Source organism: Scaptodrosophila lebanonensis, unplaced genomic scaffold (genome assembly GCF_003285725.1).
Source record: "Scaptodrosophila lebanonensis strain 11010-0011.00,11010-0021.00 unplaced genomic scaffold, SlebRS2 tig00001415-arrow-pilon, whole genome shotgun sequence".
Taxonomy (NCBI): domain Eukaryota; kingdom Metazoa; phylum Arthropoda; class Insecta; order Diptera; family Drosophilidae; genus Scaptodrosophila; species Scaptodrosophila lebanonensis.
Window position 1 is genome coordinate 5874227 of NW_022060742.1, and position 144179 is coordinate 6018405.

Genomic DNA, 144179 nt, shown 5'->3' on the forward strand with positions numbered 1-144179 from the left:
CAAGATAAGCGAGGTCGAAAGGTTTATGGTAGCTTCTCTATTAGCTATTGGGACTTCTCCGTCTGTATCACTGTTACTATTCATTGACCTGTCCACATTAGGACTGTAGGACTGCGCACATCTCTAAGGTGTCTGTAAACGGTCTTCTAACAATAATGTACATATTTGAATGCAGAATCAATTCTCACTGTTGTGATGCTTTGAAGAGTAAACCTTCTTTAATGGGAAAAGAAAAGAAAAACTGCAAATTGCGATTATAGCTGACTTTTAAACATTTTTATTAATTTTCAAGATAATGCGTTTTTCATTGCTACGGTCAATTGTTTTGTTTTTTTTCTTCGCTTAATTGTATGATATTGCATATGCCACTAATTTTGGCGTTTCTGATTTTGTTTTAAGCATAAAAACTTGCACAAATTTAAAAATAAGAAGGCAAATAAAAATAACATTTTGCATTTGCTATCATTTTTCATTTATCGTTATTCCTTAAACGTGTGCAGGCATTTGTTTTTTGTTTTTTTTTTTTTTAACTATTACTGCTGTTGCTACTAATTTTTAACAATTTTTAAATGTTACAAATAGATTTTGCTGTTGTTGTTCCGCTTAAGCACTTCGCGCCACTTTGTGGGCTTATGTTGTATTTTTTACATTTTTTTCTTTAAATAATTTGCATTTCTTGTGCTTTCTTTTCGTTTGTTCTTTTTTTTGTGTATTAATTTGTCTTTAACACGTCCTGCTAAGCTAATTACGATATATGGTTTTAGTTGCTCATCATCATCATTATCATCGTGATTAGTTTGTCTCACAAATGGTCGTTCTTCAGTTTTGTTGCTCTTAAACATTTTCAAAAGTTGTTAACCCTTAGTTGGTCGCACATGATTAATATTGGTATTTGCTTTTCTTATATAGTCAACATGTCTCTTGTTTTCTCCTGTTCATCTTCTTCTTCTGCTTGTTGTTTTTGTGTGTGTTTTGTGTGTTGTTGTTGATTTTGCCTTTTTTGTTTTTGTTTATCACAGCTTTCTTCTTCTACATACATACATTCTGCTCTTATAACATTTAGCATAACTTGCATATTCATATAAATTTGTTGTTGTTCTTCTTGTTGTTGTTATTAATGCATGTCTCTGAGGGCGACTCTTCGGTTGTTATTGTTGTTGTTCTTCTTCGCTATGACAATGTACATACTCGTAAGTCTCTTCTTGTTCTTACATGCTGTTCGCTTACCTACACAATTGTTTTTGTTTTGAATATTTTTGAATACATACATATATTGGTTGTAATATGCTTTGTTTTTGTTCTTTTTACATACATACAAATACAAATACACACTCACATACATATTTATAATATGCTTGCCTTTTTGGTGTTGTTCATTATTCGCAGTGTTGTTTAATGTTTTAATACATTACCGTTAGCGTTTGTTGATTCGTTTCATAATTGTTGCTAACTTTATGGTGTGTTTGTTGTGGTTGTTATTGGTTTTGCTTGTTTTGGAATGATTTACAAAATTTGTTTCAATTTAAATACAATAAATGGCATATAAAATATATATTTCTTTTTCGTTTCTTTCTTTTTTTATGTATACAAAAAGAACGTTACTCATACGCGGTGTTGGAAGAGTTCCAGTATTGACAAACATAGAACTAAACAAGTGTTGAAAAAATTTAATACTTTGCATGGCTCTAATCCAAATTATTCTCAATGCTCAACCGACAGTTTGAAATAAAATGTCAAGTACTTTGACAAATGAATGGCCACAATTATGAAAAGAACTAGACTCTATAATCGAATAAGCCGACTTTGGCATACCCTATACCAATTCTGAGATATTATAATAAAAGTAAAACTTTCCATTTTGATCATAAGTGGGAACATATCAGAGCAATTAATTGAATAGCACCAAAAAGTATTTGAAGTTACAACTTTCGGGTAACAGCAGCACATTTTTGCAGACGCCATTTGTCTTTCCATACCTCTTAACATATTGGGGATGCCTACTCTATTATACTCTGTACCCAAACGAGTACTCTGAATTGGCGCGAAAGTACACACATGCGAGTATGTAACGCCCAGAAGGAGTCATGGCATACCTTACATTCTAGATACGACCTTTTTTTTAACAAATATGTGTTCTAACCTATTATATATGTATAAAGAATACTATAGTCGTTCGATATTAAATAAATTTAGGAACTAACTTGTCTCCACATAACGCAAGAAAAATAATATAATCTAACTCTTTTATCAAACTTCAGAAACATTTGAAAAATAATATGTTTCTTCATAAAAACTACAAAATCATACATTTGGGTGGTAATGACAAATCAAAAAATATACAATTCTGTTTATCAAGAAGGATTCGTACTCTTGGAAAATTTTGATAAACTGCACAATTTACGGAATTGTAACAAATGTGTTAAACATTATAGACGAATAACGAGTTGTTTTCTTGGTAAATAAATTATAGAGGTATGGAATTTAGTCTGCGTTTTTAGGAAAGAAACTGGTTTGGTTTATGCTTAGAGATTGATTGATAAGTTTTTATAGACTGGGGTCGCAGGGTATACAAATTGTCGATATTTGTGGAAAACAAATTTCTCTTTTGATTAATGAAACATGCAACTCTTTATATACATAAATCTTACAATCTTTGCAATTAACTAGTTGTCGGCTGAGCAATGGTTTAAGTATTTTTGATTTCTTTTTTTTTTTTTTCTTTGTGGCTAGACTGGGTTTTCAGAGTTTTCTTTATGTTGTCTTATTTATTTTTTTGTATAATGCTAACGATATTCCGCTCCATTTGTTTGTTTGTTTGTGTGTGTGTGTTGTGTGTTGCCCAATGGCTTTCTCTTTGTTGTTGGTGTTGTTGTTGTTCATTACTTGGAAGCAGCATGACACATTTATCACATTTTGTTGTTGCTGTTGTTGTTGGTATGTACTAGACTTAACTTAATTTACATTGGCCGTTGCTGCTGTTATTATTGCTGCTAGCAGATTGTTTTGCTTCGTTTCCTACACATTATTATTTGCGCCCATTTACAAATTAATATTTGCTATTGAAATTCATAACATAAATACATACATATACAGAAAGAAGGAGCTTAATCCATTCTCATTATCTCGTTATCTAGATCGATAGATTGTGTAGAGTTGTTGTTGTTTTTGAGATCGTATTTCGAACTCGTCGCCACGCATGCAACAAGCTGGCAGGCTGCACGGCCGGTTGGCACTTGACCTTGACATAACATTGCAACAATTATGATTCTTGTTTGTTTGTTTGTTTGGTTTTCACATCTTGTCAGTCTTAAGTTTCAATAGATTTATTTAGATAGCTAGTTTTGAGCAAACTTCTCTGTGTTTTTGTGTGTGGGTTCTTTAACTCATCTTTCTCCAAATGCTCAAAAATGATCTTCAGGTACCGTTATTGGTTGTTGTTGGTTTACGTTTTAAGGCCCATTCACTCAAGGCCAACCGGCAGCGATGGCAACTGCTCTACAAGAAGAACTTGACGTGCGCGAGTTCGGTTTATCACGTTATTGTTGTGTACAACTTCTTAGATATTCTTGTGCTTCAGTTTAAATAATATTCATATATATATATATATAAATAATTTTGTAATAGTATTAATGTCTGTGCTACTCAAAACTGAAAGTGATTCTTGTTGAGGCGCAACACACAAAAGGAAAAAATTGTAATAATGATAAAGAAATGCATTGGAGCTGACACTGGAGCTCAACTGGAGTTTTACAAATTGTTGCTCTAGAGTCTAGAATGACAGACATACATTCAGTATTTTACATATTCATATACATATATGCGTTTGCAATAATTCGTTTTTCGTTTACGATTCGCTTGTTCTTACATAAGCTGCTAATATCACTTTTAACTACATAAACACACGGCGCTGAGTTGGTAAATATAAATACAGCTACCGCTATTGTTCAACAATTTAGTTCAGTAGGTCCATAGAATGGTCTTATACATAGGGAGTTACACACTCATTAGATCTCTCTCGAAATGCAATAGTATCTCCAAATTTCTTGAAAGTTTCTAGGCTGGTCAAATATAAAGAAAATGGATGAATTGTTGCAATTTTTGTTCACAGTCCAAGAAACTGTGAAAATAACTGAATTAAATCATAGTTTGAACAGAGACTTGTAATCCAAAAGATTACATGAAACAAATTATTGGAAAGGCAGTTATTTAAAAGATTAAAATACGATCAAAATTATTTTTGATTCTTCAAAAAGATTGTTTTTAGAGAATAGTAGCTTGGACATTTTTGAAAAATTTGGCCGACAATAAATGCTATTATTGCTTTTATTTTTCTTTTGATTGAAAAAAATAAAGTTTCTTAGGCGATGTTTTTAAAAATTGTTACTTGACTGCCCGACAAAAATTGTATTAAAAAAAAAACTTGATTCTAAAAAGATTCAGATTAGACCCATTCGCATTTTAAGTTCGACCATTTGAACTTGACTGATCTAACTCGATACTTTAAAATATCGTTTCCTCGTTTGCTGAGTGTGTGTGTGTGTGGTATTACATTTGTTGTTGTTGTTTGACATCGACATCGTGTATGTTTGTTACACAATTTACAAATATATATCACAATAAGGCGCTAAGTTCTTGCAGGCGTTTTACATTCGATACATTACATAAAAGTTAACAGTTTGTAGTTTTTAAGTGTTTTGTGCCAATTGTTGAGCATATATTTAGCTAGTTCTTTGTTGTTGTTTTTGTTGTTGTATAGCTCGCTTGGTCGTGGCTTATAATTAAACTATAAACGCTGCTGCGCTCTTTGATTTTCAAACAACACTCCTTTCTCTTCTTAACCCTCGTCAATTGTTATATTTTTATGTTTCGTTTTGTTTTGTTTCAATGATTTTAATCAAACATTTAACTTAGCTAACTAGACAATTTCTTAACAATTTGTTGATGTTATTTGTTATGCATTTGTTGTTGCTCGCACATACTGGCTCGCTTGCTTGCTTGCATTGTGTTGTTGCTTTGAATCACAGTTGTTGTTGCTTATAAAATGATGTTTTCTCAGTTGCTGTTGTTGCTGATTTTTTGTTTTCTGTTTTTTTTTTATAGCAGGTTTCACAATATCAACAAACGTTTCGTTTCATGCCCTACATACAATATTTTGTTCAGCTTAGATAAATTTGTGAAGTGCTTAAGTCTTTTGCTTTGCTCTTAAAATGTTGTTCCTTTCCATCTCCTGTTTTTCTTTTTACTTAACTTAACAAAAATTGTAAATAATTATTCATAAATTTCATTTGATTATTTTCATGTTAAAGAATTATTAACTATAAAAATGTTTTTTGCCAATATCATAAGCGTTTGCTTCCTGTTTCGCTATGGTTTAGGTATATGTATATAGAAAGTTCGATAACTTAACGACAAATGATTCTTAAAGAGGCAAAGTTTACGATTTCGCTTAGTGCGTTAATTTTGTTTAGTCCTACATATCCTGGATACACATACATGGATAATGCATGAGACCGCAAATTTCTATTGCGCTGGATTTGATCACGTGTCATGTTTTGTTGTTGTTTTTGTTGTGGTCGCTAATGCTTTAGCGTTTGTTGCACTTGTTGTACCATGACTTTGCTTGCTAACATATTTTGTTGTTGTTGTTTTTGGTAGTTCTTTTGTTTGTGTGTTTGTTGTTGCTGTTGTTGCATACTTTATAGCTTAGTTTAGTGGAGATTTGCTTATCAATTGCTCAGATCTTGTCGCATTAGCTCGTAAACGAACTTATCGCGCTTCTCTTCGAAAAATAGATCACAGCCCAGTGCAGGATGCAGATCGTCCAAGTCGATGGGCGACCATTGTCTGCCCAACTGTGTGCTGATCTCCTGTAATTAGTTAGATAAAGATTAAAAACATAAATTAAGCTGGTGAGTAGAACGTTAAAGTCGTGCCATACCGACCCTGTACCCACAATTTTTTCCCACTACAACCATTTAAAATTAAACAGCGTTCCATTTGCTGTTTAATGAACCGGTTTAGACGAAACTTCAAAGTATCTTAAGTCATAATGATATACGAAATAATACATATATGTAGATATACGGTTTACCAAGTTTCGAGTCCATAGTTATGTTTCATTTACGATTCGATATCGATTTACAAATTCCGTAAAATTACAAAATTACGCACAATTTACAAATTGTTTAAAGACCTGATTTAAACAGATTTTTACGCTAATATTCTATATTTCAAGTTATTAGCTTTGGAACTGAGGGAATATCATAAACAGACGGCTAGAAACAAACATGAACTTTGTTTTTTTTTTTCATATTAAATAAAAAAATTGGGCCTGCGCTTAAAAGTAATCTGCAGTAAGTAAGTAATCTTTCTCTACAGCTAAAGGCTATTTAATTAACTGTACAAATATCAGAAATTTTGAGCTCATTTACACCACTTACCTCCTTAAATCCCTGCTCGTTCCATCCGGACATATCCACTAAGGACACCTCCAAACGCTCTAGCTGACGACCCCGTAGTCGCGCCATGCCCACCACATTGTGCGGATCCATAATATAGCCATGGACAACTATTTCTCGCAGTTGTGCACAACGCCAAGTCATCATGACGAACGGGTCGCGACCAATGCTGCGAGTCATGTCGCGCATATGTGTGCGGCTGGAATGATTGCTTGTGGAGTCGACGTAGTAGATGCTGCGCAAAGTCTCACTATTGTGCACCGACATCCATTCCAAGGCGTCTAGATTCATGTAATCACAGAAGAGCATGCGCACATGCGTTAGGGGCATGTTGCGACGCAATATCCTGAACTGAAGCTGCTCGATGGCCTCGAGGGCATAGACCAGTGTTAATATCACTTCAATGCCCCGGAAATGCCAGGCGAAGTTGGCCCACGCTTGCTCCGAGACGCCATCGTGTTCGCCATCCAGACCATGGACAGCTATTAGCAATTTGCGCAATGGCAGCACCTGAATCGTATGTAACAGCTCATCACTGAGCGTATCATAGTCCAATGAGAGCACCTGGAGCCCAGCACATTTCTGGAGCAGCGTTGTATCCATGGCAAGTATGGGATAGTGACTAGGATCGTATTTGATGGAGGCCAGTGTGAGTTCCTGCAGCTCCTGCGGCTTACCTAGAGCTTTCAAAAAGTCCAGGCCATAATAGGTTAACGCTTCAATGGCACCCAAATCCAACAGCTGGCAAGGCATTTGTCGGCGACTGAGAAACAGCTTCAGTGGCTCGACAAAGCATCTGCAAAATGTAAAAAGTAAAATTAAATCTGAATTTATGAAACTGAAGAAATGAGTAATTCCTTAATTTCAAATTAAAGAGCCTATAAACTACAGTTGGACGTAAATTTGTGTGAGCTTATGTTATGCATAGAATTGGAAGATGTGGCACGAAACGTCATCAATAATTCAAATTAAATTTTTATTATATTATGTTTGCGGGAGCTGAAAAATGTAACAGGCAGAAGGAGGCGTGGCAGACCCCACAAAGTATATATATTCTTGATCAGCCTGACGATACAGTTTCACTATAATAGACTGATTTAACAAGAAGTTATAGCCATAAATATATTTGCTGCTGCTCAAGCGCTGCCCGCAACTGTTGTTGTTGTTGCTGTTTAGTTGACTGCTAACATGTTTACACAGACACGAATAGATGCGCATAGGCATACATACACCCACACAGACGCAATTGCTATGTAAATGTGCAATTATACGCCATTTACGTGAGTTCGAATACCGAGAAAGGTAAAATCGATCAAAAAATTTTTTTTTCTTAATTTTTTTCATTTTCTATAATTATTGTAAACATATTTACAGAGTATTTCAAAGTCGGGACAATCGACTTTAGCTTTTTTACTTGTTTTTTTATGTTTCCATGTTGTTTGGTTTTTGTGAGCTATTAATAAATCCCTATAGGACGAGAATTGTATTGCTCGTCTTAGTAAAAATAAATAATTCACTCATATTTGAACATAAACACAAACTTTAAATAAATTATATAGCCAGTGTACAGTTCTGACTTTAATGATGGGAAAAACAAAGCGCTAACAGTTTTTGGGGCCTACTTACTGTTCTATATCGATCTGTTGCTCGTTGTGCACATCGCCAACAGCTACAAGGCCAACATTGTGTGTTTTGAAACGCAATCCTCGAATGTTATCACAGCGCGCCACTCTATTAATCGAAGATAAGATGATTAAGTATTTAGCGAATGTCGGTTTGTAACTTACTTGTAAAGCAATCGCCGCATTTTTTGAATGTGCGCAACATTTCGAAAATCAAATTCAATGACAATCTCCTTGGCCACACCCGAGATGCGCAGACGGAAGAACGATAATTGAGCATCGTTGGCGACATTTATGTGAAATGGAAAGTTTTCAAAGTAGCTGCAAGAAAATGAAAAAATTATAATTATACACAACATAACATTAGCTTATACAATTAAAGTATACAATGGTCGGACTGTAGTTAAGCAAACTTAAGTGCCATAAATGAAGCAATTGATTGAGTGTCTTCAAGTACGTTGGTTTGGAAGTAGGTTTGTTTGTACGTGCTTGGGCGATTGAAACAGCTGTGTTTAGAAACATGTTTCGAAACATTTGCCTACAAAACGAGATATGTATGTCTGTTTGTTTGTATTAGTGCCTTTGTTTACGTGTGGCGACGTTGAGAAATTAATGTGTGGTAGCATATTTAAATAAATAAAAAGATTTTGATGTTTGTTAAGCTTTGCCAAAATGGTCGCCCACTGAACAGCTGTGCGTCATGAAGCAGTCAACACATATACATCTACACACACATACATGAATGCATATACTGTGTATATATAGGGCATAAACAATGGACCATTTGTTTTGTTGAGACGCAAAAATGAAAAGCAAACACGCACACAAACACACAAGTACATATGTATGCATGTTTCTACATACACGCTGTAGGGGACGGGGACTTACCGTTTTCGGAAGAGACATGAACGCCACTGGGAGCAGGTAGATGAGGCTGCAAACCGTGCAGTTGGGTCAAGATAATCGAAAATCTTAAGGAGCGCCAGCTGTGGTATTGCCTGCCATTGCGTCATAATGTTTTCAGTGACGTTGCCAGCCAGAATGCGCAATTACAGTGCGATTTTCACACGTTCGTTGCCGTTTGTGGCTGCACAAGTATTGAAGGCGTTGTGATCAATGCCACGACGCGGAATATGTTAATACGTTTTGGCTCACGAACTATTTAACTATTTATTTATTGTAACAAATACGAGCAAAAGCAAACTTGAAAATGTGACCAGCCATTTTAGCTAAGATTGAGATGGACAAAACAACCAGGGCTGCTAAATGCTAAATTAATCACGAAAATACCATTTTTATAATACTAAATATACCAAGAAAGTGTGCAATAATATATCATCAATATACAACCATTATATGAATAATATTTTATTTACAATTAATTTATATAAATAATTATAACGTAAATTAGGACCATTTAATTTGTTTGGAAAACCAAATTCGGTATACATGTTAAAATATATCAAAACTGGTAGCCCACCATATAACCGATGGTTACAATGTATGCTGTATATTTACGTTTCTACAGCTTGAATATAACTTCAAAATTCATATACATACATATGTACATATAATTTATCAGTTTGCCATCATGGTAGTGCGGTAATTTTTATACATTTAAGTTTTGAAAATCAAAAATGTAGGCACGTTCTGAGCAATGTCTTACAGCACTGCTTATGTGGCAGCATTCGCTGTTCACTCTTGCAAGTGCAGTTATCGATATCCCGGCATCATCGATGCCCTATCGATTGCATTTACTTTGACCATTTTTACACCTGAGTTATAGGAGCAATAATAACAGAAGGAATATTCAAACAAATGCCACAAAATGGTTAGCAGAGGTGTAGACAGGTGAATATGTACTGTGTGTGAGGACAAATGGATAGTAAATAAAGCCGTATAGACGCCAGTGGTGACCACTACCCATCGTTTATCAGTTATGCAATGCGTTAATTTCTCAAGTTCTACTTTGGAATGAAGAGCACATAATAAACAAACACAGCTTCCAATTATTTGCGTAATGCGCGTTTGTTATGTTTAAAAGTATATGTTTATGTGTGTGTGTGTCAGTGTGTGTCTGTCATGCAAATGAATCTCAGCCACAAATAAAATACATATTGCGGCTTTCGATGGCATCTATAGTCGAATGAAGGCCTTAACCTTGAACTAGCTGAAGAAGCACGGACTGAACCAGCGATAACTGTTATTTATGCTTTTGTCTCCCGCATACCCTTACAAGCAGTATTGCAAATTTGGCCTGATGTTTGTAACGCTTAGGAGGGAATAGCATTGGGTTTTCTGGATTCCATATGTATTTACATAAATGACAATGAAAGTGATTTTCCATTATCTTCGTATGTTAGTATTCAGATCCATTGGATAATATTTAATACAAAATAATTATGTTATGTATATAACAATTTTTGTGTTGAATCCATTAATAAAACAACTTTGAAGTTCTATTGTGGCTCTTAAGACTGATCTCAGATTCGAAGTCTTCCACTTTAAATTTAATATTGAATTAATGATCTTCCGAAAATGTAAAGAACGATAGAATTCAAGGGTATACAATCTTTGCCAAAATTAGGTTCCGTTTCTCTTGTAGATTTTATAATGGCTTTTCTTGTTTTATGCGCTTGTTTGCAGCTCGAGCAAAGTTCCAACTTTCCACGTGATACGCGAGGTTTATGATAGCAGCAATGCCCACGAGCGCTTCGAAGCAGAGCTGGATAAGGCGCTGGAAGCCAAGGTGGACTATATTATTATAGAGCCGCCACGACTGGGTGATGAGACCGGTCGTTGGATAACAGTAGGAAATTGTCTCCATAAAACAGCCGTGGCCAGTGGTGTTGTTTCACTCATTTCCAGTCTTTTGTGGCACGATCGACCGGTAATTGCAGCGCCGGTTTGTGCCATATCGCTCTTTTGTACGGGTCTGTACACGGTCTCCTGGAATTACGATCCCTGTTGCCAGTACCAGGTATTAGTAATTAAGCATAGTGCCGTCGGACTCTCTTATATTCTTTGAATGTATTTATACTAATGCCGTGCCCCCATGCTAATTTTTACAGGTGGAGAATAACGAGGCCGTGTTAAACAAACTGCCGTTAACAGATGTATCCTCGCCTGTGATTTTGGGCTATTCCCCAAATACAAAAACCAAATACTTGCATAGAGGAGTCACCTTCTTATCGGCAGCTCTGTGCGCGTGGCAGATTTGGCGATCGTACAAGTAAAATACGAAGCGGAAGCAGCAATCAGAAGTAGCAGCTACAGCAGCAGCAGCCACAACAATGGGCGTGGCAGCTTTCAGAGGGCGCCAACTTTCATTTGTTTTAAAAAGAAAAACTAACTGGCTTAAGTTTAGTTAAAGCGCATCGATCGCCATAGTTCATGCATTTCTTTAACAATTTTCAAATTTTTTTGGCATACAAAAATGTGTTTGTTAAATCTTAAAGTGTCTTTCATGCAAGTCAAAAGTGTTATACTCTTCCATCATTTGTATTTTTTTGTGTGGATATGTCTATGCATGTTGTTGTCTTGTCGCAGCAGGCTATTCTTCCACTTCCCCTTTAAATGCTGCTGTGTATAACTTATTATAAATATCCTAGTTATTAATTCAGAAGCAAAGTCTTAAAAAAATACAAATAAATATAAATCAAATTTAGTCAGGAGCAATGAAAGCCACGGCTCAAGCACTGTAATTTAATTAAGCGTAAAAATAACAAATGATTTCTGTATAAAAATTATCATTGTTATTAGATTTAAATATTTAGGCACTGCAAGGGCATTAAATACGTATTTAGTCAAAGGAAAATTAAATAAACTCGAGTGAAATAAATTGTTTTGTGAAGTAGAAGGACGTGTGCAATATATATGTACATACATGTGTACATACATGTCTGCCTGTCTGTGCATATATAAACAAGCTAGATAATAATTATAATCGGATGAGAAACGGCAATATTTGGCAGTCGGCAAATGGAACAAATGCGAAGAGGCGTCTGGGCTCATATGGTCGCTGATAAGGCAAGATGAAAGCAAGTGCGAAACAATTGAATGAGTCGCTTTGTATCAGCATCAGTATACAGGGTGCCTGGTAAGAACATAAATTTTAACAGCAGAGATTGTAATTCCCATAATTATAATTGTAATTCACAATAACGGTTATTGCACTCGTAAAAGTAGAATGTGAAAGTATTTCCAATCTGAATAGGTGAAAAAACGATTAGGTTAGGCTACAAAAGATCGATCACTCGTACTTTTGTTTCGTTTAAATTCGTTAATTATAAACCGGTTACATACTCAGACATATTCCGAGTTCCACTAATTTTCACGAAATTACCGAAAAGTTTTCATTAAATTATATTATATTCTCAAATGTATAGTAAAGAAAGAAAGTGACCATCGGGACACTGCTGTGTCACAAAAATTTTGCTATGATGCTATATAACACATAGTAGGATGCAAAAGTTTGTGATTAAAAAACTACAAAAGTCTTTTTTCATATTTTAATTATTAAAGTATTTCATTTTGTTGAAGAATTCGTATGTGACTGTCCTATTTAAAAATTTACAGGCATTAAATTTTTCTATTTCAATAAGCATTTAAAATTCTACGAAGTTCCGAGCATTAATTTGTGAAAATTTTGAAGGATAGGATGTATATTCATAAAATATATTTGCAAACAGCATTCTTTTTTATGTTTAAAATTTCATTTAATTTATTCATATTTCAAAACTGTTGGTGTTGAAAGCAGAGAACTTTCAAAAACCTTATATAGAAATATATAGACGATAAACGCTGGGTTAGAGATCATTTCTTAGTTCCAGTCTATTTCATTACAATGAATTAAGCCTCGGTTTGGTTTCTATTTTTAAATATATTCAGAGTCACAGTAGCATTAACATTAAATGGAATAAAAAGAAACTTTTTATTATAAATGAAATCTTCCATTATTGGATGTTAAGTTAATCATAAATGTCAACATCCCTTGACTTAAATGAGCTGGAATTATGATGGTACCCTTGTCTGTCTCGGTTCATATCAGTCAGCCTGTATAATAGGAGGAGTGGAAACATTTATTATAGAATATGGTAAACATTTGTAAAGCGACGTCATACGGGCTGTCCAGTCAATGTTTCAGTCGCTACAAGACTAGTTGTCGGTGCACGGTTTATTGATGTAAAGAAATCGGTGAATATGTAGGGCCTTGGCTAGAAAAATTCCAGTGCGAGCCAGTTGAAAGCTGAACTTAACTAGGACGCACTAAACCGATTGCAGAGCTCGGTCTTTGTGGGCAGGAGGCGGGCTTAGTGACAAATATTAGTCTAGAGCATCACCTGATATCAATGGATGGTGAGTGAGTGAGTGCGTGAGATACAAAATGACGATAAGATATGGTTAATTATTGTGATACTGAAAAGTGTATGCCAAGTAGTCGGTTTCAAGCTGCAGTACGTTGGCGGGCGCTGCGCAGAATGCCGCTCTTTGTCAGCCCATATAGCTTGCAGGCGATTGTCAAATATCAGGCCCAACAAGATCACACAAGTCTTGATCACTTATGCGAGTTGGCTTATCGACTGAAGTGTTTTATCACAGACCAGCTGCAACATGTGATACTATTTGCTCTATATTTTGCAATGCTAGCACCACAATGTGGAGGTCGGACTGTCGGCAGAACATCCGCATCCAAGTCGGTATCGTATGGCAGCATTAATACCGCGATTGCCAGCTCCGGAGTCGAAATGGGGAATGGCGATGTTTGCTGCATTACGATCGAAGGTTGTGAACGCACGCCATTGCTCTCTGGAGTTCCAGTGCCGGCAGCGGAGGAACTTAAGAGGCATACTCTATACCACCAGCAACCCAGATGCCTCAATTGCCGCATCTTTGGCTTCCTGCTGCTGGTTTCCATGGGCATTGGTCTGGCCATTTATTTGCTTTGGAAAGAATGTGAGTTTTTCTATTGCATTTTTTGCGTTAAATTTAAATGATGCGGGCCGCTCAAGTAGTGGGCTTTACGATTATTATTTTTATATTATATACGAGTATAAATAAGGCATGCCTATAAATCAAATTGTTTGTTAGAATAAATAGAGATACATACGAGTAGAACCAAATGCGTTTTATTCATCTATATTTGTAAAAGCTTATAGCTTATGATGAAATGGCAATAAAATGGGTTGGAGCTCTACAGGTGGTTGAGGTAGTTAAGAAACTATGTATATGAAGATATAAACTATATAGCTATATAAACTAATCTTAGTCAGTTTATCTATTGTACAGACTGGAATACTATTCTACTTGTATGTTCATTAAAGAGCTGTTGTTTTTTTTTAAATGATAGCATTTGACTCGACAATATAAACAATATATTGTTGATTTTTTCGAATTGTGCGAATTTAAAAATGTATCAGAAAGAAGGAGGCGTGGCAGACACCACAAATTATATATTCCTAATCAGAATGACAAGACGAGTCGATTAAGTCATGTCCATATAGACCTCAGATACTGTAAAAGTAAAAGAAACACCAGCACAGATGCCTATATGTGTACACTGTGCGAATTTGTTTCTTTTTTCAGATTTACGGGAGTTATGGAAATCACTTATAGCGGGGGAGTGTGGGTGCATTTGGAAAAAAGGTAGACTTCGTTTGTCTACCGCTTAGGGTGATCAAGCTTGGGTATTCTTGTATTTCCTGAGATCCTTTGGTTCATACAGACGGACAGAAGGAGGGACATTCCTCCATTCGAATTGTCACCCTGATCAAGAATATATATGTATACTTTGTTGTCTCTGCCACGCCTCTTTCTCCCTGTTACAAAAATTCGCAGGTTACAAAAAGTGCTGGACATTCTTTAGCAGCATAAATTAATAGTGAAATTGTTCTTTACAGACATGTAAGACTCTTATTCGGGCTGGTTCAAATTGTTATACTCTATGTGGAGTTACTGAATTACAAGAAATTTGATTTTGGAAAATGCGATCCGCAAATGATATTTATTACAATGGGAAACACGTATTTCCCAGCCCTGCTAAATTTGCTTTTTTATTAAATATATGGGTTATTTTGGGTAAAGTAGTACACCCGGTTTAATTTGAAATTAGAAAGTTGCTCTGTTTTCTGTTTTTGAAAATGTCTTACAACGAAACGTTATTTAGTTTCGAACAGATATTTCAAAATTAACATTTGGGTTAACTTTCCATGTGCTGGAATTTTGCTGAGAACATAAAATCTTGGAGTAAGTTACGGCAAAAATAAAATGTTTTTGGATGATATTTGAATATTTGGATATTACTGGTAACAATTTTAAAAAATAATCAAGTAAACAATTTTTAAAATTACAAACAAGTTATTAAAGTGCTGTTGGCTGAGAAACGAATTGCAGCTTTACCTGTGTTTTAACCTGAAACAATTGATTTTACAGAAAAGTGGTGTATCCAATTTAAATTTCACAATTTCATGTATAAGCTGATGAAGTATAAGAGTATGTTCAGTAAAGTGAAGGTTCTCTGCTATGAAGGAACTCAAAACTATATTTTTGCTAGCAATAGCAAGTGCAGGGGCGTTTGTTGAAAACCATGAAGAAGTATTTGGATTTGGATCCTCGGAATACTTCGACGATGCTAGAATAAATAATGGTAATATAATAATGGTATCAGAACAATTTTATACATAGTTGTTACTTTTAATCGGAATTGCAGACCTAGCGAGTGTGGATGACTTTGAAAATGTTGAACTTTCGGTAGATTATAACATAGTTGGACGCATATCTAATGGCACTCTGGCAAAACAAGGTGACATTCCTTACATTGTAGCCGTAAAGCCCAACGGAACTGCTATGTGTGGAGGAAATATCATCGATAGTAAATGGGTATTGACGGCAGCTCATTGCCTTTATAATTATAAATATGCGATAATTATCTACGGTACGGTCTACATTAGCAATCCACAATTCTACTATAATATAAGCTCTACATCGTTCTGGTTGCATCCTCAATTTGAACTTCCAACGCATAAATGTGACATTGCCCTGATCCGTATCCCAGAGGTAACATTCACGGAATATATAAACTTGATTCAATTACCCACAACTGAAATTAACGAAGACTTTCTTGGAAGACGGGCCCTAATAGCTGGTTGGGGCGTTACTAACAAAGGCACCACCAAAGTCAAAAATTTGCTCTATGCCCACGTGCGTATCAGTCCTAGTTGGAAATGCGCAGTTATGGACGAAGAATTTCACAAGAATAATATTTGCGTTGCTCGGTATGAAGGCAAGAACACCTGTAGAGGGGACTCTGGCGGTCCGTTGGTTGTGAATGGAACACAGTCCCCGATCCTAGTTGGGGTTATGAGTTTTGGCTTTGATCTAAACTGTGAGACAACTAAGCCAGTAGCTTTCACAAGGGTAACACGACACTTGGATTGGATACATGAGACGATGAAAAACAACGAATTCTGATTACTAGATGCATATTACAAGTTATCACGACTTATAAATTAACACGAATGCGAGCTATATATGGACAAACTCCTAATTATGCTGCAATCACTTCTATAATAATGTATTTATTAAAAATTAAATAACAAAAATGAAAAATATTTCAAAAATTTTAAAACTGCTCCTATTTTTTCTAATATTGTTAGGTTCCAAAATTAATAAAAAAAACAAGATACGACTACTATTAAAATTTATATTCATATTTATAATTGAAACTGAACGCTTATCTCTGATTAATAGTAATTATATCTAACAATTAACATTGGGGGAAAGTTGGGTTATTTGCTTTTCGGCAAGCCATGTCCCGTCTCACAGCTAAGTGTGGTCAGAGGCGTCTATAGATCTACCAATATAAAAAGAAAAATTTAACAGAGAGAATTACATAGAATTAGTTAAAAGCCAGATAAAGATAGAAACAAAAAAAGATATACAAAAAAAAAAATCGAATCTCAGACCCTGTTCGGCAAGCTATGCCCCGTCTTACAGCCATTCCTGGCCAGAGATTTCGTAGATGGCTGAAAAGAGAGGCTTTTATTAAGATTAAGATTAGAAAGAGACAGTTCAGCTAAAAATATTCATTGGCTGCATAAAACCTGATAAGGATTGTGCGATGCATAATCAGTTGTACATCTATTAAGAAGAAGGGAAAGATAATTTCGTATTGTTCTGTAAGGAACTGAGAAATTAAGATGACTTGAAAGGAAAAGAGAGTCAACATTACCAATAATGAGTTTATGGAGAAATATAATTCCAAGGGCAGTCCTCCGATTAGCCAATAAAGGAAGATTTTTAAGCAGAAGTCTGCTTGAGTAAGGCGGCAAACGAAGGTTGTTTACACTTTATAGTAAAATGTATAGCTACAAGGGCGAGGGAGAGGGAGGGATCCTGCCCCCCCCCCCCCCCTCCAAAAAATTTTGCCATATAAAGTCGACTACACGTTCATTATTATGACTTACTATTTCGCCTTAAAATGTAACTAAGTTGGATTTGTTGAAGTTTTTTCATTGATCATATGTATAAATTATTTTTTAAATGCATCGTGCATTATTTAATCAAAATTTTAATTTTTTCTGCCCCCCTTTTGTAAAAGCTGCGTACGCCCTTGTATAGAATTGTTAAGAATATAGAAAGCTACAGATTAAAAATAATCGCTGACTCTAATGATTGCATTCTGCTTTGAAAAAGATGTAATCCTCTCATTAGTAGTATCCCCAATGATGCAGACCAGTTAATTTTTTTTATTTACTACAGCCCGACTGCCCAGCATTGGCTACACACTGTACCTTGTACACCACGATATTTGGAGTCGAGCCCTGCTGCCGACTCAGACATTGCTGGAGGCGAGCAATGTGTTCAATGTCTACATCACACACACGGGCAGCGCCGAGTGTTGGCATGTGGAGGAATGTCTGGACATACTCCATGGCATGCAGGTGAGTAGGGAGTGTGTATGTGCTGGGGAAGTGAAGCAGTAGAGTGACCTTTACGAGTACTCTGTCGCAGCGCGGTCTCACCGAGGAACTGCACTACAATTTCCTAATTGCCGGCGATTGCCAAGCGTATGAGGCACGCGGCTGGCAATATGCCAGCGGCCAGGATCTGCTGCCTCAGGCCACTTCATTGGTGCTGGCCTTCGTCGGCGATTTTACTCACCTAGCGCCCAGCCTCTGCCAATTGCAGACGGCGCAAGCCCTGCTCCTGGAATCTGTTAAACATCACAAGCTGCAGGCCAACTACACGCTCTATGCCCTGGATGTGGATGCGCTGCAACATCAGGTGGCGCAATGGCCGCACTTTTCTGGGACTCGAATCAGTATGTAAACTAAGGGTGCGTATATAAAGGTGAACAATTTGATCAAATCTTTGGATAATTTGGGATAACGCTCACCACTTTATATCAGGACTGTCATCTGGAAAAACCCATCGCCTGCAAAGATTTTAGGCCAGTTGTAAAGGAAGAAGGTACGTTTGTTTGCGCCGAAGCTAAATACCCTGCATCATGTCTTATGGGCCCGGAATATGTAATGTGTACTCTTCTTAACATAAAATATATGAGTAGTCTAGGATATTATTTGCTGCTTGCTCAGATCGCGTGAGACTGGCCACAATATAAACGAAGTTTTCTGTTGCTTTGTCAATGCAAATAAAATAATGAGTCGATCTGTATTATTATTAAACAAGTAAAAAAACTAAAGTCGGGTGTCCCGACTTTGAAATACTCTGTACATATGTTTACAATAATTATAGAGAATAAAAAAATTAAGAAAATTAAAAAAAAAAATGTTGATCGATTTTACCTTTCTCGGTGCTCGAACTCACGTAAAGGGTGTATAATTGCACATTTACATAGCAATTGCGTCTGTGTGAGTGTATGTATGCCTATGCGCATCTATTCGTGGCTGTGTAAACATGTTAGCAGTCAGCCAAAGCAACCGCATCAACAACAGCCGCGGGCAGCGCTTGGGCAGCGCTGCAGCAGCAAATATATTTATGGCTATAACTTCTTCTTTAATCGGTCTATCATAGTGAAACTTGACATACGGACACATAATAACTAACTGGGGGTATTTGCAAAATTTTAGTTCGAAATTCCAAGAATTACGGGAGTTAGAGAATTGACGATTTGCGGGGGAGAGAGGGGAGGGAGGGAAATTCCAAAATATACTTTTCTGCGTATCCACACAAGGCATCTTGGACTAAAAGTTTGTGTTCCTAGGTGTTATAGTCTCCGAGTAAAATTTGGTGTTCCTAGGTCTTATAGTCTCCGAGATATAGGCGATTATACGAATGGAAAATCGGGAAAACCCCCATAGGGGGGAAGTGGGGGGAAATCAAAAAAATAAAACAAACTCGTATAGAATACACACATAAGGCTTCTTTGTGCAAAATTGGGTGTCTCTATCTCTTATAGTCTCTGAGATCCAGGTGTTCATACGGACGGACAGACGGACAGACGGACAGACAGACAGACAGGGCTAGATCGACTCGTCTCGCCATGCTGATCAAGAATATATATACTTTGTGGGGTCTGCCACGCCTCCTTCTGCCTGTTACATTTTTCAGCTCCCGCAAACCTTATATACTTCTGTACATTTCATATACAGAGTATAAAAACTCAATTAATAGAAGCCTGATAAGCTGTTATACCAGATCTTCACAGGGGGTTTTAGATGAGGGTTTTACCCTTTTAAAAAATACAATTTTTTGTCAATGCAATAAAATGTACAATTAGAAGTTCGACTTAATACAAATTTAATCAAAACCCCGAAATATAGGATCAACAGCTCACAGGTAACAAATTTGGACAGTTTCACGTTGTTTACTCAGAAAAAGAAACAAATTGAAATTACACCTAAAAAGCGAGCAAAAATTTCAAAAGCATACAGTTCAAAGCCCCACTAGCTAATATTTACTTTCAAGTACCTGAAATCAAAAGCCTAAACAGTTTCGCATTTATAAAAATAGGCATAATAACATTTGGACAAATCAATCGAATTTTAGCCGTTTTATTAAATCGGTTGCTTGTGTGAAATGAATTAAATAAAAAATAGTGTTGTTTTGTTTCCTTTTTTTTATTGTACAAACAATTAGTTTACAAATGAAAGAAAGCGCAGGAATATTAAAGCGGGTGCCCCCTCTCAAAAAGCAAGCCTGTGCCGGCGTGGCAGGTGGACGCGAACCTTTCCACCTTTAATCACTGAAATGCAAAGAAAGCGTGGCGCATGCAAGCGCCATTAAAAATTACAGTTAATACTAGATATTAAATTGTATTGTTGTATTGTTATTGTGGGCCTAGTCGAACTCCAGTTTTCGAAAACTGCCCTCAATGGACTCGATCTGTGAGACGAAATTGGTGCCCGAGCTGCTCTTCTCCGAATTGTAGCTGCTGCGACGTTGAATGCCACGATCGCTCAACAGAGCGCTCTCATCCAAGCTCAGGACCAAATCACGTTTGGCCAAAAGCTCGGTTTTCCACAGCTCAATCATCTCTCGCATGGGCATGGTGCCGCCCATTTCCTGGGGCAGGCAGGCCGCATCTACGCCCTTCATCAGTTCCTTCTCGGTGCTGTAGATGATCAGGCGGTTTTTCATTTTGGAACTGACGCGATTTTTCACAAAGTCAATCAGCCATTTCAGTGTGGAGGGCACATTGATCAAATGTATTTCCTTGTGACGTAGCGGCAACGATTGTTCGCCCCACTTGAAGATGCGTGCGAACTCTGTGGGATTCCAATTGGTGACATGGGCCGTTGAGACGCCCGCAAAATCACCAACGTGCGTTAGGCCCGTTATTTGGGTCTCCTGCTCCTCCATCAGGCACTCGTAGGTGAGAAAATGTGCTTTGGCCTGATCGCAGCTGGTGTGAAACTTTGGATTCAAACCTTTGGCATTGATAACAACGACGCGTCGTCCGTGTTTGTCCCGCTGTGGGACCGCAAATATGTAACCCTGTTCGATGAGATCGCGCAGGCGCGGCTCCAGGAAGTCCAGCTTGGTGCTCATGTGTGGAAAGGTGCGTCGAATGTTCAAATACTTGAGCAGCGTCTGCTCGGCCATGGGTACACTGAATTTCTTGGCGCGCAGAAATCTCAACAGAAAGGTATCATCACAGCGCACATTTCGCAAATCCTCATTCTTCAACACCCAATTCCGCAACTGCTCCAAACTCTGTTCACGCGTGCATTTGTCCTCTCGCAACTCTCGCTTGGCAATCTTCAGCAGCGATTCCGACAACTCCACGTCTTTAATATGGGATGTCTGTTCGGTCGTGGTTTCCTTCATGGTTCGGTTGTTTCGTGTTCTCGACGTTGGCGGCAGGATCTGTAATTGTAAGAAATTTGTGGTGAGTTTACAAATTAGTGACGGAATTTAAATTCATTTTAAAATAATATAAAATCGAAATCGCGTTAATCAGAAGTAATTCAAAAGCACGTTGTTCAGATTTGTAAAAAAGGCTGTTGCGTCGACCAGTAGATGGGTTCAGATCCTGCAGAGTAACGCGGCCTTTGACTAACTGCGAAATCGTATGTCGATTTCATCTCGAGGATGTTGCTACTAAATAATATATTTATTATGTATTATGAATGCACATTCAAACACACTGCAGAAATATAAACCTCGGAAATTTTGAATTGACATTTTTTGGAATGAAGCAAATACTTTGCAATGTATTTAACATTTTTTGTAATTTTCCTTTTTTTTAAATGCTAAAAATGCTTATTGATTGTTAGTCATTGAAGAATGATTACGGATCGATATAAACACATTAAAAGATGCTACTTAATTCGGTTTATGTAGGATGTCGTTTTCATGGGCCGGCCAGAAACATTTTGGACTGCTCTCGTAGTAGTAATATTTATCTAAGCACGTATTTAATTGTTTTTCTAATGTACTCTGCAAATTCAACGTGTTTCTGTTTTAATTGAACTTAACAATTGGAGAGCACTATTATTTTTTTAATATGCTGATTGATTTCTGATAAAGTTAAACTAAACTCTTCTACATTTGGGGTAGCAGCTGCCATGTGATATCTCATTGTTTTAAATATTTATCATGTTCAATAATTAACTTCCATGGCTGTTGGACAAACCGCTTCCTGTGGCACTGTCCGACCTTCCCTTCAAAGGTTCCCCCAATTTGCTTCGATTTGGTTGCATTTGGTTATTCAAGTGATCGTGCAGAGCGCTCAAGAAAATTAGCCCAAGGCCCAACTCAAGGCAGCAGCGCGTTGTAATTTGCAAATCTTTGCTAATTAAAATGAAAAAAAAAAAAAAAAATGAAGAAGAGCGTGTGCATATTTCTTGAAATATTAACTAAATGCTAATACCAAACCATAACAATAATACCAAAGCAATAATAAAAGGCAAAAAATAAAAACGTGTATAAATTATTTGACTGCTCTTTTTCCCCCCTTTTCTTCTGCTGTCCCATTATGACTTTACAATATGCCGAAAACCCGAAGTCGTGAACAAAAAGCCGCCCCTCATCAACTGCAAAAATTATGTAGTTCAAGTTCAAAACTGTTTACGAAAAGCAGGTCAGAAAAAAATGCGCACGATTTATAAGTGTAGATTAAAAGCTGACTGTCTGACTGTCTGACTGACTAGTCCGAGTCAAAACAGTGTAAATTGTATTTGGTTTGAGTTGAACAGAGCGCATGATTAGTTGGCGAGAAAGAGTTCAAATGTTTGCTCAGCTACTCTTGCGAAATATGTATGCATTCGAAATCACTGGCGGAATTGGCTCCGAAGTCGCCGCCAGTTAACTGAAAGCCCCGCCATTGTCTCCGGCCAGCCGACGAACAGCTGAAAAGGCCGCCAGCTGATGACCAACGGGTCTTGAGTTAATAAACAATGCCCGCTGCTATTTGGCTGGGCTTGGAGACAGGGGCAAAAAGAAGAGACACAATACCGAATCACCGAGGCGCAAGCTTGTTTATGTATAAACAAAAATGAAAAGCCAAAAGCAACAACAACATAATACATTACAGAGATGCACAAATACTATGTATAATTAACAATTTGTTTGACTGTTTGATTCGCCATAATATTTATTTTTTGCTCAGCCGTTGTAAAATTTTAATTATAATTACTTAATGCATTTGAATAAAGAGTTTGGTAGTTGTGATTGGTTTTAGTTTTGGTAAATACGGACTACAAATATTGAGGGCTTGTATAGAGCTAAGACATTTTTTTTTTTAAATTTAAGATTGTCCATACAGCGTTCGGATGCTTATTAACGTTGAATTTGATTTAATTTTTCTGATCTTCTAATATACTTTATTTTAATCAATATGTTTTGCTTCTTGTATTATGAGTTTTCAAAATTACCTTTAAAGATTTCTATCAACAGTTCTAAAAAGTTATCAAATGGAAACGAAAAGTAAACGAAAGCAAAAGTATAAGAAACTGTTCAATGTACTTATGTTAACTTTTTCTTTATTTTATAAGCAATAATATTTATTTTTAAGTACGTTTGAAAAAAGTATCTAAATTTTTGAGATAAGTAAAATGTGCTGCTTTTGTAAATATTAGCAAAGCTTTGCCAGCTATAAGAAAACTTCTCAAATCCAAAAGTAGACTGAAAGAGTAATACGATTATTACATGGGGGCATGTATGTATTTTCTGATGTCAGAAATGCAGAAATGAATATCACTTTTTACTTCCCACTCTGTTATTTGAAATGCTCCATTTCGTATGCGCTTTCACTTTATATAATTCTTAGAGGCTTTTCGTGTTGGTCGCTTGTCTTTGATGTGGATATGTGGAGGCAGATACATAGATATGTTTGTATGGCATGCATTTGCATTTCGCTTTTCCAACTGGAAATGCTACTTTAATATGCAAATCCAGATGTGTTGGCGATTGAGCAATAAACGCGGCGCATGCGCCGTTTCAACATACTGCTTGCAGTTTGTCTGTGGTTTTGGTTGGTGGTTTTGTAAAAATTGAGATTTCAGTAAGATTATTATTATTTTTTTTATATTTATATTGACCAACAAGAAACTAAATAATTACATTTGTTATTATTTTTTTATTTTAAATTTTAGTCAAATGCTGCTATTTTCTTTAAATTCTACAGTTTTCATTTTCTTAAGTGATTTTTTTACATCTGTTTATTTTTAAATTTTCTAATAAATGGAGATTTCAGTAAGATTAGTGTTATTTATTATTTTTTATATTAATATTGGCCAAAAAGAAACTTAATAATTATATTTGTTATTATTTTTAGTAAATTTATGCTATAGTTTTCATTATTTTTAAGGTTGTTTTTACTTCAATTGATTTTATAATTTTAAATGTATTATTTATTTCACATTTTACAATTATGTTAATTTAATTTATTTTATAGATATTATGCAGTGTCTTTTTTTTTTTTTTTGGGATATTTTAAAATATTAAAATAAATCACATCTCCTTTATAGAAGCTTCTAAAATTTCTATTTTAAAATCTTAAATATATTCCTCAATTTTCTTTAGATTTATTCGAATACTCGTATGTTCAGATCTTCGCACTGTTTTCACACTTAAACTGCACTTACACGCTCAAGCCGTAAACAATCTTTTTCAATTGCTACTGATAATTACTATAACCCCAATCCAGACGCCTACTGGCGCGTCACACGATGCGTATGATTAATGCCAAAATGCCAGCACGAGGCGAGACGACGCGAAAAACCAACAGCAACAAGCCACACAATAATACCCCAAGACGCACGGGATGGTGTAAAACTTTTATTTTAAAAATAAGATTGTTTAATTTACGTTTTTAACTGATTACTGTGGTCAGGGATTTGGCTTTTTTTTTCAGAGCGAGCGATTCGAAGGCACAAAAAGCACGACTCGCCAACGCCGACGTCTGAACAACGAATGACTTCAATAGCTTTTGGATAAACGAAAAAATAAGAAAAACAACGAAAAATTTTAAAGAAATTAACTGGATTATATAATGACCACACACACTAGCAAAGCAACAACAACTACAGCAACAAGACACATATTCGTACATATATAGCGCCTATAGCCGAATGCAATCCGAACGCGCTTTTTCAGACAATTGGTAAATGCTGCTGATGTTGTCGTTGTACTCGTCGTTGTTGGTGCTGAAACTGATGTTGTTGTTGTAGTTGCTGTTGGTTGTAGAGTTGCAGCCGCTGCTGCTGCTGCTGTTGCTGCTGCTGTTGATGCTTGCGATTGCTTTTGGAGGGAACGAGTTTTTCGAAAACCGAAAGTGCGCGTATGACACATGGCGAACCTTTTGGCAGACCCCACAGTGGTCACAAAATTAATTGGTGAGTAAAGAAACGCCAACAAAAAATTTAACTTTCATTTAAATAATTTAAATAATAATAAGATATTTTTTAACTAAAATTCAATATACAAATATATTACGAGTATATTAACAATTTAAATAAAAATCCCATATTTTTTCATATTTCCAATGAACAAAAAATGTTTATAAATATGAAAAATAAATGCAATACTTTTCAAGAATTTGAAAGAATTTGAGAATTTGCTCTATTTTCAATTCCATAAATCTATACTTTTAATAGAATGACTGAACTAAATATAAACAGCTTTGAAGACAACCTTAGGTTGGATAAAAGAATTTGAATCTAATTTGAATCACGAAGAACGCTACATTCTCAAAGGAGTCGAACAAATGGAAATAAATAAATAGTGCTAACTATAAACATTTTTAAAATTATATTATAATAAAGTGCAGACACACAGTATTAGACTAGACGCCTACTCGTACTCGTCATAAATTGTTCTTATAACAATAATTTTTACATAGTATAAACATGTTAATAAAAATATAAAATCTATTTAATATATAAATAAATCTGTATCTCATGTTGATGAATTGAACCAATTTTAATTCATTGAATTTAATTCATGTTTGAAATCCTTTTCTTTAGTTTTCTTTGTAGCTCATTAGATTATATGTGTAGCTCTCTACAAATGACTGATAGAACAGATGTTTATTTGTATAATGTTTAAGAAATTTTATTCAACTTTTTCTTCAGTTTTGTTTCTTAGTGGATCTTAGTGGATCATGCCAGTAGCTGATCAAATGACTGATAGAACGGAAATAAATTATGTTATTAAATTGTATTCATATTTCATATATTTATTCAGTTTCTTTTTTAGCTCAGTGGATTATAGGTCTACAAATGTTTGAACTACTACAACTACAATTTGCTTTTCATTTGATTAATTATTTTGATAATATGATTAGATTTTTTAAAATACTTATATAGGCCAGGCTAAATTAGAGCACAGTGTGAAATGGACGATGTTTAAGGAAACCTAAATTTCTAAATAAATATTGAGATTTAGGCTGGGACCACTGTCTCACTGAGACACCAATGCATTGGTAGCCTGTTGCCAGCAGGCAGCCATCAAAGGTACGTTGTTACTTGTTCACAAAAAAAAAGAGCCAAAAACCCATTTAAACGCTGCGCTCCACAGCTACAGCTACAATAACAGCGACAGCAACAACATCATTTCTGTTGGGCAATCTTAGTCAGTCGGTTGCTTGGTCAGTCTGTCAGCCAGTCAGTCAGTCAGTCAGTCAGTTAGTCAGTGTGGTAGTCAGACTGTGTGGTAAATCAGGTTCGCTTGCGGTTTATATTTTTTTGCTTCTGCTGCCTATTTTACTTTGTTTATTCATTTTCTAGTGTAAAAGTTGTAATGATTAGACTGATCGAAAATATAAAAACAAAAAAATATGGACGCTGGTAAAATTTGCATTTTCATGCCACGGCAATCAATAAAGCAGAAATGCTGTCGATTTTCAAGCCCCACATTCCAATTAGACAGTCAGTCAGTCAGTCAGTCATTCAGTCAACTGCATTTGGGAAACCTTGAAAGCATGCATGCAGGCAGGCCCAGCTGGGCTTTGAGTCAACCTTAAAGCGCTATATGGTCTGAGCGCTGAGTGCTTGTTGTTGTTGTTGTTATTATTGTTTGGTGCTGGCGTGCAAATGATGGTTTTGTTGATAACATGGTTGTTGTCACACCTAGTAATGATCTTGTTGATGCACGAGTCGCAGCATACGACGTCATCATTGAAAACATGTTTGCCAACTTGGTTTTAGGGCGCAGATTGATTGAAATTTGATGTGGCTGCTCGCGAGCCGCTTACAATTTACTTGAGAGCCTATATGTATATATTTGAATGTATATCGGTGTGTGTGTGTGTGGACTGACTACCTATGTTAAACAATTATAGTAATAGGGTCTGAGGTCATTTATTTTTAAAGTGAAAATCATTGGCTTTGTTAGTTTTTTTTTATTTTTTTTTATTTTGGATATTGCCTAATTGAATGATTGGCGAAGGGCGGCGAGGTGCTATTAAATGCGTCAAATTGGAGTCAGCGGAGAGTGTGAACAGATGGATACGGTAAAAGCTGTAAAAGCTCTGGAAATGGTAATGGTGTGATTATTGCTGATAAACTATTGCAATAGGCCCAAAAGGGAAAGGTAGTCGGCAGTTAAATTAATCACTTTTTATTGCCATGAAATTAAGAAATTTCCGTTTCTGTTCCACAACGAAAAAAATGCATACGGCTTTCAAACAAGTAAGCAAACAGCTGTTCATATTTGAAAAAAAATTACAAAAAAAGTATTACATATTATTAAAGAATTATTTAGAGAAAACTTTTACCAAATTAAATATAAATGTTATTGCATTAGGACTTAGTCCTAAAGAATTATGTATATATTTAAACTTCATGGCTTTTTCTCTTTATTTGAAAGACATTTGTCGAATATATGTAAGCTTATATGATAAGCGTTATAGGATCCAAAGCCATATATCACAGAATATTCGATGATGGCAACTGCAACTGTACTCTTTGAAAATATTCACTTTTCTAACCAAAAACTATTATTAAAACGTTCTACATATAATGGACACATAATATAACTCGTATGGGATCTGCGCAAAATCGTTAACAAAAAGTACACTACAATTGATTGTTTTTTTTTTTTGCTTTAAAGATTTTAATACTTAATAGGGCAAACTGATCTTTTTATACAATTAATGCCACTACAAAGCATACTAATAGGATAAATTACATAATTCATTCATTCATCATTCATCATCATTCATCACTTTTTGAAACATTTACTTTGTTACTATTGAAACAAGAAGATGAATCGATAATTATTTTACACAAACTGGAATTAGGACATAAGTTTCCTTGTATGATTTAATTGAACACTAAGGATTTGAAAATATACCGAAAATATACTTTTCATGCAATTTAATTGGTTTTTAAAATTGTACTTGTGCGCTCATTTGTTAGGGTTCTTTAAACATTTAGAGAAGCCAGCAATCTGATATATACGATTTAAAATACTATTATTGACAGAAGTTCTATGTACGATTAATACAATAATCTCAATTTTATTGCACAAAAACACTAAAGCTTTGGACTCAAAAATTGTAATTTGGAATTAAGTCAATCCAATCCCAAGCGGTTTGCAAATTAAGGATTAGGGCTTGGTCCAAGCAAATAGATTAAACCTCCAATAGTTTATTTCGTGTTTTTACAGAAATGTTTTGTCTCAATTGAAAATTTTTATATTAATCTCTAACAATTGCAGCAGTTAACTCTGCACTCAGCTCTCCACTTCCGCCTCGTTTTGTGATAACAAATGCATTCGGTAATTCCCCAATTTGGGGTTTGACCTTCAAGAGCGGTCTTGTCAGCTGTTCGGCATATGCGAGTAAAGCGCAGCAGTTTAATGAATGAGCAACGTGTGCGTTGATTTCAATATACACACGTATTTGTATTTTTAATATTAACACACTTTAATTCAATGTGCTTTGTGAAATGTGTGCACTCATCGCTTACGCTTTTTTAATTTTCCTTTTATGCTTTGCACTTTAGCCGCGCATAACAAGTTTATAACAATGGCAACAAAAGTGGGCAACGAAAAACGGCTGACCAATTCAACTAAAGTAACTGTTAACTGTGGCAACAATTGCTCCACATCGGCGCAGCCTTAACGACGACGACCGCGACGACGACTGTGGTGAAGACTTCGACAGCGCACGAAATGTTAAAAATAATAATTTTTAATAAACACATTACATTTAAGGGTGGAGCAGGGGAGAGAGGGGCACGAAAATGAAATAACTGAATGTACATTGCAGACAAAACAATTCGCAACAACCTCCACAAGTGTGCCATAAAATATGCCTGACTGAGCGCCAAACAGTAAAGAGGATTGTGGACTGAGGGAGAGACGCAGATGGAGACGAAGATGGAGACGCAGACGGAGATGAAGTCGAAGACTGCGGAGGGCCTTTTGAAACGCCATTACATGGCGTCACAGATTGAGTTTCTTTAATTTTCTCTGCTGTTTCGTGGCTGTCGTGTTTTTGAATTTAACCATAATTAATGGCTCGACGCAGAATTCAGCTTTCGAGCACAATTATTCGCCAAAGGTATAGATATTTATTAGTGTATGTTGAAGAATAAAAGCGGTTTGTTCTGTTTCTTTTTTGGCTCTCTTGACCATCATTTGCGGCTCTGCGCACACGTGTATATAAAGTTGAAAGATAAAGATGAATAGCAAAAATCCCTCTTCCGATATATTTGGAGATGAATTTTGCATAAAATGTTCGCTAATTTTGACTTTAGCGACTAATTAATTCTGCGACTGTGTAAGGGCAAAGAAGTGGGCGTTCGTAACAGAACAAGCAAAAGACTAAAATGGCAATACCCGTATTGTTGTATAATCTACGTTTTAGACATTGGAATAGGCATTAGATCGAATAGTTCTGATATCACCAATTTGTACACTTAAGCACTGGCCAATTTTTATAGTTCTTCGTTGTGACTGTAATTGCATTTAATTTATTGTCACGAATACCAATCAACTTTTATTAATGTCTTACATGCACAACACACACACACTGCTAACTGGAGCTGTTCTTGCAACCTACCTGTGTGCAGTTTCAATTATTTTCTGCGTTTTAAAACAAATGCCAGCAAAAGTTGAATTTCCGTTAATTAACGACGATATTTCTGCCAAAGCCGCGCAACCGCTTTTAAAACAACGTCCACAATGCGTAAAGGTTCGCAACAGAATCAAACAAAGCGCACAAGTGTTGTCGTCTAAAGTACAATAAGCTAAGTTTGAACAGCTCTCAACAAGTTGAAGTTGTGCTCAGGGCCGGTTTGTTGACCTAGTGAGTGGGGGAGCATAGTTTTTGCGGAGAGAAAGGTGTCTAGACTTATTAAAAAAACATAATTAAAGTGTAATTAAATACCAATTTCGTTTATTGTTGCTCCAACTTACTTTTGTTGCATTATTTTGTCAAATAATTCCAATTGAATTCCAATTAAGAAGTAAACATTACGCGCGCTTTGGTGATGTGCGAGATCGTGTTATCGATTGTTATCGTAGTCACGAGCGTGCATAGATGATCCCAGGCGAGCGTTTTGCAACACTGCAGCTATCGGTTAGCTTTCATTTTCTTTTCCATGGCATTTAATTTGGCTTGCATTTTTAAACAACAATATTAAGGGGAACGCGAGATATTTATTTAAAATGATATTTTGTGTTTTCACGTCATAGTTGATCCCAACATTTTGATAGCTACTAAATTTGGACAGATTGTTACAATTCTGCAAAAATATGGCATATCTATTTATTAAGAGTGGAATTACATCCAATTGCAAATATCTCATTTGAAAGAAAAAACAGCCATACTATTTGCAGAGTGAACTATTGTTTCTCAAAATGGATACAGAAAGTGTAGTCAAGAATTATTTCATTTTAGCTGCTTACTGAGATGTTGATGGACAAATATACCAAAATGTCTTACAATTTATTTACAAGTGTATATTAAACGGAAATGAAAAAAAATCTATTTACTTACATATGTACTTTCACTTTAAATTATATAGCTTTTAATTGTATAAAAATCACTTGCCCTGAATATCCTAATTATTAGAGAAAAGCCTAGCAAAGATAGACAAACCCTGTTAGTGACTTATAAAGTAATTTCAAATGAAACGGTTCGTTATGCGTTTTTTTCTTTTTCGCAATTTATTACACAAATACATGTACAATACAAGATAATAGCAAATACATAATTTGTTATATAAACCTAGCTACTTAATCGTATTAATATTACACCACATTTAATTGATATTTAAATAATGTTTAGTCGCTGTACTTTGTATTTGATACGTCTACAAAACATACTATACTTATGCATAGGTATGTTTATAAATTCGGCTAAAGGTAAGCGCGCTTTTGCTCCCAGCTGCTCGGCTCAAGCTCAAGCACAAGCTGAAGCTCAAAATGTTCAATTAATTAAACTCACATGCTAACTAAATGTTAATAAACACACAAGTGTATGTTATGTATATGTTTGAAAAATAATGAAGGGACGCAGCAGCGCACACATTTTACACAAGCCCTCAAGCATTATCATTTAATCCAGTGCGGTTTTAGTCAGACATTTAAGGTGTGGGTCTCCTCCACTGTTCGGTTGGTCTGTGGCAACAAGCACACCTGCCGCACGGGAAGCAAGCAGGCAAAAAAAATAGGTTTAATTGCAATGTGTGTTTGCATATGGTATGCGTTTGTTCTCTTTGTTTGTTTGTGTATGCATTCCATATTGCATATTTTGCACTTTTTTAATCAGTTTCAAACATTTTATTTGAGTTCACTCTTTTGTGTAAATAAATCCGTTGCATTGATTTGGCGCATGAATTATGAAACGATAGCAGCAGCTGCAGGCGAACCAACAACTCGACAACTGATTTTATTATCAATTTTCATTAAATCGTTTTTTATGATTTTTGTTCTTGTTTGTTTTTTTTTTTGTTTTTTTTTTTGAATATTTTCATTTTTGCCAGGTGCTTGCTCTTTACATGTGAATATGTGGGTGTATGTGTGTGTGTTGGTAGCGACGTCAACCGTCAGCACAGCCAATTACGCAAATTAAACTGATTGTTATCCTGTCGAGACAGACTCGTCGACGCGTCGTCGTATTTGTTCCTATTGGTTGTGTGTGTGTGTGTGTGTTTTGTGTCTGCGTCCAGACACTATACCAATCAGACATTATTCGGCAGACACTTTAATTCAATCAACATGACATAATTACTTAATTAATTAAGTGTTGCCAATGTTTTGGCTTGCTTTGTGCCCCATGTGCCACCTTCATTCACACATTCAAATCGGCCATCATTTTCCGAAAATCATTCAACGATCCATACATTTCAAAGTCTGCATCCGCATGACGCAGTGCGGCGCCATTTCCATAAGCAGCGCCATTGTGTGCCGGCCTTGGAAGTGTCAATGGGACTGGCAGCAGTTCCGGCATCACCGAGTGGTGTGTGATAAGAGCCCGCAGTGAACTGAACTCCTTCGTAAAGCCCTAGAAGTAGATAAGAAAATTAATTAGATTAAAAGCTGAATGGCAACACGAAATTATTGACCGTTGTTTTCACTTGTCTGTCAAATTATAAATTTCTCCACTTTATATTTATCAAGTATTTCTCGGTTTAAAAAAATAAAAAAATGTTGTAGGAGCATTTTGAACTAGAATAGAGAATCCAGTCTGAATACTAAAGTTTTATAAGTATTATCATCAGAATTTTAGAAGAGGTTTAATACTTAAGCATATCCTTATAGAAGTTATGGTAGAAGCTGAAAACTACATATACATATGTATATACATCTAGTCTAGTCTAGATATACTTGTATAAAAATTGTCACAATTTTTGTCCTTGATAGAAACTACTGAACCGATTGTAATCAAATTTCTGTAATTTGGTCCCAATGAAAAGATAGGATAGTTTTTATCTCAATTATTTATGGTTTGTATAATTTAATTGCGAATTTAGTAGTTTTCATAAATTTGTTCCGATTATTTAGCAATACCTTGTGGATATGTACGTCAAAAGTAAGATTAACCAAAAATGCAAACTAAAATAAAGTGTGTTTGCCGGTAGTTAGAAGTATTTAATTATGATTGTAGAAATGCTGATAACATAGTTATTTACTATATCTATTCGTTTGAAAGTATTGAAGGCTGAGAATAAATCGGCTGCGTTCATTCGGTAAAAAGAAAATGCGTTGAATATTAATCATATCTAATAGAATCTAATAGTAAGTTATATTAGGAAATGTGAAGTTTTTTATAAATCTTATTTATAATTAAAATTGTATTTATTTGCCAAAATTCCATCTTTTTTCGAATTGTTTCAAAAGTGGCTACTGGAACATGGGTATAAACGGATTATTTCTCATTAAATGTGGTTACAGAATTTCTGTCCCACAGTTTCGTCAATCGAATTCGTTGCGGACTTTAGTGAATTAGTAAATCAAAGAACTCCATCTTTTATATGAAATGTTATGGTTCTGATTAATCGTACCTTGATTTTGTAGCCTCGCTGCGTGCGCAATATCAGATAATGAGCCACGCGTGGCGCTGGTGGTGGTACACGGAGTGAGAGCGCAAAACAGCCTGGTTTGGTGCTGCTCTGCCGCACCAGAAATGCGCCCGGACTCTGTCGCGACAGCACCTCCAATGAGATCTCGCGTGGTATGCCCGCCTGAAACCAGGCGGCCCCCTTCAACTCCTGCTGCTCGGCCAGACTGAGGTTGTCCAGACGCAGTGGTGCGCTGGGCGCAAACAACTTGGGACTGGAGTTGGCTGCAAATAGATAAAAGTACATGAGTATCGTATTCTTTGTGCGCAGAGCAATATCTCTTCTATACCGCTGCACGTTTCGCGCAGGTACTTCTTGTTGTTGGGCAGCTCTGTCTGCAGTCTTTGGGTGGCCGTTTCCAGTGCTGTCAGCGATTGACGACACGAGTCACCAAATTTGCTTGCCACATACTTGTCCGGCTCACAGATGGCCTCGTTCACATAGCCATCTGATATGGTTTGTGATGAGCCCGAGTTCAGGGATGAGGAGCATGTATTGTGCACCAATGGACGACTGTCTTCGGCGGCGCGTAACAGACCAATACCCATGGTCAAACGTTTTACCTGTAATGAGGAATGGTAGTTATTATACACTCGAAAAAATGCCAAATGTTTTAACAGTGAATAATTAGGGTCTTTTAATTGACCCAGCGAATGGGAAGGATTTTGTTTGTATTTTAAATATTTGGTATTTGGTGTGTCTTAGTTTGCTCTGATATTTTCGATTAGACTACGACGATTATTGGAATTTTCAAGCATGAATTGTGGAGAGAAAAGACGGTAATGGTTCAATTGAAGGAATGCCTGGCGAATTCTATAATTATGTATTAATTTCAATAACAAGTATTCGGACGGTGTGTGATTCTCCGGCTTTAGTTCAGATTAAGATCGGTTCAACCAGAATGCATTGCTTTTACAAAATAGCTAAAACAACAAAGACTATAAGACTATGCCTAAATCATTACACACTTCACTACAAAGTGTGTTAGTTTTTAACACCGAGAGAGAAAGAATGACAGACTGCATTTAATAGGTATATCGTGTATGTATATGATCAAAATCCAAGGCAAATCAAACAGCAATGTAGTATCTGCTTTCAAGCTATTCAAAGAGGCTTCATGCATGCATCAATATGATCAAATAGATGTTTTTGTAGTAAATTATTGTGTATTTTAAATCTTATGGAAACCAACTTGCATTTCAAGATTGTTTCAGTCATATCTCATGAGTTTGAGTGACTATAGAAATGAAAAAAAAAAAATAAAAAAAAGCATAAGACATTTTCTTATAAGAGATCAGATGACACGATAACAGTTGTGTATTTTTTTATAAGGGACTATTATTATTATTTATTTATTTATAGTTAACAAAGAACTGCTAACTTTGCTAACTATGAATTATATAGTTCGCGGCTGATGACCATGCAGGAGTTAGGTTTTGTTCTGAAGGGTATATTAGTTTCGGCGCAAAAGAAGGAAATTTAAAATTTAAAATTTTAAAAATTTGCTGCCAATACAAAAAAAAAAGAAAGAAAATAAACACTGTCTGACCAACTCGTAAAAATGTACATAGTTGTTGGTTTTTGTCATGATTTTGTAATTGAGAGAAGAAATATATTTTACTCGCCTTTCGGCGTCAGTTTTATTTGTTACTATGCAAACAGAATTACAATAATTGAAATAAAATATTGGCAGAGGTTAAACAATTAAACAACATATCTTGTATTAATATGTCTTTTTATTGGAAACGACAAATGATCTAAAAAATGTTGTGCCACAAGATGGTTGGTTTTTTGTAGGGAGTTATTTAGTTTGTGCTGCACATTAGTTCATACGCAAAATATTTGCTAATTTTGCTAAGTGTGTGGATGGAAAACTTTGACTGCCAATTTGCAAAAGTTCTGCATGCAAACCCAAAAATAAAAAATTTGCAAACCAGTAATTGCAATTTAGTTGGCTCAACTCCATTTGGAAAACGCAGCAGGTGCAACCGGCCACATGCGCGTATTGCAATCACTTTGTTGTTGTTGTTGTTGCTGCTGCTATTGGTGCTTCTCAAAACCACAAAACATTAAAAACACTTTAGCTCCTGCTATAGCAAGGGGGAAAACAAGGTGCTGGCCAACAAACCAACAATTTCAACTCGGATTTGTGTGTAAAATTGTTGGTTACCAATAAAATGTTAACCCGTATTTGCCAGTCAAACACAACACCCTGAACCACCCAGAACCACCCCCACCACTACCCACACCTATAATAATTTGCTCATTGCACGCACTGTTTTGGTTTCTGCGGCTGCTGCTCGACTCCACTTGCCAAATTACTTTGAAATGAGTTGCCAAACTTTTGGTGTATATCAGCTTTTAGGCTAACATTTGAAGTGCTTCAGTTCGGGTCTGGGTCTGGGTGTATCGAGGTGGAGTTAATTAGCAAACAGTTGCTTAAGTGTCGATTCTGCTGCCTTGTTTAATTTGTTATAATTATGTTGAATTGATAGTGATGATGGCTTTTTGATGTTGCCTCTCAATGTTGTTCTTGCTGGAGGACGACTTGAAGCTCCTTATGAATACATATATTAATTTGTTGCTATAGAAATGTGGCTTTGCTGCTTGAGCTGAGTGCAGACATAATTAGTGTGTGCTCTAAGTTTTGCTCATTTATCTAAGCAGTAAAGGTCTAAGCACATATATTACAATATATACAAATATAATTATATACTTGATTTACATATATTAAGTTTAAATAAATTCAGGACTAAATGGTTTGTAAAAATTAGAAGATATTAAACATTATTATTAAACAAATTACAAAGCAAGGTTTAAGCACCTTAAAGCTTTATAAACACAATGCTGATGATTTAGAAAACCATATAGTGATGAGAACAGACTGTAACTATCAAACTATTTCTAGTTTATTAAAAAAAATTGTCATTTTTAATGCACACTTTTAGATACTTGTAATGAACTTCAGTCCTAGTTGGAGTCCACATTTAATATTTTGTGTACAGGGTGCGCCAGATATTCAATGTTTACATACCGACATAAAAGATGGCGCACCCTGTACTTTTGCAATCGAGATTTGTAATTTCAGAAATCTTGGCTTTAAAAACATGAATTTTCTAAAATACGTATTCATGGTTTGTAAAGCGAAAGAAGTCTTAGCTAACCAAAATGTTAACTTTAATAAAGAGTGTTAGTGGCTTTAAGTGCTACAAGAACTGAAATTTAAATATTTGCCCGATGGGATTGATTTCTAATTGAATATCGTGATGCGATATCAATAAACATGTGCAATCTGTGCAGCTGGAATGCTGTCCTGATTATGCAAATGACATTGAAAGCTACGGACGCATTATGCAAAATCTTTCACGTCAATGTTAAAGTGGCACTTAAGAAACATTGCTCTGCAATCCAACTAAAGACGTACAGCAAATGCAATGAGGGACTAAAGAAGAATTGGAAAAAGGAGACAAGGTATGAAGTACCAATGCGAGTATGCATGTGTGTGCGAGAGTTTCCTGCGACTGACTAGACAATAGGCGTTGTCTTGAGTGCCTAAGTTGGGCATTGTTAAGCAGAGCATGGCATTTGATTTGCCATTTTCCTTCTACACACAGTATAGTATACACACACACACATAGATGCATACATATAAGGCGCTTGTCTACTTTTCATTCGCAGCTGTCTGCTGCAGTAGTTGGCAGAAAAGTTTTGCCGTTGCCTACTTTCAGGCGTTGTCTGCCTACCTTCATGCCTAGGCCTATGGCACCACATTGTTGCCACGATTTATGTGTCATAAAGTCAGTAAGTTAACGGCATTTGTCTGCCATCATTTTCGAAAGTTTCTGTGCTGTGCAAAATGCTGTGCAAAATGGCGCGCTGCACTTCACTTGCAATCGTTCTCATTGTTGTGGCAGTTGTTTGTTGTTGTGCGCGCGTGTTGAAGTACCGTTTGCTGGAAATTTGCATTTTTGCAAATTAATTTAATGAACGCCTTTTTGGGCTTGTTTAGTGGCTGCCAGTTCAAGCAGTTGGTAAATTGCATTTGACTTTATGCCTCAAAATGGCGGCAATTTATATTCCAGAAAGCGTCGAATTGGAGAATCAAAGAAGAACTATTAATGTGAAAGCTTTATGTTTGTGTGTATTTAAAGGCGAATTAAGGTTGATTGAATACTTAAATGCTCAACTTTTAAGAAATATATAAATAAAGAGCTGAAAATATTGTCTTGCATTAATCTAACGCAAATTGTAATTGTATTAGTAAAACAAAGAGATTAGCATATCCTTATTAAAGTAAGAAGTTGTTTGTTTAGTTTGAACCAACAACAATCAATTTATATAAATATTGCTTTTTTAAATGTGCAGCCACAGTTAAATAGTTTCGATTTAAAATCAAGTAGTACGAACGGTATCCACAGTTAGGTTAGCTCATAAATGTTGGATTTAAGTATAACATTTTTTATTAAGCTATATCCAAAATTGTTTTTTCGTGACTTTGTGTGGTTCAGGTTTCATTTTTGTAAATTTAAGATCTACCTTGCATTTTTTCTATTGATATTGTTATTTTGTTAAAAAGATTTTGAAGCAATTTCCTAAAACTTTTGGCATTTGTCTTGGTGTTGTTCAATAATGTAAGAAAGAGCTATTTACAAGTATACTATTAATATTTATATTTCAATGGGGAATAAGCAATTGAAACCAAATACTTAAAACACATTTTGGTCAATAGAGGACTCTACTGTAAATTTGGGATGGATTCAAAATAGACTGAAGAAAATGCAATTACAAAGAATACATCGGAGCAATAGCTTAAGCCATTTTTTTGTATAAATATTTACAATTTATTAAACTGGTATTCTGTTACCAATATGGCAGCATAGGCTAGTTAAAAAAGCTTAAACTCAAGGTCTAAAATGGAGCACTTTATTTTTTTCTGAATGTAGAAATGTTATTTTTGATATACACATACTACTGCTTCAGTTTTGAGTATGAAATCTTAATTAAAAATGATGGTTTGACAATTATTTAAGCAATTTTCTTCATTAAAATCTGTCTCAAATTATTAAAGACGCACAAAAATATGCAATGGTTTTCAATATAGTTTCAGTTTCCAGGCAACAATAGTGCCTGAAATAAAGCTTTTATTCCTTTTGCTTGCCAACCCACCCATTCTCGGAAGCTAATGCACAAGTTCCAAGCTGTGGCTGCTGCCACAGAAAAAATGCCAATAACTTTGCAAATTGTTGGCATTAGCGTGGAGCAGAAACGCCGCAATCACTGATCACTAGCGTAAGCAGATTTATGCGTCGCACAAAGTAATTGTGAGGATGACGTTGCCAGCGAGCTGTGCCAACAATGAGTTGTGATTGCTATCCAGAATACTTAAGCCGCAACTCCCTCTTGGCTAATAGTGAATATTAAAAAGTATGCGCAGGTCTGTCAAGTGGCTTAAAAGGAACGGGAAGGGTGGCTGGGGATGGGGATGGGGATGTGGGGGTGCGGCAGGGTATTGGGGTATTGCCTACTTACCAAAGGCGGTTTATCAACCAAACGACGACAATTATTCATTTCTGTTGGTGAATTATCCTCCTCAGAGCTGGGCGAGCGTGGCAGCTGATGTTGTTGATGTTGTTGTAACTGTAGTTGTTGCTGTTGCTGGTTGAATGCGGCATGATAGTTGCTGGTGTGCAGCTGCAGCTGTTCCACATGCCTCTGCGCCCCCTTTGTGGGCTGATGAGGGTGTGGATGGAGATGTGGATGCGAATGCGTATGCGGGTGTCTCGTTGGATGCTGATGATAATAATGATGATGATGTTGCTGTGCGGTGGTTATTGTAGCCGTTGTTGTTGTTGTAGCTGCTCCGGCTGGCAATTGTTCGCTGTTTGTGCGTGTGTGTGTATGTGGGGGGGGGGGGGGGGGTGTGGGTGTATTGGTGTGATTTAGTGGCAGTTATTGTAGCATAATTTTGTGCTGGCATACCTGAAATTTAGCTCTGAGAGCAATTGCAACGGCCGGCGATTGGGTGATATGGTTGTTGTTGCTGTTGCTGTTGCTGTGGCTGTTCCTGTTGTTGCCCCTATTGTCAAATCGGCCGTTTCTATGAGGGTTGTCTCCGCTGTTGTTGCTGTCGTTGCTGCTGATGATGAAAATGTAGCTGTATTGTGTTGCGGCTCGAGTCGTAGGCGTATATCCTGCATGGCCGTTGTATTATTGTTGCTGTTGTTGCTGTTAGATTTATGCTCCAGCAGCTATTTAGAGCATCTGAAAAAAGTTCATTTTGACAGCAAGCTATTAAAAAGTTATACGCATGCAAATCTTTCCAGTTTGAAGTGCTCAAAAGTTTAACCCAAAAAAAGACCCTTAAAAACTTAAGACTACACTCGCAAAACTTTTGACAGCATCAGCTTTAAGTTTATGCCAATGTTGATTTCTTGACTTGTATTTCTCTAAAATATTTATACTTTTTGCTGCCCCAGCTTTTGCGGTTGTTATGAGGCTATATTTTATTTCAGATTTTCGATTCTTTTTCCCTTTTTTGTTCCAAGCAAAAGTTTGCTAAGCGCTTTAAAAATTGTTCAAGATCAGAGAGCAAAGGGTTGAGAATGTGGGCAAAAGTTTTATAGAAGTTTTTGCTTATTGAATTTCATGGCAATCTGTGTATGTGTGTGTGTGTGTAGTTTGGTGTGTAGTGTGTGCCAAAGTTTTAATGCGATTTTAAGTTCTCCTCCATAAGAGCTGAAAATTGTTGAAGCTTTTAGCCAACCATATGCTTAGTTATTAATTCGCAAGCTTGTTTCGTTTTCTGGGGATTTAATTCTTTAGGAAATTGCTTATTAATTGCATCGTAAGCTTTTGAGGAAGCTGCACATGCCTTGTGCATCGTTTTGACATTTGACTGCTACGAGTATGACAAGCGTTTAGTAACCTTGTCATAAACAATTCGCCCCAAGGCCTTACTTTGTATCTTTTGTCGGCTTTTGCTGTGCGCACTACTTGTCCTTTGCACGAGAGCGCCTTTTACCTACATGCAACAAAATGGGTCGCCCACCCACAAACATACTTTTGCAAGCCCCAAGGAAACAACTGCAGTCGTACAAAGCATTCGAGGGTGGAGGGTAACAAAAGATGTTGCAGCATTAAAGAAATAAAATGAGCCGAAAAAAACAAGAAAAGAAAGGCGCAAGATACAACAAAAAGGGAAAGGATTTCTCTGGGGCAAGTTAGTTTTGTTTTTGTTAATCTGCCACAGCTTTAAGAGATAAGAAGAAGAGACTTGCACTTAAATTATGCAAAGCAAGTATACGGCATGTTGGGTCGGCATTAATTTGCCAATGTCGACAAATGTGCTGACATTTTGGCACTTCATGTAAAGTTGCGTGCATAAGTTGTAAGACGTCAGCAGTCAGTTACAACCAGCTGCAACAAATGTAACAACAAGAAGGACAACTACTTGAACAAAAACAACCAAGCAGCTTACTGCACTTATCTGGCATTCAACTATGACTGGTCTCTGATTAGAGCTAGCTGCGTGATGTCAGCTATATCTTATATTGTTTCGAATGAGGCATCTAAGTAAAATTTGGGATTTTTATAGGCATACATGAGTGAGATCGCTAGTCATTTATATATTGAGCCTTGATTGTCAATTAGAATTTGGGAATTGCTAGCCTTGCCCCAACCATAAAAAGCAAAGCGACGGCTGAAATGCCTAATGGTACTTGGATTCTTTTATAATATATTGGTAATATTATTTGTGTAATAATACTATTTGTATGTTGCTATATTTTGCAGAATTCCATAGCAAATGCATTGGCCTACCATTACCTGATCGCAAATATTGACATTCTGCTATCTTGCAATTAAAAAAAAAATGTATCAAGAATTACTTAAAATTGATTTGAAATATATTTAAAATTAAAGATTCTAGCTTTACACTTTGCATTGTTGTTTAACTTTTTATACTTCTCTTTTTTGTTCAATTATGTAGGAAAGGCTAACCTGCCTGACTCTTAATATAAAGATATATTTACCTCACTTGTTAATATACAAGTATATTGTTACAAGAAAAGTGCATAAAATGAAATTGAAAATTATAGATGTTTATAAAATTTACTTAACATTAAAAAACAAAAAATACGAATTTCATAAAAAATTATTTAAAAATGTATCAAAAATATATGTAATATTTATATATAAAATAATAAACAATCTATTGCAAAAAATAACTCTTGAATTGAGATATTAAGGCTTCTTCAAATGGAAAATTATAAATTTTAGAAAACAATCTTTTGTGATAATAAAAAATGTGTAAATCGTGAATTCAAAACTGAAATGAATAGCTGAAACAATTTCGTCAGCGACATAAATACAGATATTAAAAATTATTGTAACTTAAATTTTGGAATTTACCTCAACTTTCACTTAAAACAATATTTCTAAAGTTTCAAAGATACGAACTTAGTGAAATTAATGTTTTGTAAATAGGCTTTGGTGTCGATACCATGAAATCTTCGAAGTTGCAAAATTAAGATCGATATAGGCATGGAATCGTCGATTTTTGTGAATATTTTAGTTTGTTGAGTCACCACTAAGTCCCAGCTAGTCACGATTCTGGCTCACGCCCAATTTCAATTCTGACAGCTGCAACATACACTGTCACATGGTAATTTTCCTTGTCATACAAAATGCATCAAAATGTTTCTGTGCACTTGCTACAAAGTTTTGGCAGCAGCAAGAACGACAGCAACAACAACAACAGAAGCAACATCAAGCATCTTACAACAGGCTGTAGAAAAACAAAAACAGCAACTACAACAACAACAACAGCAACTGTCATAATAAGCAACAAACTACTGTCTTGCACTTTAGAGGCAGCTGCCTGTGTGACAAATTTCGCAGCATACTTTTGTGCGTCTTCCATTGACAAGTTTCCTCATGGAAAACTTGGCTCACAGCTTGAGCTTCTTGTTATTAAGGCAAGATGGAAACTATTCGCAATTTATTACTGCATACTGCGCATATTTGTTGCCGTTGTAGGTGGGGTCGGTTTTTTTTTGGTTTGTTTTTGCTTTTTGGGCGCAAATCAAGTTAAAGTTTAGTTCGATAAATTTGTGGAAACTTTTTTATTGTTCATGCCGTTGCCGTTGCGTTTGTTGGTGCTGTTGTTGTGTTGGGTAAAGTTTTATCTTTTCAGTGGCATTACCGGTAAAACGGCAATGCACAAACAATTTTAACAAGAACAACAACAACAAGCAGAGCAATAAATGCAACTACAATACATAAAATTGGCAACAAGGAACAAAAAATTTGTTTTGAAGGTTTTTTGTTGTTGTTGTTGTTCAGTTGTTAACTTACTGGCAGACAACTTTTTAGTGCTGTTTGGAAAGTATGTTGGTACTTTTGTATTACATAGTTGTTTTAAGTCATATCCAGCTGAGATTATCAGCTCAGTGATGTTCATTGTTTTTGTTTTTCTCTAGTGTTTGTTGCAGAGTCTAGGAATTTAACTCGAAGGGCAGATAATTAAAATGCTCAAAAGGTAAGAAATTCTGAGTTATTAGAGAAATTTTGTATGATGAAACTACATTCCTTTTTTTTTATGCTCTGTAACCGAATCTAGAAGAGGCTTGGCAGACCTCTCCTTTTGGATTAAATTATGCATTATGACGGGACAAATAAAAAGAATACCACAACCGAGAACTTTTGAATTAGACCAAGCTTTATTATGATATCGTATGACTTTGTAGTTATACTTTTTTAACAAAAGCTCACTATATTCTGATGTTTCGTTAAACGAACGATTTATCAATACAATTTCTGCAGTATGCGGTGGGAGAAGGATTGGTTACAGCAGATTAAAGAGTCGCTCAAAACGTTTTTAAAATTAATTTCTAAGTCTCTAATAGCTGTAAGCATTCGTTTAAAAATCTAATTTATTTAATTGATTAGTATAATCTTGAATTAACAGGATAGCCGTCAAAAAATCTCATTTTAATTCAAATTTCTTTGAAAACGTATTCAATTAAAATACTTCTAACATTTGCAGCAAAGTTAAAGCTTTTAGCCTTTTTGGAATAAATGTTGCGATTATTCTATACTCATTATGCATCTCTTCTGGGCTTATCGTAGGGGTTTTCTTTTTGCTGTTTTTGGAGCAGCACAGGAGTCCTCCATAGGAGTAGAAGAAACCATGGCAAGAGTCTAAGAAGGCATGAAAGAGCGAGCGGCTTCGTCTGAAATAAAGCAGTGCTTTATTATGAAAGATCCAAGTCAAATTGAGTAAAGATACGCTCCAAGGAACCAGCCTATAAAGTCATTGTTTAATCATTCCCAACCTATTCTCTTAAACATCGACGTATATAGTGGGTAGTAAGTGAGCTTAGCTAAATTTGAGCATACAGTTGTCGCCAAGCTTCTCACAATTGAAATTTATTTTTATATGCTGTTTGTAACTGCAAGTTCTTGAGCCCGCCCTTGTCCCTGCTCCTGGCCCCGTGGCTCCCTCGATGTTAACCTTTGTCAAAGCAACTGAAGCGCGCGAGCATATGACAAGCTCATATCCCAAGTATTTTGGTTTGGCACTAAAACGCCATAAGTTCCTATAATACCGACAAACACACACTCACAGTCACAGACACACACGAGCACATTTGCTTGTTAGTTTATTGAAATTGATATTATGGTTACCCTCTGTTGTCGTCTCAGACCTCGCCACACTAAGCAGACTAACAACGTTCGGGTTTATTGTTTGTGAGGTGAGTTTGTGTGTGTGTGTGTGTATGTGCGCTTTTATTTCTATTTTCATAGAGATTTCGTTACGAAATTCATTGTTAAATCGCTTGGAAAGCTTCCTTTTGGCATGCCAAAACCATGGTTAGTGGCTACAGCAACAACAACAATAACAATGAGGACGACGGCGTTGACAGCGAGCATTTTGCCCGTGCGTTGATTGCCATATGAAGAGCTTGTCATGTGTTCTGTGGCTGCACAGTGGAAACTCATTAAGAGAAATGCGATACTAAATGATTTTCTTCTAACAAGACTTTCTATAAATTCTCTTGCTCTGTCACCACCATGTGTTATTCTGGTCTTTCCCTAATCAACTATCTCCAGATCTTTATCTCATCTTTATCATTATCCTTTATCGCTTAAAACAACATGATAACTTGAGAATTTAAATCATTTTTATTCGTATTTCTAATTGTATAAATAGGTAAATTTATACAAGTTTTTCAAGCTGGTTTTACATTATTAATAAATTGTTGCTATTAAATTTGTTTGCTATTATAATTATTTTAAATTATTTTGTGCGCTAGAAATATAAGTACTATATATATGTCTAAAGCTCCCTTACGTTTTTTCATCTGGGAAGAATATAGTTATTTTTGATTAAACTGGGTTTTATCTAAGGAATATGTTTCAAAAGTTTTTATTCTTGTTCTTAATTTTGTTTTTTAAAATGAAATCATGTCGATTTGATTTATAGTTACTTAAATAACATTAATTCGTTTTTTGCTCTCCGAGATGAAACAAAGTCTATAATTTCTAACTATATTCCAGATTTTAACATTCGTCGAGTTGTTCATTAAAGATGTGATTTCAAAACATTTGGAAAAACACTGAAAAATTGCGACTACTAGAAAAAAGTCTAATATTGTTCTCAATTCTATTATACATATATATTTATTTTCAGTACTGGTTTCGACTCTTACAACAATTTTAGTGGTTTTTAGTACATTTTAGCGGGTTACATTGTAGTTCTTATTGTCTGACTTAGTAGTTGTTGTGCTTGTCCTTGTTCAGTTCATACGATTATTCTCTTGTTCCCTTTTTTTTTTTGGTTTTTATGCATTTAATGTACTCGTCGGCACATGAAATTCAATCGCTTGCCGCCTTTTTGATACCGTGCGGTACATTTTTTGAGGGACTAGTCAGGCGGCGTGACTGTGCAATATGTGGCTCGGGCAAACCTTTTTATTATTATTATTATTACTTTTAAAGCGCTTATGTCAATCAATGTGCCGTCCAAATCGTGGTGCAACATGCGGCTAAAACGGATGTGGTTGCCACAAATGCAACAACAGCCACAACAGCGGCAACGTCAATAACAGAAAATGTCAACAAAGTCTTTTGAACTTTCTGTGCATCTGGGTGGGCAATGGTGGACTGGTGGACAACAATAACAGAAACAACAACAACATCAACACTGCGCATTGTAATGAAATGGCGAGAGCCTTAAATAACAGCTGTTGGAGAGGTGCGGACGTTACTTACAACCGTTAGTGTCCAACATTTGAATCAAACATGGCAAACCAATGCAAAAAGCTGCAATCTACTCGCAAATGTAGGTGCGCCCAGGCCTCTAAGATAATATTTAAAGCCAACAATAGGCTAAACGACAACAACAACAACAACAGCAGCAGAAACAACCTCGCAATGGTAACAACATAAACAGCGAGCAGCATAAACAGCAATGACGATAAAAATGCGACGACCATTTAGTTTGACAACTGCTGGCACATGCAGAAGGTGACCAGGCACAGTGGGTGAAATAAATATTCTACTCGTAGGCTTTATGTACGTTTAATACAAATAAGTGTTCGAAATTTACAATTGCTTAAAATTGCTCAGTACATTCAACAAACTACACATATGATTAATTACTAAAGAAAAACTACTTATGCTTTAGTCAGACTGGCAAATATTTTGCACACAAATTTGTCGAATTTTTAAAAATATGTCAGAAATAATTATATGTATAACTAAATATAACTTTCTAATTTAACAAACTTCTTTGGGAGTCACCTACTTGTAAAAATAAAAGGACTTTGTGTGCAAATTATTTGCATATCTGATCGTATTTAAGTCTTCAGAATATATTGACACAGCATTACAACTTATACATGATCTTAAACAAAAAAGCTACTTCAGTAAATAAATTGGAGGCGTTGCCAATATAGATGCGACAAAACGATATCGAGATCTTATTAATCGGTTAGTATGATTAGTGTTAATAAGGAGAGAGAGAGAGAGAGAGAGAGAGAGAGAGAGAGAAAGAGAGAGAGAGACAGAGAGAGAGACAGAGAGAGAGAGAGAGAGAGAGAGGAGAAAAGTAGCAGTTATATTCATTTTTAAAGCATTTTCTGTTATTATTGTTCTTAAGCTACCGATGTTCATACGGACAGACAAACTGACAAATAGACAGATGCATCCTGACGTTTTAGTATTCCTCGAACACAGGGACACAAAAACTGTTCCTGATATCATAAATCATTACACTTTTTAGTACCCCTCGGGCACAAGGTCTAAGAATTTCCTTGCTAAGCTACAAAATATTTTTTGTGTTGAAACTTTTTATATGTTAATGTATTTTTCTGCACCCAATATTTGCAACGAATTCAGTTGACCTTTATTTCCAAATTAGCCCACTGTGCGATGGGACGGGATGGGAATAATGTGGCCAGCAATGCGCCACTGACCGCAAGGCGACGACGACAGCAGCAGCGGCGGCAGCAGCAGAAACAGTGACGGCAACAACAATAACAACAACAACAACAACAGTGGGAGCAACAACAGTTGAGGCAGCTGAACGACAGCTTGGCTTTAAAGAGCACAAGTCGAAGAGTGATTGCAAGTGAGTTTCAAACTGGAAGTATTGCAAAATTTATGCAGAAGCGTGAAAGTTTATCATCATTAGCATCGGTGGAGTGTGCGGGGAGTCCGAAAGAAAATGAAAATTTGCCCCGCAATAATTTTGTTGGCAAGTTTAAGTTTAATATTGTTACATAATATTAATTATTTTTGGCCTATGACTCAATTTTGAAAAGAGTTGTGCTGTAAGAAATCAGTAAACAAACAGTAAGCTCCTCTACTCAAATACGTTTCAATACCAGAAATTAAACAATATTCAAACTACTGTATTTAATAATAATAATTAAAACCTACTAACACTATCTTTAGCTACTAGTATTCTAGAGAATAATTTAATAAAAATGTTGTTTATTAATATTGCTCTGAAATGATTTAAATTTGAAGCAATTATATTTTTAATTATCAACCATAAAAGAAAATATTATTGTCTAGAAAATTACAATAAATGAGCGATAAATACAAAAATATAAAATTAGTCTTTGATAGTATTTTGTTTGTATAATCAGGAGACCGGCAGAAGCTTATGCCAAGAACAAACGTAGGGGCCTGGAAAAGGTCCAGAGTAGGCTCTGGCTTAAATCACGATGCTGCTCTTAGCGCATTTATATTACGAATAAAATACTTTCAGACTTAAATTCTGTAAGTGGGATCTTTAAAAAAAGTTAAATTGTTGTTAGGGCCAAACTGGAGCCCGATTCGCAACACTATAATTAATAAATAAATAAATAACAAACGAACAAACGTGTCTCTTTTCATATCAATTATAAAAATAGTACTAGTATGTGAACATTTGGTTCAAATCATATTATACCGGACATACTCTTTCGAGCGTTAACGTGCAACGTTCAGTAATATGTTTAAAAAAGATAATAGCAAATATTAATGTTATTATTTAAAAACCTTGCTGGACAGCGTACAAAAGAGTTCCATTGCACTGCTCTGAAATACGATTACGTTTTTGAATAGTAGGGTTTTAATAAAGTTTAGTGTAAGATTCAAATCTTGTAGAATGCATTTTAATCGGCTGACCACAATTGGTGATAAATACATTTTTTTTGTATCTGAGGTTGCAATTACCTGTTAGATATGTATAAAGTTTTGATTTATTATTTTTTATCCTGTGTTCGGCCTTCATTGTCTAAGCACTACCTTTGTCTTTTTTGTGTTCCATAGAGAGTCCATAGTGTTGTATAGCTAGCAATAATTTAACAAAAATGGATCCATTAAGTAGCGCTCTATTTATTGCATTTCCATTATTTACAACGTCATCTGCAGCCAGTCATGTGACTTTGAGGAATGCTTGTTGTAATTTAAACGTCCATCAGTTGATGGCGCCCCAAATATACGCACACACTCGTATTGGAGCAACCTCCGGGTCTGAGATCATTCATCATTGGTGTGTATAATGGTCGTTGGCATTGCAATTTAATTATGAATTATGCGAACAATTTCATTGTGACATGTCATCGGTTGGCCGAGCTAATTAAATCCAACACTGCGGTCGATTTGTTGTGCTAATGTCGCGTAATTACGAAATGCACTGCCTTGGCATACCAAACATTACTCATACGTCTCGTTGGCGGGTGCTTTCGGAACCACAGCAGCTGCAGCCAACAACAAAGGCGACATTACTTGAGCTCCTTGTTGTTGCTGTTGTTGTTGGCGTCTTTTCCTTCTAGTTCTGGCTCTGCTTCTTGCTGGTTGTCGTTGGCGTCATCTCCACATTTGGCATGCGCAGTGCAACAATCGCGTCTTTGTTTTGTTGCATGTTGGTGATGCTGTTGCCTATGATGCTGTTCTTTTTGTTGCAATTGTACATTGACACCTCATGCCTGCTTGTATTGTTGTTGTTGTTGTTGTTGTATTGTGGCTCTTTTTTCTTGCTTGTTTGTTTGTGTAGAAGCTGCTTTGTGGTTGTCGTCGTCGTCGTTGTCGTTGTCGTCGACGACGTCTCTGGGGCGACTAGAAAAGGCGCGTACATGAAATTTATGTCGCCTAAAGTGCAACGTTGACAATGTTTGCTTGTAATTTGTTGTTGTTGTTGTCACTTGGCTCTCTGGGCTGGCTATTTAATGATTGTGTCGTGCAAATACCAAAGCAAAGCCCGCAGTTCTTATTTTCTGTTTCTGTGCTTTTTTTTTATTTTTTCGTTTTGTGTTTCCATGTGCTTTGACGTTAAAAGCTTTGGGCGTCAGTAAGACGCAAAAATGAGCAATGTTGTTGAAAGTAGTACATGAAAATATTTCACAGCCATCAACAAGTTAAAGTCAGTTAAAGTCTTATGTGCATACCGCCGGAGTTTCAATTCGAAAAGTCAACCAAACACCTCTGACACTTCTCAGAGCTGGCGCAGGCAAGTGTAATAATTTATACAAACGTCTGAGGGTTTTGACTCTCTTGGCACTTGCAACACCTGACGTTGCACTTAAAATATGCAATGCGGTGTCGTTTGAATATTTTTTCCTGCTCCCCCAACTGCGTTGACAGTTCAATAAAAGTTGTGCCAGACAACGTCGACATTTGACACAGTTCTGCCGGAAAGTGTTGTAACTAAGTAAGGGTTAGGGGCAAGTTGGTAGAGTAAAGGTAGCTTAGAGCCACGACCAAGTTTACACAGGCTTGGTATGTGGCAGCGAAACCTAAAAATACCAAAAAAAAATACAGCTAAAAAATTGAAAAACTTTTGCTCTGCTGACTGCACAAAATGTGTGTAATATGTGAAATATGTTTTTATCGTTTCACTTTTGTGGCTTGCACATTTCGACAGGTGCACCAAATGCATCGAGCGTGTGAAGTTCAGTTGTCTGCATATATCAATAAGCACCTTGGGAAGAATGAAAACTGTTGTGCAAAGTGTGCCCGAGTTTGAGTTGCATGCAACGTCGGAGATTTTACTATAGCCTGAGTCGGTGGATTGCAACATGATTTTGCTGTCAACGAGTGCTCTGGCTGATTTAATACAAGTCTCCTTGATAGGCAGGCATGAAGTTTAGTGGCGAGACACTTGCACCGATTTGTGCACGGCTTAGATGAAGTTGAATTTATAAAAAGGACATGCATATAAACAGCATCAAGCTAAATTTGTATAAATACAAAACAGTCTTGAAAACTGCGAGTAAATTGTGATAAGCAGCGATAGAATAAATTAGAGCCGGCGTTAAAGTTTGGCCAAATTGCACATGCCTTGAATAAATATATAACACGCTGATCTATATTTAAAGTGATTTAGAATATATTCCCACTTCGCGATTGCAACAAAAAGTTGAACACTTCCTAATTTAATTAAATTGCAAATTGAGAAACTTTATTTCATACAAGTATATTCATGGAATATGTTTTAATTTTAAAATGCGGTGTTTTTTTCGCTGCCATTGCATTTATTATTTTAGTTGTTAACATTGAGAATATGCTTACGAATTTTGATTACACTCGGAAGTAGGTCATCAACTTTTGGTTATTTATGGTAAAACATTGTTTTTGGTTTTTAATTACAAAAGTTTTTATTTTTAATTTTCAACAAGTTTTTTTTTGACCAGCAAGCCGGGATAATTCATTGTAATTGCGGATTTAAAATGTCGATGAAAATATATACATTCCCATATCTATAACAATATTGTTGGTTAGAGAATTTCACTACCATTTGGTTTTTAAATTGTATTAATTAGTTATTTAATACAATATTATAAAAATGTAAATATTATGATTTGCATCCTTTTAGCGATTATTTCAGGGAAGAAGGTATACAGGCGACGAGTCACATTTCATTCAGTGCCATAATTAGTGAAGAATTTTACCTCTAGTTATACAAGAAATATTATTATTTAATATTATTATTCAAGCACTTTTTATTGTGAAGCACTGTTTAACTTTCTATTTCTATGTAATTTTTTTTATTCTGTTTTCTCTAAATTTGTATTATCATCTCTAGCTGTTTCCATATGCAATCCTAATATTAAGGAGTCTTTTCTACTGATTAAGGAGTTGGATTTAAATTTGTCTTATTTTTCAAATGAAATTTTTACGCTTTTAAAAGCAGCCTTACTTTGTAAATTTTTTGTGAAAGTGGAATTTATGAAATTAGATTTTTCAGATTATACATTTCAGATTATAAATATTCACTCCTGTTACCCTTTCAAATTAAGTATTTCAATAAATTATTTTAATTTAATTATACTTTTTCTTTCTCTTGTATTGCTACTTTGTTTCTCCTTTTCTTTTTTGTTAGGTCTAATAATGTCTCTGACTACTCTCTACTGCGAAAAATATTCTCTAAAATTCCCACCGACTGTAATTTCTATAGGTTTCTAGTTTTATGTAGTTTAAGTTCTTTGGTACATTGATTTTTCTTTACATCGACAACTTTGTTTGTCAATGAAATAAATAAATAATCAATGAAGAAAATAATGCTTCAAATAATTGGCAGTTAGAATTCAAATTATAAACAAATAAAGTATTTTATGGCGCGCTAATTGCTATTAGCTTAAACATTAATCTTCACAAATATCCGGCTTTTTTAATATTTATACATGTTGCTGCATAGTTATGGCCCAACTTTTTACAATTCTAATTAATGCAGATGCATGAACTGGGAACATTAAAATGGTCTATTAAAATTAGATCAAATAAAATGCCAGTCTCGCAAGTCAGTTAAACCGTCATTTAGTTTCCACTTTATAGACCTCAGCTTAATCAAAAGCCAAATGAACTGGGCCCAGTGCTAGTGCCAGTGCCAGGGCTAGCTGCGGGCTGCCTTAAAGGCTACGCGCTAACAAGAGCCCAACAGTAAATGGTCAGACATGCGATGCGATGCACTGGGATGGGATGTGGATGGTCTGCGCTTGCAATGTGCCACTGTGGGGGCATGGTGCATGCATTCCATTAATTAACAATTAGTACCATCAAAGGAGCCTCTGCAACAGCAACAGCAACGGCAACAGCAACGGCAACAGCACGACCACTGAAGATAATTGTAAGCGCAACCAAACACTAGACAAAACAGCTGAAATGTCAGACACAACGATTTGATGTGCACGCTCATCTCTTTCCGGTACCAGAAATTGTAGACCACTTCAAAGACTACAAGAGTCGCACTGGGTAGGATGAGGAAGAAGGACAGGATACGGTAGCTGAGCATTTTCACTGTACACAATAAGTTGATAATGATGCGGCACCGCCTGCCTTTGGCTTTGGCTCTGACTCGATTTGGCCGAAACGGCAGCAACAATTTTGACCGTTAAGAACAGAGCGCATCAGCTCAATCAGTGGAAAGACGCTGATCTCGGCGAGCAGCCGCAGCTGATGTCAAAGATGACAGCAAACGAAAATGATGCCGCCGACTATGACGATGGTGGTGGTGATGGCGAAGATGATGAAGATCATGATGAAGATCATGATGATGATGATGAAGATGACGTTGCAATCGACTGATGACTTGTGTAATAAGTGGAAGGAATCTTGTCTAGAAACAATAACTTGTTGCTGGCGTTGAACTTGAATTTCTGTTGAATGTTGCATGCATCAGCAGCCGCAGCAACAGCAACAGCAACAACAATAACAACAGCAGCGGCATTGAGTTAATGATGCACGCCGATAGCAGCAAAGTTGGTCTTGTCTAGGCTGCAACTTACTGCTTGCTGCTTGGCTAGATCGCTAAGACTGCCTAGCTGGCTGGCTGGCTGGCTGGCTGGCTGGCTGACTGAGTGACTGGCTTGTAGCTTTCTGGCCAATGCTGTGCGCCTGTTAACTTGGCCATGAAACATTTGCTGCTGCAGTTGTTGCTGCAATGCTTCGGTAATTTCACACAGCCGGCATTTGCGGGAAATTGTGAAAAAGTGAGATGAAGACGATGGACGAACCGTATGTGTTTGTCCGTGTATGTGTGTGTATGTGTGTACGTGTTTTTCTTGTTTTCCTTTGACTTAGTATGGGTGTTGTTGCATCTACGCGATCTTGAGCTCAATTCTTGCGGCTTTGTTGCTGCCCCACAAACTAGTTTCAGCTTCATGCCATATTTGTGCGTACGACAGCCTCTTAAACCGCAAATCCTTTCGGATATGAATTGAATTCATACATATATTATTTATGATCTGTTTACTTTTATTGTCTGCCATGATGATGCGGCCGCTTTTGGTTCTGACAACTTGACGGGCCTGTTGCTGTTGCTGCTCTGGCAGAAATCTTATGCCTGTCAGAGATGAGAAAACGTCTAATTGGAATTGCTAATCAGCAGATGGGAGAGAGTGTGTGGGTTGTACTCGCATTGCTTGTAAGTGGATTGATTGAATGTTGTCTGCTGATTGATGTTGTTGTTTCTTGTTTTTGCTTGCAATTTCTGAAGTGGGTTAACTCGAGCAAAACATTAAGGAGGTAACAGTTTTTTATTGTTTGTTCAACATTGTTTAGTTTGCTATCAAGTATTTCCTGAGAGCTGCTTTTTTATGTCAGGTATTTGATTTAGTTTTCCCGAAAAAAACAGAGTAGGGTTTTGGAAGAGGGCATTAATTTTGAGGCAACGATTAACATATAATTGTTTGTAGGAAAAACCTAACTTGAAGGAGATTACAATAATATGGCCAAATACTACTCTATTAATTTTTAATAGACATAAGTTGTCACTCCCTCTTTTTAATTGTCCACTGAGAAGAATGACAACAGTATACCTAGATTCGAAAATAAAAACCTTTGATGCTTAGTTTATCTTTATTTATGGATTTGTATTTAATTCGTTATACCTTCTTAAGTTGCAAATGGAATATGCCTGTGGATTGAATTTTAAAATCCAAAGAACCATTTTCTTTAATGATAAATCAAATATATAATATCCACTAAAATCCCCAAAAATTGTGTTTATATTAAAATAAAAATGAATTTCATAAAACTTGGAATGAAAAGGTGAATGCAAAGGTGATGTGACGTCAGCTTACAAGTCCTATAGGTGTCTCCTAAATTCGTTTGTAATTTATCAAAACTGTTTTCTTTCAATGCTGTCATTACTTTTCTCATAAATCTCATTTTCAGTCACTGATATCAAGCTTTAGCTTTGTCCGTTGTCTAGTTTAATATGAATTGGCAGGCTAGGTTGCCCCTCGATTACAACCTGAATGCCTGATCGCTTGGCTGGCTGCCTGCCCATGCTGCTCTATTCTTAGCAGCAAAAATATCCAGTTCATCTGCAGAAACAACAACAACAACAACAGGGGCAGCAGGAACAACAGGAACGATAGCAATATATACCTTGAAGGCGGCGGCGCCCCACACGACGTTCCAAAGTAAATCGTTGGCGTGGTTTGTGCCTCAGACCCCAGCCCGCTTGCCCCCTGTTTGTGGGCCTGTCAACCGCTCGGTCGCTTTTCTCTTCTTGCTGCTTGCAACACATGGCCTTAATAGTTTGGCCATCGTTCAACGTTTGCGTTGTTCCTCACGTTCCTGACGTTCCTGCTCCTGCTGCTGCTGCTGCTATTGTTGTTGTTGTTTTTGTTCTTAGTTGTTTGGTTATTACAATTATTATTGTTGTTGACATGCTGCTTGTTGCTGACAGCGCGCGCAATTTGGTCGCGTTTTGAGTTGCTGCTGCTTCATTGTTTGGACCAACATACAACAAGTTAGAAATGAAATTTTTGGTTTCCCACAGCAGCAGAAGCAGCAGAACATCAATGACTTTAAACGCCGGTAGCTAACGGGCCAGTCTGCACATTGCTTGGCACTAGGCAACAACAACAACAATAATAGTAATAGCAACAAGAACAGCATTGGGCAACACTCACCTACATCATCAGTCAGCTGTCAGCCGCCAAGTGGCAAGAGGCAAGTGGCAAGTGCCTCTGAGCCTGCCAAGCAGCAGTCAAATTTCAAAGCAATTAGGCTAACGCTGGAATTCGGAGAAACGCACAATAGCGAGGGCTGCTTTTAAACAAAAGCAGCAGTATATGAAACAAAAATCCACTCGCAATTAAGTGTTCAGTTAAAAAACAGGAGTGAACAATATTTATTTTGGAAAACGCGAATTCTGTTGAATATTTAGTGCAACATTAAAAAAAAACATAATCCATTGTATTTTCAAAATGTACATATATGGTTCGAAATGAATCTGAAATTATCAGGGTTTACAATATTTATACGATTATATAAATTAATGATAAATTCACACATATTGACTGAGTAACTTTTTATATCCGGCAAGTTTCCGTTTCCAAAGTCCATTAACTTATGGGTTTGATTTCGAAAAACGGTTGAGGGGACTCGTTCTAAAAATGTTGCCCTGAAGTGTTTCAACTTTTCAGCCCAATAGCTCAATTATTGTTTGAGATCTGGCACATTAACAATTGTTGGCTCAACTTTGAAATAGGGTAGTGTTCAAAAATTCAATAATTCTACATACGATCCAATATTTTGCTACCTGGCCGCACCAATGATATTTATTAAAAAACTAACGATGCAGTTTCGTGGCTCTTTTATTTTTATGGAAGGAAACGTAAAATCATAAACTTATGATGTGTCGTTACACAAATATAAACGAAAAATCACATTTCTTCCTTGACAAAAGTGTACGTACGACGTAAAAATTCGGGAGAATTTGTAAAAATTCGCAGATTGAAAGCACTTGACCCCCACATAATATTTATTTTAATATTTGGTAGGACCTCCACGTACATATGCATCCTGTCATGTTATCCAGTCTGTTAACCAATTATTATCCTTTAAGAAGACATAATTATGCTTTGCATATTTTAACGCCAAAAACATTTTAAATTATAATAATCTATACGAATCTTGGAACTGTTAAGATGGAACTTTTAAGGTAGTACAATAGTTGGAAACGCTTGAATCTTTTGCTGAATCCAAGTTATAATTAGGGAAAGAATTTATATGTTTAGGGTAGGGATGAATATAACTTAGTACTTAGCATTAACTAAATATAATATATGTTGGCTAATATGTTAGGATAAATTTTTTTGTATGTTGGTCATGTAGCTAATATTGATTCGGCTTTCTGATCCTATAGCTCTCTACGTCGATTGCTAAGTTTTCAAATAGCTCTCGCATACGAGTATACGCACACACTTTTGAACTTGACGCTTTTCAAGTGGTTTTTACACTTGGCCTCTCTTGTTTCTGTGAGTGTATTGTGAAATACTTTCTAATGGCGCCACTTGAAAAAAGCTTAAAGCTGCGCTGCCTACACACTTCTCCATGATTTAGTTTTTGATGGAACCTAAGGGCACAGGCACTTTAAGTGATTGTGAGAGAGCAGCCGAGGTTATGCAATAGAATCGAAAATTAAGCTGCTTAAACATTTTAAAGCAATTTAGACAAGAGCTTCAAAATAACGAATCACAAACAAATAATAAAAGACAACAACAAAAAAGTGAAAACAATGCTGCTAGAAGCAATTTGCCTGAAATAAGCGCGCACAATTCATCATCGTGCCACAGTCTCCTGCCTGCTCATATATTCTCCCACATGGAAATTGCCAGGAGCAAGAAAAATTAGGTTTCAAAAATATTTCATTATGAAAACGACTGAGAAAAATAAACGAAAGCGAGCACCTATTCTGATGTCTTTGTTGTTGCTGCTGTTGTTGTTGTGGAATGCAATTAAAATGCAACTACCGCAGGTTGGCAGATTATGCATATAGTACCTACTCTACAATATATGTATGTATGTGTTTGTACTTATCTAAGTGGATCTGCATGTGTGTAGTTTGCATGCAAAAACAAAAAGCGGAAGCGGCGAAAAAAAGTTAAACTGTTTAGCGGTGCTTACGGCATGTGGCAGCTTTAGCGATAATGAAGATTATGCTGCAACATTGGAGCACACGCTGACGTTGATGATGTGTTGGATGGATGGGAGCTTGGATGAGGCATGGATGGCCATGGTTGGCCATGGATGCTGATGCCGTTGCTGAAGCTGCCATTGTTGGTGTTGTTTTCTCCTGCTGCTAAAAATGAAATTGTAGCCGTGTGTTATTTCTGTTTGGCAAAGTGCTAAGGCTGCTCTGGGCTGTCTGTCTGTCTGTCTGTCGGTCTCTCTGTATGCTTAAGTTGGATGTGTGTGTTTGCATGACTTCAAGTAGCTCTTAACGGGAATTGCTTGCTGGCATGCTTCTTGCTGCCGCTGGAACTGTGTGCCATTTTTGCATACGAGTACGCAGCCCTTGCTGGCTAGCTGCCTGGCTGCCTGGCTGGCTGGCTGCTGGCTGGCGGCCTGGCTGAAGGCAACGGCATAAAAAGAGGAAACAAATTTCAAAGAAAACAATTTTCATAATTACATTATTTTGATGAAGAGTTACATGAGTAATGGTGGCCAGTAATGGTGGCATGGAACGCAATAAGCGATTGTGTGGTCGTCCATGGGCGTGTAGTGTTGCGCCCAAGCATTGTTTGTTGATTTTGGGTCAAGTATTAACAAATTTAATGCGTGTTTGTCATTGGCATAGTTTTCAAACACTGTCAGAAAAATATCTATACAGATTTGATAAGTTTACTAAATATGCACGGCTTTTACTTGTTCACAATGTTCTTTATTATTATTCACTAAATGTTCTTCAATACGTTGACAAATCACGTATTCACCCAAAGCTTAAAAAGCCTAATCCTTTTATTAACTTTATAGAATTAAAGGGAAAAGATTGAGCTTCACAATTTAAAGGGAATATCTATAGAAATACATATGTAACAGAAAGATACCTCCTCAAAAAAAGGAAACCCAATTATTTGAAACGGGATATTTTTAAGAATTTTAAATCTTAGTCCAATCTGTCCTAATCTAGTAAGAGAGTACAATAATTATATATCAGACAGGTGCTAGTCGCACTAATACAATTAAAATATATGACCCATACTTACAAAAAAGTATTTTATTTAATCAAAAATATATATGTACGTGCATATACACGTATATAGCAAGTTTACTGCTATGTGGAAAGCTACGATTACAAATCCTTCCTGACCCTTCACGGTACAATTCTCAAGTTCTTCGAATCCTATTCTGCACTACTTGTAAATGCATTTTAAATATGATAGAATTTTTGGAATTCACAATTCCATTTCCATTGGATTGCTTTTGAAACGAATGTGTATTTAAAATTGTAATATTAATCGACAAATTACTGATATGAATTTATTCGGAAATAAGAAAATATTGCTTCATTTACTGTTGGGAACACGTATAGATACATGTGAACCTAATTTGACTTCAAATACCTATAAAAAATATAAGAAAGAATTAATCGATCTGAAATTTTTGCAGCTTATTGTCTATTTATGCGCATTAATTTACCAAATTTACAATGAATTTTAGCTAATTTTTTACGCAAAAAAGTCGACTTCTGCACCTTCCTTAAAATGTTGATTTCAATATAATAAATTCAATAATTAGTCCAAGGCTGATCCTACCCCTTAGTGCCAAATCTTTTGATATTTGTAACTGAACCGTCCTGCAAGTCAGCAAAAGGCGTAAGCATCCGTGTACTACAAAGCCCCACATAATCACCAGGAAGAAGTTAACAACAAAAGAAGATACTTCTGTTATATATAAATAAATGGCGCTAAGATCTTTGCACTGGATCGCCCTAACAGCAGAGGTCAAGCAAAAAGAAAATGTCATCTTAAATTTATTATCGAGTACAACAATCGAAGCTTAGTCTGTAATATTAATTAATATCCTATTGAAATCGGCCAAGACACCTTCTTTCAATAGTCCACAATCCAATTTTTCTATAAGGAACTGTTCCTGCTAGATCGCTTTTGTTTAAAACGGGGTCGCTGAAATGCTTGATGGCTCATCGTTTGGCGACCTCACTCTCTTTTCTAATTGAAGTCGAAAGAACTGTAGAATGTCTCAAAGAAATGAGGCTTTTAAATACAACATATACTTGTACCTATTCTAGCTTAGAGGCGGAGTTGAAACAAAACGGTTTTTTGTGGGTTAGAATCCATTTGGGTTCCTCTGTTGAGTTTTTCATTCGTTTTGCTGCCATGAAACGAATGCCCTCACAACTTATTGCTACAGCAAACACAATTTCGAATTAATAGTCCACCGCAGCCTCTAGACTCAACGTTTGGCCGCACAGAAACAACAGCTACAACAACAAGTAGTAGCTTTTCATTATGGCATTTCCACGGGGCAACTTTTGCAGCGGCTTACACCTGCCGCTTCACTGGTGTTGTCCGTGTGCATCCAATTCAATTGCAAAATCGTCAAATTGTTGCCCCTCTGCCGTGCCTCCCTCCCTCCCTTGCCACAACACTTGCTGGCCATCGTCGACAATGTATTCAATTATTATTATAAGCCCGGCCATGATACCACGCCTCGGCCATACGCCCGCCGGGCGGCAAGCAACAAAATTGATTTGGCAAATGCGCTAAAATGAAATGTGCAGTCGAGCCTAAGCGGAAAAGTGGGAAAAATTGCCAGGCAGTCGGCATCTAAAATGTTGCGACGAAAGGCGAAAACAATTTACAAAATTTACATAATTTTCTTTTGTTGTTGAAAGAGAAGACGAGGCTGGGCAACAGTTGTGTGTGTGTGCAACATTTTGAAACTTAAACTCTTTGGCTCCATGCTGGGCTTGTGGTTTCACTTGCCTCGTTACGCTTTTGATTTTTCCAATGAATATCGTTAGCATTTCATTAAGGGGCGGTCGAATGGTGTGCTGGTGGAGTGCTAGGCGAAGTAGCCACATTTGCGGTTGGTCTGTTCAGTCTGTCCATGTCCAGACCCCCTCCCTCCCTCCACCCCTTCCCACACTTCCCCCTCGACCAATCCTAAATACGTTAAAGTTCGTGTAAATATTTGTACATTTGCTCGTCTGTCCGTCTGGGACGGCAGTCGCTTATCGCTTCTGGGAGTTGCATCTAAAACTCATAAATAAGTCGATAAGCGTTTTTAGTGTTCCACATGTCTGCATAACTGTCGCTCTCTCTCCGAAGCGCTATATACGTGCATATAGATGGAGGATGGGACTGGTTTCCTTCTCCTTCTTGCTGTGCATTTGCAGCTGCGTCTCCTCCATTTCCATCTTAACAATTGTCTTGATTTTTTTGATGGAACTTCACCGCTTGAGTTTGCATTTTGTTCGCTTTGTTGTTTTTTCCAGCTGCCACTCTCTGGTCTGCCTCTGCCACTGCCACTGCCACTACTGCTTCTGCTTTTGATTGGCTTTTAATTAAACGACAAGCGCAAAATACAATCAAATTCTCGAAAACTGGTTTCATTAATTTTATTGCCCGCAGTCTCAAATCTGGCGGCTGCTTCTGTTTTCCCCTTCAATTCGAACCGATGGACGATGAAGACGTACCCGTCGCGGTAATTTGAGTTCAAAGTAGTTCACAACAATTTGATAAAGTGTCTTTTTTTCCTACCTGTCTGTCTACTGTTGGTACTACTCGTATCTTTCCTGTCAAATTTGCTGCTTATCAGCGTTTTATCTCTCTGTTACCTGTCAACAGCTATATTGTGGTCGGTTTTAGGTTTCTCATGGCATCGCGATGAAGCCAACGCGATATTGTTGCAAACCATTCATAGAGATGACATATAAATAGAGTAATCAAAAGCAGCAATGCAAGTTAAGACTGTGGTATCTCATGGATCCAATTGTGATATACGAACTGGCAGGGAGTGTACTTACTTAGTGATAACGACCATTTGAATCAAATATGTTGAAATGGCCCTTCAAAGTTGTATTAAATGTATATTTGTTTTTCTTTTAATCATAATATTGTTTATCAGAGAGGGAAAACGGATATATGTATGCATTTGTAAAATTTGTCTTTAAAAATGTTACTTTCCGCCTAAAGCACATAACGTTTATTTTAATTTCTGAAACTTTGCATTTATTCATTAAACTTACAAATTGAATTTTTGAAAGACCTTTTAGAAATGAGGAACTTATTCCTTTTCAGCTGTTTTTTGTTTGTTTTAAAATATCCAATACTATGAATTTTCAAATGTTTGTTATATTAAGTTTTTATTCTAAAAAATTGGGATAATTCTGGTTACTCATTGTAATGAGATGAAATTAAATTGAGTACGTAGAATTGTGGCAATTTGTGATGAAAACTTTATACTTTCAAAGCTACATAGTATCATTGGAACAAATCAGTGTTGAAACTGATGGCTAGAATAATTGAAGAATTTCTGTTCTTTTGGTATTCTAATTAACAATTTATTAGCATTAAGATTCCTTTACCTATTAAAACTTTTTTTTAAACATTTTAGTTTAAATTTTGAATGTATTTTATGACCAAAATTAGCTGTCAAATAGGATTGAATTAGGTTTAGATGACAGGAGTGGATATAGCTAGTTTCAAAATCTCTTTTTTTTTATGTCTGTGAGATCATTTAGAAAGAGTTGCCATAGAACCAATGAGCCTGCTGGACAATATATATAACTTGCTCTACTCTTTCTCCTACAGCTTCTGCAACCTTCATAGGATGGAAAGTCAAGTCTTCAGATGTATCTGCATACCCTGATACCCATGATGATGTTTGTAATAGGAGGCATTGTAATACATAATAGTATGTTTGTGAAAATTTCACTTCATCAACATTATAGCCATCCTATGCTAGAACCCAACCCTACCCAGAACTAAATATATTTTATGATAATTAATGGGTAATGTTATAGGTGCGGCTATTAAAATACAACAGGTATTATAAAGAGGTACTCCTAATAAAAAAACATTTAATGTTAATTTACATGAACAGAAAACCCAAATGGAATGGAATAATTTTCTAGCTTGTGCTTCATTTCATGATCAATTATTTGGCTACAAATATTTGAGAGATCCTCACTTAAGTTGCTTTAAGACAATGATTTATTTAGTGCTATGGTATCGTAGTTTCGTTTCTTTCCTGAGCAATGCATTGGTATCCATTGCTACAAATAGTCATTGCATTCTAGCCGATTAGTTGACATCATGAAATATGTCCATGTTTGGCAACACACACACACACACACACACACTATAAGGTGGCTCGTTAACACACTCAGACTCGTGCACATGCTAGAGAGCCTGGTCATTAGGTGTCATGGAGGCGAACATTTTCGGTTTGTCATTTAGTTAATACGAACAAAATTGCTATTTATGTGTAAGTCTTTGTAAATGGGGGACCGCTCGTTTTTAATTTGCACAGCAAATCACGAACTCTGTAGGAAACTGGGCGATGGAGGAGAACGCGAGAATGAGAATTCTCGGCGCGCAATCGCCAAACAAAATCAACAGGTGGCGCACATATTTCAACATGAACCTGCCACACAAACCGACGCAAAAGGAGCGAATTATCAATAAAAATGCCATTTGTTGCGATTGCGTCGTGCCACGAACTGTGGCAGGCACATAGATAATTTAGCTGCTGCCCGATCTTGCCGCCCGCCTGTGGTGCTTTGCTGATATTCTTTTTGTGTTTTTTTTTTTGTTTTTTTCTGTAGCAACGCTTTTATTTCGTTTAATTTATTAGCAACACGTTGTCGGTGCTGCTGCATTTAAACGACAAGTGTTGCAAATAAAAAGGCAAAATTAAAGCGGTGCAAATTAGAAAAAACTTAAGAAAAGCAACAAAAAATAGGCAACAGCGACGTCAACACCAGCAGAGGAGGCAACAAAAACTTGTTTGCTGCGAAAAAGCTACACAATACAAAAAAACAGATAGCAAGGCTTGAGTTTTTGTTGCTGTTGCTGTTGTTGTTGTTATTTTGGTTGTTGGGGGCTTTGCGAGCCACTTGTGCTGCTTTTGCTTTGCTTCAGCTTGCTGTGCTTAATAAAGGCAACAAGGGCGATGCATAGTGGTGAGAGTTGGCCAAAATAGTTGTGTGATTTATGTTGAAAAATGTTGATGCGAAAATGATTTGTGAGACAATATGTTAATACTTATACTTGCAATAAAATAGTATTTAAGAACAACTTCAGTTAAAATTTAATTATATGAGGCATACTTATAAAAAGAAGAGCTAGTTCTTTTGAAAGTCCTGGGACTGACTGTTAACGCCCCTTTGTGTGATTCAGACTTTACTTTACTATGGAGTCTCATTCAATCCTTTAGTGACACATGCAAAACCGGTTTTGTTCTGTGCTTAGTTAGCTTTCACGCAAGGTTTTACGACATTTTCAACAGCAGTACTTACAGGTTAATTATATCAATTTATATAGCTCTTAATTATAAATGTGAAGCATAATGAAAACGGCTAGAAGTTCAACCATTACCGGTAATCATTTACATTAAATTACACATCAATTAGGAAGTCGATCAGAAAGCCCTAAATGTAATAATAATTAAAATTGCAACTAAAAAGTTTTCCAACCATCTGACTTTAATGCAAATACAGAAAAATAAAACTAAAGTAATACTTGTAATAAACTACCTGTACTACCTGTTGATATATCATATATACAGAGGGATTCAGATTGTTAAAAAAATATAGGAGGAGGCAAGTAGACGCCACAACACATACATGAGTTAGACAATCCGGTTGCGATTTTATGGTTTCGAGATAAGATACGTGGTGATTGAAAAGAACACTATCATAAAACAAATTCCAAAAACATATACTATATATTGCCTTCTTATTTGGTACCTATTTTATGTACTTATTCATGAACTAATATTTGATGTCCTAACGTAATCTAAATTTCGTGTTAAATTTCTTAAGAACGGTTAAGTTTGCTCACGCTCTATAGGGAAAATAATGAAGTATTTTGTCACGCCGCACCAAGGTATTGAGTAAGAAAGCAACAGAGCAAATGGACTTGCATTTCTTTCTCTGGGATGCTTAGGTAAATAAATATTTACATGTATCCTGACTAGGGAGGATATCTGGGCCGGACCGAGTGTGACAATATAAATTCTGAATTAAAGAGAAGGAGTCCCTATGTCGTTCGAATGACATCCTATTATCTGACAATCTTTACTATATAAATTAACATTTTAGGCAATACTTGTAATATTTTCGATCTAAAAATTCAACAATTACGTCTTGTCCAGTCCATAAATCTTACGAGTGAATATTTCCATGAATTTGGTCAACTAATTTCTGATGTTTACCAGAATTACAAAACAAAAACATTTAAGAACTACAAACATAATTTTAGTTACATATATTTCAAAAACTTATTTTTTCTTTTCAACAGTCCAACTGCGAGTTTTGTACTTAGTTTTCTGATTGGTTTGTTCTATTAAGTTAGGGCAACAATTTGTTTTATGTAAATAGGTGCAATGGTCCAGTCTAAAATTTTGACTCTAAATTATTAATATGAATTCAATGAAATCATTTACTTTGATAGGTAGAGAATTCTCTGGATTTTAAATTAATTACTCGACCTTAAAACAAATGATTTTTTTTTGCCACATTAAGTTGCCAAATCTAAGTTGGATTTCTCAATTTTCGACCACTGTACAATAGTGGGGTTAACGCCAAAGGCCAAAAGTGTTGAAACACAAATGCGACATACAAAAAACGACGACGAATAAGAAGAAGAAGTGGAAATACGCGGCTGCTGCTGCCTCTGCTGCTACTCGTGCAACATGTGTAGTTTGTTGGACTTTTTTGTTGGGGCTGCACTCTGAGTAAAAAAGCAAAAATGAAGACATGAGTTCTGCAGCGACCTTCTTTTGTAAACGGCTACATAATTGCTGACTGCAGCCTCCAGCCTGTTGCCTTTTGGTTTGCCTAGGCTTTGCAGCTAACGAGTTGCAAGTGCTGTGCGCGCCCCATTTCGAGGTGAGGCAAGTCGACTCTCAGTCATGCTGACAGTTGAGAAATTAGAACGGTTTTTGTCTTTCAAATCACATGCACGTGTTACGCTCTTGTCTGTGTGATTGCCAGCCCGTTTGGGGCAGGTGTGCAACATTGTGCAGCAACAGAGAATTGTCTAAGGTCAGTTGTGACTGCCGTTGCCGTTGCTGCTGCCACAGATGCTAATGCTGCTGCTGCTGCTGCTTGTGCTGCTGTTGCATTTCATTTAAAGCTCAGGCGCACAGAATTTAATTTTCGGCTTTCATGCGTTTTGCAATCAAGGTAAAGAAGAGCAGCCACGATTGCCCCGCAGTTGCATCAAAATGCTACAAATTGTTGTAAATTTATATGATGCAAGCGAATGAACGAGCCAACGAGCCAACGCATCGCAAAGATCCCGGGAACCAGGCCCAAGCCCAAGCCCAAGCCAAAGCCCATGCCCAGACCTAGACGCAGAGGCAGATGTTGCTGCAACATTTTCAAGGTGTGTGTGTTTAATCAACGCCGCTGCAATTTTGATTTTATTTCCCATCTTCTTCCCCCTGCTTCCTCCTCCTCTCTTGTTTATTGCGCCCCCATTCAGTTTTAATGATTTTATTTTCATTTTTATTCCCATGTTGTTCAATTGCTTACTTGCTCGCTGCCCGGCTGGCTGGCTGGCTGGCCGGCTGGATCGGACTAACAGCGAGGGCCCCTAAACGTTAATGTCGGTTTGTTTGCACAAATCTTCGTCGGCTGTCATGTCAATTTCAATTTGGTTGCCTTTTTTGTTTTAAAAATCGGCTTCATGAGTTGCATATTTGGTTGCACACCGGCTAGGATACACTGAACAAAATGAAAACTATAAGGTTCTAAATTCCCCCAAAAAAAAACATATTATTGGTATTGGCAAATCCAGCTAATCTAGGAAAATCTAATCCCTTGACCCAGGGCTTTGGTGTTTGATTTACTTGATAAATTGAAAAACTGTCGACACATGAACAAAAGACTTTAAAAGACATCTTCAAAAGGTGAATGTTTAATTTTGTAAATATGTTGAGTTTCTCTTTTTAAATTCAACCTTTTTCATGGAAATATTATTTTTACTTTTTAATCGATATTTTTAAATTGAAACTTACAATTCAATAGAATTCAGAAATGTATGTGAATGACAAAAGATTTCGTTACAGTCAACTACGTTCATGAAGTTAGTGTTTTTTATTCTGCAACTAACGATTATTATTACTTATATCTTTAGGTAGTGATGTGCAAATACATTAAGACACATTGCAGACGATGCATTAAAAAATCGGTAAATTTATTGATACTTAAATATTTTTTCATACTTCCATGGCCTTGTAAAATGCCTTGTAATGGCGCCCCGACCCACGATCCAAAATAGACTTTAAGCAATTTAAAAACAAGTGTAATAATTTACTATGATTTGTGCACTTTTTCTCTCAGTGCATACACAGGTATATATGCACGTGTGTGTATTTTATGCCTGGCCCACGTAGCCTCGGCATTTGGTTTGTTTACTGCATTGCGTAGGTGGACATTGGCGCATGTTTTGCCCATTTTAGTTGCTGCTCTACGTGATTGTGCTCTGTTCTTATTGTTGTTGTTGTTGTTGATGCTGTTGTTGCTGCTGTTGTTCTTGCAGTTCGGCTCAGTTGATTATTGCCTCTTGCCTGGCGCATAAATCTCTGTGTTTAAATCTCAACTTAAACTTGTAAATTAAAACCTTAATGAGTTTGCTTGGCTCTGACTTCGGATAACATGCTGAGCCACGCGTGTTGCCCAGGGTGTGATTTATGTTGTTGCTATGGCACTTTGAGGCCGTTTAATGTTTGCTCTGCACTTCAGTTGATTCTTTAAATTGCGAAACAAAATTATTTGTCGTTGTTGTTGTTGTTGTATTGAGAAACAATTTATATAAATAGACAGTTTGTATAAATAGATCTTCGAAGATGAGCTCTTTTTCGATCAATCAATTGTTGTTGTATACCTGGAAGGTAACACATGTCCCTCAGAAGTATTTGATTTCTTGATCACGATATGGCTTTGGGTCTATTCTGTTCGAATTTTGAATCACATTTTTGGACAGCAAAATACTTCTTAGTCACTGATTTTGTTTAATTGTTGCTGAAATTTTTTATACCTTTGAGAGTTATCTAAATGGTTGAACTTTTCCTATTCAGATTTTGGCACTTTTTATCTAAGTATCTCACTACATTTAAGAAGGCGTTAGAATGGATTACTTAGTTGCATTCATACTTAACTACTACTATTACTTATCGTTGAATCATCTATCTATCGATTGCCTCTCCTTTATCTATTTATCTATCTACCTACCTATCTGACCATCTATCTATCGGCCTATCTATTTATTTATTTATCTTTCCATGTATCTATATATCTATCTCGCAATCTATCTAGCTATACATCTATCGACTTATCTATCTAGCTATCCATCTATTTAGATACGTATCTATATGCATATCTATCCATCTATCTATCTATCTATCTATCTATCTATCTATCTATCTATCTATCTATCTATCTATCTATCTATCTATCTATCTATCTAACTCTATCTATCTATCTAATCTATCATCTAATCTAATCTATCTATCTATCTATCTATCTATCTTCTATCTATCTCTATCTATCTATCTATCTATCGATCTATCTATTACATCTATCTATCTATCTATCTCTACGATCTATCTATCTATCTATCTAATCTAATCTATCTATCTATCTATCGTATCTATCGATCTATCTATCTATCTATCTATCTTCTATCTATCTAATCTATCTATCTATCTAATCATCTATCTATCTAGCTATCGATCTACTAGCTATCGAGCGAGCGAGCTATGCTACTAGGATCTAGCTAGGAGCTAGCTAGCGAGGAGCCTATCATCTAGCCAGCGCGACTATCATCTCGGCTATCTAGCGAGCGTCTATCTATCTATTGAGCATCATCTACAGCTATCTAGCTATCTACTAGTCGTATCTAGCGTAGTCTATCTATCGAGCTATCTTCTACCATCTAGCATCTATCTACTATCTAGCCATCTATCTATCTATCTATCTATCCATCTATCATCTACTATCTACTATCTACGCTATCTATCTATCTATCTATCTATCTATCCATCTATCCATCTATCTATTTAATTATCTTCCCATTTATCTATCTATATATTTATCTATATATCTATCTCTATATCTATCTACTTATCTTGTATCTCTCTATCTATTTAAAATATATTTATCTACCTATCTGTCTACCTTTCCATCAATCTCATTATGTCTTTATTATTATCCATTTATCTATCATACATATGTATATCCGTAGACCTACACATGTGCATATTCGTTAATACTAGGCTTTACCTTTCCTTTTAACTATGCTTCTATTCAAGTATATTTTCAAATAATCTGATTATTCTTTCCTTCACGTTTATTTTAAATGATCGAAACAAACATACTATCCAGGCAAACATATATTAATATGCATTTCTCCAAGACCCTAATGTCTTACCCGACTAGTAAATGCATTTGTTTCCTACCCTTGCATTAGCTGGCGAGCGTTGCAGCTGTGTCCCGTTCTTGGGTAGCGTGTCAGTGCACACGTTTTAATTGTTTCTGTATTAAATATCAGACCAATTAGTTTTTTATTCATACGAGAAAAAACAAACAAACAAACAAGCAAACAGGCGAACGCGACCGCAAGTTAAGCAAACGAAACTCACATGCCCAGGCGATTACTTTAAAATGATTTCTTGCTAATTAATGCGCTCTGTATTTTCTCACGCTTAGGCCACAGAACCAAAATACATGCACACATACATACATACATATGGTACATATAGCAAAGAACTTGTTTCGCACCTTGCCAGCAACAGGCGGCCAGGTGGGCTGCAAACTAGAACAGTTACTTTGTTAAGCTTCCTCAATAAATTTGCATAGCAGGCTCGTAAGTTAATTAATTTAAACAGACATCCGCAAATATTTACGAGCATGCAGTGCTTAAAGCGATTAAGGAGCGTTGTGGGCAAAATATTTATATACTTGTACTCATACATCGTATAATGGCAGGTAATACGAACCTTATCGTGCAGCAATATCCGCAAGCAGTGCACAATCCGCTCTAAAGTCTTGACAACGAATGAGGCCAAAAGTGTCAAAAGGCAGTGATGCAACAGGTATGCGCTGGAAAATTGTCCCTGAGTTTGGGAATGAGCGGAAAATGTCACAAGTAAATGCAAGTAATTAACATTAATTCCGGAGTGAAATGAAAAATTGTTGTACACAATAATTTTGATTATTTTTGCACACTAATTTGTTAACTCTTTAAAACTTCAACAACACTGCTTTGCCACTTTTTTTGTAAACTCTTTAATTACACAATGCACTTTAAACACAAAGACGCTACGAAAAATTCCAATTTAAAACTCGACTACGAACAACCGACAATAATGACGATAATGACGACGATGACGATGGCGACGACGACAATGTGACGTTCGCTTCCGTTGGCTCTACGTAAACGACTAAAAAGGCCACATAAATTTTATGCGCATTCAATAGGCCAGCCAAAGCAGCTGTAGCTGCCAAGCCATGGCGCTGGCAGCGCCGCTGACGCCAGTGGCGACTGCGCTGCCACTAGTTGTACATGCAACCAGTTCCCTTCCATTCACACGGACATTGTTTGTGGAACGCAAGTGGACCAAATGTGAGGGCCATCACAATGTTGGCCCGTACTTCCAGTTTCCACACAAATGCTTGAGTCCACAGTCGTTTCATTTGTCGGCTGCTCGACCGACTTACTCGTTGTGTTATCTTTTATGATAACACTTCTTTTTACGATCCTAACAGTTGGCCAGCTCCATGGCTGTTCGCCTAACCATATTAAACGCTGGTCGTCGTCTTCGCCGTCGCTGCTCGTAATGAGCGCCCAGTTTCATAATTTTTAGTGTCACTTCTGGCCGGAGGTAAGGTGCGTGTAATTGATAATATTTAGCTATATACGAGTATATAGTCGGTATAGTATATGAGTAAGTAGGTATGTCTGTGCACTCGTAGAAGTAGTTTTGAAATGGTCTTTGCTTTTAATTAATTGATAGCTTTATTAAGAGCTGTTAAGAGGTGCTGTTTGTTAGCTGCCCCAAGTTGTTATCGTAAATGTTACGAGAATGTTTATCTACCTCTTAATTTTTATACCTGCATTTAATGCTGCAGAGTAGGGCAGAGGGGGTCGCATCTTTGTGGTTATTGATGCAGTTGGGTATAAATGCAGTTGAAAAGTCATTTACTTAAATGCGACTGCAAATGAGTGCATTTCTTGTTCACTGAAACGCTATTCAGTAGAACTTGAATGGAAGGCTCGTAAACCGACTAACATGCTTCTAGTAAGAAAAGGACAATTGAATTTTATGTGATTCCTCAAAGGGCAACAGAAAATGGTCTTTTAAAGATACAACAATTTTTAGTTGAAGTAGGGCGTGTTTTGTATTTTCTTCTTTCATGAAAATCTTGCCTTTCTTTACCCTGTATCCCAACAGTGAAAGGTTTACTAAAAGGTCTTAATGTATTTGTAACAGGCATAAGGGGGCTTATACGAGTTTTAAGATGAGACACATCGATATTCATACAATTGATTTTCTTTGGACACATAGACGTGTACATGACAACCGATTGCAGCAAATAAGTGGCGTTTATGCTCGAAAATCAATAGCAATAGGATTTAATGGATTAGCGAACTTATTTGCCGTGTACTTTTGTAAATTAACGAATTAATGGTACAGATGGCAAGCATAAAACACTAAGCTTTCCAATAATAAAGGCAACCGTCCACATCGACCGCATCAGTCGAGATGTGATTTGGGACACTTTATCTGCTTTAATAACATATTCATAATACATAGTACATAAATTCCGAATAGTACTTAAAAAAGAATTAATATAATTAATTTTTAATAAATTAATTGAAAAACATACTTTTGCTATTATTAAGAGATCATAATGATTTCATCAATGAAAATAAATCATATATCATAAGCATCTGCGACAACAAAAAGCATATAGTATATTATAAATCAGCATAACGTCCGTCTGTATGAACGCTTGGCTTTTGGACACGATTGACCCCACATTGACGAAACTTGGAATTTTGACTCCCCTAGTCCATTTGTAATAAGTGTTAATTTTATTGCTTTAATTTTTACCTTCCCTCATCAAAGAATTTCCTCAAATAAAATTTGCTTAAAAATATATGTATGTATATGTAATAATTTTTTACACATTTAATAAATATCGTTTAATCCTAAGACTGCAAGTTTTCATTTCTTTTTGTGTTTTATTTCCTAAAACCTGAGTTCTAAGCACCATTTATTTATAATGATTTTGTTTACTTAAGATAATTTATTATTATTTCAACAAGTATAGGCTGTTGACATACAAGTACATAGCAAAAAATTTGCAATATTGTGTAGCTTCATATTGTTTCAGATTTATTTCGCAAAATGGAGGCTTAGGTGTAAGCACACAATGCAGCATTACCGCAAAAGCGCGGTAAATTCTTTGATATTTTCATTTAATTTAATCTAGCTTAGGTATTTTAAAGAAAAGCTTAACTTAATTAAAATTATTGTTGATTTATGGTAGCCATAAAGCCTAAAGTTGTCTCTCACATCAGTCGCACACATATAACTCCCCTCCAGCGACCCCTCATCTTGCTTAGGAAGAGCAGAAAGTCCAAAATTAATTAAAAATGCATTAAAAATGTTTGCTTTGCTCATTTCCGCCCATGAAATGCCGAGCAAGACAGTCAACAAACATCAAAACATACGAAGGCACGCACACTCACACTCACACACACCAACACACACGCACACGTTAAGCAAATACTCTGGAAAATACCAAATAGCTGCAGCAAAAAGAACAGCAAGAGCAAGAGGAAGACCAGGAGAAGGAGCAGCAAATCTTTTTCCACTTGCACAACTCCAAAGCCAAAGTATTTACAAGCGTCGTTCACAGTCGTCGTGGCCATCAACGCAGTCGTATCTAAAAATGTTTGGCATTTGGCAACACGCACCAATGAGTTAAATGGCAGGCGTTCGTTCGTGCGGCGGAGGGGCACTAGATAGTGAGCAGCCAGAGGGGGGCTAAGAAGGAGGGGAACTGCTCAAATGCTTGGATTCCAAAACGAGCTCATTTTTCGCGCACATTGCGCATTCCGCGACGCATTTTAAAATGATTTGCGCTGCATTTGGGGGGCAATTGGCATATTGGTGGGTGTAGCTATATACTTATGTATGCACCCGGAGAAAAGCAACATTATATACCTGAATAGTATTTAGGTGTACCTATTGAACAATTAATTTAGCTAGTGTATATCAACCTTAAAAAAAACAAACCATTTTATAATTTTAATTTATAAAAAAATTTATCAATTTGTAATTAATCTGGTAATTTTAGGTTTACATCGAGTAAAGTTTATGTTTAAGCTAAAGCTTTAAATGTTCAAACATAAAATGCAGAAAATAGTTAAATAATTTAAGAAAAGTACAAGAATGTCTATGACACATTTGGGAATTTTACATCACAGTTCTACGGATTGCTCATAATTGACGATTTAAAAGCTAAAACCTGCAAGAATACTATGACAAGCAAAGGCTTAGACCACAGCTTAATCTAAGGAGCATAAAAAGATGAAACTGCAACTCAATTTAAATATTCAAACTTAAAATGCGGAAAATAGTTAAATGATTTAAGAAAAGTACAAGAATGTCTATGACACATTTGGTAATTTTACATCAAGTATAGTTCTACGGATTGCTCATAATTGAGGATTTAAAAGCTAAAACCTGCAAGAATACTATGATAAGCAAAGGCTTAGACCACAGCTTAATCTAAGGAGCATAAAAAGATGAAACTGCTTCTTAATTTGTTCTGATGCTTTCTATACTGCGGAACTTAAACGCATGAGCAGTATTCAATCACAAGGCGTACTTAAGAAGTGTACAGAGGTTTAGTTGTAGGAGGATCATTAAATTCATTGGATCAAAGCTTAATCCAAGTACACCCACAAAAATTTTAAAAAATTTTGTTTAATTTAATATTGTGCGAAATTTAGCTGAGCGGCAACATAGGTGTGTATCGTCGGGTTGGATGCAGCCTGGAGCGGTTCATGCGCTTAGTCATGTAATGATTTATTACTTGGTGGGGTGTAAATTATTAATTTAAGAGTTATTTTAAAATAACATAAAATAAGAGCTTAAACGTTACTCCAGAAATGATCTAAATATCAAGTAAACTAAGACAAAGATTGAATATATTTGAATTTAAATTGAAAATCATATGGCTTTTTGGGCAGCTTAACAATAATTAGAGCGGAAATACAAGTATTTCAGTTTTAAGTTGAAAGAATGTGCTTTATATATTTATATATTTATTATACGAAGAATGTTATTTTGCTATTTTAATGTCAATCATGTTTCTTTTAAAATAATTTAAAATGTTTTATTGTGTGAAATAACAAATTTTGTTCTATTATTGAGGGACTGTCATTATTCATTATAAATATAGCACATTTGGCTTTGTGGAAATAACAAAATGAAGGACAGTTATTTACCTGAGTGCCTTGATCTAGCATTGTCTGAAGACTTATAGTAGATGTTACTTTTTTCATTAATTATTATTACATTCATTATTATGTTCTATAGTGGTAATGTGGGATCAGTTATGTTCAAAATTCTTGGTAATTGTAAAGCAGCTTCTGCGAGTTGTACCCAAGTAGTACCTAAGGTAGGAGTAGTAGTGGGGTAGTATCATACATAATTTTAGACGAGATTGAAAAAGAAAAGGCAGTCTGTTCCGTATCGCTTTTTATTAAGTCTCATATTTTAGTTCCAGTTAATTTTAATAAACTCGCAATCCAACGTAAGAATTCAGAAATGTAAAATATTTAGTAGAATTTATATGTTTGTGGATTGGAAAATGTTCACATTTGAATAATAAGTTTCTTACATTTACTTTAATCTTAATCTTAAACAAGTGCCAGCTTTTCTTCCTGTGCAAAAACCAAAGGGCTAGGTGTGGGGTGCGAGGCTCTGTTGGGTGTTGCAGGAAATGCAAGGCGGCTTTAGTTAGTTTTTCCTGCTGTTAGTTGAACTTATGGCTGGCAAACATGTAGGCAGGCAAGCATAACATGTCGAGACCGCAGACGGCGTGACTTGGATGAGTTATCGTATATACATATATCGGCATTTTTAGATGTGTATGTGTGTGCGTGTGCGTGTGGGTGTGGGTGTGAGGCACTTACAGTTTAAGGCAAATACATAATGCGCAGCTGCCATAAAACGCAAAACAATTTTTCATAATTTACGACTAAGCAATAAGTGAACTGATAAGAAAGAAAGGCTGCACAACGTTGACATGCCTAACTGACTCACTGACTAAGTCACTAAGTGACTAAGTGACTAACTGACTAACTGACTGATTGAGCGATTGACTAGCTGACAGATGGGCAAAGGCCATGGCATGAGCTGGAGCTATTAGAAAGCATGCGAAAAGCTCTAACTGCTGTTGCAGTTGCTGCTGGAAAACCGCAACCAAGTGCAAAGCTTACTTAATGCAATTTTCAAATCCACTTGCACACATTTTCCACATTTTCACGCCAGTTGTTGCTGCCTCAGCTGCTGCTGGTGCCGGTGCATGCCACAAAACCATCACCAACAGCCATAAAGCAGCGTCATCTTTAGTTGAAGCTTAATATACGAACGCACGAATGTTACCGAAGCTGCCACACGAAGTACCTGATTTTGTTGTTGCCTCTTGCCAGTTGCCGTTGCTGCCACACCACGCGGCTTTGCGTGCCACAACACGTATCATCCATGTATTTTGAAATCCACGTGCAGCTCGCTTCTGTGCGCCGCATCAGTTGGCAGCGTGTTTTTTGTCGCCGCCGTCGTCGCTGTCGTCGACGCCAGCTGTAGCAGCAACATTGCTGTTGCCACTGGAAAATGTTGCTGGCGAATGTTGCCGGCTGCTGATTGCTTTGCCGCTTAGTTTGTGGCTTCAACGCGTACTCTCGGGCACACGGACGCGTTTCTTTAGCTTAAGGACTATAGGACTGCTTGCTCTTAATTATTTTTAGCGGTTTCTCGGTTTCTCGGTTTCTTGGCTGCCTCGACACGCTCAAATTAAATTTCTTTTAATTTGTTGCCGCTGCTGCAAACGTTTTTCATTTTCCTGTTGCTTTCTTGCAGCAAGCCAGCTAGCAGTCTCGCAGTCTCTCAGTCTGGCTGTCATAATGTGTTTGGAACAAAAAAACGTCAGTTGCTTTTTTGTTGCCAAAATTAATGATGTTGAACATTGAGTTTTGTGCTAATGAAGTGCGTGGCTTGTATTTTCCTTCTTTCTACTTATGTAGCTGAGGTGCCGGGAAAGTGTGGAAAAGAAGCGCAAACGGCCAACTGATTTATAGTTGCGAGCTGTATATTCAAGTTGTCTTTGCAGCAATTTGCATGAGTACACCTAGATATGTAATTAGCTTGACTTTTTGTTTGGAAAGATTGCTAGGCGCTGCAAAAAGACGGCGAGTGATGATTATCTTGGCATGTTGCTGACTTAGCTGATGAGGTTAGTCTCTGATCGACGGCTTTATGATGGGGCGTGGGATGTGACTTTGTGTAAGCTACTATTTGTTTTGTGCCTGTAATACAAATGGATATACTATAATTAAAGACATGCACTTAAGGCCCTTTATTAAGTTTGATTGTATGAAGGCTTTCATCTAAGAACGTTTAGTTGCTGGCGGCTTCGTAAAGCTTCGTTTGAGTATATTGCTGAAAACTTTATGAGTTAGGAGTATTTTTGATTGATACAGCTGCAAACATACTTTCATTTTGTTTCAACTTATCACTGTACTAAGAAAAAATGCATTTAGCCTGTAATATTAAGGAATACATTATTTTGCACATATAGGACTTTAGTAATTAATAAGTACATAAATCTATGCCTTTGGACTTCAAAGCTGGGTTTATTTTTAATAAAATACATATAATTTTTTGTCAAATAAGCAAGCATAATGAATGCTTAATTTTTTAAATTTGTAATTAAAAATGGTTTCTTAATGCTATACCTAAGAATAAGAATATGTACAAAGTCAAAATTTTGAATGCTCTCCATTTGCATGGAAGCGCCAATAACTTCTTGCTCGAATACCAATGTCTATTTCCTAATACAGCTGATATTAGCAGAGAAAAAAGATAATAATTTATGTGCCTATTAAAGAGCTGGCTGCAAATCTACTGCTTTCTACAACTTTTTAAATTCCAAGTATATGTGACGTTACATTTTTCAATTTCTTTTCAACGAGTAATTCGATTAGATGGCTATATAAAGACGCTATTCAGGATTGAAATTTTTTGTTCAAAGTCGAGTTTTTTGTGAACGACTTTGAAACATTTAAAGAGCATTTCGATTAGTTGAAGTTTTAGCTCATACTATCAGCTCATCAACACAGATATCTTATTATAAAATGAATTCTATTTAATAAGTACACGTACCTTCCACGAGTTCTTCAAATTTGTGTGCCTTGCCATTAGATGGGATTGTTTCGCTTACGGGATTCATATAATTATATCCTTGACACAGTATTGTTTATTTGCTGGACCTTTTCATAAATTGCTGCGAAACAAAAAATCGCATGAACAAAACGCCCGCTGGGCGTGCCCAAAACATGCCATTGAGGGCGTGTGAGGTGCACTTTAAAAGCGCGTTTAACAAAGACAAATGCATGGGCAGCAGAAAGTGGCACTTGCAAGATTTTGAGGCGTGCCTCAGAGCTTAATTTGGTCGCCATCGAGCAGCAGTTAAGAAGTCGTCAAAGAAGAAGTACCAGCGCGCAGTGGAGTGAAGCGAAAAGTGAAATTTCAATTAATCAAAAGAAGGCCAAGAGACCTGAGAGAGAAGGTGAGGCGCGAAGATGGAGCTGGATGTGGAGGTGAAGAAGCAAAGACAACGGCAAGCTGTGAGTCTTGGCCAACACTTTTGCCAATGCCGATAAGATCAAGACTCAAGTTCAAGTTGCAATTCGTGTTGCCATTGTTGTTGGCTGTTATTATTGTTGTAGTTGCTGTTACTGTTGTTGTAGCTGCTTCTGCCGCTGCTGGCACGCGCGTTTGCGCCGGCGCAGGTCAAAAGCGTGCGGCTACCGTTTTTGGCAGCAAGGTTTTATTTTTGGCCCGAAACACGTTGCCTTTAGTCATGATAAATCGTTTCTCCGGTGCATTACAATGCCATCAATTGTGCTGTGATTTTTAAGCTCTATTCGTACGATACCTGAAAGCCACATTGTTGTTGCTCCAGCTGCTGCTGCTGCTATTGTTGTTGTTATAGTTGACTAGTTGTTGGCCAAGTCAAGTGCTGAGCGTTAATGTTGACAATTTAGCACAAAATTTGTATTCCATGTTATTATGAGTGCTTCAATGCTTTCGTGCAACATTGTGTCTGCAATTAGTTGTGCTTATAATTGGTCTGCGGCATGCATAATTTGTGGGCGGGCGTGGGAGGGGTAGGGAAGTTGCGACGTGTTCGAACGCTATAAATCAATTTCGAGGGTCCGTCGGCCACAATAATAACGCCAGCAAAAAATAACAGCAAAATGGTTAAAAAGGAAACATGCAAAAATGTCCAAGTTTCGGGAATGTGGTAAAATGAAATGCCCTTCCACATCATGCATACTTTATATTAAAGATAAATATGCGCCTGAAATAAGGTGTAGTTTAAGCTGAAGCTACTGCTGTTGGAGTGTTATCTTTTAATTTTCGACACTCATAACTACACCGATTAAAATATAATAGCATTCCTACAATTTGAGCTTAGAATGTTAACTTTGATTTCTGATACTCATTTTATAAATGAATGAAATGAATGAATAAATGCCACTGATTTACCAAGTTATTTGAATTAAAATTAGTTTTTAACATATAAAGTAAACAGAATCTGTAGAAACTAAAGTAAGGTAAGGTAAAAGAATCTCAATCTTCCATATTTATCTTCTTTCATAAACTATTGGAGTAGGAATCACTTAAGTCAAGAAAAGACCAATGCTTTATACATAAATATGGTATACTCCAATTTTTGTTGAGATATTAAAATTGTACATATTGAAACTACAATTTATGTTTGCTGATACTTGTTAGTTTCCTAGACCCTTGAATCAACGATCAAATATTATATTTTACGTTTCTTTCTATAATCTTCAATTCCATTTCCACAAGCTGTATCTTTTATGCATATTTTAAATAATATATAACAGTTTTATTTCCTTTTACAGGCACTTCTGCAAAACATCTAGTAGGTAGGTGATCATGTTTAAATTTGTTGATTCAAATTTACTCAGACTTTCATAGAAAAACTGCAACTATTTCATTTTTCCGCAGTATAGTTTGACATTTTTTTAATTTTCCTGCAAAAAATTCTCGTTTTTATGACGGTTGTTAATGACTCAATTGCTTAATTTTAGTTCAATTTAATCGTTCAAGTCTGCTTCTTTTATATGAGTATGTTCGGAGGAAGCTTCATTCTGTTATTTCTTTTTTTCCATGCTGATCATATTGAGTAGTCTTTTGAGCTATTTTTTGTATCACCTTTTTGGAACAGAGCTTCGCAAAAATATGCCGCTCCAATCAAAAAAAGAGAAGCTCAGCAGCCAATGTGAATTAAAATTTTATCGACACAAAGTTGCGGTTCAGCAGCAATAAAAATTGTTACGCTGATGAACGACATGACACCAGCAACAACACCAACAACACTAACAACAATATCAGCAGAAAATAAAAAAGAGCAACGGCAACATGCAACAGCAACCGATCGACCGCAGGAACAAGCGACAGCAACAACAACAGCAACATCAGCAACAGCAACAGCAACAAGCGTTCCTCGTTTCGTTCGTTGGCTTCCACAGTCAGTGAGCCGCAGCGAAATTCTTCCTTTTTTTCACTCTCTGCTCACTAAACTCAAAATGAGAAATTGGTGCCGCTGGTGCAATTTTCATGGTTGACCTCATTTTGTTTTGTTGTTGCTGATGGTGCTGTCGCTGTTGACTTTGTGGAATATTCCGTGGTAGTTGCAACAACGGCAGCAACAGCTACAGGAACAACAACGTCAACGCATCACATCAGCCAGTTGGCCAGAAAATAAAGTGGAAGGCCGGTAGAGAGGCTGGCAGGCAGCCGCATACGCATACCCAGACCCAGATCCAGACCCAGGCACAGACGCAGACACGTCAGCCCTGCGTCAACGCTTGTGACAATTTGTCGCTAAACAATTTTTGGCTTCGCAAAAGTTGCCGTAGTTTGTAATGTTGGGCTGCAGTTGAAGTTTCGGGCCAAAAATCAATAAATAAAAATGTAATTACGTGTTGAGCAGCTGAGGTTTGCCAACATCGTGGGTTTGGGTTGGGCTCGACGCATAAATGCTGTAGGCTTCAGCAAATTGATGGCATGATATTGGAGTGGAGAATTGAAAACCAACTTGCAAACATATGTACTCATGAACAGTTAAAACAAATAGGTGTATATAATTTAGTCAGAAAACACTTGTAACATACACGTATTTGTACTTGTATGTCTTTAAAACGAGCAGAACCTTAAAGTAGTGCCAGGCCGACGCTTAAGAACACCTGCCACCTGCCAGAGCCATTTAATTTAAATAAACTTTGTTATACCAAGCAGAAGCTATATGATTATGTTAGCTGTGAAATATTTTTGAAACATTTTTGAATATATTCAAATTTGAATGTCCTTTGTGGCCCAAATAATGACCATGGATGATCAGATTTAAAAACCAAGTATATTTTAATATCGTGCAATAAAAAAAGTCAAGCCTTGTTTTGAAAATAACAAAAATAAATGAATACTAGAGTCGAGCAAGCTAGAAACTCATTTGCTATTTTTTATATCAAAAAGATATACATTTTTGTATTCCCACGTTATTATTGTTACTTAATCAACTGGCGAGTTGATTTCGTAATTGCATTGGTATTTGAAATGTAATGACTATTATTTGAAAATTAGAAAATCTTGCCAATTTAAAATTGTAATATATTGATATTCAAAAGCACGTTGGGACTATTTCAATAATTTACCGGCTAATTTATGGAAAATCCAACACATTCAGTATTTTAAATTTACAAATACATTAAATAAAAGGAATATATGTAGAGCAAAAATTTACAAAAATGTATACATTCTTCAATTAAAAATATATTATATAGTACATACGTATATACTAACACATATGTATGTACTGTAGAATCACAAAAAAATGTAGCTCGCGAAAAAGTTTATCATCAATAAGTTACCCGAATTTCTACGTCCACGTGACTCTCTATAAAGTTAACTTTTCGAAGCGTATACATTTTTCAAACCACCCTTTTTTTCTGTTTCGAAATTGTTATGCAACAAGAAAACGTGTTACATGTAAATAGTTTGAGGGCACACTCAACTCGTGATACTATTTTGTTACTCAAATCAGTGTGGGAGGAATTGCCACAAGCTGTTCTTATAAAAGTGGAGAATGAGATATATACGTGGGATAATTATCAGTATGATAGTGAAGACAAGAATCCGTTGGCTAAAGTGAATGAATCAAATGGGGCTTACGACGACACCGTTCGAGAGGTTCAATTGTTGATGTCGACGGTGGGGGATAATCTTAACATCAGCATTGATGGCATCAAATTACGGAAGATAACGACGATTTCGAAGTATCTGATGGTAATGAAGAGGAACATATCGAGCAAAATATTCAACAACCAAACGTGAGCTTCACGAAATCGGTTGTAAGCATTATTACCTTGATAAATAGGTTTCTAGAACCAATGCAAACAAACTAAATCTATGTTTCTTTTTGTAATGATGAAAACTAAATCATCCATCTATGTTTATTTAAAAAAATATTTCAAATACAAAATACTTTTCAATTTTAAACACCGCTTTGAAAAGTTAAGAGTTCGAAGAACCCTTTCACTTACCCTTGGGACATTTCGGTTGACATTTTCGAGATTCTACTGTAGTTATGAATATGTTAGCAAATTGTGGCATCCTGTTGGCACATCTGGCAACTGAAACCACTTCATGTTGGGATTGGCCCACTAAAATAATCATGAATCATATGCTCGACTAATCTACAATTCATTTAGGCATTAGCAACACGTTAAACCAAGTCCAACCAGCCCGAACAGAATAAAAGAGCAAAGCCAAAAAAATGTAACAACAAATAAAAAAGGGAAATGAGGAAAACGGAAAAGCAGCCGCACACAAACTTCGTAAATGTAACTCAACAGCTGTAACAAGCAACACACTTACATGCACAAACAAGCACGCAGGATTACACACACACACACACACACACACACACACAGCTACACGTATGTATGTATGTGTATATCTGTGCTGCTGTCGAACGTTTTTAATTTGCGTATTTTAGTCACGTTCAGGTAAATCTCAATTGAATCGAATGTGACACCGGATGTGAAAATTGTGCACATTTTCCAAGCATTTACCATAGAGCGAAATTCATGGCATTGTTGTTGCTGTTGCTGTTGTTGTTGCTACTGTTACTGCTGTTGCTGCCGGTTGTCATCGACGCGCCACATTGTTGTAATTGTTGCTGTTGCTGTTGCTGTTGTACCGTAACATGGCTGCTGCAGAGCACGAGACACAAACAAAGATCGCATCACTAAACATGTTGAAATGTTCAACAATTCGAGCGAAGCAGCGAGCGGAGCGCACACAGCATAGGAATACGAAAACACGTCGAATGTATCTTACAGATAAAGTACATAGAGCGACAACACACACACACACACACACACATACACAAAGCATACAGAGATGAATGGCTGGCCTGGCAGCCTCCTGCCAGTCTCCCAGTCTCCTTGTCCCCCTGTCCCCTTGTCCCCCTGTCTGCCTGTTAAGTTGTAGACACGACGTACATACATACGGGTACATACGACTAGATATCTAGCGTTTGTCTAACGTTTGCTTTACGTGTTGCAAAAATCATTTGTGTAAACAAAGCACTTAGAGGAGAGCAACATTTGCCCCTTTTTGGGACCTAAGCAGCGGTTACTTTGTGCGTGTGTTTAACATTCCGCACCTGATTTTTATTGCTACTGCCTAGAGCTGTGCGCGTGAAATAAAAAAAATACCGCCATGGCCACACATCGACACATACATATAACGACCATAAAACGAATATCTTTTGTCAGATTAAGCGATTGCCTCTTGTATTTTTGGCCATTGCTGAAGCTTCAAATGAGCTGTCACTATAGCCCCATTAAAATCAAATGATCTGGAAAGAATTCACTCACTACTACTACAAAACAATCAACCCATCAAGAGAGACAATAAATATTCCAATTACAATATATAGAAACGTGCAATTATCTACGCAAGATTCAGAACAGAACACACAAAATTGTCTCAGAAATATCTACGCAACCGTACAGGTTAACATTTCACAAAATTAATGCACTTTTCTAAAACTCCCAACCAATTCCATGCAGAAGCCAAATCGTTATATATAAAAGCATATGTTAAGCTTATCTCTAAATTGAATATAAGCTTATAAATATAGACAAGCCAACATGAAGGCCTTAACTGCTCTGGTTATAAATTAATATTGCAATTTAGGATAAATATATACAAAATGATGTACTTATCTGTTTCTTATTTTTGCTAAAATATTATACGTAATTTTTTTTAATAGGAATTTCGACCCTTAATTTCACTAAAGTGAAATAAATAAGGGTTCGACAAAAACCATTATCTTCATTATGCGAATGAAAAGACTTACAATTTCTAAAGTCTTATTTTTGATTTTCGTAAAAGTTTTGGGTGACCTGCATTCCACATTGTTTATTTCCATAAAGTCGTGTAATTTCGTGAAGTCATCTTTTCACGAAGCTAACGCCAATTTTCACGCACAGCTCTACTATTGGCCGATTGCAGGACTCCTGCCTGGACGGTGTGAAAATGTGTTACATAACGGCGTATTGTGATATGCGTGTTGCCCAAAGGACCCTAGAGCTGGGAGACAGGTAGCGGGACAGGTTAGGACAGCAACAATTGCTCGGCCACTTTGAGGCACGCACGTCGGTGCGAATGTGGCAAATAGTGGTAGCAAGTGTGTGCTATATACGAGTACGTTTGTATGTAGCTAGATGGCCAGAAGCATCTGCATCTGCTAAGTGGACATTCGAACTGCTTTGATGTGAAAGCGTTGCAAATATTGACACGACAAATTAACAGTCTTTCAATTTGACTTCGATTGTGGCTCTTTCCCATTTCCATGCTTTGTTCGATGCTCGTACAATAAAATACAATACAATACATCGACTGGGGTTTGTTTATTCTAAAGACGTGCTGGGCATGCCTCGAAAGCGCTTTTGTTGTTTGTGTTACTTAAAAACGGGGGTTTACTTTTCAAAATTGCGAAAGAAAGAAGCAATTATTGTTGTTCTGCTTATGAAAGGAAATAATGCTGTTAAGCTTTTCTCCAATTTTGTTGCAAAACTTTTGCTTTAAGGAAGATGAACAAAGATTCGGGAAACATGCTTTTAAATCTGTCTTTTTATTTTAATTATCACGGTTGTTTTTGATTAAAGATTTTTGTATTTTTATATATTTATAATGCCAAAAGGTATTAGGTACATAAAAATTTAAATGGAACTTTCAAATGACTATACTTATTATGGGATAAGTACAATGTTGCATCCAATTTGTGTATACTTTTTTAGCTATTGTATTGTAATAATACTTAGGACGCTAATTTTTCACTGTACTATAGTAATATAGGGGTGGTTGATTAATTAGGTTTTCCGACTGTTTTTAAACATCACATTTTATATTTCTCAACATGAAAAGTACATTTTATAAATATTAGTTATGTAGCCAAAATTTTTTAACTTTTTATACCCTGTACCCGTAGGGTAAAAAGGGTATATTATTTTTTTTACATTTTACCATTTTGTAAATTATATTTAAATCTCTATTTTAAGCCTTAATTTCACCCCAATGATCAGTCCTAAGAAAAGGTATTAGCGAAACAATTTTACGCCCGGGTCTGAGATTCCAAAATTTATTTTTCACTTCTTTTTTCTTTTTAAAATTAGCTTTTAAGTAATTCTAAGCTTCTTCTCTCTGTTAAGTTTTTATTTTTTTTTACCGGTAGATCTTTTGACGCCTCTGACCACACTTGGCTGTGAGACAGCTAGCTGAAGGGCGAATAATATTCCCCCACCGGGTCGGAGGCGTTAAGTAGATATTTTTGTAATTTGATCAGATTTCTCCTTCTTAGGCTCCTATGTCGACAGTCAATGTTTGTTGACATAAATAAATAACTAAATAAAAAGCGTAGGGCTTCCTCGACTGTAACATTCTTTATTGTTCTTAAGTTGTGAATAGTTATACGCCTGATTTACATAAGTACAAGTATATTACGTACCTTGTCAAAGGCCATTACAAGTCCATATTCCTTAGTCCATATATATACTATTCAACTGCTCATAATTATAATACTCTAGTACAGAAAAAGCACTTGGGAATAAGTTTTACGATCAATGTCTCACAGCTTTAACCTCTCTTCAAATCGTGAATCGATGTCAAGATCGAAATTTGTATATTTATCTTTTAATATATATTTGTTTATATAATATGGTAAAGGTACATATATAAGCTTTGGAGCTCCAAACCAAACTCCAGACTAATCTTCTTTCTCTGAATAATATGGAGGCATGCCTGGTCGGAGAAACGGGATCCAGCACTGGCTCCAAACGATGAGCGCAGACGATTTTGTAATAACATTCCTACTTGTTCGAAATTTGTTCAGTGTTTTCAATCACCATAATAGCCACCAACTGCGAAAAACTGTCAAGAGCGCAAACAAAAAGGGCAGGCCAGAAGAGCTCTGCATAATTAAAAGGCTAATTGAATTTTAGCCTAAAATCCAATTAGAGCGCACGACTCAAATTAACTAAATGAAGCTAACTAAAATGACCAACAAAATAATTTGCAAAACTTTAATCAAAAATTAACTGAGCGTAATGAAGCGAACTCCATTCACCATCCCAACAACCAACCAGCCAACCAAATGGCACACACTTCCAGTGCCATTGGCATGGCCAATGCCGAGGGCGCCATAAATCGATTTGTCAATTAATGCCAAAGTGTTATGTAAATAAATACAAAATGGACCGAGACCCAAACATACTCCTATTCGACAGTGTCAGACATTAATGCGACAGGCAGCAAATGCTAAAGAGTTGCACTTGTTTAAAGGTTCAAAAGTGTTTAAATGCTGCCCAGTTAGCGGAAAGGGGGGAGCGGGAGGGGGATGGGGCATAGTGGTATGGCAGATTGGATTTGGTTTGCTGATTTTAATATGCGCCAATGGTTTTTGTTTTAAGCCCGTTGGGGAATTAGCAATGACGCGTGCAACATTTTATGACTGGCATGGCACAACAACAATTGGAAGCATCGAGCAGAAACACTATTTCATATATAGCATAGACATACATACATACATATATACTACTTGTATGTGTATGAAAATGAACGGGCCTTGCTATAAATAATAAAAATATACATTTATCTTGTTTGTCGTTGTTGCTATGTAACATCAAATAAATTACGCTGAAATGAAGCGCAAAATTGTTGCGGTTTTTGTGGTGTCTCGTTTTTTGTTTGCGACTCCATCCAACCATTATCCACTGGCATTTTTAACTTCCTTTAATTGAGCATCTACAAGAACCTTCTGGGTTGCAAGTGAGTTTAAAGATTGGCGGCTGAAAATACTCTATATGTGAGCTATTTATTTTGAAATATAGATGGGTCTGATCCTGGACTGGTGTCTAACATGTCTGACCTACAAGTATATCTGCAAGCAAATACAAAGCTGAAAAAGCATATGCTGGAGGCTGGGTCCTCACTGTTTAAGTTGTAGGTTGCTCCTATCAAATTATCTGCTGTGGGGGTATTCATTGAAGGGCTCTGCAAAAACTAACATCCTAGTTTTTGGCAATCGGCGTGTCTAATTTCTCTCCCAACACATTATTAGCCTGCTCAATAAGAGTCATCATCAAAGTTGTCTAAACAGACCCCAGCCATTTGATCTACCTTTCTGTAGTTATTAACTCCCCTGAATTTAATAATGGTCTCATTAAGGATTGATTTTCATGGTAGCTCCATTACCGACATATATTTATCCGTCCATATGACAGCCCTTCTATTCTAGATATTTGCTCATTGGCTTCTCTACACATTTATTCAATTAGAATAATGTGTTGGTTGCTTTCGTCTAAATATTTTCCTCTTTATAAAGCTCACATCAACCCATAGTGGTTAAGTCAGCTGTGCTTAAGTTTGTGGCTCTGTCATTCACATTTAATGGCCAAGACTTCAAAGTGACAATAATTTGAGAATAAAAACAACGATAGCGACAGCGACAAGGGCCAAATCGTCGCCGCATTAATTGCTCAGAAATGACATTAAACGAATTTTCATTTAATTGTTCTCGCGTCCATTTCTACGCATCGTCAAAGTTGCCAACTTTTAAATGTCTCTTTTTTGGACCGCAGGCGCTTTTGGCATTGCCGACGTCCTCGCTTGTCTTTGGTGCGTTGCCAATTGTCATTATGATGGGGACATCGCGACTCTACTCTACTCTACTCTGCTCTACTCTCTGTAGAGTCTGTCAGAGATACAGATAGAGATTCAGATTCAGACACAGACAGCGACACTGGCACAGTCATTGGTGCTGGCCTCAGACATTGCGTTGGCAATTATGAGTTAAGAGGAATCACTCCGTGCCGGCCCATTAAAAGACGCACACAAAGTTCTGCCTTCTCGGCCAGGCCGTTAAATTAGTCGTTGCCTAGACCAAAAACTGCATTTTGGCTGGCCCCACTTGACTGGCGACGACGACGACGACGCGACGACGACAACGCCGCAGACATTGCAGCACATCGCTGCTCGTAAACGGTCAAATGAAATGGGCAATTTAAATGCAGCAGTGGGCTATTGACACGCCCACTCAAAGCCCGATGCGACTGCTGGTAGCAGCTGGAGGTGGGAGGAGAGCGGTATGGTTGCAGAGGATGCTGGCGAGTTGTCTTTTGAAATGCGAAAGTGGTTAGTCGGCAATTTTTCTGCGAGCGGGTGATGGTGAGGGGCACAGCGAGACTTTTGCGGTTGAGTGATTTGAAATGGTTTTAAAAGGCAGTTTAGAGGCCTGAGAGATATGGCCTAAAATGATGGCCATATGTCAGAAACGTAAGTGGGCAGGTGGTCGCTGGTTGTTAAATTAAAGGTGCAGAAAATCTAAAAACGCAAACGGAAGATAAAGTGGACTAGAGGGTTGGACAAAGTGCAAGCACGCCTCATAAAAGGAGAACGGGTATTTATGTCCATCCAAATGGGGTCAGGATATGCACGCCATTCTTTTGCAGCCAAATAAAAAATATGGTTATTGCGTATTTAAGTGCAAATACCAATAGAATCAACAAAGGCTCAAAAATGTATATATGTATGTACATTATACTCTTCAGCAACAATGTTGCCGAGCCAAAAAACTCCCAAACAACAACAAGTTGTTTTCTCCACAAATTTTTAGATTAATTATTTGTGTTTGCAACTAACATTCCTTGTTTAATTAAAGTCTTTCGAAATACAATGAGAGATACTCGTATTGAATAATCAAATGTGTTTGAGATTTAATTCTTCAAAATTTTAATTATACAATTGCAATACATCTGTACAAATGAAATTGCCTTCAGCGCAAAAAAACATGTGCGAAAGAAACTTTTATTCCATTATTAGTATTTATAAATCAAATGTAAATAAATTATTTAGCATTATCCTGAAGTACTGATCAAGATATATAATCTTCTTAGACAGCCACGCCTTCTTCTGTGTGTTACATGTACACACAGGATATAAAAATAAGATGGAACACTACAGTCGAGCAAGCCTGATGACGAAATATCCTGTACCCAAAAAAACTTCCGCCGCTGTGTTCTAAGCTCAGGTACCGCTATTAGGCGCCCCAACGGTCGGGGCAGCCCTCGGGGTCGTAACTAGCCACAATTACCAACGGCTTACCGCAACAAAAGATTCTCCCATTTTGGCCAAAGAAATCGATGAGGACATCGAATTGGATTAAGTTCGCCTGGTTTCAAAAATTAACTTGGCTTGGAAATCTGCCGCTCGTTATGCGGTATGGCTTACTTTAAAAAACTGATTTTATACAGTTTTAATAACAACGACGCGTTGCAGCTACACCTTTTAAGCATTTTAAGTGTGATATTATACTTGTATACGAAAAAATGAAGATCAAATACTTAACAATCGGAAATGTATATTACAAAATACACATTTTAATGAAAACTTCAAATAATTTATAATATAAATATACCTTCTTCAGTAAACTACACAAAGAAATGTGACCGCCCAGCAAAATATGAATAATGTTCGATGTTTGGACTAACATCGATGGATCGACGATGCATCGCAAGCAAAAAACTCTGGGAAAACATCGAAAAAAAAAAAACATCGCAAAACATTGATGCAACGTGGTAAAAACATCGTCCACGCTCGATACATCGATGTTTTTTTACATCCCTACACTCGTGTCCACGCAGTGTAGCGATTTGCCACGAAAAATATAAAGCACCGACTTTGCCCATCTCTGTTTGTCTGTTTGTCTGTGAGTGTGTCATGGTGTGTGTTTATGTGATGTCCCCAACCGATGAAATTTTATTTATTGTTGCTGCATTTGTAAAGTGAAAAACATACATATTTCTATATTTCGAAAATGTTGATTGCCAATTTGTAGATATATTTATGTTGATTGCGGATACCAAATTTGAAATCGATCGGACAACATTAATAACACAAACTCTCCATTTAAAAAAATAGTGAAGAAATATTAAAACCCCAATAATTCAAGCTCCAAGACCTATTTCAAAAGCTATGCAGTTTTATTTGTATTCTCTTATAGATCACAAAAACCAAATTTAAAGTTCATCGGTGAATAACTGAAGATTTTTCAAACAAACTTTGGTGCTCGAATTTGCCAAAATCCCTTCTTAGTGCACACTAACTCTATGATGAGATAGTTGAGTTCAAATTTCAGCTTCCTAGCTTGTCCTTTTGTGCCCCAAGAAAGCCCCAATAAATCAGTATCCAAGAAAAAGTATACACAACCGATTATGCAGTTTTATTTGTATTCTTTAATTGATTTTAGAAACTAAGTTTAAGGTCGATCGGTTGAAAAATGTGGATTTTTCAAGCAAACTTCGGAGCTTATTTTCCCCGCTTTGGAGCTCGACTTTTCCAAAATCCCTTCTTAGTGCGCATCTACACTATGATAGAATACTTGAGCCCAAATTTCAGCTACATAGCTTTTGCCGTTTCGGCTGTGAGCTGTTGACGCGGTTGACATTTTTTTGACAGGAAATCTCCCATATTTCAGGATCCAGTTTTTCTGGGAGTTTTTCTGAGAGTATACAAACTAAGTTTGAAGTTATTCAGATGAAAATTGTAGATTTTTCATGCTAAAGTTGGAGCCTGTTTTCACCCCTTTGGAGCTCGAATTTTCCAAAATCTCTCTTAGTGGGCACCTACACTATAAAAGGATACTTGAGTCCAAAGTTTCAGCTTCCTAGCTCTTACCATTCGGGCTGTGCGTTGTTTGCAAATCAGTCAGTCAGTCAGGACAAACTGTTTTATATATACTTGTATATAGAGATAGTAGTATGTACATATAAAAATGCATTTATTTTTGTTGTGATATTTTATAATTGAAGCCGAATGCAAATAATATCTTTATTCTTCTACAAGTATATTTTTTATCACCCTGAACGTGCGCTCTGGCCAATCAGGTGCGACAAGTTAATTGAATTTCAAGGCACCTCTACATGACATTGTTGCATATTTTTCAGGTCTTCTTACGTCCATTTGCATTTGTACTACAGATGTTGTTGTAGTTGTTGTTATGGTGATGTTGTCAAACACTCTTGTTCTGCAGAGCCACACAAATTTACATGTTCATTTCATTTCATTTCAATTTATTGCCAAGTTTTTCGCCGTCCCGTTCTCAGAAATTGTTTACAGCAGCTGCCGAACTATTGCCTGTCGTTTCGTTCTTTGGCCTCAAAATTTACATATTTTGTTGGCTGGTGCCAGGGTCCGGCTCGACCTTTTTGCATATTGCATTGCCAACTTTGTGACTTTGAATGTACTTGTATTTAAAATTCGAGTTTTGCTCGTCGTTCATTGCTCGGCAACACGACAGTTTCTCCTTCTACGCAAGTACTATATGTATGTATGAATGTGTGGGCGTGTGTGTGTGTATTTTTGTGGATGGCAGCAGCATATGAATAAAGTTGTCTGCAACTTGCTTGACAGCTGTGACTGTGACACAGAACGACTAATATTGACAGCAACAACAGCTGCAGCGCTGCCACCAACTTTGAGTTGCCTCCAAAAGTTGCGTAGCCGACGTGTTGTGCATGAATTTTGCATATGGATGGATTGCAGCGCGATTCTTGTGGCATGCTTCACATTTTGATGGGGCCGGGTTGTGTTTTGCATTTGCCACATTGTGCTGCACCCACCACTATCGATTCAGTTGGAACATCGTGTGTACAGACTCGATAGAAACAAAAATCATAATTCAATTACGAGCAGCCATGAGCGCACCCAAAGCATAGAAGTTCAAAACAGCAGCTTTTAATAATCAGAAATTTGGACACCAGATACATGCTAGAGGCCTACACTGAGAAAAATCTGAGAAATCAATGCCAATACTGATAGCATTAACAAACATTTCATATCAATGAACCGAAAACATATCCATGGCAGACAAAGATGGGAAAATTAAACAATGTAATATCTGAACCATACTATATATTAATTATATTTACGATTAAGATGTGGAATCAAAGCTGTGCAATTCTTACAACTCCATTACTTTGTATCACTACTAAACATTTTTTTCTTTGCACTCATATATGTCTAAAATTTCCAAGTGCTGCTGTAGCTTTGTTTTTTTTTAAAATAGAATCTTTGATATTTGTATTCATCATAAAAGAAGGTTGACTCAAACCTTTGTCATGTTTTTTTTATCCTGTACCTACGGGTATATATCTACATGTATGTATGTAGAAGTTACTGATTGGAACGATAATGAAATGTAAAAATATAGACGTGAAGATCATAAAGATATGAGAATTATTTGGTGAAACTTATATGTAATGTCGTAATTTTTTTGGTCGGTGTACAGACAGAAGAGTCGACAAGTCAAGTTTCAACAGTTTGCTCTGTGCTGCATTGTTTTAAATTTGTTTGCATATTTTCTGTAATTGTGCCGTAGAGGGCTACTACAACAAATTGTTGCCGATATGGCACTGTCTGGCTTCAAAAAGCAATCACAGCTAACTTGCAAATGTTTAGGGTAGCCCAACTTTGGCCCTATGGCAATTAAATTGCTCAGAGCTTAAAGACTGGCATAATGAATTGTGAATTTGTAGCGGAAATTTAATTTATCATTGATTTTGATTATAATGCTTGCACTATAAATAGTATCTATGGTTTCAGTTTCCACTATTTATAATAATAATAATAAGGCGACCATCGATAATATTAGCGCAGCTTTGTGAGAAGTGACGCTATTTAGTAATCCTTTTCGGAAAATTGCATAAAAGGAAAGGAGGTTTGTATCACCATTCTGAAACAGCCCGATATGCCGGATGAAGCTGCTTCTGCTGTTACACATTCGAGTATCAGTTCGCTGCTTTTAATTAAAGGATAGAAAGGCTTAACAATTTTGCTGCTTAAAGGTAGCAGTTGCTGTCCCTTATAAAATTCCCTTGCACTGAGCTTGTTTTGCAAATTGGCGATATCATTATCCTCCATAGCAGAGAACATGTAACATGAAAACAAGAAAGCAACAACAAAAAAACATGCACATTACACAACATAATTATTTTATATATAGTACATACCTCCGACTCTTTATTTGTTGGAAAACACCGCTCATCATCATGTCATGTTTGTCAAACAAAATGTCAGAAAAGAATTGAAAAAATGGGAGGCAGCTGGCAGCCGTGGCGATGTCACAGGTTAATTTCGCATGCAAATAATGTCACGTTGTTCGCGTGTCGTCTGGACTGAATGAACTTGATTAAAATTCAATGTGACGTTTATTAAATTTGCGCAATGCAATTTACACGCGCGCGTATTCGTTATGACCCCACCGACTGCCCTGTATCGAAGGTTTAAAGTTGCTGCCACTTGTCTCAAAACTCTTTCCAGTTGAGGGCGTCAATTTAATGTTGCAAAAAGGGTGCACTGAGGCGCGAGTAATGCAAAAGGCCGTCCAAGTTTGTCAGCCGTGGGCAATGTTTGTGAATTCTGTCAATACTACTTTGCAGCAGCAAAGGAAATGAAAATAACGACCTACTTTGCTCCAAGTTGAAGAGCAAAAGCAAAAGCAGTAGCACAGATACTTGACTCAACTTTCATTCCTATTCCTTTCTTCTGAGAATTAAATGCATTACATTAAACGGCTGTGAAACGGCTGCCTTAAGCCTGAGCTATAAGCCAGTTATTTGGCAGATAGTTGGAGGCATTTCAGCGCTTACGTGGCGTATGAGTAATGAGCGCATAAATTATCTGAAAAACGTTGTGGCAAGAATTCCGGAATTCCGGTGCATTGTGCCAAGTCTAGACAAAGCAATCATAAATAATTTGTGCATAAAGACGTAATTTTCTGCCTTTTTACACGTCCACCACTTGCCCCTGCACCATTTTACCTTCCCTTGACCTTCGGTGGCAACAACACAATGGCCACAAACATTGGCTGTGCAAACTGCGTCGAACGGGGACTGGCGCAACTCCCCGAAGTTTGCGTTGCAAAAATATTTTGTTATTAAATGAAATTGCAATGTTTGCGAACACGAATGCAACCCTCATTATGTGCTGTAAGAACTGGTAGCTCGAGCTGAGAGTGCCGGCCCGGCTGAACCGTGCCTTATTTGTCTGGGAATTTCATTTGGGGTTCGGCTAGTCAACCAGTCCGACATACAGACAGACAGACAGACAGACAGAGGGACTGACCGACCAACCCGAGGACTAACCACTCAGCCGCCCATCCACCCAGTTGGACTACTGTTGGTCCTTGGGGTTTCACTTTCGTGTTGTTAAACGTTTTTATGAATTTGTTTGCCATGTTGTTATGATGCGGTTTACATTTGTGGGGAGCTCACTTGTTGTTAAACTAGCTGCCATTGGCGTTTAGGTGTCTGCGGCATGGGCGAGCATGTTTTTGGGGCTGGATGGACATCGCAACCAATTGAAATGAAATTTTCAACATTTTTGCTGTCGTGTACCGCAGTGCGCTCATAATGAAATGCTTGCGGCCTATGAGACAAACAACCAAGGCTATGGCTTAAAAGTTGCCAATTAAAGTTAATAATATTGTTTAATGTACATTTATAAATACGAATGTTCCGACATCCGACATTGGAAAACGCTATAATTAATTGAGTGCAACCTATACGTTACACGTAAAATAAGGGCAGAAAAATGAATAAAGCATCGAATAATATGGAAGTATTTAAGGCGACTATCATCTAATCCCTTTTCTCCAATTCCAGAGCTGGGGTGTTTGGCAAAGAGAAAGAGAAAAGAAATGGACACTGCACTGTGGGATTCCGGCAAAAACAGAGTTAGTTTCTGAGTTAGTCGACCAGCCCTTTAAGCTAAAAAACAAGCAAGACTAAATAGGACCGAACACAGGGACCTGACATCTTAGTCTAATTTGTGGTAAGAATACCTTGGTGCCAGGATCGGTCGAGAAGGCTTTGTTGCTCTATTATTCTTATTAAAGGACCGAAGGATGTGGTGCGTCAATGTAACTGTGGAGTGCTGCGCTCTAAAGCCAAACTGGTATATCCTCATTAATCCTCTTAATTCTACCAATCAATCATTGAAGCATTGAAGAGAATTGCTGATATCACTTTAATACGTAGTTAGCTATTCTTGGGAACTTCGATTGTTATAAAACATAATCCAAATGGGAATGCAAAGTTACGGTTCAAATGGCTTGCAAGTTTTAGAAACAGTCGCATTTATAAAAAGTCAATAAAAAATAATTTTATTTTTAAAAGTGCTGGCATTAGCAGTCCGTTGCAAATATTTTCATCTATTTAAAGATGTTCTTAATGTCATTTCAAGTCAATCACAAGGCGTTAATTTGAAAATTGGTAAAAATAAATGCTATATAAAAATACATGCCTCTTTTCTTCCAGTCAGGTGCAACAGTGCGTATGATTTGTGTAAAACTTTAATGTGCAGCGAAGGCGGCGAAATTGCGAGGCAGCATCGCTGGCAACTTTGGCGGCATTTGTTGGCGCGATAGGTGCAGAAACATTTGTAGCAAGTGAAGCAAAAACTCGTTAAAAGTTTCAACTTAGCAGCGAGTTAAAAATGCGCACCCGCCCTCAAAAATTTCCATCTCAAGTTGTGGTACGGCCACGCCCATTAATCCAGGCGTTGCACTTTACGTACTTCACGTTGAATATTGTGTAAAACTTTGCCATAAATAATGCGCACGACTCTCTATTAACAAGGGTTGACGTAAGGCGACAGCGGCATGAGCGGAGACAGGGACACCGGGGGCGTTTTCGATGAGCAACGGTCTAAAAGTTTAGCGCACTTCAATAAACAGAGTGCACCATCAGCCATCAGCCAGCAACAGCAATAGCAACAGCAAAAACAAGAGCAACAACAACTAAGCCACCTTGTTGTAACTTTTTGCGAACTACTAGATTCCTCTTTGAGCTGCCAACACTTTATTGATGTTGGCTTTTTAGCATTTTATCATAAGTGAGTCTGGCAGTGACAAAAGTTTCCGAGGTACTTGCATAAGTAATAAACGTATTGCTGCACAGTGGCTCTGTCCGATTATTTATTGTTTGACCATAGAAGAGGTATTGAGGTGACGTTTTCACTCTTCACACACCGAAATGACAAACAAGAAAGGAATGCGGACTCAACTCCAGAATTTTGCGGCATACCGATTCCTTTGATATTAGCTAGCTACAATTAACAATAATAACATAATACCATTCCTTAAAGCAACACTCAACTATAAAAATTGTTTAAAAACGGTTTTTTTTTTAAATATCGAAGTATTATAACAATCATTTCTTTGGATTGAAAGAAATCGTAGAATACTAAGGGGTAGGAGAGATATGTATACCGCCTTTACATAACTCGTCCGATGTCGTCCATCATTTCATTGATTATGTAGATAAGGCACCGAAATGGCATTATGTTATAAAAGAAATCGTCGTTTTCCAATACATTTTTGAATTTTTTATTTATTTATTTATTTATTTATTTATTGTTGATTACTTCCTAGTGCAGCAAGTGGAGTTACTTATATGTTAAAGCACTAGTCACATAAAGAGTTTTACATATGTACTAGATTAGTTAGTTTTACATGAGTTTATATTGAAATTTGAGACAGCGTATTAAAATTCGAATAATAAATATTGAAAATCTAAGTTTAATAAAATTTATATTTTTCTTAATACTAAATTACATTGTAGAATGATTGTATATATCGTGCTTGTCATCGCGACAGTTTATTAATGTTGATTTTGTAGATATTTTTTTTAGATTACATCGAAATTGAGTAGCGTTTCTGATGTTGTTTATGTGTGTTGGTAGTCCATTCCAAATGCGAACAGCATATATGAAAAATTGTCTGTCGGATAATAAAAGTCTGTGCCGCTAACATACTATTCTTAGAATTAAGTTTGCACATTTTGTGCGAATCTGTTAATCCATCGCTACCATAAAAGAAGAAAAAAAACTTTAAAAAGAACATTAAAATAAATAAATTATAATGATTAAGCATATATAACTAAATATTTAAAATTTTTATTTATTTATTTTTTTTTATTTTTAGAAAAATATTACAAAAATGTATCTTAAATATGCTGCCTGGGCCATAAGGTTTGACAGATTGTTGGCTTCTACAAATTTAAGGATTACGGAAAGCCGATCAGTACATGCTCGTGTGAAATTTTGAATGCAAGGCGCTTAAATGGGTATAATCGGTTTTCAGAAACTGTATTAGAAACGAGGCTGATAAGCTGGTGAAGGAGCGTTTTTCAGCTATTGGGATGAGAGGAATGCTTGGGTATACTTTGCTTGATTGCTTGATACTTGTTTGGTGTTGAGTTGAAAAATGTGAATTTTAAAACAAATGAAAACTACAAGTAAATCTTTAATTTCAATTGATTTCTTTTCTTTGAGTCATCAGCCTTTTATTTAGTTAGCAATATGAATCAATGAAGGTCTGCAATCTTGATCTAAAAAGGCCTCAACAATTGGGTTTTCGTTGAACTTGTACATTAAAATGTTGCGCCAATGTGCGTCATCGAGAGCATCAACGAAAATGGCAAAAATAATTTCGGCTGAAACGCCTGCAGCTGTTTTTGTCAAAGTTGTGGGGGCTGGTTTGTTATTCCTGTTGCGGTTGTTGTTGTTGTTGCTGTTGTTTTTGCTATTCTATCATCGTTGTTGTTGTTGAACACTTTAACCAAGTTGCCTAAGTGCGAGGCAAAAGCGGCCGGCGGGCAATCGTCTTTCATATCCGGTGACAGGCTTCCGTTTGTTTGCCAGGCCAGCGAAATTGATTTTAGATGCTGCCTATAAGCCTTGACACGCCTAGCCCTCGCATCGATGTTCTCGTTTTTGTTTAATGGCATAATAGCTTTTCACGAGGCGAATGCGAAATGTTAATTAAATGCCCAGCAGTTGTAGTTTAGAACGGAGTGCCTCAGCCTATCCAAACCTCATGTAAAATGTATAAATGGAAGCGCCAATGAAATATTAAGCAGGCGTCTCGTTGCCAACTCATAAATTTTGAAGCTCCTTCGTGCATGTGTGTGTGTGAGAGAGAGTGTGTGTGTTTGGGCGAAGACTCAAGGCCAACAGCACTTGCTCAGCCTAGTAACCTGAATCACTTTTTACTTCATAGAGAAGGGAGTGTGTGTGTGTGTGTGTGTGTGTGTGTGTGTGTGTGTGTGTGTGTGTGTGTGTGTGGCGATGTTTGCAGTTAATTAAGTGTGGTGTTAGGTTGGCAAACACATGTTCCTTTTGATAAAAGATGAAAAATGTGGCATAATGAACTGTGAAATATGCACAGCGTTCAGTTTCTACATGTGCCTGTGTGCTCCTGCACGACATTTGTTCGTATATACTTATATATATATATGTATATAAATATATGTGTGTGAGTCCGTGTGTGTGTGCCACATAATGAAGCATCTCATAAAGGCTGCGGTGTGAGGGTGTGTAGTTCGCAAGCCTGTCGCCGTAACTCTTTTGACCAAATTTCAAACCCAATCTGAAATGGTAGATGTCATAGAGAGCTCTTTCAGCTCACTTCAAATCCCTCGTATTTCGCCAAGGGTTATGGAAGATAAGATTATTGAAAGCAACATCCCATTAACTTAATGAAACGTCGCAGTTTTCGCACATCAAAGAACTGTAACATTTTTGTATATTAATGTAATATGGGAGATTATGTTGTGTTATCAGCTATAAAATGTGTTCAAATAATGCCCTGGCGAGCAGCAGGACATAGTGATAAAAAAAACTCCTTCAGTTCCTCCTTCAGCTCCAGAGAAAGAAATGCAAATGCAAAAGAAATACTTGCAGAAAATACAAGGAGCAGCAGCGGTGGAAGCTCTGGAACATATTCTCTGGCACTCTATAGCACTCTTTGCATATAGGGTAGAGTACCTCAGTGCGCATAGGCTTGCCTCATTTATTTATTTTATTTGATCTTAATGACAAGCTGCGAAAACTCTCGGTTTAGTTGTTCGTATTGATGGTTAGTCGAAATGCAACATTCTGTCAAGTGCATTTATAAATAAAATTCGAATAGAATACTTTTCTTTGCGATGTTGTGCGAATTAAGTTGCGAATCTATTTGTTGCTTATTCAATTTTGTCTAATCCGGTGCCTCAGTCTTTGATAAAAATTGACTAAAAATACATTTGGAAAATAGAACTTATACTTGTTCTAGCATTAGAAATGTAATAATAATAATTAATCATAATAAAGAATTACATATAAATTTAAATAAGGAAAAGAAAAACAAGTGAGTAACTATTTTTAATTTCTTCTATTCTATTCTTCAGTAATACAATAAGTTTTAATGGAGATACCTCGTCAAAGGACACTATTTGTTTCACTGAATTGTCCTTAATTTTTTTCAATCCTGTTCTTATAAAGTCTTTCAAGCTTTTATTTTTTATTAATGTTTATAACTATTTTGGCTTTCAGTGTGTGCGATTTAAAGTGCAATTAAATATTATCACTGTATAAGAGGGGGATTTGTGATTGTAATGGTTGTTGTTTCTATTGTTGTTGTCAGTCATTTAGGAATCGCTCTAATCAAAGCTATAAAAGTAATTAAGATAATGACTTTTGTGCTGTTTGCTGGCATTTTTGCTGTTGTTTGTTTGTTTCTCACTCGCCCATTCCCTGCTCTTGTTTGCCAACGGGAAGTCAGCTCGCTTGTGTCGTTATGTATCGTAGTATTTTCTGTATATCCTGGCTCTTACAATACATATTTTCTCGCTTATTCGTCGACTACGAACTTCCTGCTGCTGGGCTGTGCGCTTTTCTTAAAATTAAATTTCTTCACTTTAGCCCCGGGCTAGTGTACAAATCTTTCTTTTTTTTTTGCCTTGGTATATAAGATTGTAAATCTATGAGTTATGGGAGTTTGGGTGCCGCCACATGTGGAGCGTGTTCAGACATTCTCTTTGGATGCTGCCAGCGGGCACGTTGAGGAACGATTGATTCTTTTCTTAATAATTATTTATCCGGCTGCTAGTCACGCCGTAATGGGGCAGGATTAAATGCTAAGAGTTGGTTGGAGTTGTCGGTGACTTTTTGATTGAGTCAATTATTTGTGTTAAAAGCGGAAAATTATGATAAATATGACACAAAATTTGAATCTCAATCTTATTATAGATGCCAAATGTCGAAGTGACATAATAATAAATGTACAAATGTGTAGATGCTGTAGCATCTTCCAAGAACACTGTAGCAGCAAATGTATATACAAATATCTTAATATTCAATCTTTTCGCCCAACCAATCCCTCACCCTCCAGACTACTGGCCGCGTATACAACATGTTCCTCCAATTAAAGGCTGCTAAACTAAGCATTTAACATAATATTTCAGAAAATACAATAAATATTTTAGGTATTATTAACAAAATAGCGTTCCTCGGACAAAAGCCACTTAGGCCATCTGCAATTAAGAAGACTGTTAGAAGAGTTGTTATACTAATTGGTAGAAGATGCTTAGAAATTGAATTATTTGTACACTCGAATATATTCGCAATATTTGGTATTCTTATATATCAGAAGTATTTACTTAAAATCGCAAAATCTTCGAATGCAGTTTAGAGAAATTTAAACGGGAGCCAGGAATTGATTTTCTGTTGCAAATAAATTGCATAAAAAGAGAGCATCTCCTTCAACTGCTTGCTGACTAGCTCAGTTATAAATGTATGGTCTTATGTATTCTGATTATATGCTACCATCGTAGCCTAGATTCCCATTCAGCGCAGCAAGAACCTCATAAAGACATGAAGGAAGAGGCAGGGAAAGACAATTGAGTGCACTGCTTGTTGCATACTTTCAGGCGTCGCCAATGCTGCGCCCTCACGTACTACTTGCCAACGCAATCGTGCTCAGTCGCTGCGGTCAAAACAAGTTGAGTTGCCTTTCTTACACTGTCTTTAAAAATTGGCACAGAAACTCGGTGAGTCAGTAAGGCAGTCAGTCAGTAAGTCAGTTAGCCAGTATGTCAGTTACTGGGCTAGGCTGGGTTGGAATGGAGGATTCGCTGCTCCGTTTTTCAACCTTGTGCGTGTTGCTGATCAGTCGCTTTGGGGGCGCACTAATAAGTTCCCATTGTGTGCATCCAGCAGTCCTGTCACTGGTGACACAATTTGCTGTATTCTCTTGTCGGACTTGCCCGCATCCTTGTGGCACTTGTCGCTGTTGTGGCACTTTCTTAGCGAGGCTTACATCGTACTTGAGTAGTGTGCACACTTCGCTAGCTGCCTGCTGCATGCCTCGTTGGACATTCAAGTGGCACATAATTTCCGTCACGCTAACAGGGCTGCGGTGTCCTTTTTTTCGCTTCTCTCGTTTGCCTTTTCGACAGTGCATCTGATTGAATTTTTGTGCTTACTTATTAAATTTTTCACTTGGCTGCTGACACTTGCCATTTGTAGCAAACATTTTGGTAGAAAAACATTTTCTTTAAATGGTGATCAAATTATAAATAACAAAAAATCCTTTGTCCATAAAACGTCTAGAAAAATGTACTTAGAACTAAGAATCGAAAAATATATGTTTTAATATAAAAAAAAGTATTGCTAATATAATAAAGTTATGAGTTACATTTAAGCAAAGAAAACAAACGCTGTTGACCGCTCATTAGAGGTCTATTTTATATTTTTTTGAATGCATAGCACATACATGTATGTACATATATGTTTGTTGATACCCTTCGCCAAAATTGCAAAATTTTTTTAATTTGGGAACATCTGTTAGCCTTCATTAATCAAAATTAGTTTGATAAGATAGGCTTTTTAAATAAAATAATAATTGAAACAAGAAAAAAACAGTACAGATTTAAATCAAATCAGCAACAACAATAATAGCTGCGGGCTATAACTTTCTTCACAATGGACCTATCATGATAAAACTTGGCAATTGTTTGCTTCCAAATTTGTTTTGTTACTTCAAATTACTCTATGAAGACATAACTTTTCATGTATCTGCGACGAAATTATTATAATTTTGTCAGATTCTTTTACAGGATTTCTGAAATCTTCCCCTCAAAGTCAAAAGCTTATTGGTGTTTGTTTTCCCGCAGTTTTTAGACTATTATATTTTTGATTAATTGAGTTAATAAAAGAGATGGAATTAAGCCAAATTTTTAATATAATTTTACGCAACTAGACTCGACTGCACATTGTTTCTCCAATTTAGTTTGAAATTAATTTGCTTCCCGGGTGTATTGTGGAATTTATTAGTCGAGTGACTGCAAAATTTAATTGCACCACTTTGGCCGCAATGCATTAAATGGCTTTGCGATTTCAGCGCATGGCCGCAGTGTGCGGTTTATGCAGCTAATTATGCGATGAGGTGAACCGGATTGGCGGATTGGAGCATTGGAGGGATGACGCCAAATGCGTGCTAATTAAAACGCACAACATTTGTGCATTGACGTGCCAAGCACACAAAGGCAATGGCGGACGCTCTTGTGTATCCTGTCGTTTGCCAAGGCAACGCTTTCAAGCACGCACACACACACACTGTGGCAAATAAATCACATATAAACAGCAGATAATCCTTGCCAAAGCATACGCATATGGCATGCCCTCGTTCCCATTCACATAATCGTCGATTCTTTTGTAATGCGAGAATACCCATCTATGCGGCAAACTCCGCTACAGGTGAATGGCTGCTTTGGCCGCAGCTTTGTTGTTTCTGCTTTTCAGCATCATGGCTTCATGGCTTCACTGCCGCCGCTGTTGCTTTTGCAGCGTTTCATCTCGATAGCAACGCTTATCGATTTTTCATTGCCCCCAACGACCACAGCGTCTGCCATTTACCGTTGCGCCTGCACGTGACGTGCCATGTGAGCATGGGTGCACGTGCAAAGGCTGGGGCCGCATTTTGGCAGCGCATTCAATTAGAAAAAATTCTATTTTTAATTAGACTAAAAGCGAATTGTTGCATGTAAAATGCGCATACGCCGTGTTTGCCACGTCTGTCTATTGAGTGCAGAAGGCTGCCTCTCCGAATTGTGTCGTCTAGCCATAGCTTATGAAATTAAAGGTGTGTGCTTGATTGTAGCTACAGTACAAAGATCTTTCTCATCATCCAATCATAAAATGTCAGACATATTGGAGTGCTAAGCAAACTTATGAATACCATTTATTGACCGACAAGTTTGACAAGTTCTTATCTAGCTATTGGCTAGCTTTACCTTTAGAATTAATTTTTGAAAAGAGCAAGCTGAAACAATAAAGCAAAATAAACTTAAAATTTCTCACAGCTACTGTTGAGATTACAGAATTCACAATTTTTCACTTCACAAACTGGTGGCCAGTAAATATATAGAAATGTTATTCAAATTGTAAAGGTATTATTATTTTCTTATTATTTACTTTGTAACTTATCTGTATAATTTTTTCTGACACTATATTTTTATAGAAATAAATAAATGAAATACATACCTAGTACTCTTTATTAACAAACTAATTATAAAAACGGGAGTATAATTCAAATATTATAGTTGCAATTCGTTAATTTTGTTTCTAAAAAAGAATTGTTTTGCTCTGCAGATATTCGTATTTAATTTTAAGCTATAATTTAAAATGAAGGACTTAAAAGTCTAGAGCAAAGAACATAGTAGGTATACGATAAGAAATAATTGCATTTTGTTACTTTCTCCAGATTATTGTTTGATCTACCAAGAAAGTAATAGCTTAATGGCTATGAATGAAATATAGGCAAAGGGGCAGTGGAAGCGATGGTAAAGCACAAACAGGTGAAAGGCTAGCGAAGGTGAGGAAAATCAGCAGTCAGTAAGAAGTCAGTTTTTTCTAATATTTTTTAAACCTTCATTAAATTAGTTATTAATAACAAAATATTACTTTAACATATTTCATTCATATATTTTTAAATTGATTTGCTTCAGAATGAGATGGCATATCTGTTTTTCAATAGTGTTCAAGTTTATGATCGTATCTCAAAAGAAAATTCGTTTTAGACACCGCTTGGCTGTGAGACCAAATATTTCTGCTTCTTGTGTAATTCACTTTCTTTATGAGTTTCCTTCATTAGTGCACTAGTATTTGCACAGCCTTTCCAGCTTTTTCAGCCATTCACAGTTACAGCGAGCGAACGCGTTGAACTTGCCGCTGCCTTAATTAGTGCGCAATAAACAAATGAAAATGAAATTGCAACTGTCGTTCGTCCTTGTCGTCGTGCCACACACTCACTCAGGTCATATAAGCGTATATTTATGCTGTGTGCGTGTGCGTTGTGGATGTGTGCTTGGTGTGTTGCTGCAATTGTATACTTTGCAGTGAAAAGCTAAACAAACAAGTGAAAAATTATGCAAACAGCCAGTGAAAGGGATAAGTTGCTGTGGAAAAAAGTATAGCATACATTTCTGCTGCTGCTGAAAGTACTTCATTAGTGTGCGTGTGCATGTGTGTGTGTGAGTCTGTGGCTGTGGCTGCTATGCAATTAAGACAGCATTTGAATTTAAACTCATTACAGACAGTTGACCAAAGTGAAAATGTTCATTTCAATGCTATTGCATTGGGGTTTCTCTCCATCTCTATTTATTGCATATAGTACTTAGTATACATTTTCTAAGGTACAATTTACACTAATAACATGGGCAGTCGTTCTCTATTTATTGCATATACTTAGTATGCAGATTCTAAGGTACATACATATGTATTATAGTAATAATATGGGAAGCTGTTCATATAATGAATCCCATTGTAGCAGCTAGTGCCGTCCAAATGTTGATAGTTTTGTGAAAATTACTACTGCTTCTCTTTTGCATCACTTCTTCCCACAGGCCGGTATAAATAATGACACTTTTCGTGTTACCTGTATCAGGATCCTTAACCGTCTTCATTTCATATGCCCAGGCAACACCATTGGCATCAACATTCCTATAAATTCGTCTACCGTCCGCCATATCTACGTAAAAATCCTTCGCCAGCGACTGAGTCTGAAAACTGAGCTCTGAAAATGAGAAATTTCTGGCGAAAAATATGTTGACTTACCAGTAGACTCGTGAGCGAGAGCAGTAATATTATAAACTTCCATTTGGAGACCATCATCTATGGCTTGCGGGGTAAAACAGAGAAGGCCAGCGATGATAATGACACTCGAAGCGTTCTTCCAAAAATTTTTATAACCTTTTTACAGAAAAACAAACTTAATTTTGGCATTTTACCGAAATGTTGCTGCTATTGTTTTAAAAGATGAAACGACATTCTCTTTAACGATGCTAAATAAACAGAGTAAATCAGAACTATTTTAGCTTCAACAAACATTTAATACGCATCTGCGGATTAAATCAAAAATTACTCAATCAGACAATGCACGTTGCGCACAATGTATTGAATGGAGTGAGCAACTCAATCATCTTTTATTTATTTGCACATTTAATTTATTGTCATGAACATAATACGTTTTGTACATATTTATCAACATTCACTTCCTGTCTCTCAGACCATAATCATTGTTCATTTCGATGCCTTTATTAATGTTGTAACGAAATTAATACTGTCAGCGTTTCGTTCATTCGCAATTTAATTGTCGGCAATGTTTTTATGGAAATGAAAACATTTATTTTGATTTTACGAATATTACTCATTGTTGTTTTTTGGAATTTTGTTTACACAGTCAACAAAATGTAATGAGAATTAATTACTGCAACAGAACAATTCTTTTTCATATTTATATCAGTTTGGTTTTATACATTCCTTTCATTGAACTGATAATAATTGATAATCTCTTGATATTCTTTGACACCTCAGGAGTTTTTCGGACGACTCACAAGTTTTATTAGTTCTGGATTGGTGCTTTTTTGGAGGCAATAGAAATTACGACTTCTAAAATAACCGGTGACTTCATTTTGAGTGAATAAAACACTGCGCGATTTTACTTTATTTTGTAACATACTTTTAGGAGGAAAATGTTAATGTGCCATCAGTTGTGTTACAATTTATTGCATACTTTTGTGTGCTTTTTTAATTTCACTTTACAGTTCTTTATCCTTGCAAGGAATATCTTAACGCAGATATCGAAAGATGAGCAAAAAATAATTGACAAATTTAAAGATAAAACGAAAAATTGGTTAATAATGTTAAATTTGAAGCAAAGTGGGAGTTTAATTTTTCCAGTCCTTGCTGTTTTAAATGAATACCATTTTTGTTCATGATGATACTAGTTTTAAATACCCTTTCTTAGTTCAAAAATGTATGTGTTGCTGTTCATATACATATGTACATACTCGGATGTATTATATACGATAAACGTACAACTGAATCGTATATAAAGGGATATCTCTTTCAGAAATGAAACAAAAGAGTTAGCATCATTCTGATAGCTACTTTTTATCATACAGGTATTTCCATCGCGCTTGTAATACCATTTGTAATATCTGTATATATTTACCCCTGGCAATTTCAATTCAATTGCTTTCTTTTAGCATTCTGGAATGTTCGTAAAGTTTCACTAAATACCAGCTCATCCAAAATGTTGCCAGCAACAAAAACCATTGTGTGGCAACAATTTGCCGGAAAATTGAGTTCCGTGTGTGCAACGCACACCGCACTTGAAAAATTAATGAGAGCACTTGAAACGCTAATCACATGTAAGTGAAGCTGTCGAGCTTGGGGTAGGAATGCACAGGATATGCCCGCAAAGAGGACATACAATGGCAGTGGGAATTTACGCAGCAACAAGAGGAGTAGACGCTCGGGGAAAGGAGGCGTGGAGCATTTAAACAAAAGTGAATGTAAAATTAAAGGCAAGGGTTGCATTCGCACGATGACATTGTTCAGTTTTTTTCCGTTCATTTATTATATAATAACGCACATAAATTACAGTCTATTTACAGAGTCGATTACATAAACATGTACAATTGTAAACTTAAGAGAAGTATATTATTGTAGCACTTAAATGTAAATTTAAACATGGAAATCTATAATGTAATGCGTATTGTAATGCATATACGCTATATCACAAAGCATTCACACGCAGCTGTACGAAAATAAAAAACTAAGCATAATTTCACCTATCGTTCCCTTTGCAGTTGGCATAAACGCATACCCCAAAGTTAAATCCGAAGCTCTACTTTAAATGATCCCCTCCCCCATAACAATTTGTATATCCTTCAGTCGCCCATCTACACCTCAAAGTTCTTGGCTTGTAAACTTTTGAGTATGCCCAGCAGTTGTAACGATTCGAGGGGCTCGAAATCGTCGGCATAACGCACGGCTGAGCACTTGACCACATGTTTCTCCCGCGGCATGTCGAGGGTCAGTGGCAGCTGCTCGGCCATTACCGAATGATGTGTAATTAGCGCCTTCAGCGTGCTAAACTGCTTCTTGGCGCCCTTCAATCGATACATGTCGGTGCGTGTGCTCTGCACCGCATATTGCTTGACTTTGCGCTCGAGGCGCAGGCACAGCTCAAAGGTTCGAGGCGTGCTGCGGCGCAGCAGAAAGGTGCCGGGTGTCGCCTCTTGGAGGTGCTCCAGAGCGGCCTTGGCGCTAATGCGCGGCTGATACCAGGCACAGTCTAAAAGTTCCGACTCCTCCGTATCCGTGTCATCGTCATCGTCATCGTTCGACTTGTGGCTAATACTCTGGCGAGAAGGCAGCCTCGTTTGCTTCCTCTGACTTCGTTCACTGCTGCCACTTAGCAGCTGACAGCAATCTGATATGCCCGCATCGGAGTCCTCGGCGGCCAGTTCTTCGCTGCTGCTCGTATCACTATGCTGGCTCGATTGCCAGCAGTTTAGCGAGAGCAGCGACTTTTGTGGCGACTTAGTGCGTCTGGGCGTGGCCTCAATGCTGGCTGAGTGGCTTGAGGTGCAGCTGCAGTCCTCCACCTCCTCTTCGTCGTACTCCTCCTCTACATCGGCATTGTATGAAGAGTCGAGTAGATCATGCTAGGGAATAAAGGAAATTCGAGTTTAGTTAACTATGCCGAACTCTTGAAGCGACTTGCCTCAACACTCACCTCATCATAGTCGCTAGTGGCCTCCTCGTCTGTGCCCAGCACCTCCGCCTTGTCATGGTCCATGGTTGTCGATGCCACAGGCTGTGCAAACAATTTGCGTCGCAGAAAGTCCTTCATGCTATCGTAGACCTTGTGCGTGCGACTTAGTGTTGTGGCCGCATTTTGTGGCTCCTGCGGCTGTTGGTTCTCATCCAACATTTGCAGCTTGTTGCTCCATTGTTGACACTTCTTGAAGGCCAAGTTGAGATTCTTGCTGGCTGTTGTTGTTGCTGCTGCATCCGCACCATTGTTGTACTCGCTGTAAATGTCCGAGTAGGCCGGGCAATTGAGGGCAGCATTGCGTAGCTGTGTATAGAAAGAAAGAAATGAAAAAACGCCGCATGGTTAGTTTGGGTCTTCAGTAGAATTACGGGATCTGCAAATTTGTCCAAACTGTCAGTCCTCGCTAGACATAAATCAAGTCAATGTCCAGGTAGCTAAGTTTAACTAGAAAGTGTCCTTTCCATAACTACTCGTACTTGAAGAAGTGTAACTCAGGTACATACTCCTAAAATTTCCTTGAACCTTTCACCCACCTTTAGTGTTTTGTTAGATCATGTTGGACAATTTACAGGACACAAAAGCCAAGCACCTACCCATCCCGAAAACACACACATACACACCATTATCGCACCGATACACATTATAATATTCCTTACATTTTATTTCACAGCTCGGTCTTCATTGTGTGCCCTAACCTCGCATTTCGCCGCCCATTGTCATTGTTTGTGGAATCTAAAATGTCGGACATGCCTTAATGCTTTTGGGTCACTGTTGTGATATCCTTGTAATGCGCTTGTGCTCCAGTTGTCGAGCACATGGCTCATTGTTGTAATTTGCCGCTGTTGTTCTCACTATTTGCTTTTCATTTGCCTGCGGAGGCTGATAAAATATTCATATGCCTGATGAGTGGAAGCGAAAGAGTGTGAGCACAGGGGAGGTATTCGTACAAACTCGTATACTTGTAAATGCCTATAAAGAGATGCCTGTCTTTCATTGTCCAAATACATTTGGGTAGCGACTATTGATTAACAACCGCAGGCTGCTATAAGACTAATATTTTGCAATATTGAAAACAGAAAACGAGCAGCCGGATGGTTTTTGTTTTACTTCACTCCCCATTCGAAACTTCTTATAGTAGATTACCCTCGCCTAACAGTAGCATATTTGAAATCTCAGACCAAGCAAGATTAAAGCATCAGAAGCCTTCATTATGCGCTGTAGGCAGCGGATTATAATATGGGCTATGGTTCAGTTTTTTTAACAAATGCTTTCTATCTCCAGATGCGATTCTTAAAGGCACAATAAATAATAATTTCAATGCCTGCAGTCTAGTGTAATTAAATTAATTTTCTGAATATGATTGTAAGGGTAGAATTTAAATAGTTGATAGTTTTTTGTAACTTTGTCGAGCATATTGAATTGAAAACCGGTTTGGGGCTGCATTTTTAAATTTGAATGTAATGAATATGTATGTATGTTGTTCGTTTTGTTTGCTATTATATTTCGTATTTCGTATTTTGCCGCTCTATGCATGGGTTAGACCTTTTGGAACACCCCCTTTTGGCACTTCAATCAAAACTTAAACTCAAACTCAAAATCAAATACGACAACTTGACATGCTGGGCGGCCCGGCCCACCTTGTTGCGTTGTTCATCGAGAATGCAATTTTGAAAGAGCGTTCAATGAATTTCTGTGAAAAGTGCGTTCGAGTGTGCAGCTCTTGAGCATTACAATGACACTTCAGCACGCACACACGCACACACTCTTGAACAATGAAAGCCGATAAAAATGGCAAAATAATGAGCAATCAATGGGAAAGTGCTGCCACAGTTTGCTCTCGTCCTTCGTCAGGTAGGCAGAAGGACGTGAGCAACAGACATAAAAAAGAAGGGATACTCGTATGCGTTAAGCCAAATTGATTTTGATTGAGTTGCATTGTGCGCTCGGATTGACGACCCATAATCATATATCTGAAGCGAAATACTTAATCATAATGATGTTGATTGAATGGCGTGCCCTGCGCCATTATCAGGCACCGAGTCGCTCTTGTTTGGCCAAAAGGAAGTGCAGCAGGCCTTTGTATGTAGATGCGTGCACTTCCTTTTACCCGTTCGCCTGAATTGAATTCAAATTGAATATTGTTTATGTTTAAATAAACACACAAAGGTACATACATACGTATACAGTTCACGGTATTTCCTATCTTAGCCAACACACATTAATTCAAAGCCAACAAGCCGTGTAAAAGCGGCGCGCATTTGGATTCAACTCTTTGATGTGGCATGCAGCGTTCACATAAATCTGTTGAAAGTTGCTGCTGTTCGTGTGGTTTGGTGGCCAAGGCCTAGGCCTAGGCTGGAAATGAAAAAAAGACCAAGCGGCAAGGCAAAGCGTTAAAGCGAGCACCTTTTATCGGCTTAAATCAAACACAATTGGGGCTAAGGCCGGGCGTCTGTAATTTCAAATCGTTGGAAAACAAGCGTTTAATGTCTGTTGGCTAAATCCCAGCACCTATTCTAGCTATACTCGTATTGTTGTTGTTGTTGTTGCTGTTGCTGTTGACGCTGCTGCTGCTTGTTACATGATTTTTAATTTATGCAAGGCACAACATCGGCCGAAACGTCAGTAATTTCAATGATAATGGGCCAAAGGGTCCAACACCTACCCACAAAAAAAATCGAACAAAAGCGGAGAGGAAAGCTACACAGTCATACAGTAGTGGACAAAAGGTGTCGGCCAACGGCTTGGGCCAGTCCGTTTTTCTATTCGTCTGTGTGAGTGCTAATGCAATAATCATAGCGTCTGATCCTGCCCTGCGGAAAGGTAACTCTAATTGATGATGAAGCGTGCAGCGCGTTCTTGCCTGCTGCCCTTATGTTGTCTGCCTTTATTTTCCTTTTGGCCGTCATTGTTTGTGCTGTGAGGTGTTAGCATATTTTCGTAATCAAAAATGTGTTACAATAAAAGTGCCGGGGCCAGTGGTTATCATAAAAACGACTGCCTACCTGACGCATCTCTAATGCCTCTGCCCTACCTTCTCAAGCACCTTTTGGTGCTGCAGCTGATGCATATAATAACAAAGAACACCTTTGCCTTTACTCCCTAGCCGACCCTCACTCTGCCTTGGCCCTCGTCGCGCTGCCCAGCGAGCCACAAAAACAGTTGTTACTTTTCATTTATTGTACATTTAATAGCCGTCGACTGAAAATTAGTTGAAGTGGGATGAGTTGTACGTTTCTCTTTCTACTACTTGTATGTATATATTTTCTTGGGCTTGATGCATTTATTGAAATATTGCTTTGCACATCTTCAACGAACATTTTCATAATAAAGCGATGGCAGCGCCACTTGAAAATCAAAAAACATCAGATGGGATGCTCTGCTTGTGGTGGTATCCGACATATGCTCACAATTTTTGGGAGAAGGCTGGGAAAAATCAAGCAGCTGTTTGAGGGCTCGCCGCAAAACAACCCCGAACCCTGATTGAAACAACCCAACTAATCCAAAACGCCGAATTGCAGCATTTAGTATCATCATTGGTGGTTTTGAAATTGCAAAATAATAATGAGATCTCGACTAGGGAGTACACTTTAAACTAATCTAGAATATGTACTCAACAGAACTCAGTTCTGATATTTGTAAATAACTTGTGGTGAACATATTTGCTGAAAGTGTTTATAAGAAATGGTTTGGGAGTCTAGTTCCAGAAACTGCTGAATTTTAATTGTTTGTTACTTCATCTTCAGTAAGTTCAAAGCAATGCTCATCGTGTTTTTGGTGACTTTTTCTCTACAGGTCTCTGAGAACGCGACGTTCATACATTCAAACAGTCCATCAGACTAACAAAAATAATTTTAAATCCATTAAATCAGATGCACAGCTTTTGCATTTGGTTACAAGTGTAGTCACAATTTGAATACGTCCTTTTATCGTTTTGGTAGAGAGGGTATAGAAACTGCTGGGCGGGGTCCCAAATTGGGCAATTGCCAAAACAGATGTGCTGGCAAAACAGCAACCAGAACAATAGCTACGAAAGTCAAAAGGATTACGTGCAGCTGAAATTCCCCCTCCCTTTTCATAGTCGAAACAAATGTGGCGATGTTGGCATTTGAAAAATGTTGCTACCATTCCAAAATTAGCAGTCAATGTGGCGTATAAGTAATATGCACGTCATAAGCTATTAGAACCATTTCTTGTAGCAATTTAAATATCTTCCAAGATATTTTCAAATTCTTTCCTTTTTTCCAGCTAATTTGACAGCTTTATGTTGCAAGCGAGAACAGTTTTTTCTTCTTTCTTCCTTCCATTCGTTCGATCCACACGTGTTTGGCTTTCAAGCTGTCAGATACAGATTTCCATGTATCTAGTTTATGACATTTTCCAAAACGCGTGCCGTTGTCTACTTTGGAAATTTATGAAGTCATTTCTGTTGCATTTGGGGTTTCTTCTCCACCTCCTCTCTACCTTGAGGCAAGTTTCGGTTAGCTCGTAAAAATAATTTTTAGACTTTTTTCCACTAATTTAGTTTTATGTGGCCGGCCAGCATTTACAAGTATAGTATATGTCGGGTCGTCAGCTGAGCTTATAGTAGATATGTATTTTTATAACTCATGTCTTTTATTGCAATTAGCGCACGTCGCATTCGCTGGAATCCTTTGTTTAGACACATGTGGCATTGTTTTTATCACCGTTGCCTGTTGATTTTTACACACAGTTGAAATCTTTGTGGGGTTATCCATGGGCATATATATTTTTGTGGCATTTTTATAGGTGTAAAAAATTAGGTTGGCCACAGAATATCGATGTGAAACGAATTGAGTTGTTTCAAATGTTGTTTTAAAAAGTTTTTGATGAGTTTATTAAATGCAAATTAAAGTAGTAAAAAATTTAATTGCATTTTATGTGTTTAGTTTTATTTTTTCTGTGCGCGCCTCTATGAACATCTAGTTTTATGTTCGGAAATAGACCAAATGGTTATGGGAGGTGTGGGCTTAAATACAATTTTCAATGCAGAGCAATGTGGGAAGATATTTTGGTAAGAGATAAGGGTTGGGAATTGGATATGAAAGATAGCGCTGAGAAAGTACAGAAATAAATGTTAAGCAATTAGCTCTTGCCAGTGTATCGAAAAGGCTATTTAAAAGTAATAAGGAGTTTATATAAATTTTATGTTTATTTTTAAATGAGTAATCATAATTAATTGTATTTGGTGGTCCGAAAATAAAACCAAAAAGTAATAGTTTGCCTATTCAGCCCACATGCACAGCTGATTACTCCCTTCCGGGTGTTATGTTCAAACTAAGACGACTCTTGTCACCTACACTCAATCGAACTCTTCCTTTTCTTACTTAAATCATTAAATTAAGTAGCTGAGCTGATTAGTAAACCTTCTCCCATTTGGTCTGGAATTCTCCACTTTTTATTTGAGCAAATAAAATGCGTTCATCGAGTCAGATTCGTTATTAAATATTATTTTAATTGAATAGACTTTTCAGGTATTTTGCATTAAAGGTTCTTTTTGTATTGTTTTTGTGACAACAAAAGCATTGTTTATCGTTAAATAAAGAATTAAAATGTATTCAAAAGTAGCTACTAAGTTATTCACAGATTAACAAAATGTTTGAATGATTGAATTAAAAAACAAATGAAAATGATTTTAAATGTATGTTGGTTGAATTGCAATAATTGCTACATTTTTTCTGAAGTTATAACACAGTTTAGTGCAGTTTTATTTTTTCAAAAAATTCCATAAGTTTATCCCGCTGGCTTAAACTGTTCTTCAACAGTAAAAGCAATTATATACGAGTACTTTCTTACAAATGAATTTTCATTTAGTATCATGCTGTTAGTTAAGTTAAATGCTGTCCTTAAAGTCTCCACATGTGTCAGAGAAGACGAAGCTTTAGTTGCTGGTAGAATTTAGTTGCAGTGCTTACTATTTTGCCGTGTCTCTGAAGTTTAACTGACTTGTTTTACATTCAGAAACTTTGCAGTATTTAAAAAAAAAAAAACGAGAGAAAGGAGGGAGACTTCATACTGACTGGCAACTTTTAGTTTTATGTTTTGAGGGCATAGTTTTGCAATGTGTGTGGCCGGTGCTGGCTATTGTCTAATGCACACAAATCCTTGTGTGGAAGCCATACGAGGCTCAAACAGCTCAACAGCTCCATATACAACCGCCACCCCCTCCCAGTCACTAAACTGTTACACACATGTTGAGCTGATAACAATGATGTTGGCTGTTGGTGTCTAACGTTGATGGCTAGACCACCAGACTAAACTAAACCAAACTATTTGTAGCCTAGGCAGACAGGCGGATGGCTGGAGGAGGGTCGGGCTGAAAGCTTTTTTGCATACGCGTACATACCTATTTGCATTACATTTTCGTGGCTGGGCATGCCAAGGAAGATGAAAAAAATATACTTCATGCATATAAACATATAAGAAGAGAACCACAAAATTTATATTGAGTCGAGCGTAAAAATAACAATGTTTGGACCGCCGTCGTCAACGTCAACGCCATCGCCATCGCCATCATCAACATGGTTGGCGTCGCCACAGTGAGCGGCAGACGGCATAAAAATAAGTGAAATTGTTTTGTACGTCGCCTTGCCATTGTTGCTGCTATTTAAACGATGGGGCTGCCGTTGTGTTGTTGTTCCCGTTGTGGTTGCAACTTGCAATATGGAGCATAAATTACAACAATGCATGCAATGCGCAACCGACAGATAAACAAAACAAGCAGCCAGATGGACAGATAGATATACACACATACATACAAGTACTTGTATATAGCCGTCGCTAGCCATTTAATTATGCTCATCAATTTCCACAGTGGTGCGGAAAATGCATGCAACCATCGCCTGTTTGCCTCTGTGAGTGCTCATAAATTTTCCAAAGCAGACGAGGCTGGCCATAGCCAGACTGCACTTTACTTTAATGCCTACTTACACTTTACTTTAAATTTCCCTTTCTGTCTTTCGTTTTGTTTTAGATGTGTTGTCTATAAATTCAAATTAAATGCACTTTTAAGGCGCGCAATTAATTTTGTTGTGTGCGAGGCGGGGGCATTAGAAATCAAAGATTTTATGCTACAGAAATATCTTTACATGTGTATCTTACATGTGTAGAACGAGCATCGAACATGGGGCAGGGTTTGGGACCCCCGCACAATTAATCATTGCCCTTGAAAACTCTAGGCGGCTGTTCTGAAATTTTTCAAAGTGCATTAAAATACCAGAAGATTTAAATGCCCGCTCATTGCTGCTAATCGCCAACGTGCCGCGCACAGCTTGTTAAAATTAGAAAACTACTCAAAGAAATTATGAGACGATCGTGCGCTTTGAAGGCGGCAGCCACTTAAGGCAGCACCACCAACAAACAGCCCCATCATTAAAACTGCACTGAATGCATCGACGATTGCAACTTGCAACGTGCACCGCGCATCGTGCAACGTTGGCGGCGTCAGAGCGTGGCATGGCATGCCAGCACACGTCATCATGACACTCAACGAAGCCGCCAACAGTTTTCAACTGTCAGCGGAACAGAGGCCGCCTTTGTTCCCATCTACAGGACACACTCCCACTAAGCAAACACAGTTTGAAAAGGGTTTTCTTTATAAATGCCTGGGTTTCGATATCGTTATGGTAAGGTATCAGTATAATTGAAATATCTAGTCGAACAATTCGTCTGTGAATTCAATGTTCTAAAATTTTTCCAGTTTTTCGCAAGTACTGTTATGAAATATTTGCTTCTTAAATGAAGAGACTAACTTATTTTAAATTTGCTGATGAGTTAACTATTTCCCTAAATAAATAGAATTACAAAACTAGAAAAAGATAAATAATAATGAAATGATATTTTCACAAGCACTGTGTTGCTTTTTGGCAAACATACCCTTTTCCGAAAAGTAGTAATCATTTGTGCCTATCTATCTAGCATAAGAATCCGTAATAACTGCGAAATCACTCTCATTTGGTAGTTTCTAGATTCTGATTTCTCAACGGTTGTGTTGTCTTAAAATGCTGCACAATTTTCAATGTTTTTTCTAAACCTCAAAACGGACATGATAGCATTATTACGCTAGACTTAGAACTAAACTTCAAGGTAAAATAGCAGCAAATTCAACTGCAAGATACAATTAGAGCAACAGTAGATTAGGACCAGTAGTAGATTTCTGTGCATAGTCTAGTATATTATTACAACGATTTCTTTAATAAGCAGATCTGTTAAAAGAAGAGAGAATTGCGTTCGAGACACTAATTAGGGATTAAGATTATTCATTGATTTGGTTAACATAGAACGACAAGAGAAATAATTACGAAATCGAAATGAAACTACTTAAAAGGTGGGGTAGAAAAATCGATCAAAAATAGAACAAACAATATGAATTGTGCTGATCAAGTAAATAACTTTGGCAGGAAATAGCTGTTGGGAAACCCTTTTAAGCAATTATCCCTGTCTGTCTGTTACAATTTGTTGGCAAATTGGTGTTTTCTCTTTTTCTCTCTGTGCGGCCAGGCCAGAAACAAGGCGAAAAAAGTGTTTATCTTTGCTTAATTGTTTTAGATTTTAATCTTTTGCCGTTGACGGGCGAGCAATATGCGAGCATGTGCTGCCACTTGGCATCGGAGGCAACAACATATGGTCAAGTGAGTCGATGGAGACACTGCAACGTGGTCCCATCTACGAGTTTGTCTAACAGTTGTGTGACAATTTTATTAGTTTTGTCTGCAGTTTGCTTATCAAGCGGTGCCTCATGTGGCCGGGCTGCTTGCCTCAGTGCCTGCCTGCCTCATTTTGTATCTTTGACCTGCCATGCGTTGCTTTTATCTTTTGCCTGTCAAGTGTGTTTGTGTGTGTGTGGCAACAGCTAATTGAAAACGTTTGTCATCGATCGCATGGAAACTCTAAACAGACAATGTGAATTGCCAATAAATGTTTGCTTTGGTTTCGTCTCGTTTCGTTTCGGTTTTGATAAAGGCTGGCGCGACATGTTGAAATCAAGTGAAGACACATTTAGGTGCCGAACGATATATGCGCACGATGTGTGATTATATTTTGTGGGGTGTTAAAATATTGTACAAGTACTACACACATACACGCATATACATACATATGTATGGATATTAATAGTTGCCGCGCGGCTCATATGAGGAATGGCGGAAATCGCTCAGATTTGTTGTCGACTTGCAGTTATTTTGTCATGGCTCGACTGCTTTTCCAGATAATGAATTTCCCGCTGCGCTTCGGGTTGCAGACACACCTACAACATGCAATGACAATCCTTTTGGGAACGCAGCAGATGAGCAGAATAAAAAGAAAAACACCTACAACATACCCACATGCCATGGAAAATGTTCATAGATCAAAACAAAAAGGGGCAAGTAGACAGACAATAGAATCACAGCAAGCGAAATGCGATAAAGCAGATGAGAGGGTGTCAGTTCTTATGAAAAATGACGAGCAGTAGTCAGCAAATGACAACAGCAGCAACAACAACAATAGCAGCAATATAGTAGTGCTCAAAAAAATGCATATATAGTACTTGTAGTCAGCGATTTGAAATTGGAAACTTATTCTTCTGCTTCTTGAATGCATTTCGTCAGGCGTTGCTGGTCTTATCAAAATATTTTCATAAGCAAAACATCGCTTCGGGTGGAGTCAAGTTGACAAAAGGGATTAGGGAAAAGTCTGAGCGTGGTTGGGTCGTTAAGCCGCTTTCAAAATTCAGGTAGCGCTGCTTAATTAAGACATTGGGACTAATCAGCATTGGCAGTCATCGTCCGAGACTCAGTTGTCTTGATCGCTGATATCGTGTGTTTGCTTAGGCGCGTCTATAGCTAATAGCTGGGCGACGTCGCCGCCATATGGCGATAAAGCCTAGTTAGCGCGTTATCAGGCATCGCATGTAAATATGCCCATTAGTCCCAATCAATCATTATCTCTAAGTGTGGCACCAAACATATCGTACATATGTTTCCAAAAGAGCACTGTGTTTGTTTGCTGACATACACGTATGTACATACGTATATATATACATATGTATATATATACATATGTATATATATACATATGTATTTATATACATATAAAAATCTGAGCACATTTACGATATTTGATTTGTAAAATCTGTGTCGCTCTGTTAGTCTAGCGCTTAGCATTTTGATTTAATTTTTATGTAAATCATATTTATTTGATTATGTGATTTAGTGTTCAGCTGATTTACGCCGACAGTCGACTTTATTATGCGTGCCGTTGTCGTCGTTGTTGTTGTTTTTGTTATTGTTGTCATTGTCATTGCGGTTGTTGTTGCTGTTGTTGTTGTGGTAGTCGACGCCTGGGTGTATCTATAACACTAAATCATTTTAATTGTTGCCGTTCGTGTTTGGAATTTTGTTTGGCGGCAAAAGCACGGTGGGCTGTTCTAGTGGGCTGTGCGTGTCCCCGTCGCTGTTGGCTCTCGTACTTGCTGTTGTTGTTGTTGTAGTTGTAGTTTTCAACGTGGGATTTATGTTGGATTTTCGTGTCTCTCCGAAAACGCTTGTGGTTGCTTTGTTTTGGATGCACTTGCATTTGTAGTGCAAAGTCGGGGATGGAGACTTTTTGAACAAAACGTGCATCTGAGCATTAAACATACTGACAATTAGGATAACTACAAGGTATTGTACTAAGGTGGAAAAGGGATGAATACAAATTGGATAAATGTTCCCCCTCTAGCATCGATAGAAAATGTAGTCTTAAGACGAAGATTATACGAAGATCAAGAAAACGAAAAACACGGCATGTAATATTTATATTTACTTTGAAAGGATTCCTCCTAAATTATAAATGTACATTTTATCTGAATGTTCTAAATTAGTCTGATCGATGTTAGCTATAGAGGGGACATCATACATTAGATCTACATAAAATATTACATTTATTTTGAATTATAAAATGGATTTATAAAAAAATGTATTCAAAATGTACATATATGTATGTATTTTTGTATAAATGTAACATTTCATCTTTTTATCGTAGAATGTAGAAATGTACATAAAAATATATAAATAGATTTAAATATATTTGTACATATGTATATCGAACTTGATTCTCTAGGAGACAAATCATTAGAAAAATAATAGTTGACTTATATACATTTAATCCTTCACTTGAAATCCCATAAAAAGTTTAACACTAAAGAATCCATCCTAAAGAAGAATCAGTCTAAAGTGTATATAGTCGCGTTTGCTCTTCAAAGCTAAGCTCAGTAAGGATATCTAATATGGGGTTGCAAGTGTTTGCCTTCAGATCACTTTACAGTTACTTTGTAGCAAGCAGTATGCATTCCCATGGTATTCCACAGGTTGTACATTATTTACGTATGCTCGTAAAGTTCATGGAACTCTTCGTCAGTAGTCAATATTCGTCCATTGCCATATTCAAGAGAACTTACCAATTTTGCCTTGCTATTGGTTTTATTCTGTGTATCCTTTTTGCGTTTATTGGCACTGTCCGTAGCACCGAAGCGATTGTATTGAAACAGACGACCCATTTTAAAGTTCTTCCTCTAGTAGCCCCCTCACAATAAACACAATAAAGCACACGGCGTGTAGTTTCCACGCACAAAGTTTTCAGCGCGATTCAATTCACAATAGTAGTGCAAAACAGAACTTATTGCGTTGTTTTGTTTGTTCGAAAATATTTGAAGTGTTCAATAAACTGCTAGTCGTCGACGAGTGAAATAACGGAACTTGGCGAACGAACCGGAGAGCGTTGCGAGCGATCAGCGCGACGTACGCAAAGGGAATGATGGGCCACAACTGAATGCATTCGAAAAAATACAACGGAAAATGAGCTCAACGATGGGAATGAGAGACGGCGACGACGACGGCAACGACGGCAGCGGCAGCGACGGGCAGAGGCAGAGATACAAATTTCATGGAGTGTGGTAGTGATAGGTGAAGAGAGAGAGGTGTACAAAGTGAGAGAGGGTGAGAGCGGGCGGTGAAGAGGCAAAGGCAGGCAGCCGGCATTTGTTCATGCAACGCTGCCGCAGCATTTACCGCTAGTTCATTTTCAGTTTGCATGTGTGTGTGTATGTGTGTGAATGTTTTGAGCACAACACACAGGCAAATGAAGAAAAACCGGCGCACACACAAACACACAAACACTCAAACACACACACACACAAATACAAACAACAACAACAAACAGAGTGAGCTACAACGCTACGTTGAAAAATAGAAGAAAACCACTCAACAAAAAGCGAAATGAGAAAAATTACTACACTGAGAGAAATAAAAGTAACAGAAATAAACTATAAATTTGTATGGCGGGCCGGCGGGCCGGCGGGCGAGCACTGAGTGAGAGAAGTTCTGATGAGACGAGACGATTGAGGGTTGTAGTACTTGAAACGGAACGGCCATACCGTCGTCAACAAGTCGAGTGGGTGAACGATGAGGGTGAATTTTGGAATTCTCTGAGGCGCTGGCGCTCATCAACTGCAAGTTGAGCAAGTCCGTTGTCGTTGCTGTTGTTGTTGTTGTTTTTGCTTTTGCTGTTGCTGTAGCTGTTTCCCGCTGGCTCATTCATTTTGGACAAGCGATGTCGTCGTCGTCGTCGTCGCCGTCTACGTTCATTTTTGACCAAGCGCCGTTTTTCTGACTTTTCATTTCATGTACTATTGACGTCTGTCTGTTTCCATATGTAAGTATGTAAGTATGTATGTAAGAATCTGCTTTATACGGCACACTCGTAGCTTCATGTACACACCATATGATGTATGTATGTATGTATGTATATGTATTTGTGTGTCTGTCTGTCATTGACGTGCGCTCCACATTTCATTTCTTCATTTGCCTGCCGTAGCTTTTGCACACTGCCTTTTGCGTATTTGTTTAATGTACGTATGTACGTTGTATGTGTGTATGTATGTTGTTGTTGTTGTTTTTGTCCTGCCTACTGCACCAACAGAAACAACAACTGTGCTACTTGTTGTTGTTGTTGCTGTTCCAGCAGCAACTATTGCGAAGCTCCCCACCACACCCCACCACACCACACCAAGCCACCCACCCACAATGACGCGCTGCACTGACATCGAAACTTTTTCGCATGAGCATAAAATAAACAACAAAACAAAAAAAGAGGAAACTTTGCAGTCTTACTCAGCGTTGCTGGCACGGTTTGCCGTGGAGGAGGAACGCGGGTGGGAGTTGGATTCTTTCTGCCAACTTCAGTAGCCGCTGCAGCACCGCCCAGTTCATGTTAATACAGTTACTTTGCAAGTCCTCACCCGGCCGACTCGACTCCATGTGTCCATAATTATCATTATCCTGGTTGCCTTTTTCCAACTCTCCCTCTCCCTCTCTCTGAGGCTTGCTCCTATTTGGCGCTTTTCATTCTGCTGTTTATGCCACGCCAACTACCCAGCCATGGCACTTTAATTGAAGTCAATTTTTTTTACCGAGTGGCTTTTCGTCTTTTATTTTGCGTCGTTGTTGCTGTTGTTGCTGCAACTTTTACTTGATTCGCCATTTTCGTTGAAAATTATTTTGCAACTTATTAGCACCTCCGGAAATTATGACTTTCGCATGCCACTTTTTGTGGTTTGTTTATGAAAAGTCGTTGCTGCTGCTGCTGCTTTTATTAATTGAGTTGCTGGGCTTGCTTTTGTTGCTGTTAATTAGCCAGTGGTAAGCAGAGGGGAAAGGCGGGGCATTGGCTGGCTGGCTGGCTTGAATGACTGGACGTTGCAGCTTAAGCGACTAATTGAAGCGATTTTAAGCGTGGCTATGAAAAAACAGCAAAAGTTTGGCTTCCGGGCAGTCAATAGGAAAACAAAATAGCATTTACTATAATCTAGCACGATATTGTATCTGAAAGATGAAGCCGTTAATTTAAAATGAAAGCATGAAATAAGCTGCAAGCTGATTTTGGAAATACAAATCATAGTTAGCAATGGGCATTGGCGTTTATTCATGATTTTCGTGAGACGCTGACTACGATTCCCATGAGCTGTCTTTGGAATATAATAATTTTTTTTTCAGTATTTAAAGAAAATTATAAAAACTCTAAATCGCAAATAGATTGAATTAATTTATTGCAAACAGAATCTATAAGAATAGAAAGACAATATAAATTATTAGATTGCAGGCACGAGTAGTTCCTAGGCCTTGATTTGAAATCCTGAAAGCCCGTTGGTTGACAATTATGTATTTGAAATAGAAATAATTAAATCCGTTTCATCCATTATTATTAAGTTAGGTAACAAATAAGAGTAGCTCTGCTTTAATAAACAAAATCGAGGAGATAACATATTATTTTATAATTTTATAATCGCAACGATGTGTTCATCTTTTGAAAAGTGTAACTAAAAATAATGCTTGAACCACAAAATGTGAGTATATTATCTGTAAAATTATATCACATTATCGTTAGTATAGAGCATTTCTTAAAGATGTTAGTTTGAATAATACTCGAGACGGGCCACCTTTGCGTACAGCTAGTGAATTGTTTTTTTTTTTTCCTTTACGATTAGGGTCATGATGTTCGTTATCAATGACTTGTGTTTGTACTTTTGATATAACAGTTCGATAGATAATGTTTTAGTTTTTTCTTTATAAAGGAAACCATTGTCTTTGTGAATATTGACACCTTGCTTCAAGTACCCAACAATGTTTTATGTTGTATTCAAAATAATATGCACTTGTGAAACTATTTTTGCAGCTTGATCGGTAATAGAGGCATACATTTTCGTTTTTTTATAAAAGAAACAACAGCCTTTGTGAATATCGGCACCCTGTTTCAACTGCCTAACAATGTTTTATGTTATATTCCAAATAATCTGTTAATCTGTGCCATTGTTTAGTCTCAGCTGCTACGAAAATATTTCAAAGAAAAAAACGGGGTACGTTTTCTGGATTGCAATATTATAGCCCGCATTTGCTTCCTCTGCCCGTTTTGGCATATTTTTTATGGCTCGTCCCGCCCTCCCTCATAAGTGCAGCACCACCCACCAAAACCAACTGCCACACAAAAGAAAATAATCAAAGCTAACGCCTATTTAACGAAAATATGCTGCCAAAGCCAATGCTAAGATCTGAGCTGATCTGTTATTTATAATTAGATTATGACATTAATAAGTCGCTTTAACAAATGTTCAATTTCTAACATTGGCAGCGTACTCAAGGGCGGCAACAAACGCCCTCACCCGGACCCGGACTCGCACCCGCACCCTTCCTCACAGCTCCCTTGCCATTATGGGTATTGGAAACAGTTGCGAAAATTGAATTTCTGCTGCGTTTAATATATCAATGAAAGGCATTTTCACGACACTTAAGTGCGCGCATAAATCAAGTGCAATTGCCGGCAAACCTAGGGGGCAACCCTTGAGGCAGTCTCTCATCTTACCTTGCTACCCTGGCGAAAACCACGTAATTTCATTAAAGAGAAAGCTTTTGTGCAACGCTCAGAAATGCTTTCTTTTTTGCGTTGATTGTCAAATTGTTTGGCATCGACAATGGCTCACAAATTTCTTTCGTTTTGCATCATTTTTCGGGCATTTGGTAAATATTGCCAGCTGTTCACTTCCCCGAAATCTTCTCAGCCACCAAAGACCCAAAGTGCTCTTAATGTTTGTCAATTATTTGCAGTAATTTGCAATATTTCTAAATGCTATGCCCGGATTTTCGACGGATCAACCCTGTTCTAAATTGTTTTTAATGGCCATTTGCACTTACGCATACACACATATAAATACATATATATTGTACATAACTGTTGACTGCAATTTCAGGGACGTCGACACCCCCACAACATTCCTAATGGCTTCATCATCTAGAACAATAAATTGCCTACACGGCCACTCTGAACTTGCTGTTGTTTGTTGTGTTTCTAGATGTCGTCGTTGTTGTTATTGTTGTTTGCTTTGCTTAATTTATAGCCCTTGCTTAAACGAAAATAAATGCTATTTGTTTTCTTTTAAAAATCGACACAGACATGCAACAAATAGCCAGACAGCCAGTTGGATAGACTTGTTGTAACTAAAAACCAGGAACTGAGCCGAAACATTGCAGACGATTTTCGTCGTTGATTTTTCCCACAACAGAGTGCCCCAAAGTCGTGGCCACTCATACATTATGGCGCATTATAAACTCGCCGGGGGTGCTGAAAGTGTTAAAAACGTAGTTAAATGGTTCTGTCTTTTACAACAATTTGTTTAGCGAACATAGTCAAAAAAACAAGAACGCAATGTGCACGCATAATTCAAAACCCAAACTCAAAATCGACTTCAATTCATTGCCATGTGGCAGCGATGGCGGCTCCGATTCATAAAAAATAGCCTGCGGTGTCTTTGTACAAGCAACGAAAAACGCCACAATTTTTGTTTCTCATTATACCCTGCAGTCAAAGAGTGCTTCGAATTGTTCACAATTCCAGCTCCAGCCTTGAAAATAACATACGTTACATTTTATTGTATTTGTACTAAAATGTGTTAATAATTTGAAATGAATAACAAATATAAACTATGAAAATATCTTCTCTACAATTTTGTTGACGACACTACCATCAATATGGGGATTAGGAACACAAAATATTATAGGTAAGGGTCTTGAAAAATTACAATAAATATAACTTTACTTCAATATAACATTAAAATATCATTATTATGCCTATTGGGTAACAAATATAATTAAAAACATGCTATTTATATCATTGTTTAGTTTGGAGTTTGCTTTTCATTATCCGGCTGTCCACTTATGTTGTTCTGTGTTTTTAGAGTTCTGTTGTAGTTTTATATTTTACACTTGAATATGGCACGATTACTTCAAAAAGTCCAGGATTTTAATTGTTATATTTTAATTTTTTCAGACAATTTTTAACAGTTATATGATTGTTTTTTTTCTATGAGTAGATATCCGATTTATTTCAACCAAATCCTTATTATTTGATTTGTTTATATAACTCATATAAAATTGCCTTACAGTCGGCAGTAAAATCAAGACATCTGCTATTCATTCAAATAATTTAATTCTTCATGGCGAACATAACTCATACTTTGTTTCAAACTTTGATTTTATTTTCAATCCAATAGAAAGAGCTTAATGTTCAATTGTAAGTATATTTGAAAAATGGTAAGTTCTTTTAAAAGTAACAATCCTTATTTAATAGTGCAGTAATATTTGTTTAATACTTCGAAGAAGTGTTTATAAATTCTGAAAATGTTTGATGGCTTCAACCACTACGTTTCTTTAATAGTGCATTCCATAGTCGTCTACCGCTTCGCTTCTTTTATGTCCAGACCTATGCTCAAGAGAGGCTCCAGCCATTATGCTTATAAATGATTTGTTAGGGGTGGTCTGCCGAGTTCTTGTTCGAAACTCCTCCGCGTCAAGTGTGGGGCATTGCGGGTAATCCTTTATTGGAAACAACTTTGGTGGCAATAAATATTTGGAATATTATGTGTGAAACCATTAAATGTTACTTTAATTGCCGTTTACTTATGAGTGTTCTCTTTCGGGTTTGTTATTGTCAAAGCCTGTTCGAATCAGCGGCTTTGACTTGCTTGTTTTTATACATAAATACTTGTGGACTACGAGTATACCTATTTTGTTTTTGCTTTCGTCTTGCTTTTAACGACTTGCGGCATTTTCTATGTGCTTGAGAGAGCTGTGGAGATTTTTAATTGCTGTGTATTTTTTTTCTTTTCTTAGATGTTCTACTTTTATGCGTTTAGAACGCCTTGGATCATAAATCATTTTGCAGGCATACATAGGCGTGCATATTATGAATAATTTTCGTTGTTGTGTTTTTGATTTATTTTAAACTTTTTACGAGTTGAACATGAAGTGCTGTTGTTGTTGTTGTTGCTGTTCTTGTTGTTGCTCTTAAAGGGGTGATTTAATGAAAGTTCATTATGCCTGCCACAACTTAGGCTTCTCATAAATTTTGAATACCCCCGAGCGCTTATTTATTTCTAAATAATAAATATGCTTTGTTTTTTGTCGAGCGTTGCATGCCACGTTTGATTGAAAGATAGAAAACTGTTAATGCTAGTCCATGGTATAGGGTTATGGTCGAGATAGCTGACTAATCAAAATACTCACAAATATATTTGGATTGTTGTTGGCTGATATTAACAGTATTGACATTGTATTAGCATATGCATTGGTGGAGGAAACTTTCTTAGCACATTTGTGCTATCAATAAGCCATTTATCAACATCTCATAGTTTCTGCTTCATCAACAACGAACCTACCTACAACTTTTTCCCATGAAACCACTACGACCCGCCCAATTTCTTAGCACTCGTAGCTGGAAGGGCGCCCAGCGCTTTCGACTTTCTCACACACCCCACAGCAAAGTGCAACACACAAAAACCATAGATCTAATATTTGTACATGCATTTCTATTCCCCCAGTTTTTTTTTTTTTTTTTTTCGTTCACTTCGATAACGCCCACATTAATGAGAACTTCGATTCGACGAAAACATGCGCTAGCAAGCGTCCAACGATTTTCCAGCAGAACAATTATATGCTGCATAAATTAGTGGCACAAACTTTGAATAACTAATTTCCTGTATACCAATTACTAAAAAAGAAACAACGAGCTGAGCATATGGATGGCAAATTAAACGGGTAGGTCGAGCGGGCATTAAATTGCTGCCTGCACTCTCAAAAGTATATTATCGGTGCGGTATACATTTTAACGAGCCTTTACGCTTTGGTTTGGTTTTGTTAATGCAATGCATGATATACAAGTAAGTGGTGTATTTAATCGGCGAGGAATCAAAAGCAGACTGTGCAGCAGGGAGAACACCCATAAAAAACGTGACAAAACGCCAGTTCTCGTCTCGTCTCGTATAGATACGCGTAATGGCAAAGTGTGACTGCGGCCCTAATTCTGAATATATTGGATGAGAATTTTATGCACAGAACACAATGAAGCGGCCAGCTCGTGATAAGGCCGAGAAACATGGAAAAGATTGTTGTATTTAATGCAGTGAGCGTCGATACGAAATGGTCTATTGGTTCCACAAATTGGACCGGGGCGCGACGGCGGGCAACTCTTGTTGGTTTTATTTACGGTCCTACTTGAAAGCAAGACAAATAAATCGTAATTGGCGTACGAGGGTTTTTTTTGTATTTCATTTTATTCAACATACATACGATAGTTTTTTTTTCATGCTCATTAAATGGAAAACGAAAAATCGTAGCATAAAAAATACTAGACAGGCTGCAGCGGCATCGTTCGGCCTTTGCGGTTAGCCTTTGTTTTGGTCTTTTGTTTTGGGCGCATGTCGCTGGCATGGCGTCCATATGCAACGGAAGTGCTCGGTGCAGAGTGCGTTATCGTGCCGGGAAAATCTTGATGGTGAAACCTTGATATGCCTCAGCTACTGCGTACTACGAACTCCGCACCCCGTACCCCGTATGAGGCGCACTTACCTCGTTGGGCTGGTGAAGGTGCCGTTTCCCGATTTCGCTTTTGTTGGCATCGAGTGAGTGCGAACAGCTGCCAATATTTTGAGGTGTAACTTCGTCTGAGGGTTGACACATTTGCGATTTTTCAGCCACGATAGCTAGCAACAATGGACCGTGTCTGAATTGAATAATGATAAGACTTCTCTACAATTTCGTTATGCGGTATGCATTTTATTTGAATGTCAAGCATGCTGCGGGCATCCTTGAGATTTTTTTTTTTTTTTTACAAGCAACAACATTTTGACAGTTCATTAATTTATGCTGACTATCTGAACATTTCGATTACCAAACGAACAGATGTATTTAAAGGAGGGGCAAGCAACTGTAATAAAATTGTTTTAATTCCACAAACACAACAATTCTCTGCTCTCCGAAGTTCACTTGCAAAATAGAATTAATCTGTGCTCTGACTATAGCTTAATAATTAAATTTATTTTCATATTATTATTTCTGAAGGGTTTAAACATACCCTTTGTACTTACTGGTAGTTAAAGGGAAGTATATTTTGAACAATTTGTGGGACTTTTCTATTGCCTTGAGGTGAAAGGATTTTACCATATAATCATTATAATATAAAATCGTACAAGAGCGACTTAGTTATTTCCTATAACTAACCGATTAAAAATAATGCACCATTGGTATCATTATTTTGCCATGTTTTAAGCTTGTATTACGATACTTTTCTACATTCCATTAAAGCCATAGAATTTGATAAGACGAGATACTCATTATACTCGTAGTCCTAATAAAAATAGTTAATTTTTTATTATAATACTTTACTAACCATTTTTGTTAGCATATCCCACTTTTTAATTGTTTTTATTTTTCTAAATGTGCATTAAAAACATTACATTTAATAGTAATATTCATATTAAAAGAAACGAATTTTTCTACATAGCTAAGAAGAAACATGCAGCACCTTTATAAGAATATACTCAAATAAACTTTTTGGCATAAAACTGCTTTCAATAATCATTCCATTTCAATACTATTCTCTTTAATTATCGAAAATTCGTTACTTCCATTTCATCTTTTTCAAGTATATGTGCAATCTATTTATTTTATACACGTAGAGTAATACTAAGGAGCCCCAAAATGTTGATAGTAAGACTAAATTAAAGAAGGCAGCATTTCCCTTACTAGTTATGAATGAACTACAAAAACTTTCTTTAGAATATGCTTCGCATGTGTATCGCTTGCTGCCTTCTTGACCCATTTTGTGGGACTCAAACGAAACATATCGCCAGTGGAGAACCCACAAGATTAATGAGCTACAAAAAGATGCACACAAATCATATGAAATACACACATAAGCAGTACATACTTCTAGGTGTATACATATGTACATACTACAAGTATGTATATAAATATGCATGTGTGTCAGACAGGCAGGCAGGCAGTTAGGCAGGCAAAATACTTAGAAAAGCTGCTGCTGTCGTTAAAGTCTTTGGAGTTGTGAAACAAATGTGTGACAATTTCTCAAAGGATGCGTCTAGTAGCTACTGCCAAGCAGCCAGATCCTCCCACAAATATCCTGCCGCTGCGCCTCCGAAAGGGCAAAAGGTGTCACTGCCAAGTGACAATGTCACACTTGCCGTTGCCTCGACATAAAAAATATGCCCAAATGAAGACGACAGGATGCGCGCTCGTTAAAGGTGCACTGTCGTCGACATCCAGACACAGACCCAGACCCAGACTCCGACTCTGACTCAGCCAGGGGCGTGAGCAGACGAGAGCTACTTGGAACGTGTCTAGGTGTGTGTGTGTGTGCGTGTGTGTGTCTCTGCAGACTGGGATTGGGACTGAGACGCGACGCGTATAAAATCAACGCTATGGCGAGCCATAAAGACATAAAGACATGTGCAGTCGGCCGACTTGTTATCCTTTACTTAACAGGCATTTTCCGCTGAAAAAAATAGAAGGAAGAACGGCTCAGGCACTTTCAAATTAATGGCTGGCTACGTGGCATGTGAGCAGCTGGCTAGATTGCCGTCGAGGAAGTTTTTAGTTTAATGCGGACGGCGTCGTGGCGTTGCATTTAAATATTGGTGCCACGAAATTTGATATTTTCCTAGACATTGGCTTGGTGGTGTTCTGCACATCCTTCAGAGGAAGTGTGTTCGGTATAATTTAGATATGGGTGCCTCTCATCTTTAGATGTTTGTTAGTCCCTAATGAAATTTAGACATTAAAATACATTGTACAAGTAAACAAATACGTGTTTGTTTGTGTGCTTGGATATACGAGGATTCGTATATCGTGTTATAAGGGTAATCAGTGGAAATTGAGTTATGCCATTTGCTTAAGGACATTAGGACATATGCTGCTGTTTGTTGGCACACTGTTTGACTTGGGGCAGAGAACAAAAGCCCAAGCTGATAAGCTTTGTCAAATCAACCGAAGGTCGGGGATTGGGCAGGCAGGGCTATAGGTTTAAGTTTTCAAAGCATTCTTTTCCTTCTAAGTACTATTTACACAAATGCGAACAAGTTTTTGGAAACAGCATATGCTTGATTTGTAAAAGGAAAATGGATAGTTGGCAAGACGGCTACTAACGATTAGGCCCTTTGTTTTAAATGAAGGCGGCTTCAGAAAAAAATATTTTGAATTGAAATCAGAGCATAGTAAAGCCTTGAAGTGATAATCTATAATCTAGAATTGTCTTTTATTTTAGTAATATTTATTTTATTTTAGTAATATTTAATACTATATTTATTTATTTTTTCTAATGTAAGGACAACATTTTCAAATTTTCAACTAAATCAAGTTTGAAAATTGCTTCATACCTCTATTTTAATGATAAACTAAGGACAAAAGTGAACTAACTAGTAAAATTATTTTTTAGAAATATTTATTTGATTAATTAATAAAGATCATTTTAGAATAATTGGGTATTTTTGTGGGTACATATTCTAAGGCATTATCATGTTTCAGTCGAAGGTTATGGAACTTTTAGGTTTAGAAAATAAAGAAAAGCTCTGAAAGAAAAGCCCATTTAAACCATTGCTTCGTTTCTTCGGATATCTCTGATGTACTATATGTGTGCATATAAAATGATATACATATGCATATATCCGAGATCAGAGGCCGATCCATTGCATTTATCACCTCATGTATTCTTGCAAAACTTGTCCCATTCGTATGTTTTCAGTATTTTGCTGCGATTTAACAGTAGCTGCTCACACGCCCCTACCCATGTTTACTAACCACTGCCCAGCTATGCTTAAGGAACCGTTAAAACACATGCAACACCCGGGCGGCAACAACAAACACTATAATGCCAAAATAAGCCGCCTCTCCCACAACTAAAATCTCATTTCGTGTCGAGGTGCAATGTCAAAATTGATGAGTGAAGATGCGACACAGACAAAGGCGCACGAAACAAATCCGTTAATGCGATTTTCAAGTGGAAAGCAATGTTCTTGCAACATCCCCAGCTAGACAATGCTGCACATTGTAATGCTATATACATACACATGTATGTATATCGTAGTATAGTATATGGAAGTACAATGTGCATGTATACGAGTATTTTCAATTTTCAAGGCTGCACTCCAAGACTGTAAAAAATGTGAGAACAATGGCACAAAGCATTGCCAAATTGGGAAAAACCAAGTGCCTGGCTGTCTACGTTGAGTGTCTCGAGCAGGGGTCGGGCATTGTTGGCATGTCTGAAGTGCCTGGCCTGTCCATATCCTTGGCCTAGACACGCAGGCGTTACGCTTCAACGACAAATGCATTTTGGCAAGCGCAGAAGGCGACTGGGAAAATTTATGCTGCAGCTCAGCAGCAGTTAATGACGTTGCGATTGAGAACAAAACGAGAAATAATGAGTTTTTCATTTCAAAAGCGAGAGCAGAGCCACAAAATTTGGAAGAGCGGACATGCTCGTCGTCTATCAACCGCAAGAGAATCAAAGTCAGCACGAATAGGAAAGTCAGCCGAGTCCTGCATGGTCGGACAGCTGCGAATGCAACAAGGAATCGATTCTACCTGCCCCACACAATACACTATACAATAGCCAATTTAAACGGCTCTGTCAGCAGGCACTCCATCCTGTCGTCCTTCGAACAATAAGAGCGCAAGTAAATTAAAAGAAAATATGAGTACAAATGCCATTTTCCCTGCTGGATCGAAATTGTTGTTTGATGAACTGAAACAGCAACAGCAGAGAAGCAGAAGCAACTAATAATAATATAAATAATATAAATTTTTGAAAGGCAGAGACACATAAACTTTTACTCAATTGCCTTGGCAGCTGTCACAAGAGGGGCGAGCTGACAGTCTATGCTCTTTAGCGATGCTATAGATGCACAGAAAGAAATCCAGAAATATTATAAATATAATATAAATATTTATGCGGACACTTATTTGGCAATTTGTTCAGAATGGCATCACAAGTTAAGAGAAATAGATTCGACAAAACGTTAATTGATTTTAATAGTAAAGATCCTCTTAGTAAACGAATTCTTTGCACATCTGTTATCACATGTATATTCTGACTATAGTTATTTGAATAGTGAAAATAAGGTCCTTCTTCACTTCTTTACTTTACTTACTTACTACTTCAGTGGGAATCTAGACATAGGACTTTAATGATTAACTGCTTGAGAAAGTGAAAAACTTTCCAGAAAATTTTAGTTTCTCTTTATTGCAATTCTTGCTAGTAGCTGTTAATTATTTTAAAATGCATTTGAAACATGAAAATATGGCTCTACTTAACCGTATATTCCCACTAAATATTTAATAAGAAATTCTAATTCTCCTCTTTAATTATAGTATGAGAGACATTTAAGCTAATTTAAAAAATTTAATCATTTTCCTTCTAATCCTTCTACTTTCTTTCTAACGCTCTTTGGTTTTTCTAGCAGTGTATCTTTAGGCTGATACGGCGCACACTCACATCCACACTCACACACACACACCCACACCAATTAACCCCTTGCCAACGTTTGGTGTCATCATGCTCCAGCTCTTTGCCTTAAAAGTATTTTCGTATTTGTGTTTATTTTAGTAATTCAGCCTCGTTTTACCCTTCTCGGACTCGTTCGGCTTGCTGATGGCTTTTAAATGTGAGCTCGCGTTGCTTATGTAAATATTATGTTTATTTCATTCCAACACGGACTGTCATTCAGCCAGTCAACCAGTCAGGCAGTCAGGCAGTTAGGCAGCCAGTCAGTGAGCCATGCAGTCCAACAATGGCCCAACCCTTTCCTTTACCGTGACATTGAAAACGGTTACTGTATCTGTAGTAAAGATATCTGTATCTGTATCTTGTTGCGTCTTTGTTTATTTGCATAACTGCAACCCGCATCCATCAGCAGCCATTTCCACCATCCCGGCCATTTCAACCCCTTGAAGCACTTTAGTGGCTGTTTGTATTTCTCGGCGCCAGACTCAATTAGTTTATTGACGTTGCCAGTCTTCGACTGTGCCGTTTGCATCTTACTCTACGTATCTACGTATCTAGTTACTCGATCCGTGCTGGGTTGGTTGGTTACGTCGGCGACCATAATTGTCGCAGTTTTGATTGCATTTCAATTGCAATTTTTCTGCATCTTTCGATTGCACTTTTCGCCATTGTCATTTGCAAGTTATGTGCAGTTGATTTATGTGCAATGTGGGCCACTGGGACTGCTAGCGGAAATGATTGTCTTTGATTGATGGCTCGCTTTTCAATTGGCATTCGGACTGATTGTCAGCCAGCAAGCCAGCATTGATAGACGTAATCAAATTGGCTTATGTAAACAATGCAGCCTCAACATTTCTCAATTGATTTCGAGTTGAAATGTCAAGAGAAATATGATTTATTTGTAAGCAAGACAATGAAAGCATCAATCGAGGGACAGCTGCCAAGTAAGGTTTCTGAAGTACGAATGAAGGGGCTGTGGCAATGGGCTTAGCTTTGTACTTTACTCTACACTCTACCTAAACAGTCATTTTATGGTTTATTTTATTTAAATTTGTTGGTCCAGCAAAGGGACCTTTTAGTCTATTTCTTTGATTGGTTTAAACGTTATCAAAAACCCTTTTATGCGAACTAATGGATTTTGTTAAGCGACCCCTAAATACTTGGTTGTAAAGGGTCGTATCACAACTGCTCTATTCCATTAGGGGTGGGTATCTTAAATTTTTATCAGTACTATCACTGAAGATTGAATCTAAGCACTTAGTTATCAATTGATTTCAGTAAATTATGCGGCCTTGTAGAATATTATTTTTTTTTTTTTTATCTATTTTATCTATATCTATCTATCTACCTATCTATATTATTGGGTCAGCAAGAAACTTCACCAATGGGGCTTTCCTTACTTACATTATGCCCATTCCTTGGCATATTGTTATGATGTGCATTTTTGCTTAAAATTATACTATTATAGACATAATTTAATAGAAATAAGTGACCAAAAGTTGAACACAAAATTGTTAAAAAAATACACATATTTATAATAAGAAAGAGGTCGTCCTTAATAAATCAAAAAAATGTATTAAGTTGTTAAGTTGTATAATGCTAATGAAAAGATTATAGACTTAGAAACAGCTGTTCGGATCGTAGAAACTAATATTATTTATTTAAGACACCTTTTGTAATTATATTGCATTCTAGTTTGTATATGGCAGAAATGTTTACCAAATTGGGAAAACAAATTTCTTATTAAAAACTATAAGAAAACATTTTCGAAAGCCTTGAAATAAATATCAGCAAACTGAAAGCTGAAAGCAGTCTGTTTATAAATACTATTTTATCGATTCAAATAAAAATTGCGTGTTTGATAACTATTTATGGAAAAATAGAAAAGAATGTTTTACTATGGATTGAAATACTGTCTTTGAAAACGAAGCCTATATTCACATATTCGTGTCTAAACTATGTATGAGTGCTTTCGAAGCTGAAAGTAATATTTGGGCCCTAAAGACACACCACGAAAGATCGTAAATCATATGCCATTAATAATAGGATCTAGGCACAGCTAAGCAGCAGTTGTTTTGAAATTACTTAAAGGCAAAGTCTCTTGTGGTTTCAGTCTGAAAGTTTGTCTTTGTTCCCAACTCGAACATAGAGAGAACATTAAAACCGAATCAGATAAAAGCAGCAATGAACAAGCTAAAGATATCTATAAATTATGATTAGGACTATTATCAATGCGTTGCGGAAGTCAGCAACCAGCGGCAACCAGCGCCAAAAGCCAGCAAATGGCATGAAAAATTGTCATTAGACCAAACCAAACCAAGCTGAGGCCAAAAGCACAACAATAAGGCGGAGTAGACGGTCCGTAAGCAAAGTCGAAAAGTTAAGACCAAGTCGGTAGGCAGTAAGCCATGTTTAGCTTGGACTCCTCTCCCTTTTTTATGAACTCGATTGTGGTTAACAAACAAAAAAATTGCAAATACACACAAACAACTACACATACATATGCTTGGGTGGCCATTGCGTGGGTGCCAAGGCTAGCACATAAATCATGCCACATGCAGAGCAAGTGTGTTGTTGTGTGTGTGTGTGTGTGTGTGTGTGTGTGTGTGTGTGTGTGTATGAGCTCCAGCGCGCTCGGTATAAGGACAAATGTTGATGATGACAAAGCGCCATTAAAGGCACATTTACACATGCGCGACGCCTACTTCAAAGTGCTCGCAGCACTATAAATCAACAACCGCAAAAAATGGGCGACATATCGCTTATTATTTGCTGATTTCATTTTCTGCACAAAGTTTTGGCTTACAAAGTATGTGCATTCATTCACAACAGAGTGGCCAGCAATATAGAATGGAACACATGTTTTTAAATACGAAAAAATCCACACTCAAATAAGCCAAATAAAAAAAGAAACATTTAATATGTATTTATAAAGAATACAACTTTAAAGCCCTTGATTATCCAGGGATGGTTTCAATAAAATCCTTATGATCCAAAGAATATATTTTACATTGTAAAGCCAATTGCAAAACTGTTTTACAGTTGGTTAATCCTATTTCTCGCTTAACAATTAAATGAGATAAAAATTATAATTATTGTTTGACAAATTGCAATACTAATTGACATGAAATAACTTACTAATTTAAAATGCAATACAGGGCAATATTTTTGAACAAATACTAGCAATTTGCTAATTTATATTTTCAGAATTTTGGGTTTTCAAATTAAATATGACACAACGCCCGACTTAAATTTTCGCATTGAAATTTGTGGGGTATTGTTTACACAAGAGATTTTCAAAGAAAAGTGTAATTCGGCGAAATACTGGTTTTCAAATAGGATAAGCCAACCAAGATCTTGAGTCTTAAACAGCAAGTAAATACAATAGAAATACTTGTATTGCTAAGACAAAAAAGAAAATATTCCAAAAATATGCACGAAGAAGAAACATTTTTAAACGGCATCTTTGCTTCCTATTTAATGCGACGTTTGAAACAAAAAGTTTCTACTAAAATTTGATTGAGGGCATGTTTTATTTTTTTTGTCAAAATAGAGATACCATCTGAGCAAATTTTAATATAACTTGGCAATATATGATTAAGATATTTGTTTATCTAGTTTGGTTTTGACAAAATTGGGTTCGAATTTTTAGTGAAACACAAAATAAAAGACATTTCTCAGCCATATTTATATCTGTTATATCTTCTTGTTTCCAAAACTTGAATTGGTCGAATGGAGCCTGAAGAAACTAAAGGCATGCTTGTAGTATCAAAGGAAACATATTTTGAAGGCGATAATAAATATAAGTATATATTAAAATACATAAAAATTATTTTTTTTTAAACAAATCTGAATAAAATGAATTGAATTGGTAAACTAAAAACGTTGCCTCTTATTAATAGCTGAATTGTATTTTCATTCTTTGTTGAGTGGAGGAAACGGTCACCCGAATTCGAGTTCATCAGCAGGATGTTCACTGCGTATGACACAAAAGTTTGCCCTGCCTTGGCGGAAATGCCCAATTTGATGGCATTGACAATGGCAATTGATTGGGGACTTAACCACAATATGGAAATATCCTATGAGTACAAAAAGTAATATTAACTTTTATAATAGTTCGTATGTGTGGGTGTGTGTCCTTGCCGCATGCCGTCTGCCACTCAGCATCAGATTCTGTTATCCTGCGCGTTTCCAAGAAAAATGTCCCGACCACCAATTAAGGGGGGCTATTAGCGGCCAATGTTAAATACGAATAAAATGTGTTGGCTACGCCTCATGCGCATCAAATTCGGGCAATTGTTTGCCGGCAGGACCTTTTCACCAAAAATTAAAGAAAACGATTTCATAAATGAGCAAATCGCGCGCACCGCCCACACTTTTTCCATCTCCATCCGTCGTCTGTATTGTGTGTGCGGTTCAATTGCTTTTCTCATAATTTTCCCACATCGTAAAATTTATTGGCTCTGACGGCTGGCAGTTTGCAGCTCTCGACTTCCGCTCCATTGCCTCAGTTGGCGGTCAAATCGCTTTGACGGCCGCTGCTACTCTCCTGCTGCCGTAACCGCTTTCCAATGCGGGGGCGTTACTGACAGCTTAAGGCGATGTCCTCGTCCTGCTGCTGCTGTTACTGCTGACTATAAGACGCTTAGATGCCGGCCTCAGGTCGGTTGGCTGGCCCATTAATTGAAAGGTATTTAGCCTGAATTATTAAATTGATTTTTATTTAATTCTTTTTTAATGTCTGGTGGTGGATTTCGACAGCTGCTGGTGGTTGACAGCAGCAGCCCGCAGTTTTGGAGTGAGTCCCAATGCTGGTAATGGCTTTTCATTTAAAGCTTATGTAGCATTAGTTGTGTGTATGTGTGTGTTTTTAAGTTTGACATCAGGTCCCTCCGGAATTGTGAGCTTTAAAAGCATTTAGATCTTTATTCAAAGTCAACATCAATCAGAAGTAAAGAAGCCAGCTATATATTCTGACAAATATGTATAAGGATAATGCCTCATTCATAAATACATAAAATTAAACTCATATAACATAATATTTTCTTTTGTATCATAGCTTTCAATGGGTTCGGGGAAAATGCATATAATTCTAGGTGCATTTTGTGAAGCAGTTTCTAAATTAAAAGAAATAAAAACGAACCTTTTTCTAATATTTAGTAGCACTTTAGTAAATGTTGTACCGCCAATATCAGAAGATATATTAGTTTTTTTTCAGCATCAATGACAAAATTACGTTAAACCTAAGTATAAATACATTTTTGCGTTACAAGAGCAAACTAATGGAACTTAAATATTTCTTTAATTTCAGCTAGAAAAGAACAAAATATTCTTCTTATATATACTGATTGTCTTGCTAATTCTTAGCATTGACCAATTTGAATGTAATTAGAAAAAGTGGCAGAGAATTATTGATATTTTGGGTTATATATTTTGATTTGTAGATTTGTATAACTGTATAAATAATGACAAAGTAAGGATGCCTGCAAAGGGGATGAAAAATATGTCGCATTTCCTAGGGACTAGGTGATTCCCAAAGGACGGGTAGACAGCCGGACGGACGATTGATTCGTTACATCAATTTAAGAATAAGTATATTCTATATATGGGATCATTGGGGATTCTTTCAGCCTGTTACATACTATGAATTCTTAACACAATATGTATTATTATTGTGTAATAAGTAAATATTAAAATGCAAGTGAAATGCGGTGAAGAATTAACTTGAATTACTTATTGAATTACCTCTCCACTTAATCTGAAAGTGAAAATTCTATATACTCGTGTGTGTATTTACACGTATGTACGAATTTCAAAATGGAGAGCTAGAATTGTTTGGGGACAGGGACAGAAACTACACTTATGGCTATAACTTATTAATAAGATATCTTGACATCAAAACGCATAAGCTCTGGAAAATTACATTCGGCATCAACAGGTATCGTGGGAATTATGGAAAAATACGAATAGCGGGAAAGTTGTGAGAGGTTGTCTACATCTTATAATTGTGAAGATCCAGGTTTTAATACACAAGTTCGTCCGCGTGTCATAGCTATCTATATGAAATAGTGTCCTGAGTCTACTTTGTCTCCTTCGGGGCGTTTAGTATACTGTCACTAAGCTAGCTATCCTACTACCCTTTGTATGAAAATAAAATAAATAAATAAAAGAAAGTGTATATAAAATTTCCCTAATGTGTATAATTTAATTTAATTGTCTCACTGTATGTTTTTGTAAAATTTGATTGCTACCTTTTAATTTGCTTAACACCAAAAAAAAAAAAAAACCTTTTAATCCTCCCCGTGCCCAACTCTAATTGATTATTCTTGTCTGAAAGGTCAGGGCAGCAAGGAAGCATATGGAACAATGTCCCGATGGACGTATGAGTCATCAATCAGTGGGCATTAGAAAGCCACAACATGCAAACTTCCTATACCCAACGGCACCCTCAAATATTCCTGCTACTTCATTTTGCATTATTGTGCAATTTTACGCTTGGCTGCCGCACAAATTGACAGACCAAATGACACTAAAAGCACACCGAAGCACCAACAACAATAGACTCTATACAGCGTTTTTGCATGACAATGCAACATTTGTAGCAAGGCTCGGAAAAAAACCCGAACAAATGCATCCCTCACTCACACCCACACGCGACCAACCGACCCATCTCAGCTGCAACAAACTGCAAATGAAACCAAACATAATTTCTTAGCACTTCAACCAAAATGTGGCAAAGCCAGAATAAAATTATGAAACGCCAGCAGCGGCTTTCACACAATGAGGACCGAAACTTTTTGGACGGCAACGACAACCCTCTAGGTCGAGGTCGAGGCTGGGAGTTGGCAGAAGGCAGTCGGTAGTCGGCAGTTGGGTAAGCGCGTGTCCATGGATCTTTGGGTGCGCGTGTTGAGTGATGGCCGGGGGCATTAAAAATGAAAACGTCATGTTTTCGAATGAAATTTTTGAATTATGATGTTGACGCTGTGACGCCATCTTCGTTGCCATCTACGAGCACATCGGCTACATTTAGAGCCCTACAGAACAGCGTATGGCATTAAATTAATTCAAAACGCTGCCCAGACACGCGCACAATGCAATGCGAGACTTTGTAAGGCTTTCGCCCATGATTGGCAAAATATGGCAGGAATGGAAAACGAAAATGGAAATTGATGCAAAGATAGCGACAAGCTCTTCAAAAAAAAAAAAAAAAATGAATAGAAAAAAAGGTAACATGCAAAGGTGCCTTTCCCCTTCCCCTTCCAATTCCTTCGTCTTATTGTGGGTTTAAGGACGGCGGCCCAACATCAACGACATGTTGCCAAAGTCCTCTGGGACTGCGGCTGATGTTGGGATAGAGGGGAGGAGACACGCTTATGGCTCCACCCATCAATAATATTTGGTGTAGGTATAAAATGTATTTTCACTTGCTTTCAATTTCTATTTATTATTATTAGTTCTGTTTTTGAATATAATTTCGTTTTTCTTGGACGTCCGTCCATTAATGGCAGTCAAATAAGCGTGTTCTGCCCCACTCCTCCTTCGTCCTTCTGCGTGCTGTTCCGCTCGCTTGTTGGGTCTGTGTGTGTTTGTCGTTTACAAATTGCTTTTCGTGTTCAACTTGCATTTATTTCGCTTTTCAGCATAATCACAGGCCACGTTGTCAGTCTCACCCGTCGAAGGGGCTGGACGACGTGATCTCTGTGAGTGAGTGTGTGAGGGAGTGTGTGTATGTGTGTGTGTTGGTTGCTTTATGTTTGCTGATAAGGCACGTGGCCTCATTTATCAAATGCGACTCGCGACTAGTTGAGTTCTCTATATATAAACACACATACATACACGTAAATTGTACACGCCGGTATTTATTTATGCAATAGCAGCTAACGTGAATATTGCCTAAATTGCATTTATTGGCGGGATATAATATTAAGAATCACTTGAAGAATGGTCGATCGATTTACTGCACTTGGTTGTACTACAAGTATATAGTATGAATATTAACTGTACTAAATGGACAATCTGATTCAATTCCAATCTGATTCAATTCTGACTGACTTGCTACTACTGGATCTTATTCATCCTTTCTCCAGGAATAGTCTTTTAAATACACCTTTACATGTCTCCATCAGTTATCAATTTTAGTTTTATTTTAGTAGTATTTATTCCAAGACAGTCCGGCCTTTTCAACAGCTTTGAATTCAATTTAGTTTTTATTTTTAGAGTTTTCTTCATTAGGGAAATTACTTTATATAGCAACCTGATTAAATTGATAATTGGAATACTTTGATATCAACGTGTTTAAAGTTGAGTCTATACAACGAAAAGAATCGAGAAAATCTACACAGCTGAACATCATATTTTCTTTAACACACGAAATTCTATTCATGGTTTCTTATAGTTTATTTGAATCAGAATCCAGATTTTTCTTTATTTTCACATCAGCATCATCATATGGAACCCTAGTTCTCTTTCTTTTTCCTAATAAAGTCTTCATTAAACTACTATGGCGTTTGCTACTTTCTTTTGGTTATAATATAAAGGCAGTAGCACAACATAAAAACCACAAATATATTCAAACTTTCTCATTTGATCAAAATTCTTAAATCTATGAACAAAGGGTTGATCAATTTAAATAACACTTCTCGGAATAATTTTGTAGTATATTCTTAAAAGTGAACTCAGAACTCAAATAAAGTGACTATTTGAGTGATAAGTGCAACATTACACCAATGCCGAAGCTAAGTATTCTGGGATATCAGAGACAAAATATGCAGAGCATCAAACAAATGCAGGATGTTGAAAAGTTTTGAAAGTGAAATAATATGTAGTATTAGAATCAATATTATAATACTGTTTGCAATATTAATATTATTTGCAACCAAATTGAAACCGATTAATGGAGATCCTTCGTATTATAAAGTTCATGGTTAAGCAATCTCCACTGTAGATGAAAGTATGAGCTCGAAGTGCTTGTTACCTCCTGACCAGTTGTTAGCATGTTCTTCATCCAAGGGGTTGTTGGTGCAGTTCCTGTTGCTCTCGAGTCATCTGGGGGGGTTGCACTTGAGTTATAAAATTTATTGTCGGCAACACGTAAGTTTGTCTGCGCTGGTAATTACAGTTATTATAATTTGTGTTGAGTGCTGGCTGCAATTTGGCGCGGGTTCAGGTCAGCAGCTAGGGTTGTGGTCGCATGCGCCCGTCCACGTGTGTCTGCTTGTTTTTCATTTGACTGGGCTCTGCAGACAGACGCGACGTAATTTGAGTAGCTCGGGATTGTCGAACCCTGTCTGGTTGCCATGGCTTCAAATCTGCCACAAATAAGCTGTCGCATAGTAGGCAGCCTTGTAATGATACCTTTGCCGATGTTTATCTCACAGTATTGCCAGAGATTATTCCTTATTGCCATGGCATTGAGGAGCAAATTTGAGGGACATTTTAACCAGATAAAGAACGAAAATATGGATAAGTTCGGCTTGGCAACAGTGCGTGTCGTGGTCTGTATTGACAGAAAGGAAACTAATCTGCTACACGTAGTGGAAAATCGAAAAACGGGAGTGCGGCTAATCGATGAGTGGTATGTTATATTCGAATGCTGCCAATTTGCGAGTTGGGGATGACCTATTATTTTTTAACATTTTCATTATCATTAAATACATAAACAAACAAGTTAAGTTTTAACAAAATAAAACCAACTTGTCATTTAAAGTGACGAAGATGATTTTGAAGTTAAATCCAGCATTGAATTTTCAGCAGCTTTCAAGTGGAAAAAGAATTATCAAAATCGGTCTACCCAGCCGAATATGCCAAGGTACAAGAAATACAGACGAGTTGATAACCTCCTCCGATTTTGAAGTCCGTTAAATACAGCAAAATCATTATATTTCTTATTCGAAGTAAACTCCTGGAACTTCGCTTTCCTTTCCTAGTTTACATTTTAGCCTTACTTGAATATAATGATAATATAATTTCGAAGTGGTAGCTTATATTTATATCCATAAAACGTTTCGTCTTTGAATGAGAAGATTAAATTAATAAAAGGAAGAAAATTATCGTCTTATTAGTTATAGTAATTCAGCAATTTTGATTAATTTTTTTCTATGTACGATATTGAAATTTTGGAAGGCTACTAGCGACTTCTTAGCTACAAAATTAAAGCAATTAAAAAACATAAATAAGCTCGATTTTTTTTATTAATAATAGAACGTTCAATGCTAACAAATACTGTTCTATTTAGAGGACATTCTGATTTCTAAGCTAGCAATTGTTGTTATTATTCTATATGTTGCCTTTAAATAAAATAATTCTATCCTATAGCATATCTTACGAAAAAGGAAAAAAAAATTGTTTGATTATGCATCTTTTAAATTTGTATATTCAAATCAAATCAAATGGAATATTTTCAAGTATGGAAGGGAATAAAAGGACCTATTTTCAAATTTTGGGCCAAGCGAACTAAAATTTCAGATTATGACCCTATGTTGAAGTATGTGTCGCTTGGAATCATATTTTTGTGTCGTAAAGCTATCAATATGGGTCTTGCTTCAACTATCAAGGTATATCAAATTTTTTTAAAATTCCCATTCCAGTTGCTCTCTAAACTGAACCAATTTTTTGTATGCGCTATTTTCCCTTTTTCCCTTTTCCCAGCTAAAAACACTCCTCAAAGTAGGGAAGTACATTGCCGACTCAAAGAAGATGGTGACCTCGATGACTAACTCCTCAGTTTTGCCTTCAAATTTGGGGGTGACTTGGTTGGTGACTTAAGAGGCTCTTGATTGTATTTAATAAAGCAAATTACTTGTATATACATTTTTGAAACGAAAATTCTGAGGCTAAACATGTTCCCCATCCAACTGCAATAGACATTTTGAGCAGCTTGATTTCTCACATACTATGTACACATCGTTTGTCATTTTATTCCACTCTCTTATTTGTGTCTTGGAAGAATTCACATGCTAACTACGCTCATTTCTCCATTGCACAATCAAACACGCACACTTCGAGTGCATAATTAATCATCATCTACGGGAATCATGATGGCGACGACGCCTCCATAAAACAGCTGCCGACTATCAGCAACGACCCCGGGCGGATGGGGCTTAGGAGCGAAGGCTGCAAGTGACAGCGTCAACACTTGCACGCCAGTCGACCCCACTGCACACCTCAATCTGGCCGCCCCCCTCCCGCAGCCTTGATGCGGCAACTAATAATAATTTTCTACAACTTCAATTGCCGGCTGAAGACCCCCAAGCCACGGACCGCCTAATGGCAGAGCAAACAAATTGTGTTAAGCGCACTTGAAAAAGATGCTTAAATAAATTCACAATTTGTCTCAAGTGCGTTTTTGTCATTTTCATGCCATGACGGATGAGCAACTATGCCAACAACAACGGCAACAACCACTGTGCCGGGCAGAAGTTACAATTGAAAATATCAAGGCAGACGACGATGATGTCGAGAGAAGTAAGTCGCTGGTCCATCAGTTGGAATGCGACTGCCTCTTGCTGTTATCAGCAATGGAGATCGGAGGCAGTCATGATTGAAGCGGGGGAGTAGCTTCATTTCCCGACATTGGGGCAGCAATTGGGAATGCAATGCCTTCAATGACTTCAAGTGTGGTCGTCGGCACGCTCTTTTGTATCTGGTGGGAGGTCGTCGTCATCATCATCATCAGAATCAGCATCGGCATCGGTCAGAGCCGTGCACGCATGATTTATGCCGCCAGCCACTTGACTTGCATTCTGCCAAACCGAAATTGAACATTTTACATACGCGCTGATTGACAAGCGCATTCAAATGATGATAATGCCGCTGATGATGATGATGATGGTAAAGAAAAGGAATGGTAACAGTGGGGGGAGGAACTGCACTTCACTCACATGCTTGCGCGCATTTTACGCATTTTGCATACGTATTTGGGGCAGAGGAGGGTTAAGTAAGTACGAATACTCGCATGTTCCAAATGGATAGTCAGGCAAGCCAAGCAGAGAGCATCCAGGCAGCGCGCTAATCCTATGCGCCTTCACGGCTTCACCCCACCATCGGCCTGTCATAAACATGACGTTGATGTTGCTGATGGCTGCCGTTCCCGTTGCTGTTGCTGTTGCTGTTGCCGTTGCTTTGTGGCAATGACAAGTGGGCGTATGCGGCTGCTGCTGCTCTACTATAACAGTACATAACACTGAAAACGGACTGCGGACTACTGAAAACAACAACAACTACCCCGTTTGCGGCACCCCCCTCTGCGGAACTGCCAAGCGCTTCGTTACGCTCCACAAAACTGGCTCATTCCGGCGTATGCGCTTAAACGAGTGTATTCGTCATTCAAACAGACAGATAGGACATATAGACGGAGAGACAGACAGACAGACAGACAGAGAGTCAGTGAGACACTGCGTCGGTTGACATTCATTGAACCCGCTGCTGTGAACCCACAACTGCCCAAGGGACTGTGAAAGACTGAACGACCGACTGACAACAACAACAATAACAACAGCAACCACTGCGGCAACTGCGACGCATGTCAATCATTAAACTGTCATTTTCAGTCGATTTAACTAGCATTAAAAATCGTGCACAATTGCCAGGATTTATGCATCGAGCGCGAACTGTCATAAATTTGGCAGAGTAGTGCTCCGCACTCGCTCGCACCCTTCCCATTCCAGTTGCTCCCTAAGCTGACCCAATTTTTTGTACGCGCTAAATTTCCCTTTTCCCAGCTAATTTTTATTAATTTGTTTTCGGGTTTGCGCCGAAGCTCACAAATTTATTCAAATTAAACATCTAGCGCAGAAATCTAGAAAAATGTGCAAGCATTTTCTTAACTTTGCGGGCCAAATGTGCAGACTTG

The 144179-nt window shown here is 37.1% G+C and overlaps 7 protein-coding genes across 14 annotated transcripts; 2 read left to right on the plus strand and 5 right to left on the minus strand.

Moving 5' to 3' along the window:
• Positions 1–4360: 4360 nt before the first annotated feature.
• LOC115632332 (F-box only protein 39) lies at positions 4361–9243 on the minus strand. Its single transcript, XM_030529437.1, has 5 exons — positions 8969–9243; positions 8246–8401; positions 8085–8189; positions 6441–7254; positions 4361–5867 (listed from the first exon to the last, which is right to left on the minus strand). Exons 1-5 carry the CDS (start codon positions 9091–9093, stop codon positions 5727–5729), a joined length of 1341 nt encoding a protein of 446 aa, XP_030385297.1. The 5' UTR covers positions 9094–9243; the 3' UTR covers positions 4361–5726.
• A 555-nt stretch (positions 9244–9798) lies between these two features.
• Positions 9799–11921, plus strand: LOC115632539 (transmembrane protein 11 homolog, mitochondrial). Of its 5 annotated transcripts, none has more exons than XM_030529749.1 (3): positions 9799–9931; positions 10727–11066; positions 11152–11921. In XM_030529749.1, exons 1-3 carry the CDS (start codon positions 9909–9911, stop codon positions 11314–11316), a joined length of 528 nt encoding a protein of 175 aa, XP_030385609.1. In that variant the 5' UTR covers positions 9799–9908; the 3' UTR covers positions 11317–11921. The 5 variants fall into 5 exon arrangements, with proteins under 5 accessions (XP_030385609.1, XP_030385610.1, XP_030385606.1 ...); XM_030529750.1 differs by having other exon boundaries at positions 10727–11060; XM_030529746.1 differs by lacking the exon at positions 9799–9931 and adding an exon at positions 10265–10438.
• A 1328-nt stretch (positions 11922–13249) lies between these two features.
• Positions 13250–18709, plus strand: LOC115632486 (peptidoglycan-recognition protein LD). 2 transcript variants are annotated; one of them, XM_030529664.1, is made up of 5 exons: positions 13250–13438; positions 13730–14035; positions 17840–18021; positions 18092–18416; positions 18490–18709. In XM_030529664.1, exons 1-4 carry the CDS (start codon positions 13432–13434, stop codon positions 18407–18409), a joined length of 813 nt encoding a protein of 270 aa, XP_030385524.1. In that variant the 5' UTR covers positions 13250–13431; the 3' UTR covers positions 18410–18416; positions 18490–18709. The 2 variants fall into 2 exon arrangements, with proteins under 2 accessions (XP_030385524.1, XP_030385523.1); XM_030529663.1 differs by lacking the exon at positions 13250–13438 and having other exon boundaries at positions 13546–14035.
• A 1435-nt stretch (positions 18710–20144) lies between these two features.
• LOC115632850 (alpha-tocopherol transfer protein-like) lies at positions 20145–30169 on the minus strand. Its single transcript, XM_030530108.1, has 2 exons — positions 30054–30169; positions 20145–21409 (listed from the first exon to the last, which is right to left on the minus strand). The coding sequence occupies exon 2, from the start codon at positions 21368–21370 to the stop codon at positions 20381–20383; it is 990 nt and encodes a 329-aa protein (XP_030385968.1). The 5' UTR covers positions 21371–21409; positions 30054–30169; the 3' UTR covers positions 20145–20380.
• A 1790-nt stretch (positions 30170–31959) lies between these two features.
• On the minus strand, positions 31960–69173 carry LOC115632893. The gene is made up of 6 exons (XM_030530184.1): positions 69040–69173; positions 39538–39819; positions 39088–39436; positions 33848–34121; positions 33502–33782; positions 31960–32501 (listed from the first exon to the last, which is right to left on the minus strand). Exons 2-6 carry the CDS (start codon positions 39753–39755, stop codon positions 32289–32291), a joined length of 1335 nt encoding a protein of 444 aa, XP_030386044.1. The 5' UTR covers positions 39756–39819; positions 69040–69173; the 3' UTR covers positions 31960–32288.
• Positions 69174–103530: 34357 nt separating this feature from the next.
• Positions 103531–104103, minus strand: LOC115632218. 3 transcript variants are annotated; one of them, XR_003996278.1, is made up of 2 exons: positions 103936–103973; positions 103531–103887 (listed from the first exon to the last, which is right to left on the minus strand). XR_003996278.1 is itself a non-coding variant. In XM_030529277.1 (2 exons), the coding sequence occupies exons 1-2, from the start codon at positions 103990–103992 to the stop codon at positions 103626–103628; spliced, it is 312 nt and encodes a 103-aa protein (XP_030385137.1). In that variant the 5' UTR covers positions 103993–104103; the 3' UTR covers positions 103531–103625. The 3 variants fall into 3 exon arrangements, 2 of the variants coding, with proteins under 2 accessions (XP_030385137.1, XP_030385138.1); XM_030529277.1 differs by having other exon boundaries at positions 103531–103880; positions 103936–104103; XM_030529278.1 differs by having other exon boundaries at positions 103531–103894; positions 103936–104103.
• A 1783-nt stretch (positions 104104–105886) lies between these two features.
• LOC115632217 lies at positions 105887–118619 on the minus strand. Its single transcript, XM_030529275.1, has 3 exons — positions 118386–118619; positions 106907–107251; positions 105887–106835 (listed from the first exon to the last, which is right to left on the minus strand). Exons 1-3 carry the CDS (start codon positions 118482–118484, stop codon positions 106068–106070), a joined length of 1212 nt encoding a protein of 403 aa, XP_030385135.1. The 5' UTR covers positions 118485–118619; the 3' UTR covers positions 105887–106067.
• Between the last annotated feature and the right edge of the window lie 25560 nt (positions 118620–144179).

Bases quoted from the DNA above. Each gene is read 5' to 3' on its own strand.
- LOC115632332 (XM_030529437.1), bottom strand. From the start codon at position 9,093: ATGACGCAATGGCAGGCAATACCACAGCTGGCGCTCCTTAAGATTTTC. The intron at 8,190-8,245 runs GTAAGTTACAAA...TTCGATTAATAG, and splicing joins ATGCGGCGATTGCTTTACAA to AGTGGCGCGCTGTGATAACA. The intron at 5,868-6,440 runs GTAAGTGGTGTA...AACTAATTACAG, and splicing joins ACGAGCAGGGATTTAAGGAG to GAGATCAGCACACAGTTGGG.
- LOC115632539 (XM_030529746.1), top strand. From the start codon at position 10,404: ATGACAATGAAAGTGATTTTCCATTATCTTCGTAT. The intron at 10,439-10,726 runs GTTAGTATTCAG...GCTTGTTTGCAG, and splicing joins ATTTTCCATTATCTTCGTAT to CTCGAGCAAAGTTCCAACTT. The intron at 11,067-11,151 runs GTAATTAAGCAT...TAATTTTTACAG, and splicing joins GTTGCCAGTACCAGGTATTA to GTGGAGAATAACGAGGCCGT.
- LOC115632486 (XM_030529663.1), top strand. From the start codon at position 13,561: ATGCCGCTCTTTGTCAGCCCATATAGCTTGCAGGCGATTGTCAAATAT. The intron at 14,036-17,839 runs GTGAGTTTTTCT...TATTTACTACAG, and splicing joins TTATTTGCTTTGGAAAGAAT to CCCGACTGCCCAGCATTGGC. The intron at 18,022-18,091 runs GTGAGTAGGGAG...ACTCTGTCGCAG, and splicing joins ACATACTCCATGGCATGCAG to CGCGGTCTCACCGAGGAACT.
- LOC115632850 (XM_030530108.1), bottom strand. From the start codon at position 21,370: ATGAAGGAAACCACGACCGAACAGACATCCCATATTAAAGACGTGGAG.
- LOC115632893 (XM_030530184.1), bottom strand. From the start codon at position 39,755: ATGCAGGATATACGCCTACGACTCGAGCCGCAACACAATACAGCTACA. The intron at 34,122-39,087 runs GTAAGTAGGCAA...TCCTCATTACAG, and splicing joins TGGTTGATAAACCGCCTTTG to GTAAAACGTTTGACCATGGG. The intron at 33,783-33,847 runs GTATAGAAGAGA...ATCTATTTGCAG, and splicing joins CCTGCGCGAAACGTGCAGCG to CCAACTCCAGTCCCAAGTTG.
- LOC115632218 (XM_030529277.1), bottom strand. From the start codon at position 103,992: ATGATGGTCTCCAAATGGAAGTTTATAATATTACTGCTCTCGCTCACG. The intron at 103,881-103,935 runs GTAAGTCAACAT...CTCAGTTTTCAG, and splicing joins TCTCGCTCACGAGTCTACTG to ACTCAGTCGCTGGCGAAGGA.
- LOC115632217 (XM_030529275.1), bottom strand. From the start codon at position 118,484: ATGGGTCGTCTGTTTCAATACAATCGCTTCGGTGCTACGGACAGTGCC. The intron at 107,252-118,385 runs GTAAGTTCTCTT...TTCTATACACAG, and splicing joins CCAATAGCAAGGCAAAATTG to CTACGCAATGCTGCCCTCAA. The intron at 106,836-106,906 runs GTGAGTGTTGAG...TTTATTCCCTAG, and splicing joins CCACTAGCGACTATGATGAG to CATGATCTACTCGACTCTTC.